The sequence below is a fragment of the Colias eurytheme genome, chromosome 1 (genome assembly GCF_061535395.1).
Source record: "Colias eurytheme isolate Ceu_HAF_F1 chromosome 1, ilColEury1 Martin Lab GWU primary, whole genome shotgun sequence".
Taxonomy (NCBI): Eukaryota; Metazoa; Arthropoda; class Insecta; order Lepidoptera; family Pieridae; genus Colias; species Colias eurytheme.
Genome location: NC_142980.1, coordinates 5910531 through 6054709, shown reverse-complemented (window position 1 = coordinate 6054709; position 144179 = coordinate 5910531). Strand labels below are relative to the sequence as shown.

Below are 144179 nucleotides of genomic sequence, written 5' to 3'. Positions count from 1 at the left end.
TGAGGTATCTGCGGCATGTCTGGCTATGTCACGACAATCTCGAAAGTTACTCAATACAATCGACGCAACAACAAAAACTCATACAAAGCAGTACACCATTCGCACGCAACATTAACGGACGAGGACGTGGCTTTGCCACTTTTACTCGTCTTATCTCCGAATTAATAATCGCGGCGAACGGTGCAAAGCCAGGAACCGTCGGTTACTTTCCCCGGTTCCCATAATTGCTCAGTTAACTGTTTGTTTAATGTTTTTGTATGATATCGTATACCGCTATTCATACATCGCCCAAGAAAGTAACGCACTTGATTCAAGATCATAATATAAATGTAAAAATTAGACACGTTTTACTTGTACTGTATTGTAGCGACACTGTGTTGGATATTGACTTTCTCCTGATCACCGTTAACCATAGCTTAAGATGTATCTCTGTTTCTGACTTATCATGTCCCCTGTTATTATTAGCTACCCATTACATTCCGCTGTTCTTAACGCAACCGATGATCACTGCTGTAAGCTGAGGTTTTAAAATTACTAGATTTAACACGATTATTATACTAGAATTACATACTACAGTTTGAAAAATCCTATTTAAAATAAGATCGGACTAATATATATCGTAATAACATGCAATGTATGTTCCTAAGTAGGTACTCTAACTGAATTTTTAATCAACTGAATATTTTCCAAAACAAAAATATATGTATGTAATTTATGGCTCAAAGGTAATAGAACATACACGATTCCTTTTTCATTTTGTCCTAAATATACTAAAAATCTTTAAAAATTAAGTATCGTAAGAATCGCAATTGCTATCGATTGACCATAACAAAAACTGCTTAGATTATAGAAAGTTACTTCAAATAAATTTTACAACGCACCAATATTTTGTAATAAAGCAGTCTTAGATTTATATGATTATTCTTAATTATAGTACATATTTATAATTTAATAATATTTATTTTGTTCTTTAGTTACAAACTAATATCATAACTATATAGTTATCTGTGTTACTATGTCGAAAGTTTCAAAGAGAAAACGTTTTCTACGATTTTAATAAACATTATTTTTTTACAAATACGATTAAATGAATACGTTAATAGATGAACATTTTTTATCAGATTTACCATAGTTGTAATTTAAATACCAGTTGGAATTATATCAAGGTGTTACACATTCAATAGGTCTTTATAGAGCCAGTGACCATATGGCGCGCAGGGTCACTTTGATACCAATTACTCAGACCTAAGTATACACGCATGTATACACACATTTGATAATACGACATTTGAATTAAATACTGCAAAGACATTAGGTACAAAATTATATTTAAATCATGTATAATGTGTTAATTTATAACTGAAATGAAGATCGTCTCAGCAATGTTTGGGCGGATGCCAGAAAACGCCCAACTTACAAGAGCCCACGCATTATTCAAAATAGATTGGATTATAACGACAATATGAAACATTTATTACATTTTTGATATACTAAATCTGACGACTGCCTTCTTATTTGCGCCCAGTGTTTACCCTTTAAAAGCTAGATACGTGACCTTGACCCACATTGCATTGTTCTAACCGCGTTAATTAGGTATCTCATGTATGATGAAGGTACCCAGTTAAAATGTTATCGAAGTTGTCCATATAATTACATTTGTCGCAAGGAATTCGATGCATTTATTATGAATTTTGAATTTAATTAAATATGATAATTATAACGTATATTATATTATATTATATAAAAAGTTCAAATCAGTCAATTAGGGGTAGCCAACGTTCACTTCTTCTGTCTTGTTAGCGAATGTCGTCGTCGTCGTTGGCCTATTTGATCTGTAGTAGATCATATATGCAGTTACATTTAAATTTCAAAAAAGAAAATTTTAATTTATTAGTGTTGCAATTTTCCTAATCAGTCATGATTAGGAAAATTGCAACACTTAGCGAATGTAGACTTAGAATAACATAACTATTTTATATAATAAGGGATTAGAAAGAATATATAATACTCTATGCTGCTCAAAAGTCTTAAATAACAGCTTTCGGAAGAAATTGTTAACATATTGTGTTGAAGCTAAGTCTCTCGCTCATTCGCATTCGATTTCGATTAAACTTTTAAGTCTTTAGCAACAACACTTTCTGTTTTCGATTTTTAGCTTATCGACAGTTCAAATCAATTAATTTATACAACAACTATGAATTTATCAATACAACAATTTAAATACTGTTTTATTTTCCTAGTAATATACTGGTTAATTTATTTCGTTTGAATTAAGATATTTATATCTTAAAAGTAAATAGTTGCAATAATATTACAGTCATCATTACTGAGTCTTACTGGATAACAATTAGTTTTATGGGTATCAATATTGTTTGTGTACCAAAATGGTATTCGTAATAAGATCCGAGCGGTGTATACGAAAATAGACGCGCGAAAAGAGCTCGTACGCGCAGTCCGTCACGAGCGGTGACTCACGCGCATCCGAGAATCGTTACAGTACTGGAACATGACATACTTAACATATCAAAATATTTAACAAATGTTGCGTTTTAAATTTACAAAATTCTCTTGCAAAGCCTATTTATAATTATTTCTATTACAATATATGCATCTGCTATTGTTATGCACCTCAATGCTTTGTGCCTTTTATTCTTCATATCATTTGTTTAATGCATCGTATTATTTTTCAATCCCAATAAAAGAAGTTTTTTTCTCATTACAGTTGGCGGCAATGTTGGCGGCCAAAGCATACCCATCACATCAGGCAGGCCTGGGGACCCGTCTCCGCCTATCTTTGAACAAATATTTAAGAATGCGAGATTTGCACAAGGCGGTAATGCCAAATTTGAAGGGAAACTTAGAGGTAATCCTACTCCAGTTGTATCGTGGACCAGAAAGAAAGCTCCTTTAGTAGAATGTAATAAATATAGTATGAGTTATAATGAACAAACTGGGGACGTTTCCCTTCTCATCAAGCAAATCGGCCCAGGTGATGAAGGAGAATACACATGCACAGCTCGCAATCAATATGGTGAAGCTATTTGTTCTGTATATATTCAACCCGAGGGTGTTCCTGTACCCGCGCAGCAAGCATCGCAACAGCAAAGCTACAGACACGTCAGTGAGAGTGTGGAACACAAGTCGTATGGAACTCATGAATTCATGACTGAACAATCACGACAGTCGCAGAAATATGCATACTCGAATGGTACAGATCATTCATCTTCAGAAGACTTCAAAGTCGATACATTTGAATACAGACTATTAAGAGAGGTATCATTTCGAGAGACCATTACAAAAAGATATATAGGAGAGAGTGACATACAAGTAAGCACAGAAATTGACAAATCTTTGGGACCAGTGTCACCCCCTAAAATTTCACAGAAACCGAGAAATTCTAAGTTACAAGAAGGAACCGATGCTCAGTTCCAAGTTCAGCTATCTGGCAATCCTAGACCACGTGTAACGTGGTTTAAGAATGGTCAAAGATTAGTTAATTCTACCAAACATAATATAATAAACACCAATAATCAAACAATACTTAGAATACGAAATGTACAAAAGTCCGATTGTGGTCATTACACTCTCCTGGCCGAAAATCCAAATGGATGTATCGTAACATCTGCATATCTTGCTGTTGAGTCACCTCAAGAAACATACGTTCAAGATCAAAAATCTCAGTATATTACGGATAGCCAACAAATTGAGACTGAAAGAATAGAAATAAGTGAAAAAGCTCTCGCTCCGCAATTTGTTAAAGTCTGCCAAGACCGTGATGTCACAGAAGGCAAAATGACGCGATTCGATTGCCGCGTCACAGGCAGACCTTATCCAGAAGTCACGTGGTTCATTAATGATAGACAAATCCGAGATGATTATAATCATAAAATTCTAGTAAACGAATCTGGTAATCACGCTCTTATGATTACCAATGTCAGCATGAGTGATTGTGGTGTAGTAACGTGTATTGCAAGAAACAAAAGTGGCGAAACTTCTTTCCAGTGTAAATTAAATGTTATAGAGAAGGAGCAGGTAGTTGCCCCTAAGTTTGTGGAACGTTTCAGCACTTTGAATGTACGTGAGGGTGAGCCAGTTAGATTGAATGCACGTGCTGTCGGCACGCCTACACCTCGAATCACATGGCAGAAGGACGGTGTTCCGATTATACCCAATCCAGAATTACGAATTAATACCGAAGGTGGGGCCTCGACATTGGACATTCCGCGAGCCAAGGCGTCGGATGCGGCGTGGTATCAGTGCACGGCTCAGAATGTCGCAGGTTCCACAGCTACTCGGGCGAGGCTTTACGTCGAAGTACCAAAGGAGCCTCCGCCTGAGCAAAAACGTTTGCACTTACCACGACCTACAAAGATAATCGAGCCAGAGTAAGTATACTTTTTACAAAAATCTTATGTTTTTATGATGCAAATTGTTGGATCTAACAATTTTGTGAAAATAAGTACTATTATTTCATATTAGCGATTTTAGAAACATTATTAACATTATTCATTAGAGCATATTGTTGCATTTCCTATGCAAGAACGAGAGAACGTAACGTTTCCTTGTCTTGTAAATATGCGTTTGGCGTTGAATTATAAACGCGTAAAATTCGATTATAATAAAACATTTTATGAATTTGTTGGTCTTAATTCAATTATATTTTTCAGACCTGCACCAGGTCCAGAGATCATATATTTGAGGCACGTGGAAAGAGCACGACCATATGTTCCTCCTGGTGAGGAAGATCGAATTTATCCTCCACCACAGTTTATTGTGCCCCTGAGAAGCGTGACACAAACTGAAGGTGGAAAGATACACTTTGAGACGAGAATTGAACCTGTGGGCGATCCTACTATGAAAATAGAATGGTTGAAGAATGGTCAAAGCATAGAAGCAAGTATGTATCTATTTTTATTATTACTCCCTTTTCCTTTAAACCACTATAATTAAATTCATACCTCTTATTTAATTTAATTGAATACTTGAGGTTCTAAATTAAAATACTTCTTTTATTCTATCTGTGCAATATTTATTCACGAATGAATATTTTTCCAGGTTCTAGGTTCACATCAATCTTCAGATTTGGTTACATATCCCTTGATATGCTCAGTTTGAATATTCAAGATAGTGGCGAATATACTTGTAGAGCGGTTAGCGCTACAGGTATTGCAGAAACTAAAGCAATGTTGCAAGTCACACCTAGAGCCACAATCGAAAGGTCAAGTCAGCACCCTGAAAGTCTGCAATACATTCAACAGCTCGAGGATTATTCCAAATATCAACATCAAGAGTCCATTGAAGAACAAATTTCACAACGGCCACAATTTATAAGGCCACTTCAAGACCTTGGAGAACTCCAGGAAGGCCGGAACGCTCATTTTGAAGCCCAGCTTACTCCTGTTAGTGATCCAACTATGAGAGTTGAATGGTATAAAGATGGTAAATCTATCACAGCTAGCTCGCGAATCACAGCAATCTTCAACTTCGGATACGTCTCCCTTAACATCATGCACCTACGGGTTGAAGATGCAGGTTCGTACACAGTTAGAGCTGTGAATAAACTTGGTGAAGCCATCAGTACTGCATCAATCAGGGTTGCAGCAAGAAGCACTGTTACGGAGGATCTAGGTATTCCCGAACAGAGACGATACATAGAAATGACTGAGCAGTTGGAAGCTTATCAGCAACAACAACATCAGAGATATTACCAAGAAGTACCTGAAAGTACGCAGCGACCAGAGTTTAAAACTCCAATCAAAGACCAGATAAATATTAAAGAAGGCGGATTCGCCCACTTTGAAGCTCGTCTCGAACCAGTAGGAGATTCTACGTTGAGAGTGGAGTGGTTGAAGGATGGACGCCCTGTAGAGGCTAGTTCAAGAATAACAACATTCTTTAACTTTGGATACGTAGCTCTAACAATCAAATCCGTTACCGTACACGACGCTGGTAATTATACATGCAGAGCTTACAATGCTTTAGGACAAGCAACGACCAGTGCAAACCTAACAATTGTGACAAAGAAAGATATAATAGCTGAATCACAGCACCCCGGCGGTTTAGAAAAAATTCAATACTTGGAAGATTCAAGCAGATATTCCAAGCGATCAGAGGAGGAAGTCAGAGTTACACAAAAGCCTAGATTTTTAGGTCCACTAAAAGGAACAAATAAGATTGTTGAAGGACAAAGTGCTCATTTCGAAGCCAGAGTGGAACCACAAAGCGATTTAACTATGACCGTCGAGTGGTATTTTAATGGAAAACAAATTAAATCAGCAAATCGTATTCAGACTTACCATGACTTTGGATACGTTGCGTTAGATCTAACTAATGTAAGAGCGGAAGACGCTGGTGTATACACTGTAGTTGCTAGAAACGCTGCAGGAGAAGCACAGCTCAGCGCGAATATGATTGTTGAAAGTAAGTACATGTAGTCATTGTTAATAAGTAAAATTGATTCTAGATATTTATTGCAATTTATTGATACATATTTGCATAATGCTATTTATATGTAACATTGGATAAATGATAGTTATAAAAAGAAAATCATAATATTCATCAATGCTACAATCATAAATGCTACAAAGTTGTTTCTTATTTTGTATGTGACAACAACTAAAATAATTTTTTTTTTGTTTAGCACGATCCAGCATTGACACATCCAGCATACATCGTGGCTTATACGAAAAAACACGTCAAATGGAAGAATCTAAATTTGTTGAGCCAATGTATCACATTGAAGAAATCTCAAAATCGAAGCCAGTTTTTGTACAGCCATTATCAGACCCTAAACCCATATCGGAAGGAAAGAATATTCACCTTGAATGTCGCCTCGAACCAATGGGCGACCCTACTATGAGAGTTGAATGGTATCATAATGGAAGAGCCGTGACCGTTGGTTCACGCTTTAGAACATACTACGATTTTGGATTCGTAGCTCTTGATATTATCCATGCTACCTCGGCTGATTCCGGTGAATACACCGTGAGAGCTGTTAATCATTTAGGATCGGCGCATACATCTGCAATGGTACGAGTTATTGAAAGATCAGATGTATTAACTGATACTCAGAATGAACAAGCTGTTGAACAAATTCAAATGCTAGAAGACGCTGCTCGTCGCAACAAACAAGTACAGGAAGATATTACAGTTATGCAAGCTCCACAGTTTTCAAGAGCTTTACACAACATTGAAACTCTGGAGGGCACTAATGTTCACTTAGAATGTCGATTGCAGCCAGTTGGAGACCCAACTATGAGAGTAGAATGGTTCTGCAATGGAAGACCAATAAAGACGGGTCATAGATTCAGACCTGCTTATGAATTTGATTATGTTGCTCTCGACCTTTTGAGTGTATATCCAGAAGACTCTGGTGTTTATACCTGCCAAGCTACAAACCAACTTGGCGAAGCTGTCACCTCCTGCGCTCTACGCGTTATGGCAAAGAAAGATTTAATTTTTGAATCTCAACATCCCTCCGGCTTAGAGAAGATTCAATATTTAGAAGATGCTTCTCGGTACAAAAAATCAGAAGTTATTGATGAGTCTATTCACATTAAGCCAAGATTTGTAACTAAACCTAAATCAATAGAAAATGTCAAAGAAAGGCAACATGTACATTTTGAATGTAAACTAGAACCTGTTACTGATCCAAACTTAAAAGTAGAATGGTTTAAGAATGGTCAACCAGTAACAATAGGCCACAGATTTAGGCCTATTCATGACTTTGGATATGTCGCCCTTGACATCATCGATTTAATAGCTGAAGATTCTGGCATTTATACGTGCAGAGCTGTAAACCTTCTCGGTACTGACGAAGTTAGCTGCCGATTGACTTGTCGTGAAACTGCCGATATTATTCGCGGCACACAAAATGAAGCAGGCCTCGAACAAATTCAGGTACTCGAGGATAGGTCGAGATATCAAAGATCTGATTTTGTCGATGAAGTGACAACTCAGGCACCAATATTCACAACATCTCTGAAAAATATTGAAATTAAAGAAGGACAGAGAGCTCATTTCGAATGTAGACTTATTCCCGTTTCTGATGCTACAATGAAAGTTGAATGGTATCACAATAACAATCCCCTCAAGAGTGGCTCAAGATTTACAGAAACTAATAACTTCGGTTTCGTAGCTCTTGACATTATGTCTTGTTTGCCTGAGGATTCAGGTGTTTATACTTGTAGAGCAATAAACGCGCTGGGTGAAGCCGTAACTTCGGCAACAGCGGTCGTTCATTCAAAGAAATCAATTTATTTGGAAAGTCAACATGAGGAAGCCTTACCGAGATTAAATCAGCTGGAAGATGCTTCACGACACCAAAGACCAAGTGCTCAAGAGGACGTTATTAATCAAGCTCCAGTATTTACTATGCCTATGCGTGATATAAGAGTAGCAGAAAACCAGGCAGCTCACTTTGAAGCTAGATTAATACCTGTTGGTGATCCGCGATTGAAGGTGGAATGGCTCCGTAATGGTGTACCTATAGCAGCTTGTAAGTATAATTGAGTATTTATTGCAAGCTTGTCTGTGCTGTATTAGTGAATAATATCTGTTTTACTCACAAATTATTTATTTTTCAGCAAACCGCATTACAACTATGCATGATTTCGGTTATGTAGCTCTTAACATGAAATACGTAAATCCTGAAGATTCAGGAACATACACTTGCCGTGCCGTAAATGAGTTAGGCCAAGCAGTTACATCGTCAACCTTATTTGTACAATGTGAGTATAGAAAGTGTTTTTAAATTTTTGTGAACATAAATATTTATTATAACAAAAATAATATATGCCTAATCACCTGTGTATTTTCAGCCAAAGCATCTCTGCTATTGGATTCTCAAAACCAAGCCGCTTTACAAAAAATACGTCAGCTAGAAGATTCTTCTAGATACCAACGCAAGGAGGACGTTGAGGTTGCAGTTAATCAAGCTCCACGCTTTGTTACTCAACTAAATGGTCCCTCCAAACTTGTGGAAGGACAAAGTGCGCATTATGAATGCCGAATTGAACCTTACCCTGATCCGACAATGCGTGTAGAATGGTACTTCAACGGCAAAGTCCTCCAAAGTGGCCATCGGTACCGCACCGCATTTGATTTTGGTTTTGCGGCCCTCGACATCTTAACTGTATACGGAGAGGACTCGGGCGAGTACACCTGCAAAGTAATCAATAATTTAGGACAAGCGACATCATCTATCAACTTAAACGTTCAATGTAAGTTTATACACACTCCTTTTTTATTTGTACATTTATACTATTTCTACGTACTTATAAAAATATGTATTTATTTTAGCCAAGGAATCAATCATCAGAGACACTCAACATGAGAGTGCATTGGAAAAGATCCAATATTTGGAAGACGATAGCAGATACAAGAAAGTTGTCCGTGATGAAGGTTTCATTGCTGAAAAGCCTCAATTTGGTAAACCTATTAAGAGTGTCGAAGCACCTGAAGGTCAGCCAATTCATTTAGAGGCAACATTAACTCCTGTCAATGATCCTACAATGCGTGTTGAATGGTATTGCAACGGCCGTCCCATACAACAAGGACATAGATTTAAAACAACTTACGACTTCGGATACGTCGCTTTAGATGTATTATATGCCTACGCTGAAGATTCAGGAACATACATGTGCAAAGCTACTAACGCAGTCGGTGAGGCTGTCACTACGAGTTCAGTCAAAGTAGACGGTAAGTAATTTACATATTTTTTTAGTTTTAAAAAAGTATCAATTTATAAATTTTAACAATTTTATTTTTATATTTAAACAGCCAAGGCTGGACTCTACCTTGATACATTGGATGAACAACGTCTAAGAAAAATTCAAGAGCTTGAAAGGTTCGAAAGACCTAAACCTGTTGAAGAAGAAACGCCTGGCCAGAGGCCAGTTTTCCTTACACCATTGACTAACCTTGAAAATTTGAAGGAAGGTGATCATGCTCACTTTGAATGCAGAGTAGAACCAATTAATGACCCAGACTTAAAAATAGAGTGGTTCCTTAACGGACAGAGAATCAAGACTGGTCACAGATTCAGAACAACACACGATTTTGGTTATGTTGCCTTAGATATATTATACACATACGCAGAAGATTCTGGAACCTATATGTGTAAGGCCACTAACAAACTTGGAGAGGCAGTTAATACGTGCACGTTGAAGGTTGCAGGTAAGCTAAACGTGGTCAAATTAGTGTTGAATAATTTATCATAAAAACAATTGACATTTCACACATGGTGATATGGAATTTCAGTTATAAGTTAAATATTTACCATAATTTAAAATTAACAAATATAGCTTGTTTTCTATCTAAATGCCGTTAACGAAAAACTGTTTTACTAATTCGTTTCCTAAATCAAAATTTAATAATTTTATTTTTGTTTTAATGTAAATCTTAATTAATTGCTTTATTTTACAGGGCACAGAAATATTATTTTGGACACACAACATCCTAATGGCCTTGAAAAGATAAGACAATTGGAAGCACAAGGCCACCCATCAAGAATAGAAGTTGAAGAACCAAAGGTCTTTGCGCCCAGGTTCGTTACTGAGCTAAGAGGAACAACGCATGTATTTGAAGGTCAAACCGCACACTTCGAATGCCAAGTCGAACCTGTTCATGATCCTAACCTGCGTATAGAGTTTTACCACAACGGCAAAGCCCTGCAATCTGCGTCACGATTCCATATCACTTTTGATTTTGGTTACGTGTCATTGGATATTCAACACTGTGTACCGGAGGATGCAGGTGAATATTCAGTGAAAGCAATTAATGCACTGGGTCATTGTACTTCTTCTATATCCATGACCGTAACCGCAAAAGGCAGTATTATTTCGGAATCTCAACGTCCAGAAGGATTAGAAAAGATTCGAGAACTCGAATCAGCCGAACCATTTAAGCGGCCGGAGATTCCAGACACAGTGACCAGGCAAAGGCCTGTTTTCACTCAGCCACTTCAAAATATCGATAATATTCAGGAAGGTCAAACAGCACATTTGGATTGTAGACTTATTCCTGTCGGAGATCCTACCCTTAAGGTAGAATGGTTCAGAAACGAGAAATTAATTGAGGACAGTTCTCGTATTACAAAAACTAATGACTTTGGTTATGTGTCTATGACTATTTCTCATGTACGTGATGAAGATGAAGGTGTTTATATGTGTAGAGCATCAAATTTGCTTGGAGAGGCCGTGACAACAGCAGCAATGAAAATAAAAAGTAAGAGTTTTCAATGAATCTATTTTACTCACCGTTTAAACAAAAATTATTTCAATTAAATATACAAAAATATTTAAAACTAGCGGTCCGCCCCGGCTTCGCCCGTGGTACATATTTACGTTTTCTCTACATAAAAACCATCCTCGTACTTCAAGGAATATAATAAAAAAAGAATTATCGAAATCGGTTCAGCCGTTCTCGAGTTATGCGCTTACCAACACATTTTGCGATTCATTTTTATATATAAGATTAAACTTTTGCGTTTCATTTTTAATAATTCAAGTATCTAATAATATTCAATAATTCAAACTGTTAATTTATTTAATTTTATTTAATTTATAGCAAAAGCAGCTATCCAGTTAGAAACACAACATCCAGAAGGAATGAAAAAGATACAACAATTGGAACAACCTCAAGCCAAAAAGACTGATGAACCAGAGCGAGAATTTGAGAAACCCATATTCACTCAAGTACTCACAGGACCTTCTGAGTTATGGGAAGGACAGCATGCTCACTATGAAGCACGCGTTGTCCCAGTTGGCGACCCGAGCCTACGATTTGAATGGTACATCAACGGAGTCGAACTTAAAATGGGTAAGTCAGATACTATTATATGAAAATATTTAATAATAATAAAAATGAAAATATAATAAAGTATTCTTTCACATTAATATGATTCACTAATAAATGCATTGTATTTCAGGTTCAAGGTTCCGCACTACACATGATTTCGGCTTTGTTACACTAGATATCAATTCAGTAATAGCAAATGATGCTGGTTTGTATATGTGCAAAGCTATTAATAAAGCTGGCAGCACAGTCTCGTCAACCTCATTGAAAGTTAAAACTAAGTCGACTATCATTGACCAGGCAATGCGTCCCGAGTCTTGGGAAAAGATTCAACTCAAAGAAGCTTCTATGAATCAAGTTCCGGATAGATTTGTCGATTTGGGCGTACAACAAGCTCCCATATTTACTACCCATCTTCAGAGCTACGACAAACTCGTGGAGGGACAACATGTATACTTGGAGGCCCAAGTTGAGCCTCGCACAGACCCTCATCTGAGAATAGAGTGGTTCAAGAATGGAGTATCCTTAACAACCGGATCAAGAATTAAGAGCACTTTCGACTTTGGCTTGGTTACGCTATCTATAAATAGCTTGAGGCATGACGACTCTGGTATCTATACTTGCAAAGCTGTTAATCAAATGGGAGAAGCAGTTTCAACTTCTTCGATAAAAATAGAAGATCGACACTGGTTGTTGGGAGAATCATTACATCCCCAATCACTGGATCGCATCGGTGCTTTAGAGCAACCTAAAGCAACAAAACCAGACACACCGGAACCAGTATATGAGACACCTGTGTTCATTTCACATTTGAACAACATTGTTTGTAAAGAAGGAGATAACATTCACTTTGAATGCAATGTTGAGCCTTCTAAAGATCCAACACTTAAAATTGAATGGTTCTTTAATAACAAACCATTACCATCAGGTACAAGATACAAGAGTACCCATGATTTTAGTTATGTATCGTTGGACATAATGCATACTTATGAAGAAGACTCCGGAATATACACATGCAAGGCCACTAATAGCAAAGGTTCCGCTACAACATCAGGTTCATTGAGATGCACTGGCGATAAGCATATCTATTTAGATACTCAACACCCGCAAGGAAAAGCTGGCTTAGATGCAGTTGAACAGGCCGAAGAAGCTAGATTATCTAAAAATAGAAGATCATCTGTTCCGGATGCCGAATATCCTAAGCCTGAATGGGTGATCCCAGTTGTGGCTGAATGTCAATTAATTGAAGGACAACCCTTGCATCTGGAAGGACAAGTCGAACCCAAGAATGATCCTGACTTAAAGATCGAATGGTACTTTAATGGTAAAGTACTAGAACATGGGTCTAGATTTAAACTTGCAAGTGATTTTGGCTTTGTTACTCTCGATGTTACAGATGTTTACGAAAGAGATAGTGGTATTTATACCTGTAAAGCATACAATAAGAGAGGTGAAGCATTTACATCTTCAACTATTTACTGCAGTAGTAAAGAAAATCTCATTGAACGCACACAACATCCTAAAGGAAAGGAGGGCTTGGAAAAAATACAAAATCTTGAGGATTCCCTTCGCAAAGAGCCTGCTCAAAAGCCAGATGATGATACTGGAAGGGCACCTGAGTTCACTACCGTATTCCAGGATATTGTTGATATTAGTGAAGGTCAAATTGCTCATTATGATGCCTCTCTCATACCAACTGGAGATCAAACAATGGTAATTGAATGGTTTTACAATGGAAAGACGATTGAAGCTAGTCACCGTATTCGCACTGTGTATGCCTTTGGTATGGTTGTTCTTGAAATTCTTGGAACAAAGACTTCAGACTCTGGCATTTATTCTTGTCGCGCGACCAATAAATGGGGTCAAGCTGAAATAAGTGTGAAATTGGAATGTGTTGACAAAAGCAAAGGTCAAAAACCGAGGTTTACGACACATATTCAAAATATTGAAGGTCTCAAAGATGGTCAATCGGCTCACTTCGAATGCACAGTTGTGCCAGTTGATGACCCTGATATGAAAATCGAATGGTATCACAATGGCCAACCAATGCGTCATTCGAACAGAATTAAAACAATTTCCGATTTTGGTTTTGTAGTACTTGATATTGCGTATACTCAAAACCATGATTCAGGTGAATATGTATGTCGGGCATATAACAAATATGGAGAAGATTTCACCAAAGCAACAATTAATTGTTACGGAAGAAGTGGAGTTTACTCTGACAGCCTGCAACCAGATTCTTTGGCCAAAATCAGAGAGCTTGAGAGCTTGCAAGGACTTCAACATCAAGCTCCAGCTCCAGCATCAGCGGTTCCACCACAATTTATCACACAAATTCAGGATGTGACAAAATTGGTAGAAGGCCAGAGTGCCCATTTCGAAGCAAAGCTAGTGCCAGTAGATGATCCAGACCTTAAGGTTGAATGGTTCTACAATGGAAAGAAATTACCTCATGGCCACAGATACAGAACGTTCCATGATTTCGGAATCGTTATCCTTGATATTCTCTATTGCTACGAAGAAAATTCTGGCGAATACGAGTGTGTTGCTACAAACAAACTGGGAAGAGATTCTACAAAAGCAACACTTAAGTGCACATCGAAGGAAAATTTGATTCTGGACTCGCAACTACCGCGGGTAAGTTCATTTAATCAATTAAAACGTTTTTATAAATTATTAATTTGTCTATAAACTGCCTAAAAAAATACAAATACAAAAATATATGTGTTTTTTAATTGTTACATTTATTATTTCTATAGGGCATGGAAGGAGGATTGGAAAAATTACAAACTCTTGAAGATTCTATGGTACGAAGGAAGGATGTCGAAGTTACAGAAACACGTGGCAAGGCGCCTGTTTTCACAGTTCCTTTGTCAAATATTGACAATTTGAGAGAAGGTGAAAATGCTCACTTTGAAGCTCGCCTTACACCTACTGATGATCCCAACCTTAAAGTAAGTCTTATTATGTAATATTCTGTTTTGAAATCGTGAACTTATATAATATGCTTAAATTTACGACGTATTTTTTTTTTAGGTTGAATGGTATTGGAACGGCAAGTCATTGAAGGCTGGATCTAGGTTCCGTACATTCTGTGACTTTGGCTTCGTTATTCTTGAGATATCGCCTACTTATCCAGAAGACTCCGGTGAATATATGTGCAGAGCTTACAACAACTATGGTGAAGCCGTGACTACAGCCACAATGAAAGTTCAAGGCAAGAGGAACATTATTCTCGAGTCTCAACTACCTAAAGGCATGGAAGGTACCATTGATAAAATTGCTGCATTGGAAGGATATACTGGAACAGCAAATGCCTTATCACCAGAAGTAGAAAGTGGAAACCCACCGGAATTCGTTACGACACCATCTGATCTCATTCTGTCAGAAAATTCTTCAGCCCACTTCGAATGCCGTTTGATTCCAGTAAACGACTCTAGTATGAGAGTAGAGTGGTTCCACAATGGAAAAGCTCTTCTCACTGGATCCAGAGTTAAGACTATTAATGACTTTGGTTTCGTTATATTAGAAATAGGAGGTGTTTATCAGCGTGATGCTGGTCTTTATACTTGCAAAGCAACAAATCGTCATGGAGAAGCTACGGTATCGTGTAAGCTTCAAGTTAAGGGCAGACAAGGTATTATCTTAGAGCCTCAACTACCATCACAATTTAAGTCCGGTACCGAAAGCATTCAAAAACTGGAAGAAACTTTGCATAAACGTGAAGAAATAACAATCGAAGACGAAAAACCTAATCCTCCAAGATTTACTGTTGAAATAAAAGATAATCTTGATATTGTTGAAGGTGGACCTATCCACTTCGATTGCCGCGTAGAGCCTGTCGGCGATCCAACAATGAGGATAGATTGGTTCCATAATGGAAGGCCATTTGCAACAGGATCTCGTGTCCACATGTTGAATGACTTTGGCTTTATTGCTCTTGACATCGACTACGTATATGCTAGAGATGCAGGTGAATACACCTGTCGGGCAACGAACAAGTGGGGTTCAGCTACAACAACTGCTAAAATTACTTGCAGCACTAAACGTGATATCATTTATGACTCTCAATTACCACAAGGAATGAGCGGTGAGAAAATCAAGGAGCTCGAAAGGGGTCGTGTAAGTGAGGCTCCTAAAGAAGATGCCGTTATAAACAGTCCTCCTAAATTCATCACTCAGATTCAGTCTCACACAATTGAAGAATCTGAATCAGTTCGTTTTGAATGTCGAGTAGAGCCAAAACAAGATCCCAAACTGCGCATAGAATGGTACAGAAACGGAAAACTGTTGCCATCTGGTCACCGTTTCCGTACAGTGTACGACATGGGTTTTGTTTCATTAGACATCTTATACGTTTATTCTGAAGATTCCGGTGAATACGTTTGCCGCGCCGTGAATGACTTTGGTGAAGATATCACAAAGGCTACTGTATCTTGCAAACGTAAGTTTTATTCACATTTGATACATTAATTATAATATGGTGTACAGATCATATGAATTATTAAACGTAAACAAATATGTAATATAAAATTTAATTGCTAATTTTCAGGTTTGCCCGATATTATACTACAAAATCAAGTACCAAGAGGCATGAAGAAATCAGAAGCATTAACACAGATGGAAGCTACTATCAAGAAATACACATCAGAAGTATTCTTGACAGAAGATGATCTTTATGACGATGACAAAAAGCAACCACCACGCTTTGTCACGCAAATACAAAGCCAAACAACTCTTGTTGAAATGGAATGTACCAAATTTGAGTGTCAGCTAGCTCCTGTTGGTGATCCAAACATGAAAGTGGAGTGGTTCTTCAATGGCAAACCTTTGTTACACAGTAAGTTTAACTACATTGAATATAGACAAATATGTTTCCGTCGAATTATTACGAACTTTGTAATATTAAAATAGACAAAATTAAATTCATTAATTTGTGACATTTACAGAAAACCGCTTCACACCCATCTACGACTTTGGATATGTTGCTATGAACTTCGGCTGGGTATACCCAGAGGACAGTGGTGAATATCTTTGCCGTGCTACTAATCTTTATGGTATGGATGAAACCAAGGCAATCATTAAGACTACTGGAAAACCGGGTATCGTCTACGATTCCCAATTGCCCAAACATATGAAGAGTATTGAAAAGATCAGGGAAATGGAAGCAGCGTGGCAAGCGTGAGTGTCATTCATTATTTTATGCATATTAGTTATTTAAAAGGTTTTGGTAATTAAACGTCGTGGCTTTAAAATCATATGAGATTTCCATGAGAATATTGTTTTATTTATACTGCCTAACGATTCTTAATGTTTAGATTACCATCATTTATTCGTTAATAATTATAAAAATTGATATTTTTGTTTAATTTCATAGGGTGCCTGATCAACCTGGAGAGGAAGTCAAGGAACGCGTGCCACCTGTATTTGTCAGTCGCCCTGAACCAGTCACAGTGGAAGAAGGAGAATGGGCAAGATTCTGCTGTCGCGTCACTGGTCATCCAAAACCACGAGTCATGTGGCTTGTTAATGGAAATACTATTGTTAACGTAAATTATTTTTCTATTTGTTTATTTTTCAATAAGCGTAATAACAGTTTTACTTATATTGCGCCAAATGATTTCAGGGTTCTAGGTACAAACTGACATACGATGGCATGTATCATTTCGATATACCTAAAACAAGGCAGTATGATACTGGCAAAATTGAAGTTATCGCTAGAAGTTCAGTAGGCGAAGCTTTAGCTACGACCGAATTGAAAGTTATTCCGAGACACGACGATTATAGAAGTGTTTTGAAAAATGCGCCAAGACGTACGTATACAACATTTTTACAAGATACACTTTTCAGAGTGACATCACAAACGCTTTATTGCAATAGATTTTCGCTTTCAATAAAATGACTTAATGAATAAGATGAATATAACACTGCTTACTATGCAACTCTAAAACACGGCACCAATTCAAGCACACGCTACCACCCGCTTAAGCACAACTATACCCCTTCGCAAACCTTATTCCCCTTTTACCTTTGCGACGAACTGCCGTTAAATCACCTGCTTCTCCGGCTTAGCATCGGAATCTTTCAGAGGTATGTTTTAGTTTTTTTCTACAATTTACAATTAATTTTTTATTAATGGATTTTATTGATATACAGCTTGGTATGATGAAACAACGCAGTACCAACGTTCTGATACTGAGTTGGAAAAAACATTTGAGGAAAGGCAAACATTACAACGCAAAGGTGTAATTGATCATAGACCGGAACTGAAGCCTAAAGTAATCAAAGAACCAGAAACTGAATGGCAGCAAACTGTAAAGAAGAAGAAGAGCGAAGAATATTACAACAAACTTCAGGAGTTGGAAAATGAACAAATTGTTAAAGAAAGCCGTTTGAGGGAATCTTCTCATCAATATGCTGTACCCGGAGAAAAAGTAACCAGCTCATCGCTTGCTAGAAGCATGGCACAGAAATACCAAGATAATTTGTAAGTATCCTTGCACGCAAGCTAAAGATACGTATTTTATGTTTAATAAATATAGAAGTACATTTTAACAAACAAATTAATTTAATTGCAGGGAACAAACCGAAGAAATCACTGAAACCAAACAAACTCAGAAGAAGGTACAAAAGCCCCGAATTCCCGATCCACTAGAATCAACAGTTCATGGAAAGGAGGTTCATGTTGCAAAACAAAAACAGATTCAGAAGGAAGTGGTGGGTGATACCGAAATTACACGCAAGATCACTTCAACAGAAACCACTGAAGTAGAACACAAGGCGCAAACTCAGGAAAGAGTTGTTGAGGGACCAGTCAAACCCTCCACGCCGCCTGTATTTACAAAGAAAATGCAACCATGCCGTGCTTTTGAACAGGAACAAGCGAGATTCGAAGTTGAATTTGATGGTGATCCTTTGCCAACAATAAAATGGTATAGAGAAAACTTCCCGATTAAAAACTCACCTGACTTCCAGATTCACACATTCAGCACTAAGTCTATTCTCATAATTAGACAAGTATTTGTTGAGGATTCTGCTGTATTTGCCGCTGTAGCTGAGAATAGGGGTGGAACTGCTAAATGTAGTGCTAACCTGGTTGTAGAGGAGCGCAGACGTCAGGGCAGGGGAGGAGTCATACCGCCCAGCTTTACCTTGACAGCGCAAAATGTTAATGTTACTGCTGGACAGCTTGTGAGATTGGACACTAAAGTTACAGGAACGAAACCAATTGACGTATACTGGCTTAAAAACGGAAAGAAAGTACAACCAGATATAAGAAACAAGATTCTCGAAGAAGATGGAACGAACACACTTCTTATTCTAGAAGCTTACCCGCAGGACTCGGGAAAATATGAATGTGTTGCTATCAATAGCGCTGGTGAAGCAAGATGCGATGCCGAATGTGTCGTAAATGCACCTGCAACTAAAGAGAAGCCGAAGCCCCAAACAAAAGCAGCAAATGCACCTCCAGAAATTATTGAACCCCTCAAAGACCGAGTGGTAACCGAAGGTCAGGCCATTGAATTCAGTTGTAAAATTGTAGGTAAACCGACGCCAACTGTCCAGTGGTACAAAGGAGATAAGTTGATAAAGCCATCAAAATACTTCCAAATGTCGCGGACGGCTGATGACTACACTCTACGTATATCTGAAGCTTTCCCAGAAGACGAGGGAGATTACAAATGCGTTGCCTACAATTCAGCTGGGCGGGTAACCGTAGCTGCTAAGCTGAAAGTAACACAGCCCGATCAGGCTGACAATTTGCCCACTCTGACACCACTGCGAGATGTCGTCGTTTACGAAGGTCAGCCGGCACAGTTCAAGACTCAGATCACCAGCAAAGTGAAACCCACGATTCAATGGCTCCGTGAAGGCGCTCTGATTCCGGAAACTCCTGATTTCCAAGTAAGTAACTCGGCTCTACAATTACAATAGCGGTCTGTCTATTTTTTTCTATATTTAATTCAATTCGTGTTATCAATAATAATTAATATGATATATTATACTTTTCAAAATTTGCTGCGCAAAGAATTAAGAAAACAGTTAAGTCGTCATAACCATTCCAGCTAATCTTAAAATACTTAACCTTATAAATATAGAAAGTAAAATCGATATATTAATACATTACAGATGATCCACGAAGGTAACAACGCGGTGTTGTTGATCGGTAACACCTACGAAGAAGATACTGGTATTTTCACCTGCCGCGCTACTACGGTCGCCGGCCAAGTGGAGACCTCAGCTAAACTAGTCGTCAAAAGTAAGACATAGATACAGGCAGCGAGCTCGCGTCGCGCACTTTTAATCCATTAATGTAGTGTTTCTTTGTTTCATCACTATACCAAAAATGAGATCGGGTGAAAACTACCACATAAGTACCAAGTTGACAAGCGAATATAAAATCACAAAAATGTTACTAGTTAATAATATCGTAGCGGTTCCCGCAGTAACGACTCCGCCCGCTTTTCAAACACCCCTCGTAATAAGTCGTGATTTTATGACACATAGACTACTGTGACCATCACTAGCCTTCACCATATATATGTATATCCAATATTTCACTTCATACTTATCGCTGACATCAAAATTGTACAGTATCTCGAAACATTCGAATGTTCACTCCGCATTATCTAACCCAACCGCAAGTGGAGTCAATGGTAAACATTTAACTCCGTATTTGCGCGAACTTCTGCATCTAACAGAGCTGTACATTTAAGCTTTTTGTGTATATACTTAGTCCTAGTTATATATATCTAGAGACAGGTGACATCAGGAGATCTTCGAGGCTCGAGCTGCCAGCTGCAATATATTTGGAAACAAAGAATGAAGGATTGCAATAAAAAACCCTTTAATTTCACTAAATGGTTGCGTGTATATTTGCGAATTATGTTTAAAATAAGCTATCCTATTCTTCTGTTTCTCATTACATTACATATTACTCTTAATATAATATGTTCTTTCTTAAGGGAAATATTATGCAATTATATTTTTTCCGCATTGTAATTCGCAAAATAGTAAATATGCTCTTTGTTACTGGTGAAATTATAGTGTTTTTCATTGGAATAACGCATAGTGGTCGAGAAGTATTGAGTATAAATATACACGTAACATGTGATTAACACGTACACGATTATTTGAATACTGTTTTGTTTTGCTTTACCGCTACGATGTTTATTAATTTATAGATATTGAAAATTATAAATCAAAACACATTGCGTGGTACGCTAGACCCGTTTTTTGGTGTACCGCCAAATGTATTTTTCACCCAATACTCTTTTGTTTACGTAAGCCTGCTAAAGTTAACGATCTATTGGCCTCATTAACAATAATAATGTTTATACAATCATTTCATGCTTTAAGTGTTTTTAATTGATGCAAAATATTATGTAGAAAAAAACATGTGTTATACCAACAATAAATATTGATGTATGACTATTGTAACATAATAAATCATTGACACTGGGACTTGATATGTAAAAACAATAAACAAAACACAACACAATATCATCTTACATAATTTTATTATATAACAAGTCCTAGAATCATAAGTTTATAAGCATGGATCGTGGCTTAAATGCTATGTCAAGTTATAGACAAATCAGACCTATCACACCTAACAATATGCACGTAGGCTGCGATGTGTTGCGACGTCACCTAATGTCACCTAACAGCTACGACTAACTTTGTCAGTGTCACGTTAGAAGCGCAATGTAAGTTGTATCACAGTATCGAGGATGTATATAATAGCTCCGTGTAAGTAGGTGCCGCGGACTCAGGGTGGGTCGTTCTCGTGAACGCAAAGTTATTCGTGGTTGCTATGATATTTCTGTCGATATATTTCCGCTGTCAACTGCCCTATGACAAAGAAACAATATAGCCGAGTTAGTGGCGCCATCGATGGCGATACACTAAACTATTTAAGTACGCACGCATCTCTTGCCTTGCCAGTTTCTATGTTTGACAAACACTGCCGATGTTGACCTAATGTTTTCTGCAAGTACAAATCCGAATTGAATGAGATTTTTATAGTTTAACGTTACAGTGATCTTTAACTTAGTTTGTTTTAAATGCACGACATTGTTAAAATAAATTGTGTTGTATGTTTCACCTAATTGTATTAAGTTATTAGGAGTGGCAGTATTTTATAACAAAAAAAAATATTTTTAGAGCCTACCTATCCATATTTAATTTAATAATAATATATTTATTACGTAATTTTTTGTATGTGACTATTATGTGAAATCTATTTAATAAACGCTATAAAATTAATCATTTCGCATTTTTCTACACACAATCAAATTCATCCGAATAACGATACTCGAGTAGATCATAGATAAATGAAGATTCCTAGATATATATGCGGTTAATCTATTTATATATTACACGATGCACTGACACTCTGCCCCTCAACTGTCCATCAATATATTCCAGAAATATATGGATTTATATTATTATAACCGAAGAATAAATGTAAAACACACTTCAGTGAATATTTGTTGATGGATAGAGAGGATTTCTACAGTTGCTTAACATCATCGTCTGGCACACCTCTACCTAAACCTCTTCTGATCATGCCATTGAGAATTTAGTTATTAAACCATAGTTTTTTTTTTTCGCTACTGTTGTAACTAAACAGTTAATTAACTTTAATCTAATATCTACTAGCAGTTTCTTATTATGAATTTTCCGTATTGAGTTGACTAATTTAGAAAAAGATTATTTTTTCTCAGTGGACTTCTTCCTATTAGAATTACTTTGATTTTATACAACTACTATACAGCCGTAGATTTTTACTTTATTTAAATTATGGTTTATGAAAAAGAGGTTAATCAAATAAAAATTAATGAATCACTTGATATTATAAATATATCTTATAAGGAAGGCATTCATTTAATATTTTATTTAATAACAAATAACTACATACACAAATATTTGGGCAATTTTATTTACCAAAACACTACTTAGATCAATTTATAAACATACTTACCTAATAGGTACACAAAATATTATATACTATACAAATCACACCTACAACAGTACCTATAGACATTTTAAAATTCACGAATATTGAAACTTCCTTTAAAAAAATGTTTTCAACTTAATACTATTCCGAGACAACACTGGTAATAAGCCTTGCAACGCGTCTTATTAGTTCTTCATCGAGGAATGTAAGTATAAAGGTAAGATTAAGTTTATAAAATAAAAAATAATAATGTAAAAGAAACAAGAAATGAGTCACAAGTAGATGGGTTAAGAAAGAACTTATAAACTTAAGCGGCAGATGTGGACTTCTACTTTACATAAGTAATTTGATCCTTACAACATGGATCTTTAGTAGGTGCTATCCACGTGCTATCCCAATTTTTAAAAACTATATATATATTATTATAGACTACTCACGACGACTTCAAAATGACTTACAGGCATTCTAGATTGAAAGATATTTATTTTGTAGAAATTGATTCAGATTGGCAAACTTTCCTGTTCAAATTACCTATATTCTGACAACTGAGACAAAAAAATCATTAACAAAGAAAATTGTAGAAATTGTATAAATCAGATAGCAATTGCAATTATGGTTGTTTTTAAATTAGAATTTGTGTTTGTCACTTCAATACTGTCTGTAATAAATTATACAAACCAATAACTTCATTATATGTATCTACTTTAATAAATAGGTAGGTATTCCTATGTTTTTTTGCTTGTTCTTCTGATACAAGAATAATGAACCTGTGTTACGTATACGTACAATAACAAATAACTGATATCCACCTACCAACTACCTATATAATACCTATGCCTACAAAAATAAATAATCAATTTAAAAAAAAGACGGGTTGCACTCTGGGAGTGCTGGCAGAAGTGAAAACTTGATTATTAACGTTGAGCATGTTTGATATTTTGGAATGGTATCCGTTTTACGCTTTTTCGATCAGGGCCTTAGACAAAGTAACAATTACAAAACGATAACGAAGTTAGAAATCGCAAAAATGTATGGGATTGACATTAGATAGACCACGTGATCTAACGCGGCGTATGTCAATCCCATACATTTTTGCGATTTCTAACTTCGTTATCGTTTTGTAATTGTTACTTTGTCTACAGGCCCAGGTCACGTGTCCTGACGCGAGTTTAAGATTTTATACCCATTACAGAAAAAGTGCTCAACGCCGCTAAAGAAGTTTTCACTTCAAAAATTCAAAATAGCTACTTTGATTGCAGTTCATTGATTTAGTTAATATATCTTGCTTATAGAGTACAGAGATATTAGTGCATAAGATCCTTCCTGTCTCTCTTCCAATGTAAATTCCATTCTCCAGTAAAATCAAGTCTTTTCTTTGACGTACATGGAGTTTCAATTAAGTACACTATTATAGTTAAGATATTAATAATCAGAAAAAAAGATATATATAGCAGTGGTATCCTGTAGATACTTAAAGAAATTATAAGCTACTAGCTTTCCACCCGCGGCATCGCCCGCGCACGGCGCAGTCAAAGAAAAACCCGCATAGTTCCCGGTCCCGTGGGATTTCCGGAATAAAACCTATCCCACCAAAAACATTTTCATGTAAAATGTTGCCAAGACGAGCCCATATGACTCGCACTGTCAAAAAGTTATCAGATCTCATGTAGAGCCAAGCTTCTAACACTACACGCCCTAACTCTACAAGGCCTAACTTCATAAACTCTACAACTTAGTCAAAATATGGGCTTGGCCATTTCGCTACATTCACATCGGCGTAAGGTGAAAAATTAATTCACTGTTCATTACTTTTGTGTTATACAATAGTTCTTGTAGTAACGAACGGCTAAGCCACATATTTTGACTAAGGTGTAGAGTTTGTGAAGTTAGGCCTTGTAGAGTTAGGGCGTGTAGTGTTAGAAGCTTGGCTCTACATGAGATCTGATAACTCTTTGACAGTGCGAATCATATGGGCTCGTCTTGGCAACATTTTACATGAAAATGTTTTTGGTGGGATTTCAATTCTTTTTGTAGGTTGTTTGTAACAATTTTTTTTAACAAAGAGTACCTATACATATACAGGGTGTAATCGTTAAGTGTGCACAGGCGATTATTCCGTAACTATTGCAGATATCAAAAAACTTTAAACTGATATCGAAAGTACTTAACCTAATGAGTAAAATGGCCATAATAAATTTTTGAAAATAAAACGAGAAATATCCAAAAATGTTACATTAAACGCTCCCATACATTTTATTTCCCATACATTTTGTATTCATAGCAGATTATCGAAGTGACGTCCTCATTGTGCAGTACAATGAGGAGCTCTATTTGCAGTTTCGAAATGAACTTCCCTTCAAATTTGCGAAGTAATTTAAGCAGAAAACCAAAAAAGAGAGAAAAAGCTAAAATCTTTCATATTAAATGTACTAGGTTGATCCAAAAGTAATGATAATTGGGTATTTCCTGTGTACATAAAAATATAAAATAACTGTTTTATGCTTGCTCATGTAATCACTAAGTTATCACAAAAAAATCATATCAACAGGCCACGTTTCCAAGTATTAACATTAATTTTAATGTGAACAGTGCGAGCCAGAATGTTTCCCGACGAAAAGAAGAAACGACGATTCGACATTTAGAGAGTGAATTTCTAAATTTTTAATGAGATCAGGATAATTTTTTGTCACGATTTGTGACCATGGGCGTTACCTGGGTTCACCATGTTTATGCTGAAACCAAGAAACAATCAATGGCCTGGATGCGAGCTTCCAAAGTGACGGTGAAGATTTTCAAAGTGAAAATTAGTGGGATAGATTAAAGCGGCAGTTTTTTGGGGCGCCGAAGGAATAATTTTGGTGGAATATTTTAAGAAGGTAGTCACTATGTTAGGCTCTTACTGCACAGACCATATTAAAAGATTGCGGTAGGTTAGTAAGGAAAAGAGACATGGCAAACTGCGGGCTTGAATGTTGTTTCACCAAGACCACGCACCAGATCACAAAGCGTCAGTTGCAATGGCTGCCATTCAAAAATCGGCATTCCAAATGCTTGAACACCCACCCTGTTTGTTAGATCTAGCTCCTAGTTATTTCTATCTCTTTCCTCGGCACAAAAAACACCGTCTTAGCAAAAAGTTTTAAGACGATAGCGAAGAGATGGCCGCGTTGAGGGGTTTTTACGGATGAAGTCAAAGTTTTTTTTTCTAAGTTTTGGAAAAAAAATTCGAAGTATATTATCTAGTTAGAAGACTATCTAGCGAAATATTTTAACTGTAATGACCTGGTTTAATATTGATTATAATTACTTTTGGATCAACTCATGTACATGGGATAGTCATATCTCATACTAAATGTATGGGAGGGTTTCAAGTGAATTTTTTAGATATTTCTCGTTTTATTTTTAAAAATTTATTAGGGCCATTTTACTCATTGGGTTAAGTACTTTCAATATCAGTTTAAAGTTTTTTGATATCTGTAATAGTTACGGAATAATCGCCTGTGCACACTTAACGATTACACCCTGTATATATCTAGGGGAACCAAGTTTTAGATTATTAGATTAGACCTCTAGCGTCATCAAAATTTAATTTAAAATTACAGGTCTCATACAAACTCCCATCCCCTAGTTTAAGGGGTTGGGGGATGAAAGTTACAAGTTTTATAATTTTTTTTGTTGTTTGTGTGCTAATACTAGCTTACATACAAAATTTCAGCTTTCTAGGACATTAGGAAATACCTTAAGAATTTTGATGATCATCAGTGAGTCAGTGACGAAATTAGCGTTTTTTAGATATAAATAAAATCTGAAGTATAAAAGCTAATGTAATTAAAACTTAATACGTTCAATAAGTCCGCTATTGACAATATATCCCGAAAATTTTGTTGATCTAGCATAATCCAAACCCAAGTTATGAGGGTTCAAAAAAACGTCGAAGCGCTTCGAGAAAAGGTAGGTAGTGCCCGTGCGCCTCGCTTGGCTCGTCTTGGCGGGGGCACTACCGTGCCCCCAGATCCTATGTCCCGGGGTAAAAAGTAGCCTATGTCCTTTCTCGGGTATCAAAATATCTCTATACCAAATTTCATGCAAATTGGTTCAGTAGATAAGGCGTGATTGAGTAACAGACTGAAAGACAGAGTTACTTTCGCATTTATAATATTAGTATGGATTAAATAAAATATTCTAAACTAGAGGTCCGCCCCGGCTTCGTCCGTGGTACATATTATTTCGCAATAAAAGGTAGCCTATGTCCTTTCTCGGGTATCAAAATATCTCCATACCAAATTTCTTGCAAATTGGGTCAGTAGTTTAGGCGTGATTGAGTAACAGACAGACAGACAGAGTTACTTTCGCATGTATAATATTAGTATGGATTAATTTTGCTGGTGAGAGTATAGAGCATCGGCAATCGGCATGACGTGTACCGAAAATTATCCCAACTTATTAAGTTATTGCATAGCTTCTATCGCGGGCCTTCACTTCTGCCGGCACTCCCGGAGTGCAACCCGTCTTTTTTTTTATGCGATCCTCTTCTCATGGTCTTACTGATGAGTAATAGAGATTGAGTTATACCTATTTCAAAGTACCAAAAATAATGTATATGAATTTGAATATCTTGGATTTAAATTCTCTTATTAACCAACTTCAAAAAAAGGAGGAGGTTATCAATTCGGTCGGTATATTTTTTTTTGAAGTGTAAACTTCTTTAGCGGCGTTGAGCACTTTTTCTGTAATGGGTATAAAATCTTAAACTCGCGTCAGGACACGTGACCTGATCGAAAAAGCGTAAGATGCGGATGGATATCAAACATGCTCAACGAATCAAGTTTCACTTCTGCCGGCACTCCCGGACTGCAACCCGTCTTTTCTTTTTTGTATGTACACCGATTACTCCGAGGTTTCTGAACCGATTTACGTGATTCTTTTTTTGTTCGATGCGGGATGGTGTCGAATTGGTCCCATAAAAATTTTTTTCGGATAGGCCCAGTAGTTTTTATTTTATGAGCATTTTTGTCTGTACTCGATGACTAAATTGAAATGTAGCAAGTAACTTTGATTCACTTCCCGGTAACCGATTGAGCTGAAATTTCGTATACGTATGTAAATTGGATAGCTATGAAACTTTAATCATGACATAGAGCTGATTTGATGATGGAATCCGAAGGTGGCCATAGGAACTCAGTAATATATTGACTCAACTTTATCGAGTTTGGGCTCGTTTGATTCGTGTTGAAAAATACACTAAAAAGTATTAAATAAAAATAACTGCGTTAAAAAACACTAAGCACTCAGTATTAAGCCCGTGCGGCCGTGCACCATTTCTGTGATCTGTGCCGTTCACCGACATCAAACCTTTTTAGTAAATAGCAATCTAAATAATATGTAGTAATTAATAATATCAAATCTATTTTATTTTTTACTTTTGCGTTTTTGAAGTCGGTTGTTTTTAACGCAGTTAATTTTATTTTTGTATAGATTGTAGATTGGACGTAGAATGAAAAATTGTAACCGTTTTTAGGATTCCGTTCCGGAAGGGTTTAGGGTTTTAAAACGGGAAGGGAATCCATTACTGAGACTTCGTTGTCTGTTTGTCCGTCCGTCTGCCACCATATATTTTTAAGTTGTCATAGTATTTTCTATACACGCAGTGCACATCATTAATAATGAAACGTTTTTCCTTAAATAATATACAAAAACCTGCAACTTCCTTAAAATCCATGTTTTCGTTTCTAGCTTCGCGCAGCCGGCATACATACCGCTTTTCTAATGTTGCTCACATTTTGTCTATGAAAACATAAATCTTAAACGATAGCTCACGTGCGGGTGGTAAAGTTGGGCGGGTTGCTTGTTTGGGGTGTACACATAGATTTAATGATAAATGCGTCTGGAATTTTATAAGTATTTTTACGTAAGTACTAAGCGTAGATCTAAGGCGTAGATATGCAAAACTGTAACCTCGTTTGAGCATAGTATACCGACGGTGGTACACCCTGTAAGTATACAGGGTGTCCCACTGTTGGTATGCTAAGCTCAAAGGAGGTTATAGTTTTGCATACGCTGAGTACGTAAAAAATACTTATAAAATTTCAGACGCATTTTTTTTTCAAATAGATGAATTCTTAAAACTCTATGTGTACGCCCATAACAAGCAACCCGCCCAACATTGCCACCAGCACGTGAGCTATCGTTTAAGATTATGTTTTCATAGACAAAATTCTCACATTAGAGAAGCGGTATATGCCGGCTGCGCGAAGCTAGAGAAAAAAACATGAATTTTCAGGAAAAAATTAGCAAAAAATTTTTGACGTAATTTTGTTGTTTAAGTATTTTTTACGTGATCAGTGTATGCAAAACTACAAGTCCCTTCGCGCTTAGTATACCAATAGTGGGACACCCTGTATATGCAGCTTAGATCCATAACGGACAACTACGTAACGGATTTTAATTCAGTTTATTTTAATAGATATATAATTTACGTTACACTTACAAGAGGAAGGTTTTAGTATATCGTTTATTATAATTTTGTACAAATTATCTAAAATTTAGGGATATAATACTTAATTATATGTTGGAGACTTCGGACAAAAATTTGCCGTACGGGGGCTGTCGACGAAAATGCTGTCTAAACCCATATAGATATTAAGGATATTACCTATAACAAATTATTATGTCAACGGAAAAGGGACATGTCTATATAACTCTAAAAAAACATAACTACTATATCAATTTTAATAGGGACTTTAAAAAATTGGCAATTATAAAGCATTATTTGGAAAGCTACTTACAGAAATACTATAGGAAAACTAACTGAGAAATTAATGTTAGATCACTACATAGTATAAAACAAAGTCGCATTCTCTGTCCCTATTTCCCTATGTCCCTATGTCCCTTTGTACGCTTAAATCTTTGAAACTACGCAACGGATTTTGATACGGTTTTTTTAATAGATAGAGTGATTCAAGAGGAAGGTTTATATGTATAATAACATCCATTAAATAGTGGAGAAGTACTGTTATTTTTGAGGTTTCTAATGTTATGTCGTAAATAATTACATTTTTTCCGCTTACATTGCAAACGCAGGCTGAAACCTACGAGTTTTATCAAAATAATGTACTAATTAGTATTGTACACATTGAAAAGGTTTACAGAAAAGTCCGCGATGGCATATGTCTATCTCTTATGGATAACCCACAATAACTTTTTTTTGTCATTTACTTTTTACGACAAATAATGGCTAATTTTCGAAGCGATTTTAACCAATACAGCATTAATCCTTAACCAATTAAATACCTTGAATACATTGTTCATTTAATATAGATCTATATGGCCCCTTACACCGTATGATTTAAGAGAATATTTTCGAAGATATTACAGATTTAAAAATTGCGGGACGTACCGGCCGGCTGGGCCGCTGTTTTTATACATATACAACGTTAAAAGTTTTTCTGTAGTGTATTTAGTATCAGCATTGCACCCGTGCGAAGCCGGGGCGGGTCGCTAGTAAATTATATAATTACTAATTAGCTACCTAGGTTATCAGCACTGCTGATTATATTTTGAAATTGAATCATTTATATTTTTTTAAGATATCATTTTGATAATAACAAATTACCTCTTCTTCCAATAGGTACGTTATTCGTACGTATCATGAAAAAAATTGCTAAGTGCAATAGACCCACATAATTTCGCGTCATTTGTAACAGGATGGCGGTTCTACTGCAGGGGTCTTAGTACGCAATGACAAAAAGAAAAATGATGGTGCGAACGCTGATACCGGATGCGTTAAGATACTGTAATAAAAAATATAACAGTATCTTAAGATAAAATATTATAGTATCATCACCGTGTGTGACGCGCTTAATTATCGGCACGCAACTGGCAACTTCAAGTCAAGTTTTTGGTGTAGAGGGGAAAGTTTACGCGTGAAGTTTTAAGACCATTTTCTTAGACCATTTTAACCTTCGCAAGATTCCCCCACTACGCTAAAACGTGATCAAGTTACGTGCTAACAATTATTATCTACACTTAGTATTTTTTTTCAATTCATGCTGCATGCACGCAAACGGCCACTGGTGGCCAGCGACAGACACTTAACACATTTTATATGGGATAGTATTTAAAATTTAAAGTATGTGTTTCGAATTGTAAAATATGTTTGAAAAATACTTTAATGAGCAGAGTAGGTACTATTAGTTCATTTTTGAAGCAACATAATATAAGCTAATAAAATAAAAGTACGCTATACATTACTAGACTGGGGTAGAAGCCTTTAAAAATAATAAATTCTCAAACTACCTGAAATGTTTTTATCGACATCATTTTGCTTTTGAATATACTGAACAGAGAATTTTTTTTCTTTTGAAATATTACCGAAAAGCTGATACAAGAGAAGATATAGAGTTCGAGAAGTGTGCCTGATTTAGTAAAAGCTCATTATCACACTGTTTGTATGCATTTCCTGAGAACATTTACTATGGTGGTGTTTATTTTTTTTACACCATATGAAAGTAGAGATTTCAATTAATAAAAGGCTCTCCAAGTTTTTGAAAAAAGCTGATATTTTGACGGGTGACTTTTCGATTGAAAATTAGGTTGTTTTTTTGGTATTAATTCAAAATAAGGCGAAAAAATAAAAATTTTCAATCAAATAAATTACAGTGTATTTAGGACATAATAAAGTAAGTTTCCACCAAATTTCGTAGAAAAAAAATAAATTTTGAAGTAGATAAAAATAAAAAACCAAAAACTTGGTTTTTTGAATTTTTCACCTAAATTTTGAGGTTATGTGAAAAAATTGTGAATACAAAAGTTGTAGAACTTTTTATTACCTATAACTTTGCCATTGAACTTTTTTCCGTCGGATTTGTAGTTTTGTCGGAAATCGAGAGAGACCATTTTTTTCTCTTAAAAGCTCCCCCCTCCCTCTTCCCGAAATCGGATTGACCGTAAATTATTTTTTCTTTTATTTTCATCATATTCCCCTTCTTTTCTAATGGGTTTCATCCGACTGCGATTTTTATCTACTCTAGTCTATTACCCTTTTTGTATTTCTAGTCGCTCATCTAGTAATTTAGTCGCTCGTCTTGTAATTCAGTCTCGAATTAATTAATCACAACCCACGTGTAGCTCCATCTGTATTTTATTACTAGCTTTCCGACAGCGGCTTCGCTCGTGTAGTAAAAAAAAATGCGCATAATTCCCGTTCCCGTGGGATTGCTGGATAAAACCTATCCTTCCTCAGGTCTCAAGCTATCTCTGTACCAAATTTGAAATAAATCCATGCACTACTTTTTGAGATTAGCCCGTTCATACATACAAACAGACATACAGTCAAACAAAAATTCTGAAAACTATATTTTTGGCTTCGGTATTTATTGTAGATCACGCCCCAAGTATGATTTAAAAAAAATCATACTTGTACCTACAGTTTTGACTTTCCTACGATTTTATTAAGTAGGTACTAGCTTCCGCCCGCGACTCCGTCCGCGCGGAAAAAGTAAGATTTATTTATTTCTACGTATTTTTCCGGGATAAAAAGTATCTTATTTTATGCCCAGGATAATAAGGTATAATTATACCAAGTTTCATCGAAATCGAACCGTTAGTTTTTACGTGATGCCTTCACATACAGACAGACAGACAAAAATTTTTTTAATCACATATTTGGGTTTGGTATCGATCCAGTAACAACCCCTGCTATTTATTTTTTCAATATTTTCAATGTACAGAATTGACCCTTCTACAGATTTATTATACATATACTAGCGACCCGCCCCGGCTTCGCACGGGTGCAATGCTGATACTAAATACACTACAGAAAAATTGTGAACGTTGTATAGGTATAAAAATATAGCGGCCCGCTCCGGCATCGCACGGGTATAAAATACATAGCCGGGCGGCCGCAAACGCTACGTCCCGCAATTTTTAAATCTGTTCTTATTCGTTTTAAAGTGCCATTCTTTATATCTTCGAAAATATTCACTTAAATCATACGGTGTAAAGGGCCATATAGATCTATATTAAATGAACAATGTATCCCTGGTATTTAATTGTTTAAGGATTAATGCTGTATTGGTTAAAATCGCTTCGAAAATTAGCCATTATTTGTCGTAAAAAGTAAATGACAAAAAAAAGTTATTGTGGGTTATCCATAAGAGATAGACATATACCATCGCGGACTTTTCTGTAGACCTTTTCAATGTGTATAATACTTAGTACATTATTTTGATAAAACTCGTAGCCCGTAGGGTTCGACCTGCGTTTGCAATGTAAGCGGAATAAATGTAATTTTTTACGACATCACATTAGAAACCTCAAAAATAACAGTATTTCTCCACTATTTAATGGATGTTATTATACATATAAACCTTCCTCTTGAATCACTCTATCTATTAAAAAAAACCGCATCAAAATCCGTTGCGTAGTTTCAAAGATTTAAGCGTACAAAGGGACATAGGGACATAGGGACAGGGAAAGCGACTTTGTTTTATACTATGTAGTGATGTATAGATATGTGTAGATTACTTAATTATTATATTAAGTATATGTGTAGATTAATTATTATTACCCAATATATTTTGTCACTTGTTTAGTTTATTTGTCGCATAATCAAATTCACACTGCTCAAGTTATTAAAACGGTAACTCATAATCAGTCGCTCAGTTTTCTTAATCGTTTTATTATTCCCATTTTAAATATGCTGGTCTTTTGTACTTATCCTAACTCTTCACAATCGGCACACTAACGCACACTGAAGTAACAAATGTGGCTATAATAGAAAATTAAGCATTTGGAAGGGATATCATCCCTATTCCATACTTCCATCCATACTAATATTATAAATGCGAAAGTAACTCTGTCTGTCTGTCTGTTACTCAATCGAGCCTTAACTACTGAACCAATTTGCATGAAATTTGGTATGGAGATATTTTGATACCCGAGAAAGGACATAGGCTACTTTTTATCCCGGGAAAATGACGCAATCCCGGAAATCCCACGGGAACTGGAACTATGCGGGTTTTTCTTTGACTGCGCGGGCGAAGCCGCGGGCGGAAACCTAGTGAAATATAATATTTACCGTAATTTACCACAATACAGATTTTTGGCCGTTGGATGACACTAGGATCAAAGGGGCGTTGGTGTGCAATGAGGTTTGCCGACTCAAAAATCTTCTTTGTTTCAGAGAATTTATCTGATCTTGTAGATCTTGTAGTTGTAGAAAACTTTACTCAAATTTCTTCAGATATTGTAGTGCATCAGCGATGAAGTTATGAACACATACTTAAACATTTATATAGATAGTTAGGATTATTGAAATGGTATCTATTAGTAAAATTATTGTAAACCTTAATATATATAAATCTCGTGTCACAATGTTTGTCCTCAATGGACTCCTAAACCACTTAACCGATTATAATAAAATTCGCACACCATGTGCATTGTGCAGTTTAATCCAACTTGAGAGATAGAATAGTTTAAACATGTAGGTACCACGGGCGAAGCCGGGGCGGACCGCTAGTAGGGTATAATAATTACATATTATAACCGCACCAAGCAACAGATTTGCAACGAACTGTCATCAAAAGACTGTTAACAAGATGACGGCGTTATTTAATTGCGTTATATTTTCTGAATTTCGCCACCCGCCGATAGCCAAATGTCCCGGGTAGTACCTACTGTACCAGACCTACTTATTTTTTTAATTAGTTTATTTTTTTAACCCATCACCCATGGTTAATGTAATTAATTATCTACGCTTAGCATAAAATTTTCTGCTTCAAGGAATGACAGCTCAGTTTAAACAACTGTCAATACTCAATTATTGTTGTCAATAATTAATTAACGGTAATATCACACCTTTTCGAAGATCGAATTTACAAGGAATTTTCAAAACAGCTACCTACTAAATTACTAATTAGTAATTACTAAACTTTCAAGGAGCATAATATTAACAAAGGTACCTACTTAGACTGATATGTACAAAACTTACAACTGAAACGTTAATTAGAGGGTAGGTAGAACCTACTTTCTGTAGAATCTAAACTTATGTGTTAATAAATTCGTATTATGCGAAATTTAACTAATTAACCGAGAATTTGCTTTTTGAATCAATAATAATCTTATATATAAAAATGAATCGCAAAATGTGTTGGTAAGCGCATAACTCGAGAACGGCTGAACCGATTTCGACAATTCTTTTTTTATTATATTCCTTGAAGTACGAGGATGGTTTTTATGTAGAGAAAACGTAAATATGTACCACGGGCGAAGCCGGGGCGGACCGCTAGTCTTATATATAAAAATGAATCGCAAAATGTGTTGGTAAGCGCATAACTCGAGAACGGCTGAACCGATTTCGATCATTCTTTTTTTATTATATTCCTTGAAGTACGAGGATGGTTTTTATGTAGAGAAAACGTAAATATTATGTACCACGGGCGAAGCCGGGGCGGACCGCTAGTATATATTATATATGTTACGGCTAAAGGTAGGTGAGAACATAAACTTAAGATTAGCCGGCTAAACTTAGGTTTATTTTCGACGAGGTGTTAATGTTAGTTTGTTCTATCTTTAGCCGGCTAAACTTAAGTGTAACCGCAGGCCCGTGGCTAAAAATGTCGGGGTGGGTAGATTTGGTTACTATAATACATGTAAGGAACAGGGCGAGTGTTTTCTGGCACTTCGCCGGCTGCTGCCGCAGCACGCTCGCTGCGCTCGCTCGGCTCGTGCGGGTCTTAAGAGTTCTAACCTAACCTAACCTAGCCACCAGCTTTCTGCCCTGAGTCGGGGTGGGTAGATTTGGTTACTATAATACATGTAAGGAACAGGGCGAGTGTTTTCTGGCACTGTGCGGGCCCCTCAAGCCCTCCACCGGCCCGGCGCTAACCAAATCTACCCACCCCGACATTTTTAGCCACGGGCCTGCGGTTACACTTAAGTTTAGCCGGCTAAAGATAGAACAAACTAACATTAACACCTCGTCGAAAATAAACCTAAGTTTAGCCGGCTAATCTTAAGTTTATGTTCTCACCTACCTTTAGCCGTGACACATATAAATGAATCGCAAAATGTGTTGGTAAGCGCATAACTCGAGAACGGCTGAACCGATTTCGATAATTCTTTTTTTATTATATTCCTTGAAGTACGAGGATGGTTCTTATGTAGAGAAAACGTAAACATGTACCACGGGCGAAGCCGGGGCGGACCGCTAGTTATATTATAAAAACAATTAGGTACTTGTTGTTACTTGTTATTGATAAGACATAGGTACTTACAGTTTATACCATAGTAGATACCCATAGAGGTTTTGAGTACTTACATAATTTGGTTAACAATCCTTGATGTTAAATTTGGTGTGTCTAATTCGGAAGACAACTCTAAATTGACTCAAAATTGAATTTGAATTTGTTTAATACAACCTCTTAACTCACTGCCTCCAGATTCCAGAAGGAATACTAGAAAACATTATTATCACTCATGAATATTCTAGTTTTCTGTTGATAAAAGTGTTTTCAAAATTGTCTTTGAAATTCCAAACAACAATCACAAACTAATTAAGTACAAACTATGTCACATTAATATAATATACAAGTATTCATATCTATAGATCGAAGGTTAAATTAAAATATTGTTATATGTAGGTATATCATTATCACCATCATAACTCTGTGCATTTTAAATAATCTTATGTATAAATACAGGTATATATATGGATATTTTTATATTTTATATGGAATAAAATAAACAAATTTTTATATTAACAAGTCGCCTTAATAAAAAATATTTTAAATAATAATCTAGGTAAATAACTAACTCAAAGGCTTACATTATATTTTTTCATTCCAGGTGTTTGAATTTTATTGCCCATAATTGGTTAAGTTGCATATAATCAATTATTTAGACAAAATATTTATAATATTATTCAATATCATATACCTAAATATTATATATTTATTCATATTTGTAAATAGTGATTAAACCAAAATAATACACCATTGCAATATTTAACTGTTTATTAATATTTGTAATGAACCTTAAAATATTCAAAAAGTTAATTAATATCTTTGAAAATACATGTTTAATGAGGTTAATATAAATAATATTTTAAATTAATGTTTTTTTTAAAAGTCACTTTAACTAAAATATTAAATTAATGGAATATTGAGGCTCGAAAACAAATTAATGTTAATAATTTTTTGTATTTTACTTTTTCAGAATCTGTTAAATTCACAAAGAGAACTACATCTCAAGATATTACAGACAATAAAGATAAAACCACAAATGTGTCTGGAATTTCAAATCGTATAGTTCAAACATCCACTGAAGAGACAAGTATTTTAAGGGTTGATAATGTTCAAGATATTCAAGCAAAACAGGTTGCAAGAGTACCATGGCGTTCAAGTGGAATTGAAAAAAGTATTCAATTAAAGGATGAGGAAGTTCTTGAAACAAAGCACTGGAGAAAACAGCGCAAGAATTCAAATATTACTAATGATGTTTTCAGATCCTCAGAGGATTCAAACATTCTCCATATAGATAAAAGTGAAGTAATCAATAAAAATGATACTACTGTGGAAGCTAAAAATTGGCGTAAACAAAGAAGTGAAAAAGACAAGGAAATTCAAAGGATCCATGAGATAGATGATAGTACAATTGTACATTTAGCTGAGTCTGAAGATTCATTAACTGTAAAAAAAGATGTTAATGTAAGAGATAAATCTGATTTCAGTTTTGGAACAACTAAAGAAACTAAACCTTGGACACAGGAGGCAATAAAATTAAGACCAACAAAGACAGATAAATCTTTAAAACCAAAAGAACAATTAGAAAAAGTCCACTTAAAACCAGTACAAAAGAAACAATTTGATAATGTAGAGACAGTAGTAATTGATGAAAGTATTACCTCAGAGGAAAATACTATAATTTTAAAAGTTGTTGAAGAAGGCGAAAAAATACAGAACAACATTAAAGATGGTATTCAAGTAAAATCGGATAAATTACAAGAGCAAGAAAAACCGCAGCAAGTTGAGTTAAAACCGGTAAGGCGCGAAAAAGAAAAACACGTTGAAAAAATTCAATCGGAAGAAGTATCGTGGCGTACAGGTAAACGTGTGTCAAAGGAGGAACAAGCAACAGAAGAAGTACTTCTTAAACCGGTATCAAGAAAGGAAAAATCGGATGAAGAAAAACCGGAAGAAATTATTCTTGAACCATTTCATAAAGATAAAGTAAAACCCATTGAAGAGAATAAACCAGAAGAAGTCACTTGGCGTACCGGCAAAAGGAAGCCCAAAGAAGAACATGTGGAGGAGGTAAGTCTTAAATCGATTCCTAGGAAAGAAAAACCGCAAGAAGAAAAACCGGAAGAAACAAAATTGAAGCCTGTCAAAAAAGAGAAGAATATTGAAGATACTTCTCCAGAAGATGTCAAATGGCCAACAGGTAAAAGAAAACCTAAAGAAAAACAACCAGAAGACGAAGTTACTCTCAAACCTATACCCAAGAAAGAGAAACCAGAGGAAGAGAAATATAAAGATACACATGTGCCTACAGCGAAACAAAAGCCCTTAGCTGAAAGTGTGCCAGATGAAGAAACTTGTCCAAAGAGTAAAGGGAAGCCTCAAGAAGAAAGACCACTAGAGGAAGTTGTGCTCAAACCAGTACCCAGAGTGAAGAAATCTGAAGATAGAGTGGAGCCTGAAAAGGTAGAGCTAAAACCAGTAAGGCGTGAAAAAGGAAAACCAGTTGAAGAAATTCAACCCGAAGAAGTAGCCTGGCGTACTAGTAAACGTAAGCCAAGGGAAGAACAACCAGCTGAAGAGGTTATTCTTAAACCAGTGCCAAGAAAAGACAAACCGGAAGAAGAAAAACTGGATGAAGTTAATCTTAAGCCAGTTCAAAAAGACAAGGCAAAGCCTATTGAAGAGGCCAAACCAGAAGAAGTTTCTTGGCGTACTGGTAAGAAAAAGCCAAAGGAGGAACAAGCAGTAGATGAAGTTATACTACAACCTATACCGAAGATGGAGAAGCCGGAAGAAGATAAACGGGAGATAGATCACCTTAAACCAGTACAAAAGGACAAAATAAAACCCGTTGAAGATACCAAACCAGAAGAAGTATCGTGGCGTACTGGTAAAAGAAAGCCTCAAGTGGGCCAACCAGTAGAGCAAGTTACACTTAAACCCATACCTAAGGAAGAGAAACCAGAGGAAGAGAAGTCTAAAGAGGTGCCTACAGAAAAACGAAAACCCTTAGATGAGAGAGTACCAGATGAAGTAACTTGGCCAAAAGGTAAAAGACAGTCTCAAGAAGAAAACTCACTAGAGGAAGTTGTGTTAAAACCAGTGCCCAGAGAGAAGAAGCCTCAAGATATTATAGAGCCTGAAAAGGTGGAGCTTAAACCAGTAAAGCGCGAAAAAGGAAAACCACTTGAAGAAATTCAACCCGAAGAAGTTGCATTGCGTACTGGTAAACGTAAGCCAGAGGAGGAACAGCCAGCAGAAGAGGTTATTCTTAAACCGATACCAAGAAAGGAAAAACCGCAAGAAGAAAAATTGGATGAAGTTAATCTTAAACCAGTACAAAAAGTCAAGGTAAAGCCCATTGAAGAGACCAAACCAGAGGAAGTATCTTGGCGCACTGGTAAAAGAAAGCCCAAAGAAGAACAATCTGCCGAGGAAGTAAATCTTAAGCCTACTCCAAAGAAAGAAAAACAAGAAGAAGAAAAACCGGATGACATTAAACTTAAACCATTCCGAAAAGATACGGAGAAATCCTTGGAAGAGGTTCAACCTGAAGAAGTATCGTGGCGTACAGGTAAAAGGAAACCAAAGGAAGAAATACCAACTGAAGATGTTAGTCTCAGACCTGTACCGAAGGTAGAAAAGCAGGAAGAGGAACAATCTAAACAAGATCTTAAAGACAGAGAAAAGCCTACGGAACAAATGAAATCAGAAGAAGTTACTTGGCGCACTGGTAAAAGGAAACCGAAGGAAGAACAACCAGTGGAAGAGGTTGCTCTCAAACCAATTCCTAGAAAGGAAAAAGCACAAGAAGAAAAGCCAGAAGAAGTAAAACTGAAGCCCGTACAAAAACAAAAGACTGTGGAAGATACCACTCCAGAAGATGTCAAATGGCCAACGGGTAAAAGAAAACCGAAGGAAGAACAACCAGTGGAAGAGGTTACTCTCAAACCAATTCCTAGAAAGGAAAAACCACAAGAAGAAAAGCCAGAAGAAGTTAAACTGAAGCCCGTGAAAAAAGAAAAGACTGTGGAAGATACCACTCCAGAAGATGTCAAATGGCCAACGGGTAAAAGAAAACCGAAGGAAGAACAACCAGTAGAAGAGGTTGCTCTCAAACCAATTCCTAGAAAGGAAAAAGCACAAGATGAAAAGCCAGAAGAAGTAGAACTGAAGCCTGTACAAAAACAAAAGACTGTGGAAGATACCACTCCAGAAGATGTCAAATGGCCAACGGGTAAAAGAAAACCGAAGGAAGAACAACCAGTGGAGGAGGTTACTCTCAAACCAATTCCTAGAAAGGAAAAACCACAAGAAGAAAAGCCAGAAGAAGTTAAACTGAAGCCCGTGAGAAAAGAAAAGACTGTCGAAGATACCACTCCAGAAGATGTCAAATGGCCAACGGGTAAAAGAAAACCGAAGGAAGAACAAGCAGTGGAAGAGGTTACTCTCAAACCAATTCCTAGAAAGGAAAAACCACAAGAAGAAAAGCCAGAAGAAGTTAAACTGAAGCCCGTGCGAAAAGAAAAGACTGTCGAAGATACCACTCCAGAAGATGTCAAATGGCCAACGGGTAAAAGAAAACCCAAAGAAGAACAACCAGAAGAAGAGATTAAACTGAAACCAATACCTAAGAGACAACTTCCGGAAGAGGAGATACCAAATGAAAAAGTGGAAGTGCCTGCACCAAAACAAAAACCTATTGATGAAAGTCTTCCGGAAGACGTAACTAAACCAAAAAGTAAAAAGAAGCCAAAAGAAGATCAACCAGTAGAGCAGGTGAGTCTCAAACCATTAACCAGGGGAGAAAAACCGGAGGAAGAAAAACAGGCAGAAGTACAACTGAAACCAGTTCCAAAGGAAAAGGAAAAGCCAATTGAGGAGCTTAAACCAGAACAAATATCATGGCGTACTGGAAAAAGGAAACCTAAGGAAGAACAACAAGTGGAAGAGGTTATACTCAAACCGGTTCCAAAGAAAGAGAGACCGGAAGAAGATCAATCTAAAGATGTAGAACTCAAACCGGTTCTAAAAGAAAAGGAAGAGTCTATTGAAGAGGTCAAATCACAAGAAATATCATGGCGAACCGGTAAAAGAAAGCCAAAAGACGAGCGACCAGTAGAAGAGGTTGATCTCAAACCGACACCGAAGGTGGAGAAACCAGAAGAAGAAACACTGGACAAAGTACAATTAAAACCAGTTCAAAAAGACAAAGAAAAACCGGTTGAGGAGATTAAACCGGATGAAGTTACTTGGCGCACTGGCAAAAGAAAACCGAAAGAGGAACAACCTCAAGAGGAAGTTAAGCTTAAACCAGTTCCTAAAAAAGAGAAATCGGAAGAAGAAAAACCTGAAGAAATAAAACTCAAGCCCCTGAAAAAAGAAAAGATTATTGAGGAACCCTCTCCAGCTGATGTCAAATGGCCAACAGGTAAAAGAAAACCTAAAGAGGAACAACCAGCAGAGGAGGTAATACTCAAACCAATACCTCATAAAGAAGAGCCGAAAGAAGATACGCCAAAAGAAGAAATACAAGTGCCCGCATTAAAACAGAAGCCAGAAGTTAAGAGGAAGCCTAAAGAAGAAAAACCCAAAACAGAGATTGTGATTAAAGAAGAACCAGAAAATGTAGAACTTAAGCCAATAAAGCGTGAAGAAAACATTGTTGAAGAAATTAAATCAAATAAAATAAAAGTTGCTGAAGAGGTTGTTGTCAAATCGGAAGAGCCTGAAGAGAAAAAAGAATCTCAGGAGGACCAATTTACAGATGTTGTAGATGAAGTTATTACTCATAACGAAAAAGTCATAAAAATGAAGAAAGTAGTTAAGAAAGTGTCACTCGAAAAAGAAACTGAATTACAAAAAAGTTCTGAAAAAGGTAAGTTATTTCTTTTATGCATTTATCGACATTTTTTAAAGGATTTGTCAAGTACACGTATTCTACTCATTATTTTTTGTCTGTTGTGGATACTCAAACGTTATACCAAACACACATATTATATGACAATATTATATGTTATATGTACTAACATATAATTATATTATTATTATATTGAACACAATATGTAAATTAAATATGTATATAAAACGTCATTTAATAATCGCAAAAATAAATTATATGGTTTATTACTTATTGAAATTTAAGTTCAGATGTGAAATCATCATAAAATATATAAATGGATCACGTTGTATATTTGTAACGTTGGATATTATTATAATTTGTCTATTTTAAACAAAATCTGGTGCTCAAATCAAATTTTAATCAAATATGGTGCCAATAAGCAATTTTCTAGTTTTATTTATAGTAGAAAACTGCGATTTTACCCTTAGTTTTTACAATCAGAAACCTCTTTCCAGAAACTGGGCCTATAATTATACAACCTCTCCAAGCCGCAATCGTGAATGAATATGACAATTTTGAACTCACGGTTATGTTTAATCCAGAAACTGTTTGTAGCATTACTTGGTTCATGAATAACAAAGCTATTGAAGAAAATGATGACTGTATAATTCAAACGGAAACTGGAAAGTCTATAATAAAAATAAGACACGCTGATAAAAAAAAAATTGGCAAATATGAAGTTATATTAGAAAAGAATAATATCGTAGCAAAGTCTGCCTCAACAGTGAAATTAAATAAATCCGTTGGCGCAGCAAACGTTAATCCTCCGGTATTCATAAGGCCTTTACAACCCAAATTTGTGCGATTAGGAGATGTCATACTTTTAGAAACTGAGGTTATCTCAAATCCCTGTGCATCATTCCAATGGTTTTTGGGTAACAGAGAAGTCAGCACATATATTAAACAAAATAAGATACGAAATATGTATGTTACCAGCAAAGATAATATTTCTTGTTTATGTATTGAAAATATTACAAATAATTTGGAAGGCATTATAACATGCAGAGCTGAAAACTTTTCTGGATCTGTTTCATCTTCTGCTTCGATTTTCGTTGTGAGCGATGCAGTCGATAATGTTTTAGGCGAACCTCCTAAATTTATTGATCATTTAAAACCGACAACAGTTATGGATGGTGATCCTATTTTATTAAGCTGTACAGTCATGGGAGAGCCTTGGCCAAAAATAGAATGGTATCATCATGAAAAGTTGTTAGAGGTGGCTAGAGATGTCACTATCGGCAGACAGGAATCTGGATTATGTGAATTATGCATAAAAGAAGCTTTCCCCGAAATGACAGGAATCTACAAATGTGTAGCTACAAACGAGTTTGGGCAATGTACCAATGATTGTGTAGTTAATGTGGAAGGTAGACAAACTTCCAGTTTTTTTGAAAGCATGTCAAATACATCCATTAACTAAAATTGCATGAATAAAGCAGACATGATAAAGGCAAATTTAATAAATTATTGTTACAAGCTTCAGAGTTATCTACATTAGAGCGATGAGCATTTATTAAATGTTACAATGAGGCACAGGGCTGATTTTGTAGTCTATTTATACTAGTTAAATTGTTTGTTGAGCACCTTTTTTGTTATTTTTACACGTAACAAGTGTACAATCAAATGCTTTACAAAATATAGCTTTTCTTTATTTTGCTAATGCACTTACACACAAATACAAAGCTTTAATGGACTACATTTTATAATTCACATTGAAAAAAAAAACCATCACATTCAGTTAACAAACCATGAAAATGAATAAACGTAATATCTAGACATTTTAATTTTTTTTTTGCTTTCAGCCTATGAATACGTACCCAGTGCTTCAGAAGAGGATCTCTTGAGTGACGAGGTAGGGTTCTGAAAAAGCATAAGAATTCATGACTATACTATGCTGTATTATTAAATTTATTATGTATCTTGGTTTAAAAAAAAAGAAATATGTAATGAGGGTTGAGGTTTCATTGTTCTTGTAAAATTAACTAGTGATTGCTTATGAATATGAGTGTGTATACAATTGTTTTACTTCGATCGATTCGAACTTTCGCTTCTACATATCTTCTTCTATAAGAACCATGTACCTTCTGCCAAGAAAAGTTGGTTACTTTGTGTAAAGCCTGGTCTCGGACCCCCAATCGATATTAAGTCAGATGTCCTCACCATTGAGCCAAAACTACACTTTGTTTACTGTTTCTCATCACTACATAGTATAAAACGAAGTCGCTTTGTCTGTCCCTATGTATGCTTAAATATTTAAAACTACACAACGGATTTTGATGCAGTTTTTTTTAAATAGATAGTGATCCAAGAGGAAGGGGTTAGTATATAATTTAATAGGTTTTAGACCGAAGCCGCGGGCGGAAAGCTAGTATTTAATATGTCCTAAAGCCTACAAACTTTTAATGATACTGATTTGTTTCTTTCTTTCTAGTTCCAATTTATATTATTAATAGAAAACTCTGTTTTAAATTATGCAAAAAAATATATATTTATTATGCTTTATTTAATTATAGAAAACAAGTGATATCGAAGAATTTGCACCGAAAATAGTTAAAGCCCTGCCAACGGTGGTGAAATCAAATGAAGGCGAATTGACAAGGTAATACTAACATACATTGAAATATGAAATAAGCGTTGTACATTTTATTAATAAAGAATTACAGAATCAAATTTTGCTTGATCTATTGCAATTAATATAATCAATGTGCAATTTATTTGTGATACCGGAATATGTTGTACGAGGTGAATCTCTGCTCTTGTTCACAGATTTGAAGCTAAAGCAGTCGGCGTACCAAAACCTCAGATAAGATGGATGAAAAAAGGGGTTATAATAAAGCACTCCAAGCAGTATCAAATGGAAGAAATGGAAGATGGCACATCTGTTTTGATTATTCCTCAAGTGCTCCAGGAAGACACAGGAGATATAAAGTTTGAGGCTTACAATCCACTTGGTGTAACTACCACAGTAGCTGCATTATCCGTTGAGAGTGAGTTTATAGAAGATATCGATCAATGAAATTAGAAGTTATGCGATCTAATGACATTCATATCTATCGTTGTATTGATCATTATCATATTCTAATTGTGTATTTGGTTATATTTTTCAGCTTATTTCTTCCGCGAGTACTGCCCTAAATAATCCTTATCCTATATCCCCTGATTTCGTGTACTATTGACATTTACACAAACGAACGAAACACAAAATAATAATAATAATGATTTCACACTATCGCAATAAAACGATCACCAAGAATTTTTAGATGAATAAAATGACTCATAATAAAACACTGAGTATATATATAATTATATATAGTATAATGTATATACCTAATAACTCGCAATATAAATAAGTTATAACATTATTTTATGTTAAAGGTCTTATCGGCACAAAGGAATACAGGAAGCCCGAATGGGTAACACATATGGAAGAATTACAAGCTGCATTACAAGGTTAGCTTTTTATATTATAATGTATGTACAAAAATGAGTAAAATTTTGAACACAATATATTTTATAATTACTGGTGTTTTTTTAGCCACTCAATCAGTTCCAACTTTCGTACAAAATATATTATCTGAACGTGTTCAGGAAGGAGAAACCGTGACGTTTGATGCTATATTTAGTGGAAACCCCAGGCCAGGTGAGACTATTTATGTAATTTCATTAAAAGTAACCTATGATGATAGAATTAATTATACGATTCAATTATACCGCAATAGTCAGATTTATTCTTTGAGTAATAATTATCATTTTTTTACAGAAATTATTTGGTATAAAGATGAAAAACCGATAATGACAGATAGCAGCTTCCAAATTGAAACTAAGGATAATAGAACTATATGTAAGGTTAAAAAAGTAGCAAAGAAATCTGAGGGAACATACAGCTGCAAAGCAGTGAGTGATGTTGGCATGGCAATAACAAGGGCAACATTACAAGTATTTGAAGCTGATGAAAAGTTTGAAAAAATTAAAAAGAAAAGAGTGAAATCACTGAAACAGGACACAATAGAAGAAGCTAAAGCTGAAACATTAATTGAAGAAATATCTTCGTCCGTAATCAAAACAGAAGTAGATGTTATGGAACAGCCTGATCATATAGTAGAAGTTAAAGAAGAGAAGGCAATCATGTCTGTAAAGGAACTAGATTATGTTGAAACTGTGGATGTTGCCACTTCCAAGAAAGTTGAGACTAAAGTAAAGAAATCTGTGCCAAGAAAACCCGAAAATATTGAACCAAAGATCACTCCTCACGATTATATAATAACATCTGAGGATACTAAAGATGAATCAGTTGATTCATTTGAAAAGACTTCGTACAAATTGGAAAAAATACAAACCAAGAAAGTCTTATCTGATTCACATTTGATCGCAGAAGTGAATGAATTATTAGAAGTAATCAATGCTAAGGAATTCGGTCCCGGCGAGTCGCCCTTACGTGAGCTTGCTACTATTGGATATATGTTAAGAAATGGTGTAACTGTTGAAGAAATTGAAATCTTATATGAATCGGAACATTTTCCTTCATTGAGAGTACCACAATCACAATCGGCATTAGTACAATTAGTGGAAAGACAGGGCCACGGGGCCCTTATTACAGAAGTACTTACGGAAGAAACTGCGGAAAGCGAGGATATTATTGCAGCGAAGGTTGGTTTTAAAGCTTTCATGAAAATGGTGGAAATGAAACATGCTTCAGTGGAAGAAGTAATAGCTCATTTGTACCCAGAAGATTTCACGCCTCGTTCCTGGGAACAAAAGGGAGCGCGTGAGGTAATTCATTTGCATTTTTCACATAATCAACGTAAACAACATGTACTACAATATTATCTTCTCGCAATTTTATTTTTATCAGTTAGTTATCCTAACCCTGGTGGATACAAATTCAACTAAACAAGAATCATTAAAATCAATTCAGTCGGTTTATACGTGGTGTAACTAACACGATTTTCTTTATGTTTCGCAAACTTTAGACACTTATAAAAACAAAAGCTAGTCAATAAATTACTAAATCCATTCATATATTATTATAAGACACAATTATTCCGTATTAGGACCTTACATTGTTTTATTTTGTGTTATTATATTTATTTTTTGACAATACATAATTGAGTATAAGCACATTATGAATTAACTCAGTGCTCCTTACGATTTTATTCTTACTACAAAAATACACAGTTTATTATTTCAAAAAAAAAACGAATTGTTGCCCCATTAACCTTATTTTAATTTTTATTTATCGTGGTATTATATGGTTTCAGACAATAGAGACTGAAGTAAAAGAAAAAGCTGAAATACATGCCCCAGAAATTCACAAAGGTAACTTATATACATAATATACTACATTATCCTGTATTATACATATATATTATTATTTAAAAAATGAATTTCAACAATTACTCCTCTAAAATCAATAGTAATATTATAAATCCTTTTAGTGGAATCATAGTCTTAAATTTAATTTATTCTGATGTTTTTTCAGACACACTGAAGGTATCGGAAGATAAAATAAGTAAAAAAGGTAGGTTATTTAACTTTATGCGATATATATTATTAATTAATAATGAATGTTGGCTCATGCTAATTAACTTCGGACATAATAATTTATAAATTAATTAGAATCTAATTTTAATAACACGGCTTTGCAATTATAATACTAAAAATTTGTCAATTATGTATAAGTATGTACTTAAATGGCACATATTTAATCTATATATCTATCGGAACAATTAAAAATATAGACTTTTAAAGTTTTACAGCTTTTACTGCGGTATTACTAATATGCGGTTACTAATTTGCACCAAACACTCAAATTATGACGTATAAAATTTAATTCAGCTTATCATCAGCAATTTACCTTCAAGACTGTGAGCTTTTGGATAAAATGTAGTTAGGCTAATCGTTGAAGTAAGTACCAATTCACATTTATGTAACAATTGTAAATCTGTAGAAAGCTTATGTGTATTAATACTAAATTTACTTATCCAGTACTATTATATTTGTAATTATTATATTATTTTGTTTCTAAAATTTCGTACAATTCATCTACTATACTGTATTTCACAGATAACACTGAAATTGAACAAGTAAAACGCAAAAAACACACAAAACTGTCTAAAACATCTGAAGTCCACAATGAGGGTGTTACTGAAATCGTACAAAGCTCAAGACAACAGCGTTCAAAGGATGTTACTCAATTTGAACAAGAAGAAGAAACCATTTCCCTCGACGATGAACCAATACCTCTCGTAAAGAGTTTGCCCATGGACTTCCATGAAAATCTGATTGAAGTTATACCATCCAGTGAAGCAACGAACATTATTCCCGATGAAATAAATGAGCAAAAAGCTATTATAAAACTGGATACAAATCAATCCCTCATAAATGATATGCAGCAGTCACAAGAAAATGAAAAACCTTTACCAATAAATTCAAAATCAAAACATGTCATTAAGTCTACATTCACTGAAGCTGAACCGTTACAAGTTACTGAAATAGATATAGAACATTCAGTTGAAAAATACTTAGCAAGCGACGTAACCAACGAGAATGTAACAAATACGTATATTGTATCATCTGAAGGAGTAGAAACTTCTGAAACTATTGTTAATATTTCAGTAGGTCAAGTAGAAAATTTCGATCAACAAGAGGAAGTCGCAAAACCATCTCTCTTATTAAAAAATGCTATTAAGGTAACAGAACAATTTGCCCCAATTAAAGAAAGCCCTATATGTGATTCTTCTATAAAAGAGTCTGTTGCTGCCGTTACCATTTCTCCTCTTTCTGGCTTGAATGTAGAAGAAGTAAAACCCAATGATAAAGAGGAAGATTTGGTGACAAAACAGATTGATAAAAAAGTAACTCCAAAACCTAACTTTAGTTTATTAGAATCTATAGAAGTCGGGGAAGTATTTGTAGAGGATAAATCAGGGAAATACTACCCTGAATTAATAGTACCAACTGAAATGGCTAAAGAAGATGTTATAGTTTCGAATCAAATTTCAACAGAAATTCTTAATATTCAAGAAAAAGAGAGCGCATTTGATATTCCAAAAGCACCAAGTTCACAAGAGGCAAAATTAAACCTTATCTCAAAAGATAGTATTGTCGTTTCTACTAATACTCCCCATGAAAAAGAAGGAAATTTAGAACCATTCAGCGATTCTTCAACAAACGCTAGTGTAGGTGAAGATATAAGAACTCACTTTAGCCTTGATAATTTAATTACAACTTCACACATTAAAGAATCCGAACTCCAACCAACCCAGTACGCGGAAAAACTGGCTAATGTTAGTTTTAATGAACATCAACACACATATAAAGTTGAAACGCAAATTCATGATTCCGAATATAGCCTGGAAAAGGAAAAACTAGCTAATGAGATGTATGCTCAGATGAATGTTACAGCATTACAAAAAAATATAACGGAAGAAGTTCAAGTTCATGAACGGGAAACAAGATTTCCAGTTAAAGATGATAAACCATCCATGACAGCAAATATTGAAATGGATGTTGCTGAACCAGTTATAATGTCTGAAACTGTTGGTATTTCACCAATGGATGAGTTTATGGTCTCAGAAAAGAAGGTAGATGAGATTGCTACAGAATCTTTTATAACGGAGACCGCTAAAACTATAAGCACACCATTTGTACACGATAAAGAAATTCCAGAGAACTATTCATTTAAAAAACCTGAAAATATTACAGTTTCGCTTACTCCAAACATGTCTTTAACTGTTTCACAAACGGAAACTTCTGACTCAGCGGAAAATCTTGGCATTAATAAAACACCTGAGCTAAATACTGCGCTTAAAGCACCAACACATCATTTGAAGACGCCTCTATCCGAAATAATAACTACTGCTGATCAGATAACACTTTTAAATGAATTCGAGCAAAAAACAGATACAGCCACGGAGCAAAGAGATATATTAAAAGAATTGTTAGTAACAGAAGCAACAGTAAGTGAACAAATCTGCCAGTTTGATCGTATTGAAATACCTAAAAATGAAGCAATAACTACCTTTTCAGAAAAAGAAAGTATTAATATTAGCGAAATAGTACCAAATGTTGCTGAGGATGTTTTTAAAACTATGCCTAGTGAAAACAAGAAAGCACAAATGAACATGGATGTAAATCACAAAGCTCCTGTAGTGTTAGAAGTTAGTTCTGGGGAATCCGCTAATGAATTTAATTTATCACTTACTCTCACCGAAGAAGCTTTAGTAAAACAAAATATTTTATCATCAGTTATGGTTTCTGAAAGTAAATGCTTGGATAGTCAAGGAATGTTACAAGACTTTACAAAACCAGATGAAAAAACTATTACATCAGAAATTGTTCCATTACAGGATATTGTTAGTGTAATGGAAACAGTACATAATGAAAAAGAAGGCACTTATGATAAAAGTGTCTCTCCTAAAAGCTATAGCGCGTCTTCTGATGTTTTTGGACACCCAGTTGCAGTCTCTTCTGAAACGGTAGCCGAATCCAGTGTTTCATTAACGTCAGATATCCATATGCCCAAACAAACTCAGGCTAATGTTGAAAATATACCGCATAAGGAATTGTGCGTCACATCTACCATTTTCAATGAGAAAGAAAGTACTCTTTTAAGGGAAAGTCCCGTCAACTTTACTGCTTCTACTGAAATATCTGAATGTGAGGCTTTGCTCATAGAAGAGAATAAAGCAGTAACAGAACCTTGCATTTTTAATGCTTCTAAAATATTACCTAAAGCAATCGCACAAAGTGACACAATAACTACAGAGGCTATTATACAAGAAGAAGTTTTAGTTAACATGCATGAGGGTTTGCTAAAAACTGATAATAGGGAATTACAAGCAACCAAGCCGTCTGTAACAATTAGTGGTTTGCGAGTGCCAGAATATAATGAAAAAGTACCGATCGAAAAGGAACTGAAATTGTCATTACCACAATTTCCAGATGAGCAAAAGGCTGATATATTACATAGCCATCATCATGGTATAATTACTTCCGAAGTTCTGTCTCAGACAGATAACATACAAGAAGCTCAAGATTTTCATATGTCTCTTAAAACGGCAGTTGGTAAAATTGATGAAATTTATAGAAAAGCTCCTGAAATTGAGGAGGTTGTTATAAATCAAGTTCCTGAAGAAATTTCATGTAATGATATTGACCAACAACGATCCATCATGACACATGTTGCAGCACACCACTTAGAGAGTACTGAAGTAGTGCCAGTGGAAAGTGAATTTATGATACCGAAGCAATCAATATCGGAAAATAAACTTACTGGCGAAATCATGCAAAGCCAAGCCATTGTAACAAGTTCTATTGAAACTATGGAAAACGTGGACGATAATTGCAAACAAATAACTAAACTACCGACTCAGGATGCCGACGTTGGTTTTGTGCCTTTTTGCGGCACCGTAAATACAGAGGTCATAGTCTCCAATGATGTTGAAGGTATGCCGAAAATCTTGGAAAAGACTGTTAATGCAATTCGTACACAAGATGAGTTGACGCAATATGTTCATGGATTCCAAGTTTTCAAAGGCGATACAGAATCTGAATTTGTTCCTTGTAAAATACCTTTGGACCAGGAAGCGAAAACGGCTCTTGTTGAATTAACGGCTAAGGAAATATTGGAGGTTCAATTCATTGAAGGAGAAAATGCCATACCTGGTGCAATCTCTGATGTTAATGTAAAGAAGGCAAGTGTTAGTCTTAACCAACAACAGTCGTTGTTAAATATAGAAGTGATTGCCCATGATAATAGTGAAGAACTTTGTATAGCAGAAAAACCAACAGCTAGTGCTATATCGAGTCAGGGGCTACAAGAAGCTATCGAGAAGTCTGAACAATATATATTAGAAACGGAAAAACCATACAGTGGTGTAATACCAGCGTCTAAAGAAACAACAGGAGGCATTGAGGAACATAAATCTTTAGATGTAACTGAAATTATACCGACAGAATCAGAAATTGTTCTGAACACCATACCATCTACTCAGCAAACGGTATCAGTAGCTCATGATTTTGTTGTGAATTCTGGAATAAAAGTGAATGAAACTGTGTTTAACGAGCGGGAGGAGATATTTTCGACTGAAGATTTGAAAACTAGTAGTGCCGATGTGAATCTACGACCATCTGAGAGTATAAAAGTAATGGAAGATGTCGTAGCTGAAAAAGAAGAACGACTTAAAATTAATAAACTACCCGAAGCTGTTTCAAATGCTGTTAATTTAAGTCCACATAAGCACTTAAATGTGGAAATGTGGCAACTTGCAGAAACAGAAGCAGCTTTCGTGGAAAAAGATAATGCAAAAGAAACTAGCGGCATTATGGATATAGAGACTTTTAAGTCACTAAATGTGAGTAAAATAGAACCAGAACAACTACATGAGGATTTGGAAATTATTGAGCCTTCTAAGTCACATAGCACTTCTATAAATGTTCTTACTGGTGATCATCTTAGTGTATGCGAAACTTTACCACTAGAACGAGAAACTAATTTACCAAAAACGGCACTCGAAAAATCAAGTCAAATTACTGCTACTTTTGATACATCAAAATATGTGACAATCATAGAAGTAAAACCAACAGAAAAAGAAAATTTATTTGATGGCGTATTTGAGCGACCAAGTCAAACTTGTACCTCAACTATTGAAACAACTTCATCTGTTGAAGTACAAGAAGTTTTAACAAAAGAATCTGAACAATACATGTCAGCTGAAGATATTTCAAAGGTTGTTAAATCAAATTTAGTTGTTGAACCCCAACATCATGTTTTTGTGAGCGATGTATCAGTTAAAGAACGTGAAGAAAACTTAAATATTGATACTTTCCCGTCATGTAAAAATGATAATATTGGTATAATAACAGCTAAGCATATTTTAACATTTGAAAATGTTCCAATGGAGATTGAATCAGATGTTATATGCAAAGATTTTAATAAACCTGAGAATGCTCATCAAGATCGTGTTGTGTTAGAAGGTCTGTATAGTGAGCAGCCAAATATTTTAGAGCACGCTCAGGAAATCACAACAAAAATCCCTTCAGACGTCGTGCTTAATGTCAAGGCAGATATTGACAGTCTAAAAGCGGCAAATCAAAGTACAGTAACTGTACAAGAACATCCTGAACAATTGCCAAATTTCATACAAACAAAAGTAAAAGCAACAGAAACATCGGTCCCACAACAAGATGTTTTGGAAACGTTAATGACACAATTTATGGAAAGTACTGATAAGTTAAGTGACCAAGAGATGTCAATAAAAAGCAAAGCACAATTTCATGTAGAAACTCATAAAAACATTTTTACTCAAGAATATATAACTCACGATGTGCCTAAAGATTTAGTTCACCAAAAAGGTGAGGAATTATACGCTGAAAAAAGTTTATCAGAGTTGCAACCTGTTCAAGAAACTGAGGTAATCACTGAGGAAAGAACTGAAATGTTAAGTAAAGTTGCTGCTGTTAAGGACGGAACAGCTACTGAGAGTCATGTTATCCAACAAAGTATAGAAAATGTAAGGCCGGAGTTATTTGAAAATACTGGCGATTTAATAAACCAGTATAAACCTAACCTTACGAAAGCTTCTCTTGACTTGGAAACACATGTAAGCTTTAGTGTTTCTGAAAATTCTACTCAAGAAATACCATTACTGTTAAAAATTGAGTCAGACCAACCAATCAAAGGTAGAAAAGTGATTCCTGAAATGAATCCTTTAGAACAAATTGAAGTAGTTTATGACGAACAAATAACGGATGTTCAAAAACAAATAATAAATAAAGAAAATATTAAATCCAATACAATCGAAATGTTACCGATCACTCAATTAGATGTTATAGTAAGTGATAATGTAACAGAAACTGACTTTAAACAAAGTTCTCCTCGTGATAAGGCCTCCTTATCAATGACAACAGTGGAAGGGATACATGTTCTTGAAGTTAACGATGAGTGTTCTTCGAAACCTATTCCAAAAACAGATAATATGGTCGTCAATGCCACAACAACTCTTACTCCATTACCACACATACAGTGCGTAGAAAATATTGTTGATTCTCAATTAGAAGAATTAGTTACTCACACAAGCAAATTAAAAACAGTCACTGTTACAACACCGTCCATAACACCGTTAATAGTTTCTGAACATGAATGCTTACAACATGAGTCTGTAATTCCATCGAAACTATCGCCCGAAAAACAAAAAGCTAAGACTGGTGTTACGGTATCACAAGTACTTGAGGTAAATAATGAGTTTATAAATGAGCAAACGCAACCTTATGATGATGAGAAACCCAGCGTGCATCAATCTAATTTAACAAGTGTGGAAGATCAATCTATTGAGGTTATACAGCCAGTAGTGCATACGATGGGTAAGTGTACTGATACTACAATCCTGCTTTATATCACGAATTCCTTTTGTTCAATTGCCGTTATCATCTCGCTAAACTGCAAGAAAAAATAATGGCTATAAAACGAAAATACTTACTTGATAATTTTCCGAGTATTTTATCTTAGGAGTATGCTTTTATTATTGATTTTGACTACCCGGGTAGTAGAGAGGTGGGGAAAACTGGGTAAAATAAATAAATATTACATAAATATTAATGAAGAATTTGTTCTGAATGAGAAAAAACAGATTTGAAACTTCCCTTATTAATTATTATTATGACAAGAAACAGCAAATTATTCATTATTGCACAAAATATCATGAATATTTTTTTATGTAATTGCTATTTACTATTAATAATTATAGATCATCTTATATCAAGAAAGGAGGCTTTCAGTTTTTCGAGAATTTTCCAGATTAGCAATGTGAATTAACAAATATAATAATTTTTGAAACAAAAAATAGTTTCTTTTACTTACAATAACCTCATTTAATTCATTAGACCTTTTGTTTAATAGAACATTAAACAAGCAGTGTCGCGTGGTTTCACTTACAGAAGAAAATCAAGTCATGTTTTATTCTGATGTATAACATAATATTATATTACTGTAAATTTTTATCGAAATCCGTCCAGTTAGTGATACATTTTTAAAGAATAGAAAATATTCGATCACGAGACGAGATTTTAGAAGCCTATCCTCTCGGCCATCCTTGATCCCGCATCAACAATCGAATTTAATCTACTTTTAACTTATTCAGGTTTTGTGTGTCTAAGGGATATCCCATGCCATCTATTAAGATGATTATACCAACCAACATGTAAAATTATTTTAATGATTCCAATATTGGATTAAAAATGAACTAATATTTGTGTTATAACTGAAGTTCATACCACCATTTAATAACACATGTCAAGTTGTCTTTTGCCAAAGAAAAGATTTCATCGTGTCTCATTCTTTGTTTCCACAGGAGACAAAGAATGTCTACTTACCGTAGAACAACTATATGCTATAACCATATACTTTAATATATATTACTAGCTGCTCGCCGCGGCACTGCATGGGTAGTACATGCAGTTTTTCTAATTGTTAGCAATAATTATTTAAAATATCATCAAATCCCTTTCAGCCATTCTTTAGTCCCTGAGTTATGAGTCCCTGTAACTTACACGACTTTCTTGACGATACGGTAATCTTAATATATATGTTACCGGAAATGTATGTAATCCGTCATTGTATACAATTCCTAGGAAATGTATATCATTCCTAAAATCGCATGGAAATGTGTGAAATAAATTATTTTATACACATTTCCTAGGAAATCTATACATTTCCTAAATAGCTATCGGAAATGTAAAACATTTAAGATATTGATATGTCGCAGGCAAATTGTATATAATCTGGCCGTTTACAAACGGTCGGCATTTTGTAGTAACTATGCCGATAATTCGTAATCAGAAATTTTTGCTTTAGATAAGGGGGTGGGTTAGGTTAGGTTCGTGTTTTTTAAAACTACACAGAAATAGGAGCCCCACGAAGTGGGGCTCCGTCGGCTCGCGACCGTCTTTTTGTAGAATTTTGGAAAAATACGAATTTTCGGCATATTAAAACAGCTAGCCGTAATATAATACGGCGGATTATACAATCCGACTGCGCCAAATATACGCGGGGACAGCGGGACGAGGGGACTGATTACTTGCCAAATGAAAATTTGATTTTATAAGAATAAATATAAGTTGATTTTGTGATATTTGCGTTAAAAGTTAGATAGTTGATTTTTAAAATGTTAATTAGTAAGATAATAATATGAATATAATATTATTACAATTTTACGGTATGACTGTTACCCGATTGTATCAATAAGAGCTATAATAAAAAAAAATAACAACGTGTTTTATTACAGAAAGCATTTACTTTACACATTTCCTAATACGATATTGGAATTGTATACAATTCCTAGGAAGATTATACATTTCCTAGGATATGCATGCATTAAATAGTTTTTTAAACAATATTTTATACATTTCCTAAATGGTACCGGAATTGTACACATTTCCTAGGAATTGTATACAATTCCTTGATTTCATACATTTCCGGTAACATATATAAATCTCGTGTCAAAATGTTTGTCCTCAATGGACTCCTAAACGACTTAACCGATTATAATAAAATTCGCACACCATGTTCAGTTCGATCCAACTTGAGAGATAGGATAGTTTAAACATGTAGGTACCATGGGCGAAGCCGAGGCGGACCGCTAGTATAAATCGATTATTATTTATCATATTCGTCGTATTCATGAAGGTACTCGCGAATTTCTTCCTTCTCTTCTATTGCAGCGGCGATGATTATACATATCACTAGGTTGACATATTTATTAATTTAAAGTGACACACTTCCTAAATGACCCTAATTTTTCTTAAATGTGTAATTACTCTGTTCTCAAACGTTTCATCGGAAATTTGTATATTATAAATTAAAAGGTTATCAGAACATAATTATATACAACGACATAACAGCTTTAACTAAGCAGCACTCAATTCAATTAACGCATTTACCATTTACTTTTATAACGAAATACACAAAACTAACAATTGAAACAAACTTAAAAAGTAAAAATTTTCCAGACAAATCAGACATTTCATCAATTTCGCCCAAAACATCCGATATTGAAGAAACAGAAGAAATTGTTTCAAAGTTTGTAACTGCGCCGGGTCAAGACGAACCAATACAGATAAGAACTAAGAGAACAATAATAAGGAAAAAAAATCGGTCGAAAGTAAGCGAGGCATCGGGAGGTGATGTTGTAATAGAGGAATCTTTAGATGACGAATACCCTGATAAACAAAGAGAACCAAAAAGCTACGATGTGAAAATAGAAGAATATGTAGGAGACGAATCGTATATTCACTTTGACAATGATACGAGTACAATCGAGATGCCAGATGAATTTTTACAGATACCGAAAATGCAAACGCAAGTACAAATCGAAGAAATGATGGACGAACAAATTGTTTTCAATATAGAATCGACTACAAACGAAAGCGTAACACCACTTGATCAATTACACGAACCAGAACAGGCCTCTCCGTTAGTAGATAAACCTGAAACAGTTGAAATAACAGAAACCAAAACAGAGACGGGTGAAGTGAGAAAAGTTAAAACGAAGAAGCGTCGAGTCAAAGGCAAAGATGGTGAAGTGCAAGAGGTACAAGAAATCACTGAAATCACTTCGACAACGGATCAACCAGATGAAGTTCAAGAAGTTCCCAAACAGATTACTGTCGAAGAGATTGACACACCTGAAGGTAAGGTCACAGTGAAAACAGTAAAGAAACGTACAAAGAAAACTAAAACAGTATACACACCAGAAACTACACAAATAACCGAGGTCACAGACGAGAGCATTTCACCACTCGACCAATTACACAAATCAGAACAGGTCACTCCATTGGAAGATGAGCCTGAAACAGTGGAAATAACAGAAACCAAAACAGAGACGGGTGAAGTGAGAAAAGTGAAAACTAAGAAACGTCGAGTCAAGGGCAAAGATGGTAAGGTATTGGAGGTGCAAGAAATCACAGAAATCACTTCGACGACCGATGAACCAGATGAAGTTCAAGAAGTTCCCGAAGAGACTACTGTCGAAGAGATTGACACACCTGAAGGTAAGGTCACAGTGAAAACAGTTAAGAAACGAACAAAGAAAACTAAAACAGTACAAACACCAGAAACTACACAAATAACAGAGGTCACAGACGAAAGCATCACACCACTGGAACAATTGCAAGAACCAGAACAGGCCACTCCGTTGATAGATGAACCTGAAATAGTTGACATAACAGAAACCAAAACAGAGACGGGTGAAGTGAGAAAAGTGAAAACGAAGAAGCGACGAGTCAAAGGCAAAGATGGTGAGGTGCAAGAGGTACATGAAATCACTGAAATCACTTCGACAACGGATCAACCCGATGAAGTTCAAGAAGTTCCCGAAGAGACTACTGTCGAAGAGATTGACACACCTGAAGGTAAGGTCACAGTGAAAACAGTTAAGAAACGAACAAAGAAAACTAAAACAGTACACACACCAGAAACTACACAAATAACCGAAGTCACAGACGAGAGCATTTCACCACTCGACCAATTACACGAACCAGAACAGGCCACTCCATTGGAAGATGAGCCTGAAACAGTGGAAATAACAGAAACCAAAACAGAGACGGGTGAAGTGAGAAAAGTGAAAACTAAGAAACGTCGAGTCAAGGGCAAAGATGGTAAGGTATTGGAGGTGCAAGAAATCACAGAAATCACTTCGACGACCGATGAACAAGATGAAGTTCAAGAAGTTCCCGAAGAGACTACTGTCGAAGAGATTGACACACCTGAAGGTAAGGTCACAGTGAAAACAGTCAAGAAACGAACAAAGAAAACTAAAACAGTACACACTCCAGAAACTACGCAAATAACAAATATGAATGACGAAAGCGTAACAACACTCGATCAATTACACGAACCAGAACAGGCCACTCCGTTTGTAGATGAACCTGAAACAGCTGAAGTAACAGAAACCAAAACAGAGAAGGGTGAAGTGAGAAAAGTGAAAACGAAGAAGCGTCGAGTCAAAGGCAAAGATGGTGAGGTGCAAGAGGTACATGAAATCACTGAAATCACTTCGATGGCGGATCAACCAGATGAAGTTCAAGAAGTTCCCGAAGAGACTACTGTCGAAGAGATTGACACACCTGAAGGTAAGGTCACAGTGAAAACAGTTAAGAAACGAACAAAGAAAACTAAAACAGTTCACACACCAGAAACTACACAAATAACCGAGGTTACAGACGAGATCATTTCACCACTCGACCAATTACACGAACCAGAACAGGCCACTCCGTTGGAAGATGAGCCTGAAACGGTTGAAGTTACTGAAACAAAAACGGAAACCGGTGAAGTCAGAAAAGTTAAAACTAAGAAGCGGCGAGTCAAGGGCAAAGAAGGTGTAGTGCAAGAGATACAAGAAATCACTGAAATTACTTCGACGACCGATGAACCAGATGAAGTTCCAGAAATTCCCGAAGAGACTACCATCGAAGAGATTGACACACCTGAAGGTAAAGTCACAGTGAAAACAGTAAAGAAACGTACAAAGAAAACTAAAACAGTACACACACCAGAAACTACACAAATAACCGAAGTCACAGACGAGAGCATTTCACCACTCGACCAATTACACGAACCAGAACAGGCCACTCCGTTGGAAGATGAGCCTGAAACGTTTGAAGTTACGGAAACAAAAACGGAAACCGGTGAAGTCAGAAAAGTTAAAACTAAGAAGCGGCGAGTCAAGGGCAAAGACGGTGTGGTGCAAGAGATACAAGAAACCACTGAAATCACTTCGACTACTGATGAACCTGAGGAAGTTCCTGAAGAGACAACCGTCGAAGAGATTGACACACCTGAAGGTAAGGTCACAGTGAAAACAGTTAAGACTCGAACAAAGAAAACTCAAACAGTACAAACACCAGAAACTACACAAATAACAGAGGTCACAGACGAAAGCACCACACCACTGGAACAATTGCAAGAACCAGAACAGGCCACTCCGTTGGAAGATGAGCCTGAATCAGTGGAAATATCAGAAACCAAAACACAGATGGGTGAATTCCGAAGAGTAAAAACTAAGAAGCGGCGAGTCAAGGGCAAAGACGGTGTGGTGCAAGAGATACAAGAAATCACTGAAATCACTTCGACTACTGATGAACCAGAGGAAGTTCAAGAAGTTCCCGAAGAGACAACCGTCGAAGAGATTGACACACCTGAAGGTAAGGTCACAGTGAAAACAGTTAAGAAACGAACAAAGAAAACTAAAACAGCACACTTGCCAGACACTTCTCAAATAACCGAGATCACAGATGAAAACATTACACCACTTGATCAACCACTTGAACCGGAACAGGCCACTCCGTTGGAAGATGAGCCTGAAACGGTTGAAGTTACGGAAACAAAAACGGAAACCGGTGGAGTCAGAAAAGTTAAAACTAAGAAGCGGCGAGTCAAGGGCAAAGACGGTGTAGTGCAAGAGATACAAGAAATCACTGAAATTACTTCGACGACCGATGAACCAGATGAAGTTCCAGAAATTCCCGAAGAGACTACCATCGAAGAGATTGACACACCTGAAGGTAAAGTCACAGTGAAAACAGTAAAGAAACGTACAAAGAAAACTAAAACAGTACACACACCAGAAACTACACAAATAACGGAAGTCACAGACGAGAGCATTTCACCACTCGACCAATTACACGAACCAGAACAGGCCACTCCGTTGGAAGATGAGCCTGAAACGGTTGAAGTTACGGAAACAAAAACGGAAACCGGTGAAGTCAGAAAAGTTAAAACTAAGAAGCGGCGAGTCAAGGGCAAAGACGGTGTGGTGCAAGAGATACAAGAAATCACTGAAATCACTTCGACTACTGATGAACCTGAGGAAGTTCAAGAAGTTCCCGAAGAGACAACCGTCGAAGAGATTGACACACCTGAAGGTAAGGTCACAGTGAAAACAGTTAAGAAACGAACAAAGAAAACTAAAACATTACACTGGCCAGACACTTCTCAAATAACCGAGATCACAGATGAAAGCATTACACCACTTGATCAACCACTTGAACCGGAACAGGCCACTCCTTTGGATGATGAGCCTGAAACAGTGGAAATAACAGAAACCAAAACAAAGACGGGTGAAGTACGAAAAGTAAAAACTAAAAAGCGGCGAGTCAAGGGCAAAGACGGTGTGGTGCAAGAGATACAAGAAATCACTGAAATAACTTCGACTACTAATGAACCAGAGGAAGTTCAAGAAGTTCCCGAAGAGACAACCGTCGAAGAGATTGACACACCTGAAGGTAAGATCACAGTGAAAACAGTTAAGAAACGTACAAAGAAAACTAAAACAGTACACACACCAGACACTACTCAAATAATCGAGATCACAGATGAAAGCATTACACCACTCGATCAACCACTTGAAGCGGAACAGGCCACTCCGTTGGAAGATGAGCCTGAAACGGTTGAAGTTACGGAAACAAAAACGGAAACCGGTGAAGTCAGAAAAGTAAAAACTAAGAAGCGGAGAGTCAAGGGCAAAGACGGTGTGGTGCAAGAGATACAAGAAATCACTGTAATCACTTCGACTTCTGATGAACCTGAGGAAGTTCCAGAAATTCCCGAAGAGACAACCGTCGAAGAGATTGACACACCTGAAGGTAAGGTCACAGTGAAAACAGTTAAGAAACGAACAAAGAAAACTAAAACATTACACTGGCCAGACACTTCTCAAATATCCGAGATCACAGACGAAAACATTTTACCACTCGATCAACCACTTGAATCGGAACAGGCCACTCCGTTGGAAGATGAGCCTGAAACAGTGAAAATAACAGAAACCAAAACAGAGACGGGAGAAGTCCGAAAAGTAAAAACTAAGAAGCGGCGAGTCAAGGGCAAAGACGGTGTGGTGCAAGAGATACAAGAAATCACTGAAATCACTTCGACTACTGATGAACCAGAGGAAGTTCAAGAAGTTCCCGAAGAGACAACCGTCGAAGAGATTGACACACCTGAAGGTAAGGTCACAGTGAAAACAGTTAAGAAACGAACAAAGAAAACTAAAACAGTAAACTTGCCAGACACTTCTCAAATAACCGAGATCACAGACGAAAGCATTACACCACTCGATCAACCACTTGAACCGGAACAGGCCACTCCGTTGGAAGATGAGCCTGAAACAGTGGAAATAACAGAAACCAAAACAGAGACGGGTGAAGTACGAAAAGTAAAAACTAAAAAGCGGCGAGTCAAGGGCAAAGACGGTGTGGTGCAAGAGATACAAGAAATCACTGAAATCACTTCGACGATCGATGAACCAGAGGAAGTTCAAGAAGTTCCCGAAGAGACAACTGTCGAAGAGATTGACACACCTGAAGGTAAGGTCACACTGAAAACAGTTAAGAAACGAACAAAGAAAACTAAAACAGTACACTTGCCAGACACTTCTCAAATAACCGAGATCATAGACGAAAACATTACACCACTCGATCAACCACTTGAACCTGAACAGGCCACTCCGTTGGAAGATGAGCCTGATACAGTGGAAATAACAGAAACCAAAACAGAGACTGGTGAAGTCCGAAAAGTAAAAACTAAGAAGCGGCGAGTCAAGGGCAAAGACGGTGTGGTGCAAGAGATACAAGAAATCACTGAAATCACTTCGACGACCGATGAACCAGAGGAAGTTCAAGAAGTTCCCGAAGAGACAACTGTCGAAGAGATTGACACACCTGAAGGTAAGGTCACAGTGAAAACAGTTAAGAAACGAACAAAGAAAACTAAAGCAGTACACTCACCAGACACTACTCAAATAACCGAGATCACAGACGAAAACATTACACCACTTGATCAACCACTTGAACCGGAACAGGCCACTCCTTTGGAAGATGAGCCTGAAACAGTGGAAATAACAGAAACCAAAACAGAGACGGGTGAAGTACGAAAAGTAAAAACTAAAAAGCGGGGAGTCAAGGGCAAAGACGGTGTGGTGCAAGAGATACAAGAAATCACTGAAATCACTTCGACGACCGATGAACCAGAGGAAGTTCAAGAAGTTCCCGAAGAGACAACTGTCGAAGAGATTGACACACCTGAAGGTAAGATCACAGTGAAAACAGTTAAGAAACGAACAAAGAAAACTAAAACAGTACACTCACCAGACACTACTCAAATAACCGAGATCACAGACGAAAGCATAACACCACTCGATCAACCACTTGAACCGGAACAGGCCACTCCGTTGGAAGATGAGCCTGAAACGGTTGAAGTTACGGAAACAAAAACGGAAACCGGTGAAGTCAGAAAAGTAAAAACTAAGAAGCGGAGAGTCAAGGGCAAAGACGGTGTGGTGCAAGAGATACAAGAAATCACTGTAATCACTTCGACTTCTGATGAACCTGAGGAAGTTCCAGAAATTCCCGAAGAGACAACCGTCGAAGAGATTGACACACCTGAAGGTAAGGTCACAGTGAAAACAGTTAAGAAACGAACAAAGAAAACTAAAACATTACACTGGCCAGACACTTCTCAAATATCCGAGATCACAGACGAAAACATTTTACCACTCGATCAACCACTTGAATCGGAACAGGCCACTCCGTTGGAAGATGAGCCTGAAACAGTGAAAATAACAGAAACCAAAACAGAGACGGGAGAAGTCCGAAAAGTAAAAACTAAGAAGCGGCGAGTCAAGGGCAAAGACGGTGTGGTGCAAGAGATACAAGAAATCACTGAAATCACTTCGACGACCGATGAACCTGAGGAAGTTCCAGAACTTCCCGAAGAGACTACCATCGAAGAGATTGACACACCTGAAGGTAAGGTCACAGTGAAAACAGTTAAGAAACGAACAAAGAAAACTAAAACAGTACACTCACCAGACACTTCTCAAATAACCGAGATCACAGACGAAAGAATTACACTACTCGATCAACCACTTGAACCAGAACAGGCCACTCCGTTGGAAGATGAGCCTGAAACAGTGGAAATAACAGAAACCAAAACAGAGACGGGTGAAGTACGAAAAGTAAAAACTAAAAAGCGGCGAGTCAAGGGCAAAGACGGTGTGGTGCAAGAGATACAAGAAATCGCTGAAATCACTTCGACGACCGATGAATCAGAGGAAGTTCAAGAAGTTCCCGAAGAGACAACCGTCGAAGAGATTGACACACCTGAAGGTAAGGTCACAGTGAAAACAGTTAAGAAACGAACAAAGAAAACTAAAACAGTACACTTGCCAGACACTTCTCAAATAACCGACATCACAGACGAAAGCATTACACCACTCGATCAACCACTTGAACCGGAACAGGCCACTCCGTTGGAAGATGAGCCTGAAACGGTTGAAGTTACGGAAACAAAAACGGAAACCGGTGAAGTCAGAAAAGTTAAAACTAAGAAGCGGCGAGTCAAGGGCAAAGACGGTGTGGTGCAAGAGATACAAGAAATCACTGAAATCACTTCGACTACTGATGAACCAGAGGAAGTTCAAGAAGTTCCCGAAGAGACAACCGTCGAAGAGATTGACACACCTGAAGGTAAGGTCACAGTGAAAACAGTTAAGAAACGAACAAAGAAAACTAAAAAAGTACATTCACCAGACACTACTCAAATAACCGAGATCACAGATGAAAGCATAACACCACTCGATCAACCACTTGAACCGGAACAGGCCACTCCGTTGGAAGATGAGCCTGAAACAGTGGAAATAACAGAAACCAAAACAGAGACGGGTGAAGTCCGAAAAGTAAAAACTAAGAAGCGGCGAGTCAAGGGCAAAGACGGTGTGGTGCAAGAGATACAAGAAATCACTGAAATCACTTCGACTACTGATGAACCAGAGGAAGTTCAAGAAGTTCCCGAAGAGACAACCGTCGAAGAGATTGACACACCTGAAGGTAAGGTCACAGTGAAAACAGTTAAGAAACGAACAAAGAAAACTAAAACAGTACACTCACCAGACACTACTCAAATAACTGAGATCACAGACGAAAACATTACACCACTTGATCAACCACTTGAACCGGAACAGGCCACTCCTTTGGAAGATGAGCCTGAAACAGTGGAAATAACAGAAACCAAAACAGAGACGGGTGAAGTACGAAAAGTAAAAACTAAAAAGCGGCGAGTCAAGGGCAAAGACGGTGTGGTGCAAGAGATACAAGAAATCACTGAAATCACTTCGACGATCGATGAACCAGAGGAAGTTCAAGAAGTTCCCGAAGAGACAACTGTCGAAGAGATTGACACACCTGAAGGTAAGGTCACAGTGAAAACAGTTAAGAAACGAACAAAGAAAACTAAAACAATACACTCACCAGACACTACTCAAATAACCGAGATCACAGACGAAAGCATAACACCACTCGATCAACCACTTGAACCGGAACAGGCCACTCCGTTGGAAGATGAGCCTGAAACAGTGGAAATAACAGAAACCAAAACAGAGACGGGTGAAGTCCGAAAAGTAAAAACTAAGAAGCGGCGAGTCAAGGGCAAAGACGGTGTGGTGCAAGAGATACAAGAAATCGCTGAAATCACTTCGACGACCGATGAACCAGAGGAAGTTCAAGAAGTTCCCGAAGAGACAACTATCGAAGAGATTGACACACCTAAAGATAAGGTCACAGTGAAAACAGTTAAGAAACGAACAAAGAAAACTAAAACAGTACACTCACCAGACACTACTCAAATAACCGAGATCACAGACGAAAGCATAACACCACTCGATCAACCACTTGAACTGGAACAGGCCACTCCGTTGGAAGATGAGCCTGAAACAGTGGAAATAACAGAAACCAAAACAGAGACGGGTGAAGTCCGAAAAGTAAAAACTAAGAAGCGGCGAGTCAAGGGCAAAGACGGTGTTGTGCAAGAGATACAAGAAATCACTGAAGTCACTTCGACTACCGATGAACCAGAGGAAGTTCAAGAAGTTCCCGAAGAGACAACCGTCGAAGAGATTGACACACCTGAAGGTAAGGTCACAGTGAAAACAGTTAAGAAACGAACAAAGAAAACTAAAACAGCACACTTGCCAGATACTTCTCAAATAACCGAGATCACAGACGAAAACATTACACCACTTGATCAACCACTTGAACCGGAACAGGCCACTCCGTTGGAAGATGAGCCTGAAACGGTTGAAGTTACGGAAACAAAAACGGAAACCGGTGAAGTCAGAAAAATTAAAACTAAGAAGCGGCAAGTCAAGGGCAAAGACGGTGTGGTGCAAGAGATACAAGAAATCACTGAAATCACTTCGACTACTGATGAACCAGAGGAAGTTCAAGAAGTTCCCGAAGAGACAACCGTCGAAGAGATTGACACACCTGAAGGTAAGGTCACAGTGAAAACAGTTAAGAAACGAACAAAGAAAACTAAAACAGTACACTTGCCAGACACTTCTCAAATAACCGACATCACAGACGAAAGCATTACACCACTCGATCAACCACTTGAACCGGAACAGGCCACTCCGTTGGAAGATGAGCCTGAAACGGTTGAAGTTACGGAAACAAAAACGGAAACCGGTGAAGTCAGAAAAATTAAAACTAAGAAGCGGCAAGTCAAGGGCAAAGACGGTGTGGTGCAAGAGATACAAGAAATCACTGAAATCACTTCGACTACTGATGAACCAGAGGAAGTTCAAGAAGTTCCCGAAGAAACAACCGTCGAAGAGATTGACACACCTGAAGGTAAGGTCACAGTAAAAACAGTTAAGAAACGAACAAAGAAAACTAAAACAGTACACTTGCCAGACACTTCTCAAATAACCGACATCACAGACGAAAGCATAACACCACTCGATCAACCACTTGAACTGGAACAGGCCACTCCGTTGGAAGATGAGCCTGAAACAGTGGAAATAACAGAAACCAAAACAGAGACGGGTGAAGTCCGAAAAGTAAAAACTAAGAAGCGGCGAGTCAAGGGCAAAGACGGTGTTGTGCAAGAGATACAAGAAATCACTGAAATAACTTCGACTACTGATGAACCAGAGGAAGTTCCAGAAGGTCCCGAAGAGACAACCGTCGAAGAGATTGACACACCTGAAGGTAAGGTCACAGTGAAAACAGTTAAGAAACGAACAAAGAAAACTAAAACAGTACACACACCAGACACTACTCAAATAACCGAGATCACAGACGAAAGCATTACACCACTCGATCAACCACTTGAACCTGCACAGGCAATTCCGTTGGAAGATGAGCCTGAAACGGTTGAAGTTACAGAAACGAAAACGGAAACCGGTGAAGTCAGAAAAGTAAAAACTAAGAAGCGGCGAGTCAAGGGCAAAGACGGTGTTGTGCAAGTGATACAAGAAATCACTGAAATAACTTCGACTACTGATGAACCAGAGGAAGTTCCAGAAGGTCCCGAAGAGACAACCGTCGAAGAGATTGACACACCTGAAGGTAAGGTCACAGTGAAAACAGTAAAGAAACGAACAAAGAAAACTAAAACAGTACACACACCAGACACTACTCAAATAACCGAGATCACAGACGAAATCATTACACCACTTGATCAACCACTTGAACCGGAACAGGCCACTCCGTTGGAAGATGAGCCTGAAACGGTTGAAGTTACGGAAACAAAAACGGAAACCGGTGAAGTCAGAAAAGTAAAAACTAAGAAGCGGCGAGTCAAGGGCAAAGACGGTGTGGTGCAAGAGGTACATGAAATCACTGAAATCACTTCGACGACCGATGAACCTGAGGAAGTTCCAGAACTTCCCGAAGAGACTACCATCGATGAGATTGACACACCTGAAGGTAAGGTCACAGTGAAAACAGTTAAGAAACGAACAAAGAAAACTAAAACAGTTCACACACCAGACACTACTCAAATAACCGAGATCACAGACGAAAGCATTACACCACTCGATCAACCATCTGAACCTGAACAGGCCATTCCGTTGGAAGATGAGCCTGAAACAGTGGAAATAACAGAAACCAAAACAGAGACGGGTGAAGTCCGAAAAGTTAAAACTAAGAAGCGGCGAGTCAAGGGCAAAGACGGTGTTGTGCAAGAGATACAAGAAATCACTGAAAACACTTCGACGACCGATGAACCTGAGGAAGTTCCAGAAGTTCCCGAAGAGACTACCATCGAAGAGATTGACACACCTGAAGGTAAGGTCACAGTGAAAACAGTTAAGAAACGAACACAGAAAACTAAAACAGTTCACACACCAGACACTACTCAAATAACCGACATCACAGACGAAAGCATTACAGCACTCGATCAACCACTTGAACCGGAACAGGCCATTCCGTTGGAAGATGAGCCTGAAACGGTTGAAGTGACGGAAACAAAAACGGAAACCGGTGAAGGCAGAAAAGTTAAAACTAAGAAGCGGCGAGTCAAGGGCAAAGATGGTGTTGTGCAAGAGATACAAGAAATCACTGAAATAACTTCGACTACTGATGAACCAGAGGAAGTTCCAGAAGGTCCCGAAGAGACAACCGTCGAAGAGATTGACACACCTGAAGGTAAGGTCACAGTGAAAACAGTTAAGAAACGAACAAAGAAAACTAAAACAGTACACACACCAGACACTACTCAAATAACCGAGATCACAGACGAAAGCATTACACCACTCGATCAACCACTTGAACCTGCACAGGCCATTCCGTTGGAAGATGAGCCTGAAACGGTTGAATGTACAGAAACGAAAACGGAAACCGGTGAAGTCAGAAAAGTAAAAACTAAGAAGCGGCGAGTCAAGGGCAAAGACGGTGTGGTGCAAGAGATACAAGAAATCACTGAAATAACTTCGACTACTGATGAACCAGAGGAAGTTCCAGAAGGTCCCGAAGAGACAACCGTCGAAGAGATTGACACACCTGAAGGTAAGGTCACAGTGAAAACAGTTAAGAAACGAACAAAGAAAACTAAAACAGTACACTCACCAGACACAACTCAAATAACCGAGATCACAGACGAAAGCATTACACCACTCGATCAACCACTTGAACCTGCACAGGCCATTCCGTTGGAAGATGAGCCTGAAACGGTTGAAGTTACAGAAACGAAAACGGAAACCGGTGAAGTCAGAAAAGTAAAAACTAAGAAGCGGCGAGTCAAGGGCAAAGACGGTGTGGTGCAAGAGGTACATGAAATCACTGAAATCACTTCGACGACCAATGAACCTGAGGAAGTTCCAGAACTTCCCGAAGAGACTACCATCAAAGAGATTGACACACCTGAAGGTAAGGTCACAGTGAAAACAGTTAAGAAACGAACAAAGAAAACTAAAACAGTTCACACACCAGACACTACTCAAATAACCGAGATCACAGACGAAAGCATTACACCACTCGATCAACCATCTGAACCTGAACAGGCCATTCCGTTGGAAGATGAGCCTGAAACAGTGGAAATAACAGAAACCAAAACAGAGACGGGTGAAGTCCGAAAAGTTAAAACTAAGAAGCGGCGAGTCAAGGGCAAAGACGGTGTTGTGCAAGAGATACAAGAAATCACTGAAAACACTTCGACGACCGATGAACCTGAGGAAGTTCCAGAAGTTCCCGAAGAGACTACCATCGAAGAGATTGACACACCTGAAGGTAAGGTCACAGTGAAAACTGTTAAGAAACGAACACAGAAAACTAAAACAGTTCACACACCAGACACTACTCAAATAACCGACATCACAGACGAAAGCATTACACCACTCGATCAACCACTTGAACCGGAACAGGCCATTCCGTTGGAAGATGAGCCTGAAACGGTTGAAGTGACGGAAACAAAAACGGAAACCGGTGAAGTCAGAAAAGTTAAAACTAAGAAGCGGCGAGTCAAGGGCAAAGACGGTGTTGTGCAAGAGATACAAGAAATCACTGAAATAACTTCGACTACTGATGAACCAGAGGAAGTTCCAGAAGGTCCCGAAGAGACAACCGTCGAAGAGATTGACACACCTGAAGGTAAGGTCACAGTGAAAACAGTTAAGAAACGAACAAAGAAAACTAAAACAGTACACACACCAGACACTACTCAAATAACCGAGATCACAGACGAAAGCATTACACCACTCGATCAACCACTTGAACCTGCACAGGCCATTCCGTTGGAAGATGAGCCTGAAACGGTTGAAGTTACAGTAACGAAAACGGAAACCGGTGAAGTCAGAAAAGTAAAAACTAAGAAGCGGCGAGTCAAGGGCAAAGACGGTGTTGTGCAAGTGATACAAGAAATCACTGAAATAACTTCGACTACTGATGAACCAGAGGAAGTTCCAGAAGGTCCCGAAGAGACAACCGTCGAAGAGATTGACACACCTGAAGGTAAGGTCACAGTGAAAACAGTAAAGAAACGAACAAAGAAAACTAAAACAGTACACACACCAGACACTACTCAAATAACCGAGATCACAGACGAAAGCATTACACCACTTGATCAACCACTTGAACCGGAACAGGCCACTCCGTTGGAAGATGAGCCTGAAACGGTTGAAGTTACGGAAACAAAAACGGAAACCGGTGAAGTCAGAAAAATTAAAACTAAGAAGCGGCAAGTCAAGGGCAAAGACGGTGTGGTGCAAGAGATACAAGAAATCACTGAAATCACTTCGACTACTGATGAACCAGAGGAAGTTCCAGAAGTTCCCGAAGAGACTACCATCGAAGAGATTGACACACCTGAAGGTAAGGTCACAGTGAAAACAGTTCAAAAACGAACAAAGAAAACTAAAACAGTTCACACACCAGACACTATTCAAATAACTGAGATCACAGACGAAAGCATTACACCACTCGATCAACCACTTGAACCGGAACAGGCCACTCCGTTGGAAGATGAGCCTGAAACGGTTGAAGTTACGGAAACAAAAACGGAAACCGGTGAAGTCAGAAAAATTAAAACTAAGAAGCGGCGAGTCAAGGGCAAAGACGGTGTTGTGCAAGTGATACAAGAAATCACTGAAATAACTTCGACTACTGATGAACCAGAGGAAGTTCCAGAAGGTCCCGAAGAGACAACCGTCGAAGAGATTGACACACCTGAAGGTAAGGTCACAGTGAAAACAGTAAAGAAACGAACAAAGAAAACTAAAACAGTACACACACCAGACACTACTCAAATAACCGAGATCACAGACGAAAGCATTACACCACTTGATCAACCACTTGAACCGGAACAGGCCACTCCGTTGGAAGATGAGCCTGAAACGGTTGAAGTTACGGAAACAAAAACGGAAACCGGTGAAGTCAGAAAAATTAAAACTAAGAAGCGGCAAGTCAAGGGCAAAGACGGTGTGGTGCAAGAGATACAAGAAATCACTGAAATCACTTCGACTACTGATGAACCAGAGGAAGTTCCAGAAGTTCCCGAAGAGACTACCATCGACGAGATTGACACACCTGAAGGTAAGGTCACTGTGAAAACAGTTAAGAAACGAACAAAGAAAACTAAAACAGTACACACACCAGACACAACACAAGTAACAGACATCACAGACGAAAGCATTACACCACTCGATCAACCACTTGAACCTGAACAGGCCATTCCGTTGGAAGATGAGCCTGAAACGGTTGAAGTTACGGAAACAAAAACGGAAACCGGTGAAGTCAGAAAGGTTAAAACTAAGAAGCGGCGAGTCAAGGGCAAAGACGGTGTGGTGAAAGAGGTAAATGAAATCACTGAAATCACTTCGACTACTGATGAACCAGAGGAAATTCCAGAAGTTCCCGAAGAGACTACCATCGACGAGATTGACACACCTGAAGGTAAGGTCACTGTGAAAACAGTTAAGAAACGAACAAAGAAAACTAAAACAGTACACACACCAGACACCACTCAAATAACCGAGATAACAGACGAAAGCATTACACCACTCGATCAACCACTTGAACCTGAACAGGCCATTCCGTTGGAAGATGAGCCTGAAACGGTTGAAGTTACGGAAACAAAAACGGAAACCGGTGAAGTCAGAAAAGTTAAAACTAAGAAGCGGCGAGTCAAGGGCAAAGACGGTGTGGTGCAAGAGGTACATGAAATCACTGAAATCACTTCGACGACTGATGAACCAGAGGAAGTTCCAGAAGGTCCCGAAGAGACTACCATCGAAGAGATTGACACACCTGAAGGTAAGGTCACAGTGAAAACAGTTAAGAAACGTACAAAGAAAACTAAAACAGTACACACACCAGACACAACACAAGTAACAGACATCACAGACGAAAGCATTACACCACTCGATCAACCACTTGAACCTGAACAGGCCATTCCGTTGGAAGATGAGCCTGAAACGGTTGAAGTTACGGAAACAAAAACGGAAACTGGTGAAGTCAAAAAAGTTAAAACAAAGAAACGTAGAGTCCAGGGTAAAGATGGAGAAGTGCAAGAGATACATGAAATCACTGAAATCACTTCGACGACCGATGAACCAGAGGAAGTTCCAGAAGTTCCCGAAGAGACTACCTTCGAAGAAATTGACACACCTGAAGGTAAGGTCACAGTGAAAACAGTTAAGAAACGAACAAAGAAAACTAAAACAGTACACACACCAGACACTACTCAAATAACCGAGATCACAGATGAAAGCATTACACCACTGGATCAACTACTTGAACCGGAACAGGCCATCGCGTTGGAAGATGAGCCTGAAACGGTTGAAGTTACAGAAACAAAAACGGAAACCGGTCAAGTCAGAAAAGTTAAAACTAAGAAGCGGCGAGTCAAGGGCAAAGACGGTGTGGTGCAAGAGGTACATGAAATCACTGAAATCACTTCGACGACCGATGAACCTGAGGAAGTTCCAGAAGTTCCCGAAGAGACTACCATCGAAGAGATTGACACACCTGAAGGTAAGGTCACAGTGAAAACAGTTAAGAAACGAACAAAGAAAACTAAAACAGTTCACACACCAGATACTACACAAATAACAGACATTAAAGACGAAAGCATTACACTTCTCGATCAACCACATGAACCGAAACAGGCCACTCCGTTGGAAGATGAGTCTGAAACGTTTGAAGTTACGGAAACAAAAACGGAAACCGGTGAAGTCAGAAAAGTTAAAACTAAGAAGCGGCAAGTCATGGGCAAAGATGGTGTGGTTCAAGAGGTACATGAAATCACTGATATCACTTTGACGACCGATGAACCAGAGGAAGTTCCAGAAGGTCCCGAAGAGACTACCATCGAAGAGATTGAAACACCTGAAGGTAAGGTCACAGTGAAAACAGTTCAAAAACGAACAAAGAAAACTAAAACAGTTCACACACCAGACACTATTCAAATAACTGAGATCACAGACGAAAGCATTACACCACTCGATCAACCACTTGAACCTGAACAGGCAATTCCGTTGGAAGATGAGCCTGAAACGGTTGAAGTTACGGAAACAAAAACGGAAACCGGTCAAGTCAGAAAAGTAAGAACTAAGAAGCGGCGAGTCAAGGGCAAAGACGGTGTGGTGAAAGAGGTACATGAAATCACTGAAATCACTTCGACGATCGATGAACCTGAGGAAGTTCCAGAAGTTCCCGAAGAGACAACCATCGAAGAGATTGACACACCTGAAGGTAAGGACACAGTGAAAACAGTAAAGAAACAAACAAAGAAAACTAAAACAATTCACACACCAGACACTACTCAAATAACAGACATCACAGACGAAATCATTACACCACTCGATCAACCACTTGAACCTGAACAGGCCATTCCGTTGGAAGATGAGCCTGAAACGGTTGAAGTTACGGAAACAAAAACGGAAACCGGTGAAGTCAGAAAAGTTAAAACTAAGAAGCGGCGAGTCAAGGGCAAAGACGGTGTGGTGCAAGAGGTACAAGAAATCACTGAAATAACTTCGACTACTGATGAACCAGAGGAAGTTCCAGAAGGTCCCGAAGAGACAACCGTCGAAGAGATTGACACACCTGAAGGTAAGGTCACAGTGAAAACAGTAAAGAAACGAACAAAGAAAACTAAAACAGTACACACACCAGACACTTCTCAAATAACCGAGATCACAGACGAAAGCATTACACCACTCGATCAACCACTTGAACCTAAACAGGCCATTCCGTTGGAAGATGAGCCTGAAACGGTTGAAGTTACGGAAACAAAAACGAAAACCGGTGAAGTCAGAAAAGTTAAAACTAAGAAGCGGCGAGTCAAGGGCAAAGACGGTGTGGTGCAAGAGGTACATGAAATCACTGAAATGACTTCGATGACCGATGAACCAGAGGAAGTTCCAGAAGGTCCCGAAGAGACTACCATCGAAGAGATTGACACACCTGAAGGTAAGGTCACAGTGAAAACAGTTAAGAAACGAACAAAGAAAACTAAAACAGTTCACACACCAGACACTACTCAAATAACTGAGATCACAGACGAAAGCATTACACCACTCGATCAACCACTTGAACCTGAAAAGGCCATTCCGTTGGAAGATGAGCCTGAAACGGTTGAAGTTACAGAAACAAAAACGGAAACTGGTGAAGTCAGAAAAGTTAAAACTAAGAAGCGGCGAGTCAAGGGCAAAGACGGTGTGGTGCAAGAGGTACATGAAATCACTGAAATCACTTCGACGACCGATGAACCAGAGGAAGTTCCAGAAGGTCCCGAAGAGACTACCATCGAAGAGATTGAAACACCTGAAGGTAAGGTCACAGTGAAAACAGTTAAGAAACGAACAAAGAAAACTAAAACAGTACACACACCAGACACTACACAAATAACCGAGATCACAGACGAAAGCATTACACCACTCGATCAACCACTTGAACCTGAACAGGCCATTCCGTTGGAAGATGAGCCTGAAACGGTTGAAGTTACGGAAACAAAAACGGAAACCGGTGAAGTCAGAAAAGTTAAAACTAAGAAGCGGCGAGTCAAGGGCAAAGACGGTGTGGTGCAAGAGGTACATGAAATCACTGATATTACTTTGACGACCGATGAACCAGAGGAAGTTCCAGAAGGTCCCGAAGAGACTACCATCGAAGAGATTGAAACACCTGAAGGTAAGGTCACAGTGAAAACAGTTAAGAAACTAACAAAGAAAACTAAAACAGTACACACACCAGACACTACACAAATAACCGAGATCACAGACGAAAGCATTACACCACTCGATCAACCACTTGAACCTGAACAGGCCATTCCGTTGGAAGATGAGCCTGAAACGGTTGAAGTTACGGAAACAAAAACGGAAACCGGTGAAGTCAGAAAAGTTAAAACTAAGAAGCGGCGAGTCAAGGGCAAAGACGGTGTGGTGCAAGAGGTACATGAAATCACTGAAATCACTTCGACGACCGATGAACCAGAGGAAGTTCCAGAAGGTCCCGAAGAGACTACCATCGAAGAGATTGACACACCTGAAGGTAAGGTCACAGTGAAAACAGTTAAGAAACGAACAAAGAAAACTAAAACAGTTCACACACCAGACACTACTCAAATAACTGAGATCACAGACGAAAGCATTACACCACTCGATCAACCACTTGAACCTGAAAAGGCCATTCCGTTGGAAGATGAGCCTGAAACGGTTGAAGTTACAGAAACAAAAACGGAAACTGGTGAAGTCAGAAAAGTTAAAACTAAGAAGCGGCGAGTCAAGGGCAAAGAGGGTGTGGTGCAAGAGGTACATGAAATCACTGAAATCACTTCGACGACTGATGAACCAGAGGAAGTTCCAGAAGGTTCCGAAGAGACTACCATCGAAGAGATTGACACACCTGAAGGTAAGGTCACAGTGAAAACAGTTAAGAAACGAACAAAGAAAACTAAAACAGTTCACACACCAGACACTATTCAAATAACTGAGATCACAGACGAAAGCATTACACCACTCGATCAACCACTTGAACCTGAACAGGCAATTCCGTTGGAAGATGAGCCTGAAACGGTTGAAGTTACGGAAACAAAAACGGAAACCGGTGAACTCAGAAAAGTTAAAACTAAGAAGCGGCGAGTCAAGGGCAAAGACGGTGTGGTGCAAGAGGTACATGAAATCACTGATATTACTTTGACGACCGATGAACCAGAGGAAGTTCCAGAAGGTCCCGAAGAGACTACCATCGAAGAGATTGAAACACCTGAAGGTAAGGTCACAGTGAAAACAGTTAAGAAACTAACAAAGAAAACTAAAACAGTACACACACCAGACACTACACAAATAACCGAGATCACAGACGAAAGCATTACACCACTCGATCAACCACTTGAACCTGAACAGGCCATTCCGTTGGAAGATGAGCCTGAAACGGTTGAAGTTACGGAAACAAAAACGGAAACCGGTGAAGTCAGAAAAGTTAAAACTAAGAAGCGGCGAGTCAAGGGCAAAGACGGTGTGGTGCAAGAGGTACATGAAATCACTGAAATCACTTCGACGACCGATGAACCAGAGGAAGTTCCAGAAGGTCCCGAAGAGACTACCATCGAAGAGATTGACACACCTGAAGGTAAGGTCACAGTGAAAACAGTTAAGAAACGAACAAAGAAAACTAAAACAGTACACACACCAGATACTACAAAAGTAACAGACATCACAGACGAAAGCAATACACCACTCGATCAACCACTTGAACCTGAACAGGCCATTCCGTTGGAAGATGAGCCTGAAACGGTTGAAGTTACGGAAACAAAAACGGAAACCGGTGAAGTCAGAAAAGTAAAAACTAAGAAGCGGCGAGTCATGGGCAAAGACGGTGTGGTGCAAGAGGTACATGAAATCACTGAAATCACTTCGACGACCGATGAACCAGAGGAAGTTCCAGAAGGTCCCGAAGAGACTACCATCGAAGAGATTGACACACCTGAAGGTAAGGTCACAGTGAAAACAGTTAAGAAACGAACAAAGAAAACTAAAACAGTACACACACCAGACACTACACAAGTAACAGACATCACATACGAAAGCATTACACCACTCGATCAACCTCTTGAACCTGCACAGGCCATTCCGTTGGAAGATGAGCCTGAAACGGTTGAAGTTACAGAAACAAAAACGGAAACCGGTCAAGTCAGAAAAGTTAAAACTAAGAAGCGGCGAGTCAAGGGCAAAGACGGTGTGGTGCAAGAGGTACATGAAATCACTGAAATCACTTCGACGACCGATGAACCTGAGGAAGTTCCAGAAGTTCCCGAAGAGACTACCATCGAAGAGATTGACACACCTGAAGGTAAGGTCACAGTGAAAACAGTTAAGAAACGAACAAAGAAAACTAAAACAGTTCACACACCAGATACTACACAAATAACAGACATTAAAGACGAAAGCATTACACCACTCGATCAACTACTTGAACCGACACAGGCCACTCCGTTGGAAGATGGGCCTGAAACGGTTGAAGTTACGGAAACCAAAACGGATACGGGTGATGTGAGAAAAGTTACAACTAAAAAGCGTCGAGTCAAGGGTAAAGATGGTGAGGTGCAAGAGATACATGAAATCACTGAAATCACTTCGTTGACCGATAAACCAGAGGAAGTTCCAGACGTTCCCGAAGAGACTACCATCGAAGAAATTGACACACCTGAAGGTAAGGTAACAGTGAAAACAGTTGAGAAACGTACAAAGAAAACTAAAACAGTACACACACCAGACACTACACAAATAACAGACATCACAGACGACAGCAGTACACCACTCGATCAACCACTTGAACCTGAACAGGCCATTCCGTTGGAAGATGAGCCTGAAACGGTTGAAGTTACAGAAACAAAAACGGAAACCGGTGAAGTCAGAAAAGTTAAAACTAAGAAGCGGCGAGTCAAGGGCAAAGACGGTTTGGTGCAAGAGATGCATGAAATCACTGAAATCACTTCGACGACCGATGAACCTGAGGAAGTTCCAGAAATTCCCGAAGAGACTACCATCGAAGAGATTGACACACCTGAAGGTAAGGTCACAGTGAAAACAGTTAAGAAACGAACAAAGAAAACTAAAACAGTACACACACCAGACACTACACAAGTAACAGACATCACAGACGAAAGCATTACACCACTCGATCAACCACTTGAACCTGAACAGGCCATTCCGTTGGAAGATGAGCCTGAAACGGTTGAAGTTACAGAAACAAAAACGGAAACCGGTCAAGTCAGAAAAGATAAAACTAAGAAGCGGCGAGTCAAGGGCAAAGACGGTGTGGTGCAAGAGGTTCATGAAATCACTGAAATCACTTCGACGACCGATGAACCTGAGGAAGTTCCAGAAATTCCCGAAGAGACTACCATCGAAGAGATTGACACACCTGAAGGTAAGGTCACAGTGAAAACAGTTAAGAAACGAACAAAGAAAACTAAAACAGTACACACACCAGACACTACACAAGTAACAGACATCACAGACGAAAGCATTACACCACTCGATCAACCACTTGAACCTGAACAGGCCATTCCGTTGGAAGATGAGCCTGAAACGGTTGAAGTTACGGAAACAAAAACAGAAACCGGTGAAGTCAAAAAAGTTAAAACAAAGAAGCGTAGAGTCAAGGGTAAAGATGGAGAAGTGCAAGATATACATGAAATCACTAAAATCACTTCCACGACCGATGAACCAGAGGAAGTTCCAGAAGGTCCCGAAGAGACTACCATCGAAGAGATTGAGACACCTGAAGGTAAGGTCACAGTGAAAACAGTTAAGAAACGAACAATGAAAACTAAAACAGTACACACACCAGACACTACACAAGTAACAGACATCACAGACGAAAGCATTACACCACTCGATCAACCATTTGAACCGGAACAGGCCACTCCGTTGGAAGATAAGCCTGAAACGGTTGAAGTTACGGAAACAAAAACGGAAACAGGTAAAGTCAGAAAAGTTCGAACTAAGAAGCGTCGATTCATGGGCAAAGACGGTGTGGTGCAAGAGGTACATGAAATCACTGAAATCACTTCGACGACCGATGAACCAGAGGAAGTTCCAGAAGGTCCCGAAGAGACTACCATCGAAGAGATTGACACACCTGAAGGTAAGGTCACAGTGAAAACAGTTAAGAAACGAACAAAGAAAACTAAAACAGTTCACACACCAGACACTACACAAGTAACAGACATCACAGACGAAAGCATTACACCACTCGATCAACCACTTGAACCTGAACAGGCCATTCCGTTGGAAGATGAGCCTGAAACGGTTGAAGTTACGGAAACAAAAACGGAAACCGGTGAAGTCAAAAAAGTTAAAACAAAGAAGCGTAGAGTCAAGGGTAAAGATGGAGAAGTGCAAGAGATAAATGAAATCACTGATATCACTTCCACCACCGATGAACCAGAGGAAGTTCCAGAAGGTCCCGAAGAGACAACCATCGAAGAAATTGACACACCTGAAGGTAAGGTAACAGTGAAAACAGTTAAGAAACGTACAAAGAAAACTAAAACAGTTCACACACCAGACACTACACAAGTAACAGACATCACAGACGAAAGCATTACACCACTCGATCAACCATTTGAACCGGAACAGGCCACTCCGTTGGAAGATGAGCCTGAAATGGTTGAAGTTACGGAAACAAAAACGGAAACCGGTAAAGTCAGAAAAGTTCGAACTAAGAAGCGGCGATTCATGGGCAAAGACGGTGTGGTGCAAGAGGTACATGAAATCACTGAAATCACTCCGACGACCGATGAACCAGAAGAAGTTCCAGAAGGTCCCGAAGAGACTACCATCGAAGAGATTAACACACCTGAAGGTAAGGTCACAGTGAAAACAGTTAAGAAACGAACAAAGAAAACTAAAACAGTTCACACACCAGACACTACACAAGTAACAGACATCACAGACGAAAGCATTACACCACTCGATCAACCACTTGAACCTGAACAGGCCATTCCGTTGGAAGATGAGCCTGAAACGGTTGAAGTTACAGAAACAAAAACGGAAACCGGTCAAATCAGAAAAGTTAAAACTAAGAAGCGGCGAGTCAAGGGCAAAGACGGTTTGGTGCAAGAGGTATATGAAATCACTGAAATCACTTCGACGACCGATGAACCTGAGGAAGTTCCAGAAATTCCCGAAGAGACTACCATCGAAGAGATTGACACACCTGAAGGTAAGGTCACAGTGAAAACAGTTAAGAAACGAACAATGAAAACTAAAACAGTACACACACCAGACACTACAAAAGTAACAGACATCACAGACGAAAGCATTACACCACTCGATCAACCATTTGAACCGGAACAGGCCACTCCGTTGGAAGATGAGCCTGAAATGGTTGAAGTTACGGAAACAAAAACGGAAACCGGTAAAGTCAGAAAAGTTCGAACTAAGAAGCGGCGATTCATGGGCAAAGACGGTGTGGTGCAAGAGGTACATGAAATCACTGAAATCACTTCGACGACCGATGAACCAGAAGAAGTTCCAGAAGGTCCCGAAGAGACTACCATCGAAGAGATTAACACACCTGAAGGTAAGGTCACAGTGAAAACAGTTAAGAAACGAACAAAGAAAACTAAAACAGTACACACACCAGACACTACACAAGTAACAGACATCACAGACGAAAGCATTACACCACTCGATCAACCACTTGAACCTGAACAGGCCATTCCGTTGGAAGATGAGCCTGAAACCGTTGAAGTTACGGAAACAAAAACGGAAACCGGTGAAGTCAAAAAAGTTAAAACAAAGAAGCGTAGAGTCAAGGGTAAAGATGGAGAAGTGCAAGAGATACATGAAATCACTGAAATCACTTCCACGACCGATGAACCAGAGGAAGTTCCAGAAGTTCCCGAAGAGACTACCATCGAAGAAATTGACACACCTGAAGGTAAGGTCACAGTGAAAACAGTTAAGAAACGAACAAAGAAAACTAAAACAGTACACACACCCGACACTACACAAGTAACTGACATCACAGACGAAAGTATTACACCACTTGATCAACCACTTGAACCTGAACAGGCCACTCCGTTGGAAGATGAGCCTGAAACGGTTGAAGTTACAGAAACAAAAACGGAAACCGGTCAAGTCAGAAAAGTAAAAACTAAGAAGCGTAGAGTCAAGGGTGAAGATGGAGAAGTGCAAGAGATAAATGAAATCACTGATATCACTTCCACGACCGATGAACCAGAGGAAGTTCCAGAAGGTCCCGAAGAGACAACCATCGAAGAAATTGAAAAACCTGAAGGTAAGGTAACAGTGAAAACAGTTAAGAAACGTACAAAGAAAACCAAAACAGTACACGCACCAGACACTTCACAAATAACAGACATCACAGACGACAGCAGTACACCACTCGATCAACCCCACAAACTTGAACAAGCCACTCCGTTGGAAGATGAGCCTGAAACGTTTGAAATAACAGAAACCAAAACGGATACGGGTGATGTGAGAAAAGTTACAACTAAAAAGCGTCGAGTCAAGGGTAAAGATGGTGAGGTGCAAGAGATACATGAAATCACTGAAATCACTTCGTTGACCGATGAACCAGAGGAAGTTCCAGACGTTCCCGAAGAGACTACCATCGAAGAAATTGACACACCTGAAGGTAAGGTAACAGTGAAAACAGTTGAGAAACGAACAAAGAAAACTAAAACAGTACACACACCAGACACTACACAAATAACAGACATCACAGACGACAGCAGTACACCACTCGATCAACCACACAAACCTGAACAAGCCACTCCGTTGGAAGATGAGCCTGAAACGTTTGAAATAACAGAAACCAAAACGGATACGGGTGGTGTGAGAAAAGTTACAACTAAGAAGCGTCGAGTCAAGGGTAACGATGGTGAGGTGCAAGAGATACATGAAATCACTGTAATCACTACATTGACCGATGAACCAGAGGCAGTTCCAGACGTTCCCGAAGAGACTACCATCGAAGAAATTGACACACCTGAAGGTAAGGTCACAGTGAAAATAGTTAAGAAACGTACAAATAAAACTAAAACAGTACACACACCAGACACTACACAAATAATAGACATCACAGACGACAGCAGTACACCACTCGATCAACCACTCAAACCTGAACAAGCCACTCCGTTGGAAGATGAGTTTGAAACGTTTGAAATAATAGAAACCAAAACGGATACGGGTGGTGTGAGAAAAGTTACAACTAAGAAGCGTCGAGTCAAGGGTAAAGATGGTGAGGTGCAAGAGATAAATGAAATCACTGATATCACTTCGTTGACCGATGAACCAGAAGAAGTTCCAGACGTTCCCGAAGAGACTACCATCGAAGAAATTGACACCCCTGAAGGTAAGGCAACAGTGAAAACTGTTAAGAAACGTACAAAGAAAACTAAAACAGTACACGCACCAGACACTTCACAAATAACAGACATCACAGACGACAGCAGTACACCACTCGATCAACCACACAAACCCGAACAAGCTACTCCGTTGGAAGATGAGCCTGAAACGTTTGAAATAACAGAAACCAAAACGGATACGGGTGATGTGAGAAAAGTTACAACAAAGAAGCTTCGAGTCAAGGGTAAAGATGGCGAGGTGCAAGAGGTACATGAAATCACTTCTACCACCGATGAACCAGAGGAAGTTCCAGACGTTCCCGAAGAGACTACCATCGAAGAAATTGACACACCTGAAGGTAAGGTCACAGTGAAAACAGTTAAGAAACGAACAAAGAAAACTAAAACAGTACACACACCTGACACTACACAAGTAACTGACATCACAGACGAAAGTATTACACCACTCGATCAACCACTTGAACCTGAACAGGCCACTCCGTTGGAAGATGAGCCTGAAACGGTTGAAGTTACAGAAACCAAAACGGAAACCGGTCAAGTCAGAAAAGTAAAAACTAAGAAGCGTAGAGTCAAGGGTAAAGATGGAGAAGTGCAAGAGATAAATGAAATCACTGATATCACTTCCACGACCGATGAACCAGAGGAAGTTCCAGAAGGTCCCGAAGAGACAACCATCGAAGAAATTGACACACCTGAAGGTAAGGTAACAGTGAAAACAGTTAAGAAACGTACAAAGAAAACCAAAACAGTACACGCACCAGACACTTCACAAATAACAGACATCACAGACGACAGCAGTTCACCACTCGATCAACCCCACAAACTCGAACAAGCCACTCCGTTGGAAGATGAGCCTGAAACGTTTGAAATAACAGAAACCAAAACGGATACGGGTGATGTGAGAAAAGTTACAACTAAAAAGCGTCGAGTCAAGGGTAAAGATGGTGAGGTGCAAGAGATACATGAAATCACTGAAATCACTTCGTTGACCGATAAACCAGAGGAAGTTCCAGACGTTCCCGAAGAGACTACCATCGAAGAAATTGACACACCTGAAGGTAAGGTAACAGTGAAAACAGTTGAGAAACGTACAAAGAAAACTAAAACAGTACACACACCAGACACTACACAAATAACAGACATCACAGACGACAGCAGTACACCACTCGATCAACCACACAAACCTGAACAAGCCACTCCGTTGGAAGATGAGCCTGAAACGTTTGAAATAACAGAAACCAAAACGGATACGGGTGGTGTGAGAAAAGTTACAACTAAGAAGCGTCGAGTCAAGGGTAACGATGGTGAAGTGCAAGAGATACATGAAATCACTGTAATCACTACATTGACCGATGAACCAGAGGAAGTTCCAGACGTTCCCGAAGAGACTACCATCGAAGAAATTGACACACCTGAAGGTAAGGTCACAGTGAAAACAGTTAAGAAACGTACAAATAAAACTAAAACAGTACACACACCAGACACTACACAAATAATAGACATCACAGACGACAGCAGTACACCACTCGATCAACCACTCAAACCTGAACAAGCCACTCCGTTGGAAGATGAGCCTGAAACGTTTGAAATAATAGAAACCAAAACGGATACGGGTGGTGTGAGAAAAGTTACAACTAAGAAGCGTCGAGTCAAGGGTAAAGATGGTGAGGTGCAAGAGATAAATGAAATCACTGATATCACTTCGTTGACCGATGAACCAGAAGAAGTTCCAGACGTTCCCGAAGAGACTACCATCGAAGAAATTGACACCCCTGAAGGTAAGGCAACAGTGAAAACTGTTAAGAAACGTACAAAGAAAACTAAAACAGTACACGCACCAGACACTTCACAAATAACAGACATCACAGACAACAGCAGTACACCACTCGATCAACCACACAAACCCGAACAAGCCACTCCGTTGGAAGATGAGCCTGAAACGTTTGAAATAACAGAAACCAAAACGGATACGGGTGATGTGAGAAAAGTTACAACAAAGAAGCTTCGAGTCAAGGGTAAAGATGGCGAGGTGCAAGAGGTACATGAAATCACTTCTACCACCGATGAACCAGAGGAAGTTCCAGACGTTCCCGAAGAGACTACCATCGAAGAAATTGACACACCTGAAGGTAAGGTCACAGTGAAAACAGTTAAGAAACATACAAAGAAAACTAAGACAATACACACACCAGACACTACACAAATAACAGACATCACAGACGAAAACATTACACCTCTCGAACAGTTACATAAACCAGTACAGACTACCCCACACACACTTGAAACGGTTGAAATTACGCATACTTAAATGGAGACTGTTGAAGAATACACATTTATAAATACATTAGGTGGACCTAATTACAAAGATAGTGAGGTTTTTGAAATCACCGTAAACATATTTACTTCTGATGAACCTAAAGAAATCATTGAATTTTCTGAAGACAATGCTACTAAAGAAATGGACACGCAGGCAGGTAAGGATATTATTAAAATATTAGTTAAAAACTTTCCAAGAAAACAAAAACAACAATTGCCAGAAACTACAAATATGATAGCAGTGACGAATGCTTGTAACTGCGTTTTCATTCATACGAACCGGTGTATGTGATCTCACTGGACGCCACACCAGAAATATTTGAGATAAAGAAATCGCTAATGGAGGTTGGAGTGCTAAGTTAAAACCAAAACGTTTCAATGTATGGTAGGTTTAAGAAGTGCATGAAATTTCAGAAATTAAGTTCACTGTCTGTGTAGCGGAGGCGGTTAGTTATACATTTCCAGGTACCATCAGAATAGAAATCAACAACGTTGAAGGTAAGTTAAACGTGAAAAGATTTTATATGTTGTTTTCACCAGCCCAGCTATAATAACTTCATAAGTTAATACAGTTGATACAATTCAAACAAGGCAAACGTCAATGTTTGTTTCTTTTTACGCCGGATGATTTATTAAATTAGAATATGTGGTTCACAAGGTTCCTGTAGTCGAAATAGATTTATTATAATGTAATTTCGGATGATACAAAACTGACATTCTGCTGCACTAGATTCACTGTGAAATAAAAAATGTATGCGTGTGCCGTGTACTAGAGTACACACGTAAGAAGTGAAACTGCTTTATGACCTTAAAAATGTCACGAGTATGACGTAACGCAAAAATGTCACGCGTACGAAGTAACGCAAAAATGTCACGCGTACGGCGTAACGCAAAAATGTTACACTAAATTTTTGTCCAACCCCGATAAAAAAGTTTCACTTCAAAAATTAGGTATCGTAATAATTTTAAGATTATTCATTAACTACTAAATGTAAGAAAAAATCTTGAAGTATGTACTTTAAGGGTGCACTCACACACATCAGTCACCGTCAAGTCACCGATGACTGATCGGTGACGGTTTGTGTACGTATCCACAAACACCAGTCACCGTCATGTTGTCCGTCAGTCACGTCGCCGGTTTGACTGAATCATTGAACACATACATCAGGTTAGTCAGTGATTAGACGTGTGTCACGCTAGAGAACATGTAGCAATTATTGACGGTAGCACGACGCTGACTGAACTGAGACGTGACGGCACCGGGTGAGTGGGGATAAAAGTATGATACATGTATGGAAAGATTATTTGACGTGCCTGACCGGTGACGTCACTGATAGATTTCGTGCCGGCGACTGTCGTGTGGGAACAGAGTCATACTAGAACTATTGATACATATTTTTTTTAAATCCTGTCCGGTGACGTGCCGTGACGGTGACTGATGTGTGTGAGTGCACCCTAAATCCTAAACACAGTGTTATCGATCTAAATTAAACGTTTGTCAAAATTATATTTAAAGATATTCATACTTAATTAATATTTTCTTATTATCAGCATTGTAAGTCTATTATGTTAATTTTAATATATGATTTAATAAAATCAAATATAATGTATTTTTGATATTTGTCGAAGCTAACCTTGTGCAATTATCCATCCATAGTAATTTATAGTCTAGCCTCTGTACTTCAAAGCTTTTTTGTGAACAATTAACATTTTTGTTATAATTTTGATTATTAAAAAATATGTTTTATTATTATTATTTTCATTCTCAACGGATCAAAAATTAAATTAAACTCAGTTTTCTAAAACATTGTATTTTAGATATAAAATTTAACTACTGCGTTAATGATGTTTATGGGCATTCCATATTTACTTTTTTTTTATTACAGATGTCTTCAAGAAAATTGAAACGCCTGAAGAAATTAAACCAGAAGAAGATGAAAAGCCCTCACTTCCTCAAAAGACTGTAACCCTTGAAGTAACGGATAAAACAAAGAAAAAATTAAAACCCCAGAAAATCGAGCATGTATCACTAGAGATGAGTTCCCCTCAAAAACCTGAAGAGCTAGAAGGGCCTCAATTTGCTAAACTGAAGCTTAAAAAGCCTACACAAAAACCCAGGGAAGAACCAAAGACAGTAGCTTTACCTAAGTTTCAATTAAAAAGCAGAATAAAATTAGTCACGGATTGGCCTCCAAATCCAATAAAACCTATATTTACTAATATAGGAAGCATAAAGCAGTGTGGAGACTTATCACGAAATATAAAAGAGGCTAAAAAGATTAAAAAGAAAATAATAAAAGAAGAATTACTTCCAGACCTAGAAAAGACTGAATTAGAGCAGCTTGAAAAAATAGAATTTGATAGAGCTAAAGATAGTACTGATACAGTCGAAGTTTTACCGAACCAGCAACTGAAAGAACCGTTAAAAGAAGAAACAGTAACAAATGAAATTCCGGATAGCAAAAAGAAAAAGAAATTGGTGCCCATTACAATAGAACAAAAAGTGTTGCAAATAGATAAGCCGCAGCATGCAGAAAATACTGAAGGACCTCAATTTACGAAAATTAAACTAAAGAAAACTATAACACAAGAGAAACAAGACCGTGCCAGTGCTAAAATTCCTAAATTACAATTAAAAAGCCGAATAAAGTTCATCAACGATTGGCCACCAGAGATAGTAAAACCGTCTGTTACTATAATAGATAGTATAAGACAGAGCGGCATATTATCAAGAAATGTCAAAGAAGCTGCAAAAATAAAGAAAAAACCTATAAAACAAGTTGTACTCCCAGAAGTTGAAAAAATTGAATTAGAAAAGCCGATGTTTACACACGAAGATATAATAGAATCAAAAATTCAGCTTCCAGAGGATGATAAATCAATCAAAGAGAACACAACAAGTGACGAAAAGGATGAAGAACCAGAACAATTCACTATACTTCCTCGCAAACCTAGTTTGAAAAAAGTGGAAGAAATAGAAGATGAAGTTGTTATAAAAAAGAAATTAAAACCTACTCGAAAATCATCTGTAACACTGCCCGAAATAACAGAACCAGAAATAGTTGTCTTTAGACCGAAAAGTACCAAAACTTTGGAAGATGTTGAACAGGAATTTAATATTCAATTGAATTCTTATGCAGAGGAAGAGATATCCATGTCTAGTAAAGTGAAATTAAAACCACAAAAGCAACCCACTTTTGGAGAAGAAGCTAATGAAACTTCCATTAAATTCTATGAAGATGATCAATCGGTAGAAGAAATTATTATTTCTGATACTGAAAGTGATGTGGATAAGGAATCTGCAAATGTGGTTTTATCTATGAAAAAATCAAAAGTCATGCAGAAAACACATGAAGATGATATGTCTGTAACTTTGTCTAAGCCAAAAAAACCTATTGAAACTTCAGAAATTATGGAAGATGTAAATATAACTTTGGATAAAAAACATGAATATGTCATAGATAATCAAGAAGAAATTGCCTTTGATATAAAGCAACAAATAGAACAACGTAATCAAGAAGATTTGACCCTTTCTAGTAAAATTAAACTTAAGCCTAAGAAAAAGGTTAGTAAAACCGAAGCAGCGGATGAAGTTTCAATTCAAGTAGAAAAATATATTGAAGATACTGAACAAGTGGAAGAAGTTATCATAAGTGAAGATGAATCAGAAGGAAATGTAGAAATGGTTCTTAAACGAAAACAAAAGAAGACACCGTACGAAGTAAACGAGGTAGAAGAATTAAACGTGGCACTCAAACCGAAAAGGGTTATCAAAGCACCAACATTTGAAGAAGAGGAAATTACCATATCAGCAAAGCGAAAGCCTAAGAAGCCTTTAACTATACAAGGTATATACTATAATATTCCCTTTTAATTACAAACATTATTTTATATTATTTTATATTTTCTAAAATATTTGATTGATTTGAAAAATAATTAAAACTTTCTACATTTGATAAAAAAAAATATTTTTATCCACACATAGTGGCGAGTTATGAATAAGGACCATTCATCGTCGATTTTAAATATAATATATTGTACTCTAGTTTTGCATTAATTAATATTTTTTGGTTTGGTTTAGCAGGGTGGTAAATATATTTCAATTATAGACTAAAAATAATGCCGTCTTAATATTTGATTCGGTCCTTAATACATATTTCAATACACTTTTAAATTTACAGAAGCAGATGTAACGATGAGTATAGCAAGAGAACAAGAATTCCCAGGTATGTACTAAATAGTAGCTAGTTATGTTCGCAGCGCAATCTCAGGCATTGTCTGGCTTGCGGTTGTTGGGTTAACAGTTAAATATATTATAATTATATTTGCTCTAAAATACTTTATTTAGTATTTCACAATTATGACGTTATAAAAGTGTTTGTATTGTAATATTTAAACAATTTGCATAAAATTTGTTGACCTTTTTAAACAACTACCTTAATTTTCAGAAACTCCAGTTAATGTACGCTCTGGTGACATCGTATTCGCAGTTTACTCGTATGTTGCTGAAACTGATGAAGCTATTAGTTTAGTAGAGGGTGAACGATTGTACATACTAGGTAAATTATATTTTATATCTAATCATATTCTAATTCTTTAATTAATATAATAGTGAAATAATATATTACTAACTTTGCCCACGTAGATACAAGACATTCCAATGGGCACTCCCATTGGAATTTTCTGTATCATATAATTAAAATAATTTGGAAAATCCAAAAGTGCACGCCTCATAATTTTTTTTTAATAAATATTTATTAATTATTATTTTTGTTTATTTAATAACAATTAAACCACATCGAATCAGACCCTGAAAAATGAAAGGGTTCTATTCCTGAGCATACTCAAGCGTAAGAGAAAAAAAAAGACTCGATTAGTAAAGTATTTCGGTCGCTATCGTGTTAACAAGAAAAAGGATCCGCACATACAGACACACGGACGTCCAAGACAGAACTTTTTTAAACTGTTTTTTAACTAGTTTAAATAACAAAAATGACATCAAAAATATCATGAACGTTAAAAATAGTGTTTTTTCTTAATATGTGTGTGTATGTATTATCTTACAAGTGCAATGTATGATACATAAAGACATTTTAAGTTTGAAAAATCAGATGTTTTGCGCGAAGTGACAGTAGTACCCACCTCAACGCTTCGCTTATGAGGCGTGCAATATGCTTAACGTAAATAAAACCGGCCAACTGCGAGTTGAACTCGCGCATCGAGGGCTCCGAACAAACCTATTTTTTTATTATGTTGTAACTTTAATTAATGCTTTAAGCAATTTTCCCTTGATCTGTGCTATAAGAATTTCAACTTACTACTAAGAATTACAGCTTACTTTGAACCTCCACAGCTCCACGCTATCCTAAAAAAAGGATCTTGACAGACAGACAGACGGACAACAAAGTGATCCTATAAAGGTTCCTTTTTTTCCTTTGAGGTTCCTTTCATTCCTTTTGAGGTTGGGAACCCTAAAAATAGTCTGTCTCTAGCTTCCTTCTTATCTATAAAATCACTATTACTTTTTTTATGTCACCACTCCTTGTCACCCTTATTTGGTGCAGTGTATTTGAAGGTTTGATTTTTATATTTTAGACACAACGAATCAGGACTGGTGGTACGTACGTAAACATCTCACTGAAGAAAAAGGTTGGGTGCCTGCTCAGTACTTAATGGATGAAGAGAATTATACTTTGTATCTACAGAAGAAGTTGAACGAAAAAATAGATAAACTTCCAGTATTTGAAAGTAAGATTTACTTGTATATTATTCATAAATCATACCCTAAATTATTATGTATTTACTATTTATATCGTTAATGAAATAAATACAATCTTACAAATACATAACAAGAAAGAGTACAACTTATTTAGAACTTAAACTTTATCACTTATAGGTAATTTCTTCCAGGCAACCAGGAATTCGATCATTTCTTAATATACAAATCTTTTAATTTTTGTTTGGTTAATCGATTATTATTAAGGAAAAATACAAGTTCAACAATAAGATAAATTTACAACTCAACCGATTTAAAAAATATTTTACCATTTCAAACCTATATTTTAGATGAATGATAATGGGTTTTTCAAATATTCATTTAATTATTTCAGAGCCAACATCTGAAGAACAAGCCATTGCTCCTATATTTGTTGAAAAGCTACGGCCAAAACATACACCTGATGGCTCCACCGTCCAATTCGAATGCCAAGTTGAAGGCTATCCAAGACCACAAATCACTTGGTTCCGGCAGACTGCCATTATTAAACCATCGCAAGATTTCCAAATGTATTACGATGATGACAACGTTTCGACACTTGTAATTCGCGAAGTATTTCCAGAGGATGCGGGTACATTCACATGCGTTGCGAAAAATGCAGCAGGTTTTGCCTCGAGCACAACCGAGTTGATAGTCGAGGCTCCTCTTTCTGACCACGGATCTGAAATGACTATTTTGTCCCGAAAGAGTCTTTCAAGAGAATCGTCATTGGCGGATATTTTGGAAGGTATACCACCAACCTTTTCAAAACGTCCAAAAGCACAATACGTCGATGAAGGATCTGACATATATCTTGAATGTCGTTTGGTCGCAATACCCGAGCCTGACATCACTTGGTTGTTCAAAGGTGATGAAATAATGCCAAATGAAAATATTTCTATAGTCACTGAATCAGACATGCATATGTATTGCAGTGTATTAAAAATATCTAATGTTAAAAAATGTCAAGAAGGAACATACACTGTATTAGCGATGAATAGGGAAGGTGAAGCAAGCTTGCCAATTGTTCTCAAAATTAAAACGGGAGAAAAAGAAAAACCGCAAGTAATTGAACCATTGAAAAATATAAGCATTCGGGAAGGTGAGAGTTTCGTACTAACGACTCAAGTGGTTGGAAATCCTGAACCTAAAGTTACGTGGTTCCGTAATAATAAACCTCTTAAATCTGTTCCTGTGAAATCTGATGGCAATGTTCATTCCATTACAATTATCAAACCTAAGAAAGGAAAGGACGATGGAGTATACACATTGAAAGCCATCAACTCAGAAGGTGCAACAGAAACGACTGCTGTAATTGTAATTGAAGGTATGGTATAAGTTTTACGATAATAACAATAAATAAGTGCTAGAAAATATTAATGAATCTACATTACATTACATATAGAATTTTATATTTTATACAGTATAATACTTATATGCCCTTTTAAAGAAAATCCTGCTACATTAACAACGTTGTAAACAAAAGTGAATTGTTCTAAAAGTGTTTTAATTTTTTATTTTTATGTTTAAAATATTATTAATAAATTTCCAGAACCAACAGAAGAAAATGCGGAGCCTCCCCTGTTTATTCATCGATTCCAAGAAATAACTGTTAAAGAAAAGGAAACTATAAAACTTACTGCTAAAGTGACTGGAAATCCCGTACCCTCGATAACATGGTATAGAAATAATAAAATAATTACACCTTCAGAAACAGTGACGCAAAGGTTTGATGGCGAAAATATAGAATTAATTATTACAAATGTGGACTCGGAAGTAGACTCAGGTGATTACAAATGTGTCGCATCCAACAGTGCCGGAAAAGCATCGCACGGTGCAAAAGTGACAATTGATGTTGAAAAAGTAACTTTTGTGAAGAAATTAGAGAAAACATATGAAATTGAAGAAGGGAAAACGGTTATATTAGAATGCGAAACATCACACACAGTTTCCACAAAATGGTACCATAATAACAAGGAATTGAGTGGTATGGATCATAGAGAAATTATTCAAGAAAGCAGATTGCACAAATTAAGAATTAAAAAAGCAAAACTGTCCGATAAGGGAACATTAAAATGCGTAGTTAAAGATCAGGAAACCAGTACCAGCTTAACTGTACACGAGACTATACCTGAATTCTTACGTAGGCTTCAAGATTTTGAGGTTAAAGAAAAAGACATTGCCATTCTTGAAGTTGAAATTAATTCAGAAACAGCTGATGTAATCTGGGAAAAGGATGGTGAAGAAATAAAATCTAAAAAGAACAAGTATGAATTGGAAAAGCGTGGAAACGTTCGTAAACTATTTATAAGGAATACATCTGTGCATGATGAAGGCGAATATGTATGCAAGTTAAGAGATGATTTATGTACTGCAGAAATAACGGTTGTCGAATTACCTCCTGAAATTATATCAAGGCTACAAGACCAAAGAGTAAATAAAGGACATAAAGCTACATTTGAAATTGAACTCACTAAGGGCGATGCTCTAGTGAGGTGGCTTAAGGATGGCTCAGAAATACAATTTTCAAACCACATGCAGCTAACGATCGATGGAAAGAAACAAAAGCTAAAAATATATGACTGTGATCTAAGTGACGCGGGCGAATACGCATGTGAAGTTGGAAGTGAGAGATGTGTAGCGAAGCTTATTGTGGACGAACCTTCTATTGATTTTACTATACGTCTACCAGAAACTGTAGTCATTCCATTGGCCGCAGATGCCTACTTAACGGTCGAAGTACCGGATGAAAAATATGATGTGGTGTGGTACAAGCGAAAGACTGTCCTCGAAGATACAGACAAATTCACGTTGATAAGAGACGGAAAGAAACGAACCCTTATTATAAGGAACTGCATCGAAGAGGATCAAAGTGAATACTCTTGTGTCTTATTTGATGCAAGGTGTTCTACGAAATTGAAAGTTGAAGGTTTGTGATTTTTCTTTACTGATATAATAATTTAAAATCGATTAATGTATATAGTTTATATTATAAAGTGATATTTATTATTCATAAGTTAAGTTATGTCATTATTTTTTATAAGATATGTCATTATTGAAGTGAAAACTTCTTTAGCGGCGTTGGGTATAAAATCTTAAACTCGCGTCAGGACACGTGGCCTGATCGAAAAAGCGTAAGACGGATGTTTTTTTTTTAGCCCTTATATTCCATGCGTAAGACGGATACCATTCCAAAATATCAAACATGCTGAACGTTAATAATCAAGTTTTCACTTCTGCTGGCACTCCCGGAGTTTAACCCGTCTTTTTTTTTTTTTTGAAGTGAAAACTTCTTTAGTGGCGTTGAGCACTTTTTCTGTAATGGGTTTAAAATCTTAAACTCGCGTCAGGACACGTGGCCTGATCAAAAAAGCGTAAGACGGATGGATATCAAACATGCTCAACGTTAATAATCAAGTTTTCACTTCTGCCGGCATTCCCGGAGTGCAACCCGTCTTTTTTTTTAAGTAAAGATAGGGCATTAATTCAGATTAGATTCAAAAATTATAATGACCTACTTATTTTATTACAGTTATTGAATTCCCGCCTAAAGTTATTGCTTATGAAAAGGAATATAAAGTAAAACGCGGCGGCGATGTTACTATCAATGTTCAGTATGAAGCAAACCCACCTCCAAATGACGAATGGATCGTAAATGCTAAGATTATCAAAAGATCTAAACATACAAAACCATCCATCGATTCACAAAATGCAAGCCTTACTATAAGGAAAATTGAACATTCCGACGCTGGTATTTATAAACTCAAACTCGAAAATAACTGTGGACTAGTAGAAATTGAAATTAAAGTCATCGTTATGGGTAAGATAATTGTTCAATGTTTCAAAGGAACCATATAGAAAAAAAAACATCATGATAATAATATAAATATTTTTTTTTATTTCAGATATTCCTTCACCGCCCGGAGCACCGAAAGTGCTTGACGTCGATAACACGTTTGTGAATATTTACTGGAGTGAACCTACCGATACTGGATATTCACAGATAGAATGTTATGTTGTGGAATATCAAGAGATAAATACAACCGAGTAAGTATATCGACCGTCACGGAATATTTTGAGCTGTAGTACAGTTACATGTCTGAGCGATGTCATGACTTTGGATTTCAAATAATAATTTGTTACAGATGGATTTCCATAGAAAGTATAAGGAAGAACCAATACTGCGTCGAAAATTTGAAGACAAAATCTTCGTATAGATTCCGCGTGTTTGCTGTAAACGAAGTAGGTATAAGCGAATCTTCTGAGGTCACTGAATTTATTCGAATTGAAAAAGCTAGTGTAGGTCAAGCACCTAGTGTAGAAAAACCACTCAAAGACATTGTAGTTAACCCCGATGAAAGCGTGGAGCTTTCGTGTATATTCGGTGGTGTTCCTGAGCCTAAAGTAATATGGGTTAAGAACGGAAAACAATTGAAAACAGCTAAAGCAACATATGTCAACCGAGTAGCAACTTTAGTTATAACAGCTTCTAAGACATCTGAAGGTGAATACAAATGTATCGCTACGAATGAATTCGGTGACGTTGAGACGTCGTGTAATTTGGAGATACAGTTGAAGCCTATTATAACTGTGGCCGACAGTGAAATTGATCAAAAGAATAAGATTGACAAAGAATGGTCAGTTACGGCGAATATTGAAGGAATTCCGCGACCAAACGTTATTTGGTATAGGAATGGTACCAGACTTGAAACGACTGAAGAGATTGAAATAATAACGACTGAAATCACGAGTATCATCAGGATATCTAAACTTAAGCGATCTCATAGTGGTAAATACACTTTAGAAGCAAGTAACAAAGCAGGAACTTCTTCATTGGATCTTTCTCTCAAAGTATTCGGTAAGTAATGTGCGCATTTATTTGAGTAATTGAATAATTGTATCATCACAAGATGAGGCGTTAATATTTAATCGAATATCACCGCCATGTGAATATGTTAATCATTTTAATTAAAAATTATATTTTAATTTAATTAAACTAGTAAAATATTCATTGCCTATCGTCGCTAAGATATTTTGAATTACTTTTTAGATAAGCCCAGTAAACCCAAAGGCCCAGTAGTCCTTCGAGAAATAAGTAGAGAATCAGTAACAATAGAATGGAAACCACCAGTCGACGACGGTGGTATCGAACTGACTAAGTATGCTATAGAGAAGCATGATCCTGAAGTAAATCAATGGGTGAGAGTGGCCGACGTCAATAAGGACGTGGAAACATATTGCATTCAAAGACTGAACGAAAACTGTGAATACATGTTCCGCGTTATGGCGCAAAATCCCGTCGGCGTATCGGAGGCTTTGGAAAGCGAACCGATTGTTATTAAGACTGCTTTAGGTAAGTTGCTTCCTATGATTAGTATTATAACTTGGATGGAAAATTGTATCTTTAGAGGAATCCTGATTTATTTGAAATACTTTTATTTTGTTTTAATCTTTTAAAATTTATTGACATAGTGGTAGTAGTTATAAATTTCATCCAGATCATTCATTTTCAAGTTAAATCGTTACCGACCTTATTACCGACCATCCTCGAAAAACTGACTTGTTCATATAAGTCAGGATTTCTTTTTTAAACATTCAAAACAACACACTAGAACTAGATGATTTATTATACAAGTATTATACATTATTTGAATATACATTTAATAATGATGTCTAAATTATCATTAACATATTTAATATTATTTTAAAGACGTTCCATCCCCACCCTTGGGTCCATTGGGTATATATGGTATTGACAACAAATCTGTAACAATAACATGGAATCCTTCGGAGAAAAACGGAGGTTCAGCAATTCTGGATTACTCCGTTGAAATAAAACAGGATTCCAAACAATGGATACATGTGGCGACCGTACCAGAAACATTGGCTGAAATAGACAAACTATCACTAAACTCCACATATCAATTTAGAATATGCGCTAGAAATGAAATTGGCACGAGTTTGCCATACGTTTCTGACGAGAAGATAACTATTGGAAAAACATTGTGTAGGTGTCCAAGACATAGCTGGCTGGATGAGATTATGCTTGGGCTTCAATATCGATGTTGTCTAGCTTCAAAAATTTTGCGCTTATTAGGCTTAGAAATAATAAAAGCTTGTACGGGTATCGTTAGTCTATGTTTAATTAGCTAGCAAAATTTTAACAAGTAACAAAATAGAAACATGCTTAATAACGAAGCTTCGTTAATGATGCACAAGAAATTCAATCAAACTGAAGAATAATTATATATACTTAATAATATAATAGTATCAGGCACTAACACATTAACTAGGTACTGTTTAGAAAATTGTACACACACGCTGCTGGTCAAGTATAAATTTACATTTTCTCATATTTCAGCTCCTCCCTCACGGCCTCAAAGGTTCATAGTTAGGGAGATAACATCTAGGTCTGTGACACTGCAGTGGGCCGCACCGGATAGTGACGGTGGAAGCCCTGTGACGAGTAAGTTTTTAATAAAGTTAACCTTAAAATATTTCGTGTGTTAGCCTTTTCTAAAAGAGCATGTCATAATCAATATTTGGGAGAATCCGAAATGTTTTATGTACTAGCATTTTGCAATAGTAAATATAAATAAATCACATGAAGAAGTATTAACATTAGTAGTAAAATATGTTATGCAAATCGATCCTAAAGCGAATTTAACTTTTCAGACTACATCATCGAGTACAAGACGGTGAAAGGGAAATCGTGGTCGAAGGTGATAACCGTTGGCGGATCAGTGTTCGAACACTGCATAGAGAACCTGAAGGACAAGGAACAGATCGTGTTCAGGATATCTGCTGAGAACGCGATCGGCGTGAGTCTGCCAACACAGTCGCAGCATGTGCGCTTGGACAAACATGCGAGTAAGTTTGAATTAGTAGTTACTGGTTCAGTAGTTAAGGCTATAGTAAAAAAATATAGACGGATAGCAGCAAAGACTGTTATTTACTTATTTACTATAAGGAATAAAAATTGGGCAGTTTTGGGACACTGCTGTATTGGTCAAAATCCTAATTCGTCGTGAAAAGTATAAAATATTTAGGTTATGGCTTGGTGTAAAGATTTATTCCATAAAATATGTCCTCACACAATCCAATCAATCTCGATGCACATACATTTAATCGGCCCGTTTATCATTCAAAATTTAAACCTCTAACGAAAATTTCTCCCTCCCAGCGGTACCGTCACCCCCGACCGCGCCGCTCGAAATGCGCATGGTCGGCAACAACATGGTGATGACTTGCTGGGGAACCCCTGAGTGGGACGGAGGTGCTCCCCTCCTCGGATACAATATAGCCATCCGTGACGTCACCAAGACCATGTGGATAGAGGTCGGCAAAGTGGACGCGAACAACCTCCAGTTCAACATTCGGGACCTGAACGAGAACCACACGTACATGGTGCGGATATACGCGAGGAACGAGATCGGACTCAGCGAGCCGCTCGAGTCCGATGAGCCGTTCAAAGTCCTGCCCGGGGAAGGTGAGTGTCTCTCATCAGCCAGTTTTTTCTTCCACAGCAATAATATGTCATCTATGAGGGCATAGCATAATCCATATGATAGAATAGAAAAAATCAGACCCTGAAAAATGAAAGGGTTCTATTCCTGAGCATACTCAAGCGTAAGAGAAAAAAAAAGACTCGATTGGTAAAGTATTTCGGTCGCTATCGTGTTAACAAGAAAATCCTCCGCACATACAGACACACGGACGTCCAAGACAGAACTTTTTTAAACTGTTTTTTAACTAGTTTAAATAACAAAAATGACATCAAAAATATCATGAATGTTAAAAATAGTGTTTTTTCTTAATATGTGTGTGTATGTATTATCTTACAAGTGCAATGTATGATACATAAAGACATTTTAAGTTTGAAAAATCAGATGTTTTGCGCGAAGTGACAGTAGTACCCACCTCAACGCTTCGCTTATGAGGCGTGCAATAGAACGTCAGGTTGCCGTCCTCCTCCTTTGCTTGGACTACCATAGAAAATTAAAGGAAGTTTACTCAGACATGTTTTTATATCGATCAGTATTGAATAGATTTGTGACTGCTACTGTACTTTTCTTTATTTCTACTTAAAATTCAAGTCACATCTATTTAAGATTTTCTTGCACTTTATTCGAAGCATTCAAAATTAAATACTAAACTAGATCAAGTGAGTAGGTACATAAATAATAAATGATCTACATGTAATTAATTTAGTTATGTCCGTATCAGATTCGCACTTCGACGAGGAGCCAGGGGAGATGACGGAAGCCACGGAGCCGACGTCGTTCAGCCAGACCACGACCTCGTGGCTCCGCGAGCACAACATGGACGCCGACATCCGCTCGTACGCGAGGGGCTCGCTCCTTCGCCGCGACGAGTACTTCTTCCGCATCTGGTACTACGCCAAACAACTCTTCAAGTGAACACCCCGCGCGTCCAAACAATTACCTGTGATATCTCAACACGACCCATTCTAGTACGATAGTCGTAGTTTAGCGCTAAAGCGTACATCCTTCGACGATTCAGTTGAAGTATATACTCTAGACTAAGATATTTATTTATTTAATTTATTTCTCTATTGTAAATAAAACCTGACCGACGTGTTCGTGCGTCGATGGGAGACGTTAATATAGGTGCAAAATTTTCATTTCGATATACGAGGCACGAACACAACTGGTCAGGTTTTATATTGTATTACTCAAATGTTCGATAATAAATTGCTGTTAAAATAATATTTATGGCGTTTTATTTGCGTGTTCACCATTAAAATTTAATTGCAACCAAATAAAAGCATTTTCCTCGCGTGTTGAATTTGCCGTTAAATCAAGCTTGAAGTAGATAAAGCCATTGAGAAGTTTGTGCAGTAAAACTCAATACCATTCGTCAAAATTCATCTAAAATTCCATGCAATTCGTTTTGGTTAGAAGCAAATATTTTTCGCATGTCATTGTTCGTTAAACGAAATAACGAGAGGTGTTAATGGCGTGAAGTTAAAGTGGTAAAAGCGTCGTATAGTATAAAATTTAAAACGAATAAAATCGCGAACGAAAAATTTAATTGGAATTCCAGTGAGCAAACAACAAATATAATTTCCTTTGCTTAAACTTACGCTATTTAAACGGTATTGTGGAACTGACGGAAATTCATCTCGGCAACAGATGAATTACAAAGGGACCTGTAGTGTTCTAGTGCTTTTTATTTGCAACTTGTTTTCAGTTTGTCGTATACCTCGCTTTGTGACACAGGAGACTCCCCTCGACTAACTTATTATGCAACTAGCTGGTCCGCGCGGTTTCACCCCCGGGGCTCCTCTCACGTTGGTCGTAGCGTGATGATATATATAGCCTATAGCCTTCCTCGATAAATGAGCTATCTAACACCGAAAGAATTTTTCAAATCGGACCAGTAGTTCCCGAGATTAGCGCGTTCAAACAAACAAACAAACAAACAAACTCTTCAGCTTTATAATATAAGTATAGATTTATTATCCAGTATTAACTATTACGTAAGGGTTGTTGAACAGCTTTCCACTAAGTAACTATACGTAACATTTGGCAGATTAAAGCGCGTCACACACGGTGAAGATACTATACTATTTTATCTTAAGATACTGTTATATTTTATATTACAGTATCTTAACGCATCCGGTATCAGCGTTCGGACTATCATTTTTCTTTTTGTCATTGCGTACTAAGACTCCTGTAGAACCGCCATCCTGTTACAAATGACCCACAAAATTTCGCGTCATTTGTAACAGGATGGCGGTTCTACAGGGGTCTTAGTACGCAATGACAAAAAGGAAAATGATGGTCCGAACGCTGATACCGGATGCGTTAAGATACTGTAATATAAAATATAACAGTATCTTAAGATAAAATAGTATAGTATCTTCACCGTGTGTGACGCGCTTAAACGATTGTGGTATTTTCAGGAGCGATTATGCATTTGTGCTTAGTATTATGTCATATAATCTAACGATTATGTATATTTTTTTATTAAGTAGGTACTTACCTACTTGAGAAGTAGGTACTTTTGATGTTCATAATTTTCATCTTAAAGGCTAAGAAAGAGCTGAGATATAATTTAGGGTTTTCGAAGCCAACACACGTCATAGGCCATAGCGTCATGATAACTACCTAAAGAGTCTAGACGAGGTTATTGTATGTACCTACACATACCTAACTAAGTTATCTCCAATGAAATAAATTTCTGCGTAAAAGTACAACAATATTTTCCCTGAAATGTAAATAATATATTCGATAATATCTTTCAGACATATCTTACATATCCTACCTATACAAACTACAAAGTCTATTTTAAAATACATATATAATTTACTCTTCTAGGAAATTCGCATTCAAATTTTAATTTGAAGTTGGGATATTTTTTTCATCATTTCAGTTTACAGTTAATAATGTTAATTACAAAATATCAAATATATGCTGAAATATTAAATTAATAGCACATAATTTTATTATCTTTGCAACTACATAGTTAACATGATGTATTCGATATATTTCATACTAGCTTTCCACCCGCGGCTTCGCCCGCGCAGTTAAAGAAAAATCCGCATAGTTCACGTGGAATTTCCGGGATAAAACCTATCCTATGTCCTTTCTCGGGTATCAAAATATCTCTATACCAAATTTCATGCAAATTGGTTCAGTAGTTAGTATGGATTAATAAGTATGGATCAGGTAAATTTTGAGGATTAAGAGCTTATAAATAGTGTAGTGTGTAGATCGATGATCAGTCACTCTTCATGACTCATGTTAAATTATAATATAACTAGGTACTTAAATTTATTATGGCCCAATTTTTTATTGCCAAAAGGTTAATTAGACCAATGGACACACCATTGGTCTAATTGAAATTTACAAGCCCAACCCATAATACCCTGGGTGGCCAAACCCAGAAATAGTGTGGAACCCATAAAATATGTTTATTGTCAAGCATAAAATTATCAAGTTTTAAACATTGGTAAGTAACTAATAAATAAATTCGTTTATGAGAAAAAAGCAAAGAGCATGACAATAAATGATTTTATTTTGCTTTTAAACTTATACTTAGATGGGCAGGCCACATGTGCCGAAGGAGCGACGGACGATGGGCGTTGAAAGTGGCGGAATGGAGACCATGGACACAGTATTACCATTATTTCCTACAGTAAGGAATCGCCTTTGATGTCGCGCGATGCCGCCGCCAGCGTAGGTAATGACGCTGCCACACGAAAATACGCTAGGGTTGCAACAAATGGGAAATAAAACAATTCTGATTATTAATATTATGATGAAATCTTTATTCATATGTACATTCAAAATAATTGCGATTATTAAATCTGATGTAATTATTTGTTCATAAATATATAATTACAGATATTGCACTACTAAATATTATTTACGTGGACACTTTATTTTTGGATGTTCTTAATTGTATATTATAACATTTAACTAAGTAATGCATTCGCATTGGGATGTACAATCTGATTAGAAAATAATGAGGATAACATATATACATAGCTTTGATTTTAATTCAACAGATACAATTAATACAATCTTTCTGAAATATTGTTTCCTTCTGGGATTTCAATGTATATTTACATCCGTAAACCGAACAGTTTGTGCGCGCCATAATAGAATATGTAAGTACCTATGTATAATAAAATTATTACACAAAAAATACGACTGCGTCATCCTTTCGCGCTAGGTAAAGCAAACTAAGCGTGTTTGCTTTACGCGGCCCGCGTCGCCCGACCCCCGCCAGTTCCCCTCCGTTTCTCTGCACAAGTACATTCGTCGCACTACTGTAGGAAATAATGGTAATACTGTGCCATGGAGTGGTAGACGTAAGCCAGGCAAACCGAAAGCACGGTGGTCCGACGATATTTCTAAAACAGCGGGTAAATCTTGGATGCGTCTGGCCAAAGACCGAAAAGAATGGAAAAAACATGAGGAGGCCTATACCCGACTATGGGTGAATTTAGGCTTGAAAGATACTTAGATGAAAGTTTATTTATTAAAATATTAGCGTATTCATGCAAGTATTTTTTTGTGTATCTACTCCATGAATTATATTTATTATTACTTTATCCTTATTTATTATCCAGTAAAGCAGCTGACAATCTGGATGTCGTAAGGGGGTCACTGAAAATCAGTGCTGAGGTATGCCTCAGGTATCCTGAGTGGCTTCCTATTTTAGCGCACGCAACCGCACATACTTAATTTTATGTTTTCTATTACCTATTTCATTATTTACAATGATATTTGATATGTTGTGTGTGTTGGAATAAATGGTTTCTTTCTTTCTTTCTATCTGTTCATATGGATTTTTTTATTGATTTATATATACTAGCACAAATGCTTTAATCTAAAGGGAAAGGGGCTTGTAATAATAGTAGGTATCTAGTTTTCTGTTTATTTATTCTTAATTTTTATATTGCTTGTGGTTATTAAAATTAAATAAAACTACCTTAATTTCTAGTTGAAATATATCTGATGGCTAGATTTCAGTCGAGTCACGGAGTGCATGTTGACTGGCTACAAATTAAATTGGTTATAGCGGCGGGCGAGCCAAAAATTTTTTAGCTCCTAACTTCGTTAGCACGGATTTCATTCCGCTATACATTGTAATTCAATGCAATTATGTTTGTTATTTAGCTATGAAGCTATTTTAAAAATATTAGGTTTAATACTTCATCAGCCAATAATTCGAGCCGGGAGGAATAATGATCTTATTTGTGTTCATCCGCGCTGCAGAGTTCCATAGTCAGGATAAAATTCTGTGCCTCCAGTGAATAAGGGAGTAAGACGAGTTATTCCCTTTGGTTTTTATTGCACCATTGGATTCAGCTCGTCAAAATACACAACATATCAAAAGGTCATATCTCTAGCTGCGTCCTAACCCATTTTTTCGAATGACCCAAACGGTATAAGTAGGGTGTGATTAACGGTATAAGTTACCTTATCCATCATTTTAGGCAATCGCAAAGGAACTATTCGTCTCGAGTCAAAAGTACCCACGAACACAAAGACGTATGTGTAGTTATACTTTTTGAATAAAGATTTAATTCATTTTGTTCCATCAGTCCTAACACTATTTTAGTATAAACGCATTTGTGTCATTTTTCTAACATGAGCATAAAGGAACAACTCTTTTAGTGTCATTGGTTCAAGTGACGACATGAGACAGTTTGGCATTAATGCCGTGTTGCTACTTTTTGTTTTTTTTTTTTTATGCTAGGATTAGGCAAGCATTTGACCATCGCTTCGCCTGATGGAAAGCGACAAGCGTGGTCTAGGATGGAGCATGTTTGCCTAATAAGTGTCTATTCACATTTCTCTTGAATAAATCCAGATTGTAGTTTCTGGGAAAAACTTGCTATTGGTCTATTAATTGAATACTGCACGGAAACAACACACACTATTCCTTATTATTTTTAAATCGTTTTTTCAATAAATCTGCAACAACAAATCTTTATATTTTTTAAAAAAGGTATTTATCAGTTAACTTGGGATACTAATATATTTCTATGGAAATTAACTATTTTTTGCAATAGATATTAAAAATACAGTTAACACATTAAGTGCATTTAATGATATTATACTCTTTGTTTATATAAATACAGAACGATAATTGAATCATCTAAAAAAAACCAACAAAAATGTTAAACTTATATTTTCTTCTTATGATTGGGTAAGTTTTTAAAAAATAACTCGTTTTTAATCTTTTTTTTTTTAAATTATCTAACTACAATATAATAGTCGCATAAAAAAAAATATTTATAACCAGCCTTGACAATTATGAATATCGTTTTCTCCGCATATAGCGTTTTAGCCACTCTGCTTTGGTAATTTGCCTTTTTTATACGAAAAAAATCCGCAATATCGATACTTCTTTGGTCCTGCATTTTCGTAAACTATACTACTCTGGTTACTCTGGTACCACATATTTTGAAAAAATTGGGCTTTTGTCACGTAGAGTCTCTTCAAAGTGCGTGCCACAAGTCGTATTTGCATCCAAGGCACCTTCAAATCTGTGCTTAATTTTTTCATAAAATCTTTGCGGCTCATTGTATTTTCTTTATTTATCTACATTATTTTAATATCATATGATATAGAAATTGTTAAAATTCTATATCATGCCGTAAAATATCGCCACTGACCATCCTATAACTTTTCCTGTATTAACTGAACATACAGGAATATGGTTTTCGGGCTTCTCTTATCTCTTTATAGTGCTTGTATCCTCAATGTATACCACCATGACATTGTGGCGTTGCCACTTTTATTATCTATATTTTATTATCTGTGGCGTTCCGAAACGGAACGCACTTGATCGAATTTTAAATTGATTCGACGATTAATTTTCACTAGGACAATAGTTAATAATATGCAAAACGCAATACGCAGTTGATACGTATTTAATACCAATACTCAATGATTGTCTCCTGCTATCCTGTACAGACTAGACTCATTGTGGTGACTGGTGAAACATTGTATAGCATTAACAACATAGTATTGTATTATTGAAAGATCGATTAAAGGTTTATTTTACAATCTACGACTTTCATTATACATGGGTAACAAAACCCCATAACATATTCGGTTTTACTCCGGACAACATCTTCAGCCACCCAATCCCCTTGCTTGAAGTCCAAATCCAGCGGAGGACAATACTTAATCGTCATTTACTAAAATTGAAGGTTTTTCGTCTTAGTATAAATTAGTATAATATTCGTTGTCTGGATCCCATTTTATACTCAATCTATAGTATAATACTATAGATATCATGTGAAACGTGACTTGGAAAAAAATTATTCAAATAAATCACAAAATAAAAATTTGAAACAATCTTAAAAGTAGGGATGGCGATCTGAGATCGATTAATCGAAGAATCGATTTTTCGAGCAGAAAATATCGATTTTTTAAATCGATATGAAGTACTGTGTCGATTCACTGAATCGATATATTATCACCCTTGAAAATCGACATTCGATTTTTTCTGTTTTGGTATAAACCATACAATTATTTGCATTTAGTTGAATGTGCCTGAATTATAAGAGTGCTGCCGATTAAAGAGTTAACTACTCATAAACTCGCGAGATGGCTGTATGTTTAGTATCCACTTAGTATCCTTTACTCGCCTCTCTTTAATAAAAAAGTTACGTTAGTAGTCTTTGACTTTATGTATCTATAATCTGTGACGATTGATATTGCAATTTGCATTATTCATTTGTTGTTGTCGTTTATTGAATACTGTTATTAGCATAATATAAGTATTTTCATGATTGATAATTGATTTTCATCAGATTTTCATGTAGTGTTTGATGCGAAATAATAACTAATTGAGAGTAGCTAAGGTAAGTAAATAAGTAAAGCGCTTCTTATTTTTCACTTCGACGCTATTATTTTCAGTTTGTTCTGTTATTGTTTGATATCCTTATAGTTTGATACGGTAATAAAAATAATTGTTATTTTTGAATTCCCTGATTTTATTGATAAGATTTCGTTAATTGCAATATTAACCTTGTTTTTAGTAAAATTGATACAAATTTACATTGTAAATGCAAACTTGAAAAAAAGATCGATTTTTTAAGAATCGATTTTGTAGGCCTCGATTTTTTCGTGAATCGATTCATTAGACTACGATTCGAATCGATTTAAAAATCGATCTTTTTCGTAAGGAATCGCCATCCCTACTTAAAAGATACGAAAAGCCTAATTATACGTCAAAATGACGCACAACATCCTCTTTACAACCAAATTGCGGAATTTACCTGGATGAGCCAACTATGTACTGCTAGGTCTAAACGGCTAATAAGTTGGTTCTGGATTTTGCAGCGATTCGATGGTAAATATAGAAGAGTTCATACGTCAAATTTACGTATATTGGACTTCTAGGGTTAAATATAAAAAATATTTAAATGCATAAATACCTAAATTTTGTTTTGTTTTTATTATCTAATAACGATAAAAAAACCCGTTGATTTCATTCGTTTTTCAAGCTACGTGCATAGTTTTTGCCACTAAAATGCCTCAATTGAGTCATAAAGTACACAAATTTCAAGCATAATAAGTCACATCATTTCTATAAAACCAAAACTGGCAATAATATAAGTCGTGTTGTGCGATTATGAACATAGTGCATAAGGGCATAAGTCGTTAAATTGCAAAGAGTAAAAAAAAAAGTATGTGAATACATTGAGTTATTCCATGAAGTACTCGTTCATAAGGCCACAACTACAAAAAAACACGAAAAAAGTATATTTATGGGGTTGTTACAATATGTGTTCATATGTAAAAATATAGTCTAACATCATATCTTACACATACAAGCTTAAAATTTTGAATTAATAAAGATTTAGTATTGATATATAGTTTTTTGTCTCTCCTGAAAAGTGCTGTTTTTGAGTTATTCCCTTATTCACTGGAGGCACAGAATTAATTTACTTACTTAATACAATATGCCATTATAATGGATTGTGTTAGAAAGGCAATGCGGTAATTTATTTTTTAATTATTTTAAGAAACGTTTAAACGCTTTAATTTTTGTATCACCACAGAAATATTGTCTATAATCTTAACTTCCATTCATATTCAGACGACTGACGAGAGTATGTAGATATGTTAGTATTGGTATAGATATTATTACCTACATAATTAAGCCGAGTAGACAATATTTAAGTATAAAAACATTACATATTATTAAAGTATATACCTAACAGGTACCCACTATAACTTCGTGCATGAATAAAGCAAAATTTGCCTTTACATTATACCTACACAGTAACATAAAAATACGTATCGATTTTGATACGAGTCGGAGGATTCCTGAAAATTATCCGCTTCACGAGAGACCTACATATGCATGTGATAGCTAAATTACAGGCGCGCTCTTACATCCATTAAATTCACGAAAGAATGAGCTCAGTGCGCGGCTCAAAGAGCGGAGTCAAAGCAAAAACTTAGCAGAAGTTTTAATGCAAAAAGCGAGAATAAATGCAGGAACGACTTATGTGAGATCATCTCGAGATATTCAGAGCTGTTACAACTTACACTGCAACGCCTTGACACTTGTAACGTAATATCGCGTTTTAGGACACGAGGTTTTATGAAACATTTGAAGATATTTTATACCTTTGTACTGATTCTTGTACCTGGATAATTATACTTTGCTCCGTATTTTAGTATTTTATTGCGCCCGCGGCTTCGCCCCCGATTTCAAAGAAAAATCTGTGTAGTTCCCGTTCCTGTGGGAATTCAGGGATAAAATGTAGCCTATCTTATATGGGTCTTCAGCAATCTACTAACCAAATTTCATTGTAATCGGTTCAGTAGAATTTGCGTGAAAGAGTAACAAACATCTATCCATTCGTCCGAATGATACCTACCTACATATCGCATCTGAAAACCATTCCACACTAAATTTCATGAAAATTGTTGTTGCCGTTTCGTTATAATATATAGTTATGTAGGTACGAACAAGAATTGTAGGTATTTACCTAGTATAGGGACCATTATAGAGACCGATGTTTTTACAACCCATAATTAAAATTTAAGCATGATCTCACCGTGCCGGAGTCAGGAAACAAATGAAACAACAGGGACATTTTAATTTTTAACGTCGTGCCCTGTACTGGCCGAAGGTCTGTGCATGGTCGCGGAGAGCCACGGTCAAGACTCAAGCATCGCCATACATTTACAATAATGTTTAATCAAGCCTCGGACGGGACACGGCCCGGTTTCGACACGGTGTAGCGTCTCATCCTTTATCCGTCTAATAAAGTATTAATTAAATAAAGAAAAAATGTTACACAAATTTTTTTTCCAACCCCGATAAAGAAGTTTCACTTGGAAAATATAACTACATAAAAGGTTTATAAATTATATCCTATCTACATATTGGAATGTATGTGTATAAATATATTAATCTATACAAATATTATAAAGAGGAAAGGTTTGATTTTTTGTTTGTTTGTTTGTTTGTATGAATTGAATAGGCTCCGAAACTACTTGGCAGATTTGAAAAATTCTTTCACTGTTGGAAAGCTACATCATTTCTGAGTGACATAGGCTAGGTTTTATCCCGGAAATCCCACGGGAACGGGAACTATGCGGGTTTTTTTTTGAAAACGCGGGCGAAGCCGCAGGCGGAAAGCTAGTATTAAATAATATATTGTAATGACTAGGTATTATATCTTAACATGAGCTGCTCCCCGCGGTTTCACCCGAGCCCGTGAATTTCCTTTTCATCCTAATGTTCCTGTGGGAATATCACTATTAAAAAATATCCTAAGTTACTCCTTGGAGTGCCTATTATTTCTAATATGTATTGGAAATTGGAATAACCTATTTTTAAAGATATGGATGTACACTGTACATATACCAATCGTAATTTTTACAATTTTTGTCTGTCTGTTTGTTACAGCTTTGGAACGGCTCGACAAATTTTGACGGAACTTTCAATGACAGACAGGTGATTTAATAAAAATTAACTTAGGCTAATTCTTATACTTACTGATATTCCCACCGGATTTAAGCGGGTGAAAGCGCGGAACGCGGGTAGCAATCAATATATTTACTATAGAAAATATAAGATTTGGTAAGGTACCTACCTACGTAGCAACTAAAACCGTTTAGAATAATTCTGACATAAAATTTTATTTTAGGTATTTATTTCACAGGATGTGCTTGGCCTAACAGATATTAGATACTGTGATTCCTTTCATGAGTGGGGGAGCTGGATGCCTTTTCCTCATGCTTCCCAGTCTAAACATCCTATTGGGGTGATATCTACAGGGTTAATATAAATGAAACACTCGATCTAAGTACTCAATAATATTTATTAATATCAAAGATTTCCTTATCAATAATAATTAAAAAGTAAGGGTATCTAAGTGCTTAATTTAAACATTCGATCGATTGCACTATTGCATCTAACTGATGGATACATTTAGAGTTCAAAGAAATCTTAATTTTTAATATTTGGCACTATTACATAATTTAGATTTAACGAACAAACACCATGTAATTTTACAATCAAAGTATTATTTGTCTAAAAAATTAACATCCGCCAACAATTTACTGACGATTTCGGCGACCTGTAACCAAAAAAAAGTTATCCATTAATTTTGTTATATTCACCAATGTAGGTACCATATTTAAAAAAAAGACTTTATTATTTTATTATAAATCTGTTGTAAGTATTGGTAGAGACTAGCCTAAAACTGCTCATGAAGAAATAAAATAAATAAATCTGAAAAGAAATACATCTGAGATCTTGCCATCAATCGTGATTTGTGATTTATTTAGGCAACGTGTTACTTTCACTTACGATGTGAACATAATGATAAAATATGTCTAGTGTCTACATTAACCCAAGCTTATATTATTTAGATTTTACTTTGACTAACCAAGAATTTTGAATGAATAAAGACGAAATAGATTTATAATGTAGGGTGACGCTCATAGAAATTGTATATTCAATAGAAATAAACTCATTGCTTTGTTAAGTATTGCATCACAAGATTAATCTTTATGTACGTGAACAAATTACGATATTCAATGTAAAGTTTAACGTATTATCAACCAAATATCTATACCAATTGCGATAATGCCATAAACAATGTAAATAATTATCTATGATAATATAAAAATAGCCATAAACAAGACAACGTAGGTAAGTCTCTGTTAAGACTATGGTTTACCCTTGTCTTTGGTAGATTTGACTTGTTTGTTCTTATTGCATTTCTTGGTTATGCGGCGGCTCTGGTCGCACGTGGGGTCGCTATTGGCCTTCAGCATGTCGGTGCGAGTCATCTCTCCGGTGGAACTGCACTCGCTCCAGGAGGACTTTTCATAACGGCAAGCTATATAAAAAGAAACTTGAAGAGCTTGTTACCTACTTATTCATTGTGGATAGTTTTCCCAAGTTACCTATTTGTCTATAGAACGATTACCTATTACATTTTAATAATTATCATGAAAGCTTTTTTTTTTGTTTGTTTAAGACTATCATAGGTAAATTGAGATTACATAATATCTAACCGTTATTCTTTTATATTACACTAGCAGTCCGCCCCGGCTTCGCCCGTGGTACATATTTACGTTTTCTCTTCGTAAGAACCATCCTCGTACTTCAAGGAATATAATTAAAAAAAGAATTAACGAAATCGGTTCAGCCGTTCTCAAGTTATGCGCTTACCAACACATTTTGGGATTCATTTTTATATTATAGAAGATTGTGTATTAACACCACCTAAATATTGTCTTTAATTGAACCTCGGCTATAAAACTAAAATAAATCGTAATTTTATTTAACCTATATTCGAACGGAAAGAACGCATTTGTACTCTACGTAATCAAGAGATAGTTACGAGGACATGAATATCCTAGCAAACAAACAAAGAAATCCGTCCAGGAATACCTCACCTTTCTTGCACTTCTTCTGTATTGTCTTGGATCGTTCGCAGCTCGCTGGGTCGCCTTTCTTCAGAGTCAGAGTTCTTGAGCGGACATTTGTTTTGGGGTCGCAATCGGACCATGACCCCCTGACGTACCGGCAAGTTTCTGGTACAATGATATCATTATGTATCTAATCTATCAAGTAATTATTCATTGAACACAACAGTTGTTTACGTGTTCATCAATATTCAAATAACATTCAAACCCGCCTACATGATCAACATAAATCAGGTGTAGACTATATTTGGAAAAATTTTGAACAAACAAACAACAACAACAGCAGTTTCTTTGTTATTTTATATTAAAACTTTGAAAGTTCGTTAAAAGAAGCTAACTTGATTCAAATAAATGTTCTCTCAAAGTAATTTAACCGAAATCTTTTCAAATATTTCGTCAAATGATATTTCAAGATAAATATGCTTCAGACATGTGCGCTCGAGCCCCTCACGGATTTATTTTGAGAATCCGACGAAACTTTTGAAATAAAATAACAAAACTTTGAACAGAAATGTGGCAGATGCAAAAACAAAAGAAGTTAGAAGGCCGCACCCAAACAACACATGCAACCAAGGAATGCTACTTCCACTATAAATTCCTTTTTTTGTCTCACAAATGTGTTCGTTTAAACTTTCTACTCTATGCGCAATTTCTACGACTTTAATAACTATATTCTACACCTATAAAGGTACAGTGAAGATCATGATTGTTGAGTTGGTTAGATGTGTAATGTGTAATATTAGCAGAAAGTATTAATTTATCCTAAACTCTCCGCTTCCGCTAGGTAATAAACCTACTTATTTTTTATAAATTTCGATAGTGTCGCAAAATTAAAAAAGCCCTGCCAAAGGACCTACGAGTGTCAACTATAAACACCTTTTATTTCTCGTGCGTAGGATGAACGCTACATATTGATAAAGCCCAACTTACGGTAAAATAAATCATATTTATAACATCTCTGATACACCGAGCTTATAATAACCTCATACAATATCTAAATAAACAAACACGTAGGATAAAGGGTACAAATGCACCGGGAAGCAGCAGTGGCCGCTTTGAAATACTAACCTCTATTTTTAGCACCCCTTTCATTACGAATGAGTACTTCGTGGTCTCCCTCCTCCCATATTTCGCCTTCGGCAAATACCGCCGAAACAGACAGCACAACTAGCCCGGCTATCAGCCATCCCCAATGTTTTGACTGGAACAAATAATATAGATGTAATATCGACATTTTCACACCGTTACGTGATTTAAATTGTAAAACCTGTAAACGAAAGTACGGGACAAAAAATTGCATTAAATTTTAAGCAACAAGCTGAATGTAAGCCTATACCGTTATACGTAACATAGACATAGCTTGACGCCAACCGCGTCATGTTATGAGAAGCTAAAGGCTAAAGTGGAGGACTCGTAAGTCAAGAGGTTCACACACTGTTTGCAAAGAGAAAGATACATAGATGCATAAGTTCGCATAGCTGCATTGCTTTGAAGTTCGCACATGCACATGTGGCTACGCAGCCGTGTCCAATTATATAACATTCTCCTTTTTTATACGTCAGACAACCAAGTCCTTTTTAATGTTTTTCTTATTTTTAATGTTCGCTGTAATATGTTGAGCTGTAAAATCTATTATGGCAAAGCAACATACAATATATGTTTTGTTTCTTGCCAGTTGTTAAACAATTCATGTAATAACTATAATATGAACGACAATTTTTATGTTTTGAATAGGTAACACATTTGCCTATTTGGGTACCTATATCACTTAAATTTACTTTATCTATTCTTTTCGTTAAATCCACGAATCGTGAATAATGTTAAATAAACATTAATGCGTAGAATGAATATTTCATGAAACATAACAATACTTGAAATATTGGATAAACAGTAAACACGCTTCGTTTTAGCACGTAATTGTTACGGTCGATTTGAAATCATTTTTGGACAATATGCAATATTGTAACGCGTAACTACAACTATTATTGTCGTAATGTTAAATGCTCTAAGCATAGGCTCTAAGTAGGTAGGTAATTACTTGTTTTTTAATTGCAATTTTAGAAATGAGACATTTTTATATTAGAAATGCGAGAGAGCGCGGTGATTCACTCTTCTAGTTTAAGCTAGTATCTAATCTGTGGTTTAAGTGTATTTTTGTCCAAATACATAAATTAATCGCATTTTAAATCTATTGTTAGAAATTAATTTATAATGTTTATTTATTTATGTAAAGAAGTCACATAAAACAAGTCAACAACAACATCATACTTCGTACAAGGGCTTTGTGCCCTGTGCAATGTGCATACTTCGTGGTCTGGTATGTTCATAATATATCACTTATTACTAAATATCAGTCTTCAATAAATTATCGATCTTTAATTAATAATTCATTGAAAGTTTATACCCTACACTTGTTATATGAATAAAACATATCGAAGATAATAAATCCATTTATAGGTGTTATTATTGTCACTTATGAGATAATATTTTTGTGATGTCGTCGACACTATTGTTTATTATAGGATATTACTGGCGCCATTTCTAAAATAAACTTGTTAAAGGGTCACTTCGAACAACCGACCTTAGATAACACGGCTATATCGTTTATTTATTTATAAATATGTACTAATAATGTGCCTAGTGTTCCTTGGATATGCATCATACATTAAGTCGAGGGTAAAATTTTATTATGTCTAGATGTATTATCATTTAAATCAATAGCCAATTAATCGTGGAATTATAATACCTGACCCAAAAGCCTGATAATTGAAATTGAACTCAAAACCATAGGAATGCACAATAGCGGCTTAATAGCGAATTGAGTCTAGCTTATTGCAATCTAGATAACATTATTGATTAAATCGCGGGACGCAAAACAAAAAAACTTGTAGAGGCTGCATTCCGCGGAAGTCGCGTTAAATCCTATGTGTATCATATTGAAAATATTGAATCCCGCAGGATAGAGCGAGATAGATTAAATCGTTTAAGTTACAGAACATTATTTGTATCGGCCGAGAAGACAGCGAAGTGAAGAGATCGCGCAAAGTTGAGCTTTGTATAATATATGCTGTTCCCGCCGCGACCCGCGTTGTTGCGGAATACTGCGCATTAATTGACTACTCTAATTAACCATAACTGCCATTATACATTTTTGAATTCGTATCGATAAAAAATAACCAAATTGAAAATATATAAAAAATAATATTCATTCGCAGTCAAAAAATATGTAAAAGCAAAAAAAGAAAAAATCTAACATAAAAAGTCCTTCCAATTCTGTAAGATCCAAAAAAATTAAATTCAATATCACTTTTACAAAAATAAAATAAGAGCTGCTTGAATAGGAGACGTTAATGACACTGCCTAATTATGTATCTTACCTCCATATCGCAAGGTGTCGCTAGCAGAGCTTCTGCGGTCGTGCGGCGGCGGCGGCGAGCGGGACACGAGTGTGGACTGTCGTGGAAGAGCTGCCGCGCCTAGGACGCTCGCCTATTGATCCGTCTATACAGGGACTACACTCCTGCCTGCTCCTGTACACACCCGCCCTCCGCCTCTCTATCTATGGCTAGGCAAGATTTATCGTCTTTTCCGGGAATGACCGGATTTCCTTACCAGTAGAGTCACTTCTGCTTTGTGAAATTGAACCGCAATGTTTTTATGCAGATGTCTTCGCGTTTGTTGACTTTTAAAACAATGCGCAAAAGCTAATAAGTATTAACGTATTGTTATAATGAACTAAATAGGATAGATTAGGACTTATCGTCATTATCTGAACTTCATAATTTAATTAATGAGCGCTTAGTTTATGTTGTATTTTTTACTAATTGTTATAATTTTCACGGAAGCCCAAAATCTACATAATAACAATATATAATAATAATCTTTTTTAAGCCATAAAGCACTCCTGCTTTTGCAGAGGTTCACGAAGTTCGTGGAAAATCATGTTTAAGATTTAATTAACATAGTAGTTTATACTTGATAGCACTTGTAGTTCAATTCACAACTTGCACTCCGCAGTTCCGCACTGAATAAGATTAATCCCATTTACACACTAATAACTAATGTCACTTAAGGTGATTAACGTGCCATCATTACACGTTAAATTATTATGTTGTTAAGTTATTTATGATATCAACTGTTTTTGTTTAATAATGCGAAAAATTATCCTCATTAATATTTTGTTTACTTTACCCTCATTCAGACTTCAGTAAAATCAACAACTAATTATTATACTTTTAAGGTGTAAACTGTAAATAATTATTTAATATTGGTTCCATGAGCATACGAAAATTTCTTTTTTATTATATTTGTTATGGAGCAGTAATTAATTCGGTCGTTATGAATAATGACGAGCAGAATTACGAGAGTAAAGTTTGAAATGTTCAATAAATATGTATTATTATGTGCCTTTAATAAGTAAAAAGATTAAGGCTAAAAGCCCTTGTTTTGAATGTTTCTATTCTAGAAGTTCAATTTCACACAATCTTAAGAAGGTTCGCATAAAAAGATATAAAAGCATTTATTTATCCAACTATTGGTCTCTAATTCTGTCAATTTAAGAAATGAATTTGAGCGAGCAATATATTTCAGACTTGTTTTAAGATACAATCTGCTTAAAGCATAGTCCCTACTTGTTAAAACTAGGCTTCTAATAATTATTTTATTCTCTTTTTTTCATTTAAAGGCGAGTGCTATACATGTATTTCGTGTTATTAGTTAGTTTAGATTTGATATTCGACTCATGACGCACAGATAATATAATAACCATTAACCATGTGGTAACATTAACATTAACTAATAAAATTAACTCACTATATCAGTGTGTAATTCAATTATACGACATATTTGATAAATTTCATCCACGTTGTCAAATTGCTCATTTTAGTTATTATGTAAAATTACCAATTAATCACTTTGCTCGTGACAACCACTTGCACTGCTTCTCATTTCATTAAACTAGAAAAATAAGCCTTTAGAAAATATTCCAAAGAAAATTGTATCTTTCTTTTTTATGTATATCGTCGGCTGTGATCGCCAGTAATTAAAATTTCTTTAGAAAATGGAAGTTTTTTTTGGTTACCTTTGCAATCTAGTTTCAATAGCATGAATCATGATAACGTTATAAAAAGCTTAAACCTTGTTCTCGGGTAAACATTTTCTTTACTTTTCTGTGGAAAATGTCTCTGTGGTTAATATTTTAAATAATTTTCTCTTTCAGTCGTTTATTTTGGCTTAGAAGTTAGAGATTATACATTGATACTGTAATTTTTTTTTCTGTTTACGACACAGATATGTAGGTACTTGTAACGTCTAAGTAAAATATTTTTAAAGAGTAGGTAATGCTAACTGGTAACACATCACTATACCTACGAGTTTGATAAGAGTTATCTAAATTCATCTAAAACGTTGCATTCACTGATTTTAGGCAGTAATTTACACACGTCATTATCTACAAATCCATACTAATATATGTACCTATTATAAATGCAAAAGTAACTCTGTCTGTCTGTTACTCAATCACGCCTAAACTACAGAACCAATTTTCATGAAATTTGGTATGTAGATATTTTGATACCCGAGAAAGAACATAAGCTACTTTTTATCCCGGGAAAATGACGCAATCCCGGAAATCCCACGGGAACGGGAACTATGCGGGTTTTTCTTTGACTGCGCGGGTGAAGCCGCGGGCGGAAACCCAGTGGGTAATATTATGATAATAAGACTACATTACATGCATCTACATTCAAGTAATGGATTGGATGAAGTTTGAATTCACTATCACAACAGAGACAAAGCATCTATTATACACTAATGAAGAGCTTTGCATATATTGCCGAGTAGCGTGCTCAGTTATGTGAATAGCACTATGACTAAATAATCTCTGTTAACTTAGCCATACAGCATTCAACCCATTCAATTTCACGAAATAGACCGTCCATACAGAATATAATCCACGTTCTACATACTGTACGCTAGTTATTAATTTAAATCTATAGACGTACTAGATAATAATAATATTATAAAGAGGAAAGGTTTGTAATTATGTAGGTACCTATGTATGTATGGTTTTCACGCATAAACTACTGGACCGATTTCAAAAATTCTTTCACCATTAGAAGGCTGCATCTTCACTGAGCAACAAAGGCTATATTGCATTTTCAAAAAAATTAGAGATCCTTCCCAATAATGCAATAATGTAACCCAAGGGCCCTGGGCCAAGGTGTAAAATAAAAATTCTGTCATCGCGTGCGCTGCGGCATCAATTCCTTGAATTGAGAGGGTGGTTTTTATGAAAAAAAACGTAAACATGTAGGTACCACGGGCAAAGCCGGGGCGGATAATATCACTAGCGTTGGGAAAGAGATTTATTATATTTTTTATTCTGTCTAGGCATTACATAGTGCTAAGATCACTTTTACAACTTTCATTGAATTAATAAACCTCAATATACCTTCTTTATACTAGTTATTTATAACAATTAATAGACGCAATAATATATAAGACATTTTATTAAAATATAAATATCTGGCAATTAAATCTATTTTTTATACGCCATTGTTATTTTATTTTCTACCATCAGCCACGTTACGTGGGCATTTCTTCAGTTTTCAATAAATACAGAGTAATAAATCTTAACCCGTTAATGAAGTAAGATCTTGTTTTGAAACATTCGAGTTGTTATTGTAATAAAGTTCGCAGGCGTTTCCAAGGCTTAATGAATACCTACTAATACTTCAATAAATATTTACAGTTTTCTAACTGCAATGAACAAATGGACGGGTTTCTACATAATTGGTATTATTTATTTCTTTAATTTTAATTCTAAGCGTTATTATAATCTTATAAAATCCATTTTACATTAGTCAATACGGAGAATGATTAAGCGATTTATTTTTAGCGTTCATAGCAATTGTAAGTCATGGAAGAGAGCCTTTTAAAGCTCGGGACGGCTCATTACCGTTTCTCGTGAGTATTCATCAGCCTTTCAATTGATTCTAAGTATGAAGGAATTGTGTAAACAAAATGCTCACATATTTCGTGGAATACATAATACTAAGCAAACAAGAGTTTTGTTATTTAATTGAGATAGTAAATCTCAATGGGTAATATTTTCAGTACCTATATGTATTTTTTTCGTAATTTCGTTAAATTATAATTGACGCGTAGAAAATTATGTAAAGGGAAAATGTTAAAACAATTTCTCAATATAAACCTACGCGCTAACTTCCTCTGCTACATGCGACATTTATCATAATGAAACTGTTGAGCAATTGAAAAGTCCCTATTGTTCCGTGGAAAGTGAGCTTTGTGTAATTTACAGGAAAAAAATTCGCATAAAAATTTCCGATGTTTATTTGCGGATTTTATCTACCCACCTTCAAATACAAAAGGAGTGCGAAAATTTTCCAAGTCCTTGGGGCTCCCACACACGTGTTTATATTTTAAGGACTCGACCTACGTGTCAGAATCGGAAAGCAACACGATATATTGCCATGAGAGCGTATCAATTACGTATCAAAGCTGAATGTATCAGCTTTGGCCAATTATTGACGCTCCGTACATGCCAATTGCCACGTGTACGTGCTTATCGGTGACGAACATAGAAAATTATTTATTATATTCTCGTACTTTTCAATACACAATACACATTATTATACATTCTAGTGGGTAGAGTCCTTTAACATTAATTGGCATAAGTACTTTTTAATGAGGGAGAATAGGTACGTTTCTGCACAAATTGGCCAATTTGCACCGGGGAAGGTTATAGCTACCACCTCCACAAAAGATGAACGAGAAATACTGGTGTATAAAAGTGTTTCGTACTATGATTTCGGCTATTCCCGTGGTCAAATTTTTCTTTTTCTTTTTACCCTAATAAGTTAGATACACATTTGCCACACCTTTACAAAACTGTCCACCTCCACCACCACCGCCCATAAAGTAGTAGCCGCTTACCTACTCGCTACGACATAAAAAAATAGGTGCAGATATGTGGCCAATTTTGAATTGAATCCTCTACGGTTAGCTATCATGTCATTGGCCAAATGTCCAATAAGACGAAAAAAAGAGACTTTATAATAGATATCTTGAAATAGATCCAATATCGAACATTCCATAATGAAGATGCTTTTCTTCGCCAACTTTTCTTTTTAACCATTCCAATTCTTGTCTCAAATGTTATTATTTTATAAATGCTTAGGATATTATTAAAGTGAAACTTTTATTACATCGTCTCAAACTTTTTGGTCTGTGTAGCGCATGTCGCGTGTATCGCGTGGAACGTCACGCGACATGCGCTACACAAAGCAGTGTTCGGAACCGTTCGAACAGTTTCACTTTTACCGTGGTTTCATAAAACCACACAAAAATTTTTCTTTTTCATAGACTTCTATAAATATACGAGTACCGAGTAATGACGCTATTGAAGGCTGAAGGTGTGGCACCTCCTCAGTCCTCCGTGCTAGCGAGCAAAAATGGAATAAAATATATAACTCCAGTAGTTTCCACTCAGACCTAAATACGAAGATATTACAATAATAAAATGCCAATACCCCTTCCCGATGCTCTGTGGAAGGTGGTTTTATAAAGCAAAGCGTTTACGCAGAACGTGCCTCGTCTGCCATCAACCTATTTGCATTTGCTCTATTGTTGGCTTTATTCACAAACGTCTATGCGATTTCTATTGAAATAGCTTACTGGGGTAATGGTGTATTTACGGGATATAGGTACTATGATAACAATGAACACAGATACATAAATCAATATGCCTAAACTTAAAATACATGACTGCATGTTAAAGTTCATTGAAGTTTCTATCGCATTTACATTTCGATACCCAAAATTTAATTCGAAACAAAATTTGAAATCAGTGCTACTTTCACAAATATATAAGACAAAAAACATATAAGAAATATATAATATTACATATTCCGACATGCTAAAGAAATATGTCCATAAATTCTAAAATCGTATTTTACTTAATATTTTCTCAGACTATGCATCAAAGTGATATCCGCAATCCAAACTATGTGTTAGTAACGTCACAGATAATATAATACTATAGTAATGTGTAAGCAAAGTCATGATCTATGTGTATGCAAATAACAGCCACAATTGTAGGTGCCCGTATTTACACAACAAGCATAATATAATGTATTGTTATAAACTTCCCATCCCACTTTATCCACCCGTCGATCCATGTTTCTGACACATTTGGCCTATATATTTGTTATTTTAGCCGAATCAATAAGCCTGGCCAGTAGATTTGCAATGCAGCATACCTGTATAAAATTTATTAGGCAGGCCGAGTTATATTTCGAATCTGAACTGGCTTAATTAAGCATAATAGTTATTTTCGATTCCTTATAGTCATCTGTTGATCTGCATTTTTAAAATAATAATTAGATATGTTTAACATATTACATAATATTTTATTAGAATACTTTAGAATACAAAAGATTATCATATGCATAGATACATCAAATTTTAGCACTGAAGTTTTATAAGCTGAAAATGGACATACCATTTAGTACCTATTCAGCTTAGCTATTCAGAATATATAATATGTGCCGTTGTAGCAATAATATATTACATATATTCTTTTTTACAAAACGGCAAATCCGCTTATCTCGTCCACAGGTGTACTTTCCATCCAGATACAGAGGCATATGCGTGGGCACGCTCCTCTCCCGTACCTTGGTCATAACCGCTGCCGTGTGTGTGACCAACCCAGCCACACACATACACGACTATCGACCTATTAACGTTGTCACAGGCGCTTCTTACAGACATCCCAGACGAGGCATTCGGGTTCAGGTTACTAAAGTATTGATGCCGACATGTAAGTAAAGTACAGTTTCATTCGATCATTTCTGCGAACAAGGATCAATCGCTAGTTAGTAGTTGCGTTCCCAGAGGGATCGCGAGCAATATTGTGCAGCGCTTCTGGGATTAAAAATGTAATTTAAAAGTTCCCTCCCTCGAGAACCCTTTGCAATTATCGCAGTCATCATTAAGCGAGAATTAAAAGCCAGTAATACTCCTGTTGAATTAATGAGATGTAAACTTAGTATTTTTTGCACAATGATTTATTTCATTAGGTACAATAAGAAGAAGAGTAGGTAGGTTTTTAAACTAAAGCATCCCAAACATCGGTTTTGATCAAACATAGATTTTGTATGAAATGTACGTGCGTACATAATTATGCTCTTATTTTATTACCCAGTATTTTACCGTTTACGTTATACAACAAAGAATATAAATGTATATTTCATACTGTTATATTACAAATAAATAGAATTCTACAAAGTTGTATTTATCCAGTAACTTCTCCATTAGACAGAGTCCTTCACCTAGTTATGGTAAGCGTTGGGAACTGCGACATCTCTTCAATTATTAAAATGAATGTCGTTTGGAAACTTTTAAAATGTATCTTATATTTTAAAAGCTTGTTTTGTAGCAGTACAATGAAATAAAAGGAGAGTTTTATTAAATATATATGTATGTATTCCATCATTCGACATACAAATACAAGATTATAAACCCGTGGCTTATACTCTCTATTGAGAGCGATAAAAATAAAACAACCCATTTGTGTTTAACAAGCAAACTCCACAATTCACTTTCGCATATAGGTACATGTAATCAAATTTTCTGCTTCAAAATATACTTAAGGGCAAAAGAGGTTAATGGTTACCTATACCTACACGAGTCTTTAGTTAGTAGGTAATTAGGTACCTACTTAGGTAACTGTTAAATGATTTATGTATCATATTTGAATAATCTTGCTAATTCATTTATTTTTTATTTGAATTTAAGCCAACCTCGTTTTTACTCTTTGCGGGTATTTTTAAGAGCAGGTACACAGGTGTTTTAAAGAATAATATGTTTTAGGTATAAACGACACGGCCACAATTGGTTATACCGTACAACAATCACCAGCTATTTTAGTTCTCATGCGGAAGGTTCCAGACATATTGGTTGAAATACCGTTGCGTCCAATCGACATCGATTTCAAAGGAGACCTAACTATATCTCTCCACGAAGAGTGTTTGACGGCGGGATGGCATTTCTTTTATAAGGGGGTAAATCATAATTTATTAGCCTTATACCTTAACACATACCTAACTTACGTGGTAACACATAAGAATACGTAATAATAATCTAATATTTAAATTACCTACTTAACTCTTCTTAATTTTTGAATTATTAAACTGAAAATTATGCTTACGACGGCTTGCGAATCCAAAACATAGGTAGCATTAAATAACAATCCGTATGCATATGAACACGTCGGTTAAATATCTGATGTTAATGTATTGTATGTTTTAGTTTTCAGCATTTAGAATATTTGGACAAATAAAGCCCAGAAACTTTGAATGTAAAGTATTCGTATTAAGTTTTACAAAGGCTTTGAAACTAGACTGCAATCGGCCTAAATCAATTCCGAATCACCGCTTCCTTTTTTTCGCACCACATTAATTTATTCTCGGACTCTCGTGAATTCACTTTGCTCTGCGCTAACTCGTTTGCCCTCCTTTGAAGGAATACTCTAAACATTTAATTTCCTAAGGAATTCTGAATCAAAGTCGTGTTCAAGTAATGGTGGTTACTAGGAATACTGATGTTAATTTTCGTTACTTGGAGTAGATGCAACGTAAATAGCTAACGACAGCTTAAAAGCACGACGGATATCTTAAACAATATTCATGCATTTTACACTTACCTACTTACTTATATTTTAAAATATTTTATCGTTCTATAGTTGGGAGAGCAGATGGAAAATAATATTACTAACAATATGCGTTAAAATATCAAAAAAAAAACTTTCTTTGAATGAAGTGGGTATTTATATGGTTCCCAACTTTTCCATTATACAAGAGAAAATTGTAAAATAGAAAATAACGCCGTCTGTCTGTCTGTATCTTCTTCACGGCAAAACCACCGAACCGATTTTGATGAAATCTGATAGAAAAATAAGTTGAGTCATGAGAACAGACATAGGATATGTTTATCCCGGTAGGTACTAATCCTTGCGTTTCTTTGGCTACTCGGACGGAAAGAAAAATAAATGTACTGAAACAAAATATATTAACTAATTTGTGTCAACATAAGTTCGAAAAAAGCAACATACACAAAAATATTAAATAGCTAATAAGTTTTCTTTTTCGCTACAAATTGCGACGATAAAAACTTATTGGGTATTCATCGATACAGCAGACAGACTTTATTGCTTATTAAAATTGATAATGAAATTCGCAAGCCATTAAGAAGACTACGATACGAAAAGATACAAGAAGATATGTACTATGTTAAATAATTAACGATAAATACTTACCTCTATAAAGTAATTAGAACTTTTTAACAAATATATTTGGTCTATACCATCGAAGTTATTTTTAATTGACTTCCAAAAGATGGAGAAAATTATTTTTTAATTCAGGGCCACAATTAACTGGTGGACCCGAGGTTGTCCCATTTTTATTAAAAAATTTAATGTAATAGTAAATTAATAAATAACAACTTTCATAACATGATCAAGTGGTTAATTTAAAAAATGGGAATGAACAACAGAAAATTTTATCTAGGGAGTAAAGAGAGAATGCTGGTCATCTTGTATCCAGCGGAAGGGGCTTTAAATAATAAATTGCAAGATGTTTCTATTTCCAGGATAAAATATACTCTGCCAACAAATTCTTACTACAAAGGAACGCTCGGGCACAGTTTTTGAATATTGCAAAGAAGAGTATTTGGTGTGAAACGTTAACACTAAAGTTTCAAAAAGCTCTTACAAATATTGGCTACAAAGGATTCTTTGATAAGTCCTACTCTGTGTGCGTTAGAGACGTAAGCCTATTGTTATGTTATTCTGTTCTGAGATTTACGGGTATGAAATTACTTTCGCATGAAATTTATTCTACTGTAATTTCTATGAAATCGACCTCAAAGTTGAAAATTAATTATCTACAGTACTTTTACTTAATATTCTTTAGGACTATACTTGAAACCGCTTTAAAATTTCGTCCCCTCTAAAGTATGTAGAGCTAAAAGTAAGGAAGCTGGAATTCCTAATGCGATCGATTGAAAAAGTTTCGAACGATGAAGTGTTGCTAGCAATATGTAAATAGTTTCAAGACATTGTAGAATGTCGAGAGCACTAACGATTGAACGATTAGACCCCAAGGCAATTCCTGCCGAGTCACGCGTGAGATTGTTTTCTACCTAGGACACAGTTGCTAACTGGCTAACTGCATCTATTAATAATTTAACGCCATATCGTAATTTCATAATTACCTCATCAGTTAATTATGAATTTTTGGGGACGTAGGTATTTAGCGTTCAACGTTCATAAGAGTAAATCATATTTTTGTAGATGATAGAGAATTAATTTATGATTTTTTTATAGCCAGATAGAGGAGCACAGCCGTGCCATGTAAGTATTTATCTGTTTATTTCGGAAAGATCCTACTAATCCTACTATTATCTATATATATTCTATATCAATTATCCTAGTCTACTAACAAAATACGCAAAAGCAGCTAATCGGATCTTTGTGAAATTAGGCACAATAGTAGATTATTGTCTGGATTAGCACATTAGAATACTTTCATCCCGAAAACCATGTGAGGGTTACTCATATTTATATGAACTTTCAACCAAACGAATTTAAATATAGTGTAATAGAGTGTATTAAAATTAAACTAGAACTTGTATTAAACGTGTTTAAAGTTTCATATAATTATAAATTTCACTATGAAGAACAGCTTTTTACTGTTGCTATTTAACTTGTAAGTTGGAAAGGACTCGACTATTTCTTTCCCTGTAAACTTTTACAGAGATCATTATTAAACTTCCGGCTGTGGCAAGTCAGTTTCCTTTGCTCTGAACGTAAATATTCAGACATCCAACGAGGAAATTAAGGTTCCTACAATATCCTGATCGTATTCCTCTTGCAAACGAAACAGAAATGAGAAATTTTCCATTTCATTATACTGTGATTTATGTAGCCAATAAATAAATATTCTCTCAATTTCCAAGGTCAAAAATCTATAATAAAAGCGAAATTTTCAATACTTATAAATGCTGCTAGAGCCGAACAGTATCGTACCATGTATAGTGTACGGTCTATACCTAATAGCTTATCTTAGTGTTTAGCTTTAATGATGTCTCTATTGTCTACTGTTAATTGAATAGTCTACGAAAAGCATTAAGTACCAAATTTACCGACTCTAGTTGTAATTATTGATACATAGTCGAAAATATACATTCATAGTTCGATAATTATTCTAGAAAACCAGGTAACACTACCATAGAAATCTAAATAACAAGACACATAGAAGGGCTATAATGTCATAATTCGTATGAAAACCGCTGTCGCCAAAATCAACACATTCAAACCGAAAGCTAAACAGTACACACAAGTAAACTATGCCTTTTATTGGACAGCTTGATTTTAGTGAAAACTAACTTATCTATTAAATTAAGCTTTTGAATATGTATCGTAACGCACGAATTTACGGTTTATTTTAGAATAACATCCCTAAGTATATGAGACTTTTTGCTCCAATACGAACAAACGTGATAATAAGAATGGTCGACTGTGTCATTCATTGTTATTTCGATTACTATGGTGACACTCGTAATACTTGTAAATATTCTATAATTTTAAGGAAAAACGGCATTATTTCTAAAAAAAAATATTTTCCGATGAAATATTATTCCTTTATAAGTATAATTACAACTTGTGGAAGAATTTCCGCAATGGGAATTGCTGAAACACACCATGTATACACTCATACGTCTCCAGAGCAACTGAACAGTGACGAATGCACTGGTGATGTGCAAATCACCTGAGTGGCGACAAGGTCACGCACGCTTACGACTTCTAGTGTCTTGTTATTTAGATTTCTATGAACACTACCTACTATTTTTATAGCTATATGTGCGTATGTTACAGGGTATGTATGGAGCACCTCTAATATGCCGTGGCAAGATTGTAGGCATGATGATGGCACCAGACGGCCAGTGGTCCAACTGCACTGGATATAGCAACCTCTTCCATTTGTTCAACTCGGAGCATATCAGTAAATTCATGACGTGTGCTAGCAGGTAGCGTGTCTATTTTCGGAAGAGCAATATTTTATATTGGTATTAATGTTTCGATTCTCACAATATAGTCCATTGAATGAGTCCCTCCAAGGGGGGTCTAGAGTGCGTGAGTTAGTAACGTAAGATGTTTCTTCGGAAACATGTCAAGAGTCTCTAGGTAATAAACATACTAAAACCCCGGGACACTAGGAGGAGCCCCGGAGTGGGGGGAGGGGGGGAAATGAGTCCATTTTTTCATTTTTCGCTTAAATCTAAAAAACGGTACATGTTAGAGAAAAACTTTCAAGGAAAAGTTGAAAGGCCATAAAATTATCTACAAGTTGTACCCAAATCATTTTTTCCTATATCCTACCGTTTCTGAGTTATAGGCAGTAAAAAATGATTTGGCTCAAACAATTTCCCCATACTACACATCAATCGATCAAAAAATATTTATTTCTTCCAAAAAACTCAAATGTGCAACTTGTGACCGGTACTGATAGATTGCTCTTAATTAGGTCTATAATTGGTAAAATAAACACATTCCTCCATGGAAGCCTTTAGGAGGAATCGATTGTCAAAATATTATATTAGGGCAGTTTGAGTTACTGAACTTGATCTTTTTATTTTTTTCTTCCAAAAAACTCAAAAGTGCAACTTGTGACCGGTACAGATAGATTGCTCATAATTAGGTCTATCATTGATAAAAATACTAGATTCCACCACGGAGGCGTTTACGGGGAATTGAATTTTATTAGGGTAGTTACGATACTTGAACTTTTTATTTTTTTTTTTCTTTCAAAAAACTCAAAAGTGCAACTTGTGACCGGTACCGATAGATTGCTCATAATTAGGTCTATCATTGATAAAAAAACCAGATTCCACCATGGAGGCGTTTAGGAGGTATTGAATTTTATTAGGGTAGTTACGATACTTGAACTTTTTAACTAACTGTCCTAATAAAATTCAATTCCCCGTAAACGCCTCCATGGTGGAATCTGGTATTTTTATGAATGGTAGACCTAATTATTAGCAATCTATCGGTACCGGTCACAAGTTGCACTTTTGAGTTTTTTGGAAGAAAAAAAATAAAAAGTTCAAGTATCATAACTACCCTAATAAAATTCAATTACCCGTAAACGCCTCCATGGTGGAATCTAGTATTTTTATCAATGATAGACCTAATTATGAGCAATCTATCAGTACCGGTCACAAGTTGCACTTTTGAGGTTTTTGGAAGAAAAAAAATAAAAAGATCAAGTTCAGTAACTCAAACTACCCTAATATAATATTTGACAATCGATTCCTCCTAAAGGCTTCCATGGAGGAATGTGTTTATTTTACCAATTATAGACCTAATTAAGAGCAATCTATCAGTACCGGTCACAAGTTGCACTTTTGAGTTTTTTGGAAGAAAAAAATAAAAAGATCAAGTTCAGTAACTCAAACTACCCTAATATAATATTTTGACAATCGATTCCTCCTAAAGGCTTCCATGGAGGAATGTGTTTATTTTACCAAGTGTAGACCTAATTAAGAGCAATCTAATAGTACCGGTCACAAGTTGCACTTTTGAGTTTTTTGGAAGAAAAAAAATAAAAAGTTCAAGTATCGTAACTACCCTAATAAAATTCAATTACCCGTAAACGCCTCCGCGGTGGAATCTGGTATTTTTATCAATGATAGACCTAATTATGAGCAATCTATCTGTACCGGTCACAAGTTGCACTTTTGAGTTTTTTTGGAAGAAAAAAATAAAAAGATCAAGTTCAGTAACTCAAACTGCCCTAATATAACATTTTGACAATCGATTCCTCCTAAAGGCTTCCATGGAGGAATGTGTTTATTTTACCAATTATAGACCTAATTAAGAGCAATCTAACAGTACCGGTCACAAGTTGCACATTTGAGTTTTTTGGAAGAAATAAATATTTTTTGATCGATGGATGTGTAGTATGGGGAAATTGTTTGAGCCAAAATCATTTTTTACTGTGTATAACTCAGAAACGGTAGGATATAGGAAAAAATGATTTAGGTTCAACTTGTAGATAATTTTATGGCCTTTCAACTTTTGCTTGAAAGTTTTTCTCTAACATGTACCGATTTTGAGATTTAAGCGAAAAATGAAAAAATGGACCCATTTCCCCCCTCCCCCCACTCCGGGGCTCCTCCTAGTGTCCCGGGGTTTTAGTATGTTTATTACCTAGGGACTCTTGACATGTTTCCGAAGAAACATCTTACGTTACTTACTCACGCACTCTAGAACTTTTTATTCAATGGACTATTTTATACAATTGAAAATAGATATTTTCAATCTGTAGGTCTGTCGCTTTTGCCGGAAATTATTAGCTTTAATGCTCGATTTCGGTTATTAGATACACTTTTAAATTTACTTTGTCTCTCCAAAAATATTTTCTAATAATTGTAGAGACAAAGTAAATTTAAACCGTACCTACCATATCAAAAACCTAGACTATACAAGTTCAGTAGGTACCTATATTGACTTTTATAACAGGCTGGCGTAGTTAGGTACCTATTCATTTTTAATACAGAAGATAATTATTTATCTAATATGAGAAACAATCGTTTTGCAGACAGGATTCTATACAAAATATGGCTCCCCTTGCGGCGGGGTTGTAATTACATTTCACTTTCATTACCTTAGCCATTTTCCATAAAGACAAAATATAGTAATCAGTCTTCTATCCATACTAATATTATAAATGCGAAAGTAACTCTGTCTGTCTGTCTGTTACTCAATCACGCCTAAACTACTGAACCAATTTGCATGAAATTTGGTATAGAGATATTTTGATACCCGAGAAAGGACATGGCTACTTTTTACCCCGGGAAATAGGATAGGTTTTATCCCGGAAATCCCACGGGAACGGGAACTATGCGGGTTTTTCTTTGACTGCGCGGGCGAAGTTGCGGGTGAAAAGCTAGTTTACCATATTTACCTAGCACTTGGCCTGACAAACTTATATCTTTTTGTCATCTCTACTATAGAACTGACTCAAAACTTATAAATTGTCACATTAATATACAGGGTGACTGGTAATTCGACGTGATCCTTCAAAGGGGTTATACTAGAGGTCATTTGCAACAAATTAAGTCCAGTTAACGTTAAGCCCAAACCTTGCATCACCTCAAAAAGAAAAGGGTCATAGCTCAATAGCCATCCATTTTTGACCCCTGGTTAGCCGGACTTAATTTGTTGCAAATGACCTCTAGTATAACCCCTTTGAAGGATCTTATATATGAAGATACTAATACTAATATTATAAAGCTGAAGGTTTTGTTTGTTTGAACGTGCTAATCTCGGGAACTACTGATCGGATTTGAAAAATTCTTTCGGTGTTAGATAGCCCATTTATCGAGGAAGGCTATAGGATATAATATCATCTCGCTAAGACCAACAGGAGCGGAGCACTGCGGGTAAAACCGCGGAGCACAGCTAGTTAATAATAATTAGAATGTGTGTGTTTTTTTAATAATAATACTAATATTTTTCAGCATATTCGCACCCGAGTTCGACTTATCATGGGAAGGACTAAAAACATCACTGTACGACGACTTGAAAGACCAAGAATACGACTACATTCCATCCTTATACGATAAAGTTGTTGGAGATTCTAGTAGTAGTTCTAGTGAAGATACATAATTGTAACCAATAAAACTATTGAAGAAAATCTTTACTATATTAAATTTTACTCCCCATTCTATAAACCGTAGATATTTTTAGTTACCATTCATTTAACCCGATTTGTTTGTTTACATCCTAAAATGTTATAATGTTATATGTACGTTCCTTATATTGTAAACATAATAATGTATTGCAACTGCACGTATCTATTCAAAAAATTATTTAGACTATAATGATTAATGACTACCTACATATTATAGAAAGTTTCCACTGCGTCTGTATGTATGTCTGTTCGAGATAAACTCAAAACCTGCACCAAATATGGATGAATGGATACCTATAACCTAGTGTGTTTCTCGGAGATGGTTTGGGTACACTATAAAAGTACTATACCTTACTAGCTAGTGAAGTATGTATTTATTGGAGTAGATTCCTTTCTGAACAAGCAGCACCTAGATTTTATTACTCTCATTGTGTTACCAATTATCCAGTAGGTACGCGACGGTAGCAATGAAAAAGTTATTTAAGATAGGTCGAGGTATAGAATCATACAAATATCAGTGTGAATAAATAGTTTATTTCTTTTAATTACACTTACAAAAAATAAACAACAACATGTATGATAAGCTACGATTAAGGTAATATCATAAACATTGATTAATTAGTAATAATTGCACAATAATAAATACATAGGTACTACACAAAGTGTCAACTAAGGAATGCATTTAAACACAAAATTCATTTACATGACTCTATAATTCATATAATTAATAAGATCTTGGTATAATCTGTAATAAATGGAATGACAACATAGACAAAACATTGCTTTCATACTATGTATATGTACAAGGCTTATAATAATTATTTCTGAATTTCCGAAATATCAACTGATTATAATATAGGTATTTGCGCGTCACATTATAAAGTTAATTTTCTTTACAATTATAGAAACGAAACAAATATTTACATTGACCATTTAAATAATAAACTACCAAGCGTCGATAAATCAATTCCGCGTAAACGATTGGCACGATTAAAGTTAAATTAGCAAACTATGTTATCCTTAACCATATTGGAAGATTCCGGTAGAGTGAGTTTACGACACTAAAGAAAAAAGTTTCTTTAATAATTTAAATAGGTTTAATAATAATTAGAATTGTCCTGCGAGTTTTGTCCCTTCTATAATTTAACGTCTAGATCTATTGTGTGAACTATATTTGTATATCTTAATAGGCCACTATGAAATGTAAGTATTTGATGATGATTGAATGTAACAATATAAGCGCGGATATTGAATCTCGGCAACTTAGTCACCTAGTTTAGTTGACACTTGCTTATGGGATGTTTCCGCATCTCTTACGTATAATTTGTCTGGATTTCATATTATACACTTTACTATAACGTGCTACTATACCACGCTTCCTGTGTAATTTCTTTATTAAATGATCAATGGAATGATTTCGTAGAGGGGGTTAGGAGATGTTACTAATAATTACTAACATTGTTTGGTTGAACGTGCTTATCTTAGGAACTACGTGGTGATTGGTACGTCCGATTTGAAACATTATTTTAGTCGATGATATACAGTCTACAGCTGAGGAAGGCTGATAGGCTATATATCATCACACTAACACCATAGGAGCAGAGCAAGGCGGGTTAAACCGCGGGGCACAGATAGTTTTCCTAATTTTATTGTATAGTGTATAAAATATATAAGATAAAATAACAATACAGTGCACAACATCGAATACCAAGAGAGGTTTCCAGAATTAAATTAGTAGTTATTCTAACGACGACCAACACGAATAATCATATTAAGATATATAAGACTATTACCAGATAATTACGACGATGTAAAATAAAGGGGATGGACCCTTAAGGAACGCCGATAATGCTTGTTAGCTGCGACTTATTTAAGATTCTTATACATAGACATAGGTAACGATTCCTAGTACTTATATACCTAATGCTCGATTTGTTGTACAGCCTTATTGTTTAATTTTATAAATAGACACTTGGTCTTGCGATGAAACAAAAACAATTTTAAAGAGGTATAAAAAATTAAAAAATCAGAGCAGTGTAGTAGTTACTAGAAAAAAGTAATTTTCTATAGAGAAAAAATCGCCCAATGAAGTGAAACTTCTAAGAATAAAATTTAACGTTATGTGCGCTAAAACCAATCTAAAGTCAATCATACATCTACAACACAGACAAACATATGCTAGTAATATAGATATACTTACTATAATAAATTATAGATAATAATATAATTTTTAATTTATAAAACAAATAAGTACATATATTCTAAACGAATACCTGTCCTATAGACATGATTGTAAATAATTTTTAAATACGTATCAGTCTACATATATGAGGACGTTCATAAATTACATGAAGTGTTTTTTTAACTTTTCTGTAAGGTGTGATGTCGTGAGATTGCGTGATATTTGTCCCCTCTCCCCAACGTAAGATGAGATTTAACTCGACCCCCTTCCCCTCCCTTAATTATCTCACGTAATTTATGGATGCCCCATATGATATACTACATATAGTAATCGAATAATATAGTTATCTATAATTTTGTATATCTTAAAAATTGTTTAATTTTAAAACGAATACTCCAAGTTCTATTTTAAAATTATTGTTTTTGCGTGACATCTTTGGTTATAATTTCCATTAACTGTTAACAATCACTTCTAAAGAGCAAAATGCGATGACAGAAAATGGCACCTTTTTATTTTCGGGTGGCCATTGACCATAAATTCAGACTAAACTGAGTTTAGAAGTATACGTGTACCTAATAATGAGTGAGGTTTATTACACTATTTTGTGATGAGAAACAAGATTAGATGGGCGCCCAAAAAATAAAATGCCACTTCCCATACTAAAACTGGCATTGTCCTTTGGATATAAATGTATAATAATAAATACTTTGTTTATATAATAGTTACTTAAACAAGTACATAAATACTTAATTTATTTGTCATATAGAATTGATTTATAATAAAAATCCGTTATAGAACATAAGGAATGGGCTCTGGAAAGAAATAAAAACATATTGTTATTTGAAAAATTGATTTTATTATCCTTAGTTACTTTGATATCTTATATGAAGTACCACTTAATTTATTTTATTCTTCGAATTTGACAACATATGAATTTGAATAATAACTCTTATTATTCGCGTAGTAAGTTATAAAATCAATGATTAATATAGGACGGTGAAAGTAATGTGTTTTTATTTAAATCCACAGGCCCCAATCAAATTATAATTGATATCAAACTATCTCTATACATTTATAAATAGAATGAATCTAATATCATTGGTAATAAACATCAAACACATTTATTTGTTATTTAAATAACACAAGATGCATCAAAATCTGAACACAACTTTAACATGTCGTGTCGAAGTCAAGACTTGAAAATATCAGAAAACTACGTAACTTGTACTAACTAATCATATATAACTGAATAAATCAAAACAAAATCTACCCAAAGTTTTGGTATTATCATGAAAACTAGATGACTTCACCACACAATATCAATTATCAACCATTACAAAAATAACAAAGTCACATTAAAAATAAATAACGACTAAATAATAATGATCATATACTTTGGTTTCATAACGTCAGAGCTCTACAGTTAGGCAAGAAAAAGACTGCATTAAAAGCTGAGGTTCATACAAAGTAGTGTCTTACCACGCCATTTTTACGCATATTATTTCAAATACAAAATTTAAATTCAGTATTTATTATATATTTTGAGGATTACATCACCTGCCCCCCTAGTCAAGTGGTTTTCTGTTAGCGTAGCGTTCAATAGAATAGACTACGAATGTATGAGATTGACGTAAGCTGTAGATAAACGTATCTACAGCTTAGATAAACGTATCTACAGCCTACGTCAATCTCATACATTCGTAGTCTATTCTATTGAACGCTACGCTAACAGAAAACCACTTGACTAGGGGGGCTGAGTCGTGATAATAGACTTCTTTATACATTAATGTTTGTTGGAATGTATTTTGAATAATTTTTTAACCGATACACACTTAAATATGTATATTATTGTTGGTTCAATTAGCATCTATAGAACTATTTCTATATATTGAATATGTTGCTCGTATATTTTGCCAGTATTCATAATCACTTAAATATTCAATTTTTCATCAATACTATTTCCCAGTATTTTTTAAATTTATTTTCATTAAACTATAATAGAAATGACGCAGTAAGAAACCAGCTCGTGGTAGCATTACCTTATCTAACGCTATTTTACCTGTACATTAACATACATACATAACAAAATAATTTTCTCGTTATCCTTACTTATCCCTAAATTAAAGCGAACCAAGAATGATATCTACAACACTTAGTTCGAAACATATACACACTATTACTATAATTGCACTAATTGATGAAATTATAAAATAATAAACAACAGTAATATGACTACTAAGATACACAGCAGCAGGATGATTGCGAACCATTGTCGTCCATCTGAAAGGTAATTTTAGTTAATACGTTTTAGAAAGTAGATAAATTTTCATTTTAAAATGTATAATATTATTCTATACTAATATTACAAAGAGGAAAGGTTTGATGTATGTATGGTTTTCACGCATAAACTACTGGACCAATTTTGATGAAATTTGGCACAGATAATCTTTAGACCCTGAGAAAGAACATGGGCTACCTTTTATTGCGAAATATGTACCACGGGCGATACCGAGGCGGACCGCTAGTTTTATATAAAAATGTACTTTTTGAATAAGAAAACCCATGGAGGGTTGTCGCGTAAGAACCACAGGACATTTCTTCGAAATAATATATGCAGTTACATATTTTGTAAAATTAAATTTGGATACTGACATGTTTTTAAAAAAGCAACTATACAGTTTCTTGCCGGTTATTCTCCATAGATACTGTTTTCCGAAGCGGTGGTAAATGTTAAAACATGTTATAACTTATAACGATTCAAAAGTGCTTCTAGAAGAAGTCTTAATATAAAAATAAATGTTTGAGTTTAAAATCAAATGCTTCGTTGATTTAACTTAAGGTTTATGATCCAGAGCATTTAGACAAAGAATTATAATTAATACTAGCGGTCAGCCCCGGCTTCGCCCGTGTTTACGTTTTCTCTACATAAAAACCATCCTCGTACTTCAAGGAATATAATAAAAAAAGAATTATGGAAATCGGTTCAGCCGTTCTCGAGTTATGCGCTTACCAACACATTTTGCGATTCATTTTTATATATAAGAAGATTACAGAGTAATACAAAACTGTGACGATTCATTAGTAAAATAAATGTTCGCGTAAGTTTACACAGATGTTTTTTATAACAAAGAAATTTTGTTCCGAATAACGAAGACGGAAGTACAACGACCGCGTTTTATACATATCACTCATTACGGCTTTTTCATGTACCTACATTCTACATAGTTGCCAATATCTAACTTTACACTAAACTAGCGATCCGGTGAAATTTGTACATCTATCCGGTGCTTTAAATTGGGAGTCGAGCATGCTTCAGCACGAACTGGGCCACGCTCGCACCGGGGAAGGTACCACACCCTCACAGAACAACGGCGCCATAGTGACTGTTTACTGTCGCGTTCTGTCGGGGTCTGGAGGCCCACATCCCTTCCCATCCCCTACCCATCCTCTCCTTCCCTATCCTTAATCCCTCCCATCCTCGCCCCTTTCTCCCTAATTCCTTCCAAATCCCTTAATCCTGGTAGGCAACAACCATAACCTCTGTTATGGTCTATGGGCGACGCAACCTGCTTACCACCAGGCAGTGCGTCCGCTCGTTTGCCTCCCCATAACATAAAAAAAATCTATACTAATATTATAAAGCTGAAGAGTTTGTTTGTTTAAACGCGCTAATCTCAGCAACTACTGGTCGGATTTGAAAAATTCTTTCGGTGTTAGATAGCCCATTTATCGAGGAAGGCTATATATCATCACGCTAAGACCAACAGGAGCTGAGTAACGCGGGTAAAACCGCGAGGCACAGATAGTTTTATATAAACCTTCCTCTTGAATTATGTACTATATCTATTAAAAGTGCATCTAAGGCACAGGCCTTTATTGTAGTTTATTGTAGTTATTTGTAGGCCCTTAATTGTAGTTTAAACTGTCCCTAAATTAAATCTCACGTCTATGGGCGGTTTAATGGTTTAAATTATTGTCATTGTGTCGTTAATTATATGTTTGTTTTAAGAAAATAATTTATAACGGTATTTTACGTACTGATATTAAGAATTTTTTTTAACCATATTTGCATGGCTTAAGTAAACTTAAGTTTGATGTACTGTAGAAATTACGGGCCTAAGGGCCGGCGCCCACTGCCGGCACGGCACGGCATGGCACGGCAGAGCATCCCGCGGCGTGCAATGGCATCCCGCGGCATGCCGTGGCATCCTGCTAAAAGCCCCACTAATGCTGCATAAGTTTCAACCTTATTTCAACTAGCTAGCAATCATAATTCCTCGACCCCAAAGCAAGACACGTCATGCCGCCGCATCCTGCGGCGTGCCGCGTCATGCTGCAGCATCCTGCGATACGTTGCGGCATCGTGGCATCGAAATAAAGTAACTTGAATTCTAAACTGATTGAAATAAGATTCAAAATAACTTCATTAGTAATAAAATCCTCTGCCCTGCCATGCCACGCCGTGCCGGCAGTGGGCGCCGGCCCTTAATCCATCACGTCATTTTAAAGACCAAATAGCCTCGCAGAGAATACAATATGTATTCCCAGAAACTCTAAATTTCCATTTTATGCGGTACTTTATTTAAAAATATGTTAAATGATCTTTGCCATGACTTTGAACATAGAGATTTTCAATTATGAGGATAGGTTTAGACAGCCTGTAGTAGTCATTCCATCTTAGTGACATATTTTTTTATTCAGTCACGCGAAATTACCATGCAAACTAAGAAGCATGAGCAACATACTAGGTTGATCCAAAAGTAATGATAATTGGGTATTTCCTGTGCACATAAAAATATAAAATAAATATTTTTTGCTTGCTCATGTACTCACTAAGTTATCACAAAAAAATCATATCAACAGGCCACGTTTCCAAGTATTTACATTAATTTGAATGTGAACCGTGGGTGCCAGAATGTTTCCCGACGAAAAGAAGAAACAACGATTCGACATTTAGAGGGTGAATTTCCAAATTTTTTATGAGATCAGGATAATTTTTTGTCACGATTTGTGATCATGGACGTTACCCGGGTTCACCATGTTTATGCTGAAACCAAGAAACAATTAATGGCCTGGATGCGAGCTTCCAAAGTGACGATGAAGAAATTCAAAGTGAAAATTAGTGGGATAGATTAAAGCGGTAGTTTTTTGGGACGCTGAAGGAATAATTATGGTGGGATATTTTAAGAAGGTAGCCACTATATTAGGCTCTTACTACACATACCAAATTAAAAGATAGCGGTAGGTTAGTAAGAAAAAGAGACATGGCAAAATGCGGGCTTGAATGCTGTTTCACCCAGACAACGCACCAGATCACAAAGCGTCAGTTGCAATGGCTGCCATTCAAAAATCGGCATTCCAAATGCTTGAACACCCACCCTGTTTGTTAGATCTAGCTCCTAGTTATTTCTATCTCTCTCCTCGGCACAAGAAACACCTTCGAGGCAAGAAATTTTAAGACGACAGCGAAGTGATGGCAGCAGTAGAGGGGTTTTTGTGGATGAAGTCAAAGTTTTTTTTTTTAAGTTTAAGAAAAAAATATCGATGTATATTATCTAGTTAGAAGACTATCTAGAGGAATACATAATAATTTTAACTGTAATGACCTTGTTTAATATTGATTATCATTACTTTTGGATCAACCCATGTACACTAATAATTAAATCTTATGAAAGGAATAAATTATAATATACATACTGTTTTCATAAATTAATTAACATGCATATTCACTACTATAATATTTAAAGATAGTAGTATATAAACATAATATTCACCATTATTTATGTGAAGAACCTTCGAGATCTTAACCACCGTTGTGTATAATTTTGAGTCTGTATTTTCAAGTTCCGAATTCAAGTCGTCCAGCATCCTGCAAATAATATATGTAGTTTATAAAATATAGTAAATTTATGTTACTACTAGCTTAAAACAATGAACTATTTTAAAAAACGAACAACGCAATAAAATAATTTATCAGAGCACACAACTAATAAAAAAATTACTTTAAAAAATCAAATATGTCTCCAGGTTATTTAAACTTTAAATGATTACTTATAAATTAAATAAAATCCCTAGGTTATTTATTTTTGTGCACATATGTACAGAGTTAAGACAGTAAGGTGGTCATTGGTTGTTCAACATTAAAAAAAAAGACGGGTTGCACTGGGGGAGTGCCAGCAGAAGTGAAAACTTGATTATTAACGTTGAGCATGTTTGATATTTTGGAATGGTATCCGTCTTACGCTTTTTCGATCAGGTCACGTGTCCTGACGCGAGTTTAAGATTTTATACCCATTACAGAAAAAGTGCTCAACGCCGCACATACGTAGATTTCAATTATTTAGGCGGCCAAAAATATTTTTTTCTGGAAAATATCTATATGTACAATAGGAAATTAAAATAAACCGTTTTTGATCCGAAAAAATATATTTATTGATTATACAATATACTTACATCAATAAAATACCAAAAATAAATATTATTTAAAAATTACCAAAGAAATAAAAAAAAAACGTCTTATGAATTATTAGTTATAAGCCAAAACATGTTTAAATATCATTTAACTACATCTTAAATATTCTTATAGATCTTATAGATCTTATAGATCTATATTTGCTAGCTTGTGTCGGCGAATTAGTAATTTCTTTGAGAATTTTGAAGCATTCCTTTGCCCAGTGTTTTGTAAAACGGATTGTGCGGCATGGATGATGACGTCATGCTCCAAATTCGCGCAAATTTTTCAGTTTTTCTTCTTTTGCTTCGCACACTTAAATCTTCGAAAGATTTTGCTGGCCTACCTTGAGGAGAAGCCGATTGTATCGGAATCTCGAAAGTTCCTTCTAACCAATCTCGGTTGTTTACTAGGAAAACTTCTTCGTATTTACTGGCTTTCATCCATCTTTTCATGAATTAGGTTTTGATACAAGTTTATCTATGCTTCAAATGCTTTTTAGCATTTTCAGTGTGTCCATAACGTATCAAAAGAAAATTTTCATACGAATCGAGTTTTTCCCTTAAACTTGGTAAATTTTGTCTTTTTACCTGTTCAAACAGGTACTTCCGAGTCACTATTTTAGTACCCGAGGCACCAGACGGACCTAAAATAAAAAATAATTCGATTTAATACAATTTAGCACTAACTTGGTATTTTTCTCAATTTCGACCCCTTAGATTCAAATGCTCTTATTTTCAAAACGCGCGGGTTTCCGCGGCCAATTTTTTACTGGTATAATAGAAAAATAAGTAAAGTATTGTAAAATAAAGAAAACATTGCTCGGACGGACCCTTAAGTTCGTCAAAAGACATATTTAACTGTGAGAAACACAAAAAAAACGGATTTTTTGATAGAGCTATCTTTAAAAAATAAAAAGTTTATCAGGGGAAGTAGAAACTATTAATGTTACTGTTGGAAAACATAGGTTCTTACCTGAATTACTGCAATCCACCACTGTCACTCGAAAAGAAGTAGTTAGAAAACAAATATGAATTTTACAAAAGTTGTAAGTTTAGGAGTGCCGAGAACAGACACGTACACCTTAAGCGACTATCGACTACCCTACTACCCTAGGGAAACAATTGTGCGTCTACGAAGGGTGGGTAGGGGGTGCCTATGGTATTCCCGGAACTGTTTACTACCTGAGTAAATGGTTATCTTATCTTTAGTATTTTTTTGAGGTGGCGAGTTTTGGCCGCCTAATTAGTTGAAATCTACCTATGTGCGCCGCTAAAGAAGTTTTCACTTCAAAAAGTATGAAGTACGAATTCTTTTCTGCGATGCATATAATATGATTTATATGTAAGGAAAAATATGATAAAATATATTATAACTAGCAACTTACATAGCCTGTTCATCAAGCTCCATGCCTATATGCGTGGAGACCGTCTTCAGCGATCCGACGGAATTGTTAATCATCGCCAGCTGTTCATCTTGGCTCATCATCATGCCCTCTTGTAGCAGATCATTGTCGAAGTTGTCGAATCTGTTGGGACTGTCCGTTTGTGACGCGAGTTTCGAGTACTGCGAGTACTTAGGTGTGGATGTCCAGTTCATGTTTCTGAACGACGTGGGGCTCCCGTCTCGTAGCAATGGTTCCCGTGCTGTGCCGTCGCTGTCGCGGTTTTTGTTCATGCTCATCTTATTTTTCATTAACTGGAAGAAGAAAAAAAATTGTGCGTGTACTATAAGTGTACACAAGTAAGAAGTGAAACTTCTTTATGACCTTATTTTTCAAAAAAATAATTTACTATATGCAACTTTACAGAAATACGTCAATCACGCGTGGTAGGGATAAAAACAAGATGGCGCGTAACGGAAAAATGTTACACTAAATTGTTTTCCAACCCCGATAAAGAAGTTTCACTTCAAAATGTATTTATAGAATGCATAGATATTAGATATACATACACATACTACTGACCATAGATAAGATAGAATAAATAAAATGAAGGTTTTATAAAAAGGAAGTCTTTTATTTTTATCTTCATTAACTGAAAACAATGTAAGTATGTATATTGATTTCGAGTACACCATTGCATTGCATTTGTTTATTTTTTATCTTAACCAATTGTGTTATTTCTATTTTAATATTTAATTACCTAAGCTTATGTAACAGGCAACAATATCTGACTAATTAAATAAACTCATACACATACTCTCGAAGGTATTAATATTTTAAAATCTAATTCTGTATGCGTCAAGCTGAACACATTATGTAAACAAATATTGAAATACCAAGTAATTACACAATATCTCAAGTACAAAATGAGCTGATCTTTGTAGAAAATAAATTTCTCTTTTCAGAGAATTATAAAAATACATTTATATTTTGCAACCTTCACGATATCAAAGAGACTTTGTAAGTTCCCTTTTATTGATCCTGAACGTTTTAACTACAAGTGGGCGTTTGGCTGAGATCTGAAATGCTCTCTAATTTTCTTGTCTTGAAAACATTTTCCTTCTTAGAAAGATTTACTTTATTTATCCGATTACAGTTCTATTTTTAGACGAAGTAAGACTTTAAATGTACCGCCTAATAAGAAACAATATCTTATACCAAGAATACATAAAAATAAATTCTCTTAAAATATAATACATTTTTTTTAAATCATTTAACTAGAACTCAATAATTACCTTCACTTCCTGCTTTGTGGCTTCTATGAAGCTGCGTCGATCACAAATTTCTTTATTGTCGATTTTGAATTTTGACGAATTCTTTTCTGCGATGCGTATATGAATTATATGTAAGGAAAAATATGATACAATTATATTATAAGTGCTTTTGTTAATTTTTCATATTTAAGGTAACAACCTCCTAGTACCAAGTATCAACTACAACATTATTATTAAAAAGGATATTAATAGTATCTTCCAAATCTTCCAAATCCCACTCGATACTACGGAGTGCGTTCCTCAACTCTATAGAGGTCCATTCCACCTCAGCGCTGTTCGGAAGTATCGGGGAGGTGGACAGCTCCTGCCAACGGAGGTACAGACCTCGGGTCTTGTTCAGTGCTCGGAACACCTCACTGTTGTACGGTATGTAATATTTTTTAATAAAAAAATAATAAAAATATATTTTTTTACCAAACTAAACGGTCATCAAACTGTCAGTCACAGATGCAATGTAATCAATGCGCTTCTACATATGTACATATTATATACTGGTAAAATATTAACACCACAACATTAATAGATAGATAATACTTCATTGCACACACAGAAATTAACATAAAATTCAGATACAGTAAGACAAACAAGTATACACAAATAGCAATTGGGGCCTTCAAGAAAAGAGCTTATTTGTCCATAAAAGGCCGGCAAAGCACCTGTAACACTTCTAGTGTTACAAGTGTTTATGGGCGGTGGTGACCACTTAACATCAGGTGGCCCATCTGCTCCTTTGCTTGCTCTGACATAAAAATAAAAAAAAAAAAGCAGCCTTATTCGCTAGGTAGCGCTTTCTTCCAGACTACCATTATTAACATGAATAAAGAGGAACATTAAAAGAGGTGGTAAATTTATAAACAAAGAAAGTAAAATATTAAAGTTATTTATGAAGCTCCTCTGAATGGATATAAAACCTTATTGCACGCCTCATAAGCGAAGCGTTGAGGTGGGTACTACTGTCACTTCGCGCAAAACATCTGATTTTTCAAACTTAAAATGTCTTTATGTATCATACATTGCACTTGTAAGATAATACATACACACACATTTAAGAAAAAACACTATTTTTAACGTTCATGATATTTTTGATGTCATTTTTGTTATTTAAACTAGTTAAAAAACAGTTTAAAAAAGTTCTGTCTTGGACGTCCGTGTGTCTGTATGTGCGGATCCTTTTTCTTGTTAACATGATAGCGACCGAAATACTTTACTAATCGAGTCTTTTTTTTTCTCTTACGCTTGAGTATGCTCAGGAATAGAACCCTTTCATTTTTCAGGGTCTGATTCGATGTGGTTTAATTGTTATTAAATAAACAAAAATAATAATTAATAAATATTTATTAAAAAAAAATTATGAGGCGTGCACTTTTGGATTTTCCAAATTATTTTCTTCTACTCTTTGAAAATATTCTATGGGAAGAGAATATAAATTCATGTGTGTGTTCATTATATATCTTGATGTAATAGGTAAAGCAATGCTGTGTTAGTATTATTGATTTTGATACAAATTACACCCACACCATAATATATTATGGAAATGGTGTAATTCATAAAACTGTTGTGACTGTCAAGCTATAAACAGTACATAAAGGCCAAGGCCGTTGCAACTTGATATGTTTACCCAAATTTAAAATTTATTCTCTTTTCTTCTATATAAAAGACAACAAGTTTTGAACAATACTCATCAACAATCAATCATTTATTTCAGTCTAACACTTTAAATGCAAATAAAAATACATAACATTTCAATTGTACCAATATTATATAAAAAAAGCAATCAAAACATACTGTAATCATATTTGTTACAAGCAGATTATTATACAAAAACCTTCATGTAATGGCAACTCAACTGCATGTAAGATAATTATGCAAATGATAGGTAAAAGTTAAAAAAGACACTTACTCTTTCACAACATAAAATGGATCTTCCAAAGTCATGTCAAACAATAATAGTATATTTGAGAAAAGAGGCACATGTGATTATCCTGAATGCATATGGCAATTGGAAACAAGCAACAAATATGAAAACAAACGCGTTTACATGTCTAGTCTTTCGCCTATCCCATAAAATATCGACATAGTGATACCTACCACCGATATACCTAACTGGTTAATATATTTTCCATCCCTTGCTCTCTTATGCAGATTCTGTCTATTGCAGCTGCGTACAACTTAAGGTTTCAATGCGCAACCGCAAAATTCACACCCAAGTCAAGGTGCAGCCATCACATCGCCTCGATATATTATTCGCCGTGAGCAGCGATGTTAACGCTCGTTATTGTACATTTCTACAAAATTGTGTACAAAAGTTACTTTAAAATTAATAAAATAATAGTCTTTGAATTTTCAAAGTTTCTTTTAAAGTTGATGAAATACAATAATCGATTTATAATGAAAATAAGTTCATTTGGTTCATTTTCATAATAACAAAATCACATTTGACATTTGTGACATTTGTCATATTTGACATAAGATAAGACATTTACCATAGATTATACATACACATTCTTCTTCTTACACATTCTGTAGGATTGCTGTGAGGATTGCACTCACGATTGCACTATAGTCCGTTCGCGTTAAGAAAATAGTGAGTCATCAGTGCAACTACAGGATTAGGGTGTATTCACAGTGGAGAAAAAATACAAACACTTTTTTAAATATTAAATTATTATTAATGAAAAAAAAATGTCTTAAAATTACTTAAATCACTATTCAGTATCGCTAGATTCTTCAGTTAGAGATTGTCTAATCTAAAAATGAACGCCCCTCCACTGTGTTTACGCTCACATTCAAAGTACGTGTATAGACGCAATACACACAAATTGGTCTGCCTCATTGGTCGTTCAGTCCTCCAGTCCTGTCCATGCCCGAACGACAGGACCAGTTGGCCAACTAGTGCATAAATGACGCGATGCACGACAGAACGGACGTGTCATTCCGTACATAGCGCACTCTCCCCGCCATACAATGCTAGGCACCTGAACTGATCGCCCGATTAGTTGACAAATCAGTGCGCGAAAGTCAAAGTTTGCAGTAGAATCGCCGCGCGCACACATATAAAAGTGGTTCAATAATTATTTGTCCTCACACATTGAAACAATTAAGTTTAGTGGAAGGGCGTTCATTTTTAGATTAGACAATCTCTACATTTATTATGAAAGAATTTTGTTCTGCGTGTTCCATGACGTCATCCAAATGCCACATGGTATTTTCTTCTCGTATCACGTGGTCGCAGCATTTCTTCCAACGATTAGCGTCTATTAATGTTATTGCGTCATATAATAATTTTTTTACGTCACTCATTTTAAACGTGGAGTTATTGGCACCAACATAATTTTTTATTTGGGCCCACACTAATTCAATTGGGTTTAGTTTGCAATGGTAAGGCGGCAGGCGAAGAATTGTAATTCCATTACTTTTGGCAGTCTCATCTATTAAATATTTATTATATTGTG

At 36.2% G+C, this 144179-nt stretch overlaps 5 protein-coding genes across 6 annotated transcripts in view; 3 read left to right on the top strand and 2 right to left on the bottom strand.

Annotated features, from left to right (window-relative positions):
* Positions 1 to 22068, top strand: part of sls (sallimus) — a 26051-nt gene extending 3983 nt beyond the window's left edge. The window contains exons 2-21 of the mRNA XM_090101975.1: positions 2723 to 4385; positions 4668 to 4897; positions 5056 to 6420; positions 6641 to 8497; positions 8586 to 8729; positions 8820 to 9221; positions 9301 to 9699; positions 9781 to 10176; positions 10426 to 11226; positions 11569 to 11820; positions 11930 to 14433; positions 14556 to 14750; positions 14833 to 16240; positions 16349 to 16636; positions 16746 to 16977; positions 17174 to 17345; positions 17423 to 17609; positions 17953 to 18283; positions 18375 to 19701; positions 19927 to 22068. Of these exons, the coding sequence (XP_089958101.1) occupies positions 2723 to 4385; positions 4668 to 4897; positions 5056 to 6420; positions 6641 to 8497; positions 8586 to 8729; positions 8820 to 9221; positions 9301 to 9699; positions 9781 to 10176; positions 10426 to 11226; positions 11569 to 11820; positions 11930 to 14433; positions 14556 to 14750; positions 14833 to 16240; positions 16349 to 16636; positions 16746 to 16977; positions 17174 to 17345; positions 17423 to 17609; positions 17953 to 18283; positions 18375 to 19701; positions 19927 to 20067 (14294 nt within the window). The 3' untranslated portion in view covers positions 20068 to 22068. The remainder of the gene's footprint in view (positions 1 to 2722; positions 4386 to 4667; positions 4898 to 5055; positions 6421 to 6640; positions 8498 to 8585; positions 8730 to 8819; positions 9222 to 9300; positions 9700 to 9780; positions 10177 to 10425; positions 11227 to 11568; positions 11821 to 11929; positions 14434 to 14555; positions 14751 to 14832; positions 16241 to 16348; positions 16637 to 16745; positions 16978 to 17173; positions 17346 to 17422; positions 17610 to 17952; positions 18284 to 18374; positions 19702 to 19926) is intronic.
* Positions 22069 to 25708: 3640 nt separating this feature from the next.
* LOC149911015 (uncharacterized) lies at positions 25709 to 98875 on the top strand. Its single transcript, XM_090120002.1, has 58 exons — positions 25709 to 25766; positions 36974 to 37732; positions 37769 to 40671; positions 40819 to 41415; positions 41554 to 41650; positions 42331 to 43269; positions 43705 to 43754; positions 44416 to 44501; positions 44669 to 44889; positions 45278 to 45352; positions 45438 to 45542; positions 45663 to 46672; positions 47161 to 47218; positions 47966 to 53773; positions 57377 to 58309; positions 58400 to 59389; positions 59480 to 60100; positions 60191 to 60820; positions 60911 to 64060; positions 64232 to 64420; positions 64511 to 66940; positions 67031 to 68380; positions 68471 to 69100; positions 69191 to 69460; positions 69551 to 71260; positions 71351 to 71620; positions 71792 to 71980; positions 72071 to 72340; positions 72431 to 72700; positions 72872 to 73060; positions 73151 to 74860; positions 74951 to 75220; positions 75311 to 75580; positions 75671 to 77740; positions 77831 to 79540; positions 79631 to 80260; positions 80351 to 80620; positions 80711 to 80980; positions 81071 to 81700; positions 81791 to 82060; positions 82151 to 82411; positions 82502 to 83131; positions 83213 to 83851; positions 86276 to 88237; positions 88571 to 88615; positions 88838 to 88948; positions 89985 to 90137; positions 90500 to 91471; positions 91697 to 93073; positions 93677 to 93964; positions 94050 to 94191; positions 94290 to 95002; positions 95195 to 95497; positions 95855 to 96151; positions 96506 to 96610; positions 96820 to 97014; positions 97328 to 97633; positions 98371 to 98875. Exons 1-58 carry the CDS (start codon positions 25709 to 25711, stop codon positions 98562 to 98564), a joined length of 43650 nt encoding a protein of 14549 aa, XP_089976128.1. The 3' UTR covers positions 98565 to 98875.
* A 10087-nt stretch (positions 98876 to 108962) lies between these two features.
* LOC149911014 (uncharacterized) lies at positions 108963 to 114134 on the bottom strand. Of its 2 annotated transcripts, none has more exons than XM_090101963.1 (5): positions 113978 to 114134; positions 111669 to 111801; positions 110571 to 110708; positions 109847 to 110008; positions 108963 to 109240 (listed from the first exon to the last, which is right to left on the bottom strand). In XM_090101963.1, the coding sequence occupies exons 1-5, from the start codon at positions 113981 to 113983 to the stop codon at positions 109221 to 109223; spliced, it is 459 nt and encodes a 152-aa protein (XP_089958089.1). In that variant the 5' UTR covers positions 113984 to 114134; the 3' UTR covers positions 108963 to 109220. The 2 variants fall into 2 exon arrangements, with proteins under 2 accessions (XP_089958089.1, XP_089958080.1); XM_090101954.1 differs by lacking the exon at positions 113978 to 114134 and adding an exon at positions 111937 to 111972.
* Positions 114135 to 117364: 3230 nt separating this feature from the next.
* LOC149911013 (uncharacterized) lies at positions 117365 to 129351 on the top strand. The gene is made up of 8 exons (XM_090115270.1): positions 117365 to 117395; positions 117499 to 117566; positions 120240 to 120441; positions 121494 to 121684; positions 123270 to 123446; positions 124006 to 124032; positions 125557 to 125708; positions 129204 to 129351. Exons 1-8 carry the CDS (start codon positions 117365 to 117367, stop codon positions 129349 to 129351), a joined length of 996 nt encoding a protein of 331 aa, XP_089971396.1.
* A 3963-nt stretch (positions 129352 to 133314) lies between these two features.
* On the bottom strand, positions 133315 to 142806 carry Syx6 (Syntaxin 6). Its single transcript, XM_090101941.1, has 6 exons — positions 142628 to 142806; positions 140914 to 141083; positions 140689 to 140783; positions 139397 to 139707; positions 137333 to 137427; positions 133315 to 133838 (listed from the first exon to the last, which is right to left on the bottom strand). The coding sequence occupies exons 1-6, from the start codon at positions 142660 to 142662 to the stop codon at positions 133762 to 133764; spliced, it is 783 nt and encodes a 260-aa protein (XP_089958067.1). The 5' UTR covers positions 142663 to 142806; the 3' UTR covers positions 133315 to 133761.
* Positions 142807 to 144179: the final 1373 nt, after the last annotated feature.

Coding starts and splice junctions, on each gene's coding strand:
- LOC149911015 (XM_090120002.1), top strand. CDS start 25,709: ATGGCAAACTGCGGGCTTGAATGTTGTTTCACCAAGACCACGCACCAG. Junction 66,941..67,030: donor AGAGATTGACACACCTGAAG/GTAAGGTCACAG, acceptor CCGAGATCACAG/ACGAAAGCATTACACCACTC. Junction 80,981..81,070: donor AGAAATTGAAAAACCTGAAG/GTAAGGTAACAG, acceptor CAGACATCACAG/ACGACAGCAGTACACCACTC.
- LOC149911014 (XM_090101954.1), bottom strand. CDS start 111,957: ATGTCTATGTTACGTATAACG. Junction 111,802..111,936: donor TGTCTATGTTACGTATAACG/GTATAGGCTTAC, acceptor TATTTGTTCCAG/TCAAAACATTGGGGATGGCT. Junction 110,709..111,668: donor AAGGGGTGCTAAAAATAGAG/GTTAGTATTTCA, acceptor TCATTGTACCAG/AAACTTGCCGGTACGTCAGG.
- LOC149911013 (XM_090115270.1), top strand. CDS start 117,365: ATGAACAAATGGACGGGTTTCTACATAATTG. Junction 117,396..117,498: donor GACGGGTTTCTACATAATTG/GTATTATTTATT, acceptor ATTTATTTTTAG/CGTTCATAGCAATTGTAAGT. Junction 124,033..125,556: donor GAGGAGCACAGCCGTGCCAT/GTAAGTATTTAT, acceptor CGTATGTTACAG/GGTATGTATGGAGCACCTCT.
- Syx6 (XM_090101941.1), bottom strand. CDS start 142,662: ATGACTTTGGAAGATCCATTTTATGTTGTGAAAGA. Junction 139,708..140,688: donor CCACAAAGCAGGAAGTGAAG/GTAATTATTGAG, acceptor TTCTTCTTCCAG/TTAATGAAAAATAAGATGAG. Junction 137,428..139,396: donor GAGCTTGATGAACAGGCTAT/GTAAGTTGCTAG, acceptor TATTATTTGCAG/GATGCTGGACGACTTGAATT.